A 129,939-nucleotide genomic window follows, 5' to 3' on the forward strand; every position below is an offset into this window, starting at 1 on the left:
AACTCTGAAGGAACATCCAAAACCTGTAAAGCAAACAACTATGGAAAATGGCAAAATCTGTTTTCAATTGATTGCCAGCAGAAATTGGAAAGCTTTGTTTGAAATTATTTAAAATGCACACATACTGATGCGGAATATTCCCAATGTAAAAAATGAAGTTTGCCTTCCACTCTTCATTAGAAATATTAGTCAAAGTCAATGTTTTTTAAGGAACATGGCTTCTTCTTTGAGATACCATATACTTCTCTGTACCATGCTAGGCCAGCAGATATATCTGTAGTACCGAACATGGGAATGTTTTGTTTTCCAAATATGTACGTTCTTCTTGAGACTACATATTGTTAAGTCCCTTTCGTTTTACTAGTTTGATCACTGATAAATTTAAGTCGCAATAATTTTAAAATACGCAAACTTTCCCGTTTTGAGTTTATTGTTGGTAGATTGCTCTATTTTTCTAGGTCAAAGCAATTGCTTCATCAGTTGTTACACATGCCATCTTGTTCCAAGCCAACCCAACACTTTCAACACGCTTCTTCATAACATTAAATAAATACTGGCCTCATTTTGTGTCTTTGACTGTTTTAAAATATTGCCAATAAGAATAATCTTCGTTTAATTTAAACTTTTTAGAATGACATGTAGAGACATTAGCCTCTTCTGATAAGTGATAAGAATCAGAACTTTCTAAAATTTATATAGATATTTAAAATTATTTTTTTAAATATATCTGCATTTTTATATGTATATCCTGTGGGCACACCTGATTTCTTTAGGTGTCCGCAGGCCGCTTAAAAGACTGGCCCGCACCGTAATTTACCGACCCCTGATCTAGATCTATCAGCTAGACTTGAGTTGAGATTTATCTTAGATCTTGTCCTAGTCTAGAGTCGACTAGAGCTAGATTCTATATAGATTTAGTTCTTGTCTCTAGATTCTCTGGGTTTATCGGACACAAGCAAAGATGATGATTAATCTAGATATAGCAACGTTCAAAATATTTTTAGTCACAATTTTGTATAGGCATAGCCAGATTTTTATAACAAAATATTCTGATATTACCAACTTTAAAAAGGGGCGTTTACATAAAAAAATATTCTAACTAGTTTAATTATAAAATAAATAAATACAAAAAAAAAAAAAAAAAAGGCGTGTTTTGTTGTTAGAATATTGTGTGTATTTACTTCACGCTTAGTTCCTGCATTGTTCTTGTAGCGAAGAGAGCTTTCTAGCTGTAGAATGTTTTTCCCGTTTTAACAGTACGTAAGTACATAAATATAGTAGGGGAAAGTGGGGTAATATGAGCATTTGAGGTATTATATGATATTCGGGAAGTGGAAACGAAACTTATGAGCAAAGAAATAACATTCGCAATTTAAATTCCATTGTGAATTGCAATATTAGTCGAATAAATTTTTTTAGAAAATTTGGTGGTTCTCTTTACATTACATCACATTTTTAAAAAGAATGTCTAAATGCTTGAAATGTAAGCTATCATATTATATTTGTTATATAATGAATACATGAGCAAATATTAAGAATAAAACAGTTTTTAATTTCTTATCAGAACAGCAATATGGTTATAACAATCTTTTCTGTGTTTTACCCTGTGGGTGATATTGGATACCAAGTTGGGGTGTACTTTAAGGTCCGATGTTGTTGTTTTTTTGTTGTTTATTTGCTCACATATTACATCTAGATGATAGGCCTACTAGGTGGTGAATATTCAAGACAAAGAAAAACCAAAAATAACCACCTCGTATAAAAGCTGACTTTGCCAATACTATTAATTATAATGAAGACAATTATTTTCTCATCAACTCCGGTGTGTGCACGGTTCACTTACAGTCACTTGTTGTATTGTCTAATAGAAAATATATAATATTACTTTTTTTTTGTGACGTTTTAAAATGTTTGATTCGTTTCCCTGATATGCAGAATAATTTGTGTGTGTACTTTTATAGTTTTCTTACATTGGCTACGGTATCTCCGCTATTATGTTGTCCTTGAAGTGGGAGTGTCACAGCGGGGGTGGGGGAAAATCAACGATGATTAGGCTGGCTGCAGGTGCTGAGAATAGACTTCGGCTAAACTTAGTACTCAGTGTTCGCTGATGCCAAGATTCCACGGAGTTAAGGGTGGGTTCATCAGGAACATGAGTTCTAAAAGTCGTGGTATTGAGCCAGGAGGGCTAATGGGGATTCCGATATAGTAGCAGGGAGGAATCGATGATTCGGATCCCGTAGCACCCGCAGGAATTCCGCATAAAACAGAAAGTGTGGGGACTCTGTGATGGGCAGGAAGTCCAAGTAATAGGAACCAGTTGGTGTCGCCAATGGCAATCAGGCACAAGGTCCAAGTGATACGAACAAGTTTAAGGGAGCACAAGGAATTGGGTCTGTAAATGAACGCCCCTCAACGTTCTAATTAAAATGTGGCGTCTGCTCGCGAGTGGAGAAGCTAGAGCCTAATATACCGCTTGGCTGGAAATAGGGATTGGGATGGACAGCATGCGATAGATCGCGTGATAAGTCACGATAGATAATGTGACTTCCGGTCAAGATTAGCTCTTCCCACTCATTTGCCAATGAGGTATTAAGAACACCTGGCTAGAGGTCAAGCGTGACGTGGGCTCAGGGTCTAGAAAAAGGGGAAGGGACAGTCTGGCTTCCTCGCAAGATAAAAGGAGCGCAGATTGTTTTCCTCTAGATATTGAGTAAACACGGTTGATAGATAAAGGTAAACTGGTGAGTACCAAATGTGGTTTGACATTCGTATTAAGAGAAGGGGAGATAAGACAAGGAACATGACAAACGTAATTGTATATGTCGGAAAGTAAATCTAGCGAGAAGAGGAAAAGGTTTAGGGGTAAAATTGGACTTAGAAAGGGTAAAAAAAACAAGGATTAAATAAATTAATAATAATTATTAATGCAGTGATAAAATTGTGCGACACTGCCAGAAAGCTTTTGGGCTGTGAAACCTGGTCGTTCAAACTTCTCGATGTTGTTGTAGTCTTGTGTCATGGTTTAAGAACTATAACTCTACCATTTATTGTGAACACTTTCATTTGCAACTACGAAGCCATTTTCTTCCTAAAGAACGATAAGCCTTTTTTTTTATTTCATCATTTCGATTTTCCTTGCTGTTTATTATCTGCCCTGACATTAATTTTCTCCCCTTGGAGAACTCCATGGCTGGATATTCCCAGTAGTTCACAGTTGAGAAGGCAGCCTATTTTATGTAAAAATGTCTAGACCAGTGGGTCTCTTAGACCCCTTGCCAAATTTTCCGGTATTCGATAGGCCCCTTACAATTTTGAATATTTATTAACTTCATTGTTTTAAAACTGATTTCTAATGATAGTGAGGTGAAGACCAAACATACAAAATTAAATTAAAATCACGTGCAAGTTAACCTCATTGAAGTCACGGAACAAGACAATGTCCAATTTCCACTGGATTCGGTTTTTCTTTATTTTGTATTATTCGATCTTTGGCATCCAAGAACTTCCAAACAGTGTCAAAACAAAATCTTATCAACAATTCCAGTAAGGTAAAATCACAATTATAGTCACGAGCTTTTTAAATGACAAACATTTGCGTAAACTTCCGTTTACATCTCATAGACCCCCAATTCACCTTTTCCTTCCCGTAGACCCCTTGGAAATCGTCGTAGACCCCTGGTTGGCCTGAATAGACCCCTTCGGGATTCAGTGGTCTATACAATGTTATTTTTTTTTACTGCATGTATTAACATTAAATTTTAAATTATATGCTTTATTACCATGGATATAATTTAAAATTTCAAGATAAATAGCCTGCATGTGTTCAGAAATTGAATCCACAGACGATAGCATTACAATTATTTTCAAATTGCATTCTATATGATAATGATGGGCAGCCATGCGTAATCATCCTTATAATATGTAAAGCTTGACAATGCGTTGACAACTGAACAAATGCATGCGTGGGTTTATGTGACTAGTATTTGAAGGCTTATTAATATGTATGTAATCTTTGTGCTAGGCTACTGGTCCAACCTTAATTAGATCATTGCATTATTACAAAGCCTATATCAACTTACAGTGTCTGTCTGTCTAGTACAAATTTTGAACACGTTATTTCTCCCACTTCCCATTCTCGGATCAATTTGAAAGTTTACACAATTATTTTTTGGTACCTTACAAAACACGAATCAATACAAAGAATCAACCAATTATTCAATCAATTAAGTAAAGTTTACCTTTCAGACCTAGAGATCTATATATATAGTTCGTCCATCGTGGTTCGATGATGACCACTTTGTCATCCAGGGGGCTGAGGGCTTTGCACTGGGGTTTTATGCCTCCTCATGTGGCCGGTGAGACCTATGTGAGCCCGGAATGTTCGGCCGCACACTGGGCAGGTTATTCCAGCTGGAGCTAGTGTCGTTTGTCTTGCTTTTCTTTTCTGGCGTTTTTCTTCTGCCAGCGTTTTTCTTTTTTCATCAGCAGCCTGTTCGCCAGTTTTCACAGCGCGACGCCATGATGCTCTGTCATGTGCCTCTGTCTCCCAGGTGCCAGGGTCTATGATGAACGCCTTCAGAGAAGGGTGTCCCTGAAGCGCTTTCTTTGCCCACCTTGCGAGCGCTTTCCTTCGCTTAGTTGGCCATACAAGAGTCGTTTAGGGATGCGGTGGTCTTCCATTCTGTAGACGTGACCTGCCCATCGCAGCTAGGACTGCATCAGGATTGTGTGGATGCTTTGCAGACACGCTCTTCGAAGGACTTCTGTATCAGGTATTTTGTCTTGCCATTTGACATTTAGTAGAGATCTATGAGGCAGATGATGTTTAGGTCATTTGTTTATTTGGCCAATGGTTAACGAGCAGGGTGTCATGTGGCCAGCACAACGACCAACCACCTTTACTTTCCCCAACTAAAGTCAGGTACCTATTAGAGTTGGGTGGACTCAGGGGCAACAACAAAATATCCCGAAATTAAAAATCCCAGCTTTCACCTAAGTGGGATAAATATCGTATAAAATATTGTATCCTTATCAGACAGACAGAGTGAGTTGATATACGCTTCATAAACAAAAGTTGTTCACTAACAACAATAGGAATAAAAAAAAAAGCAAAATGAAAATTTGTAATAAGCCTCAGACGACAATTTATATAGGAGACTTATTCAGCTTATACTACCACTACAGTCAAGTACTATTTCTTTCCCTTGTTTGAGATACCAAAGTAATTACCAATATCTTGTTAACTAATTGGTTATTTTTTTATTTTTTTTTTACAGATTTTTATTTGCCAGGAAAAAGAAATAATTTTGTAAAAATTTTCAGATTGATTCGATAGTGGGTGTGAGAGAAATAACATGTACAAAGTACACACAGACAGGTAGACAGACAGACAAACATAATGAGTTGATATAAGCTTTGTAAAAATGCTCAACATTATGTCATCGGCGAGGTTAGTGGACTGTAAAGACCCTTTCAGACTTTTCCCCAACTAATGTCAGGTACCCATTAGAGCTGGGTGGACTCAGAAGTGCCCTAAATAATCCAGCAATTTAAAAGTGTTTTCAATAAATATTACTATTGGCCGATGAAGATATTTCTTTTAATATTCCGACGATCGCTTGAATTATATTACTATATATTAGATTGCTGAGTAAATCTCTTCTTCTTCTTCTCAAGCCTCATCACATATTTTTTAAAATTCTATTATAGCCTACTAAACTCGTTTGATCTTAGCTGATTTTCAGTATAAAGCCCAAGAATTTCCCACTCCTTCTTGATTGATAAAATAAAAGCGTTTGCTTAGCTAAATGGAAAAACAACAACAACAACAACATAGCTAACTAAATATTCAAAATAAAAATAAATAAAATAAAATAAATTTGCATAATTTTCATAATCCTGATCGTAATTCAAAATAATGTTGGCGCATCTCTAATAACCCTATTTAAATACCGCCAGATGATACATAAGCTTGCATAGCCATGCAGATGTGATGCATAGGCCTAAATTAGAATACGGTAACGATAAGACTCACAGCAAATGTTAAAACATTGCTTAAACTTTAACCCTTTACATTATTCTACTAACACTGTTTAAATGACACCACTTACCGTTACACCACAAGAGATGATACAGTGAAGGGACGTTTTGATGTTTCACGATTTCGCTACATCTAATATCTTCACCATCACATATCCCTTAGTCTGTCGAACCGTTGATCTGTCTTTTTCTATTCCTCTTTTACCCTGGAGAGAATTGTATTCAATGACAGGTCTTTCCATTTCTATATTTCTCTACCAGTTAACTCCTTCCACACGCTGGGGAGAGGAGGGACAAACCAACTAAAGAAATATGAAAGAAGCAAAATATACAAAAATACTATAAAACAACAAAGCTTATCTAAGGAGAAAAACTACACATTTATAGCCATAAATCTCAATACTGTAAGATTTATAACTACAACTTAATTATTAAAGGATTTTTTGTGTGTAGATTCAAGTTTTGTTAGGAACAATGACTAATTGCGTAAAATTTTAACTTGGTCCAAGAATGGGGAGTGGGAGAAATAACATGCTGAAAATTTGTATCAGACAAATAAACAGAATGAGTTGATACAAGCCTTGTAGGAACTCTACCTTGACACCAAAAGGCTGGTCAATTAACCAGATAACATTTGCACTTATAGTTGGTTTCAAGTGTTATAAGATACTTAATTTATTTATTGCACTTATGATCTATTGACGCGATGAAATAATAATAATAAAAAATAATAATAATAGTTTCCCTTTTGTTCTGATATTGCGCAATTATGTAAAGCTTTGAGAACCACCCTATTTTTTTTTATATCTTATTAAGTACTTCCCCTCCCCCCCCCCCCCCTCCCGTCCTTTCAGATAATGGTGTGGGAAAACATGTATAAATTTAGCTCACATTTATCTTGAAGCCGAAGTGTAGTGTTTTTCTCTTTTTTAGTTTTTAGACCAACCGCTGAGACATTTTAAAGGTTTCCAGAACAGAATAAGGTACACATTTATATTTCTTTTTGCGGGGCCAAAGCTTAGTTTCAGTGTCTCTTTAGTTGCCAAGATATCCGTCTGTTTTTTTGTTTTTTTTTTGAACATACAAAGTATAACTACATCAACACGGACATTGTTAGTCTATGAGTTTTAACAGCATATCTCGTGTGTTTGAAAATGTTACTTCGGACTCAGGAACAGTTCTGTGGACAGCCATTTGGGCTGGAGAAGTTTTTCTTTTTAACTTTATTTCACTAGAGATTTTCATACATGGAGGCCAACCCATTATTAGTGGTGTATCCGGTGTAAAAACTACACAGAGATAATTGACATATTTTAATAAACTTTATAGGCTGATTGTCAATGAACGTTGAGTGGTGTAATGTTGGGTTCTTGCTTCCTGAAGTACTCTAGACACGGGACAAGACAAATAGTACAAACTGACCTAAGTCCGTTTCAGCAGACAACATGAAGTTTATTTTACTAAAATAATAATACACTGCACTCCTTGTTAGTGCTACAAGTCAAGAAATAATAAACAATCCTATCCGCATAGCAGCGGTATCAAATGTATCAATCACGTCCGCATCTCAGCGGGTAACAATAAGAACAATTACTACTAGTGACACTGGAGCTTCAACTATAGATATCCATTGAAATACGAATAATACCTTAATATTCAATAAGCACATAATGAAATCAACTCTCAAATATTATTAAACAACAATCATGTTATATACATATATACACCAGTCCAGGAAGAAACTTCCAACCTCCCTGGACCGGGAGCAAGACCTTACTGACTTGACTTGACTTGACTGAACTCCAAGTCAACTTTATTCATTCTACTTCCTGTTTTCTACATCAGGAATTCCACGTGTCTTTTAAACTCTTAACATGACGTGAACTTTAGATCATGCAATGTCAACTAAGACTGTGACACTGATATATATACCGATGATTGCGCCCTGCCAGCCCACAATGAACATGATCTCCAGAACGCGGTCATCGAATTTGCATACGCTGCCGCCTCTTTCGGTTTATCTATAAACCTCGGGAAAACAGAAGTCATGTTCCAGAAGTCACCCAATAAAAAATACTCAGCCCCAAAGATAAACATAAACGGACAGCCCTTTAACGTGGTAGACCACTTCACATATCTGGATAGAATAGTATCAAATGACGCCTCACTTTCAAGGGAAGTTGATAACCGTCTGGTCAGGGCCAGAGCCAGTAGCGCTTTTTGACGCCTTCAGGCGCGAGTTTGGCGGAATAAATCGCTCAGCCAGCCTACAAAAATTAATGTCTACCAGGCGATGGTTCTCACAACCAACTTATATGGATCTGAGACATGGACAGTATACAGAAAACAACTAAGACTACTTGAGCGCTTTCAACAAAGATGCTTGCGCTCCATCACGGTGGCAAGACCACACTACATACAGCGATGTCCTTGCGAACGCCGGTGTGGATAGTATAGAGGGACTTCTAATGGTCCGAGAGTTACGCTGGGCAGGGCACGTATTCCGTATGGGGGACGAGCTTATGCCAAAGGCAGTCCTTTTTGGTGAGCTAAAAGGTGGTTGACTTAAAGAGGCACCCCACGGAAACGCTTCAAAGACCAGCTTAGGCGCCAACTTGTCTTAGCTGACATAGAAGAAAGCACCTGGTGGCATGCGGCCTCAGAACGAGACAGCTGGAGGTCACTCACAAAGTCCGCGTGATATACATTTGAGACCAAAAGAAAATCCGTTGCCGAGGACAGACGCAGACGGCGAAATGAAAATCTAAATCGACCACCTGCGGACAACGGTTATGCTTGCCCTGAGTGTGGCAAAATATGTATATATATATATATATATATATAACATCATAAACAAAAACCACCCTACTTCGAACGTGGAAAAAATGATTAGTCAGGGGGGAACAGGGTTACAACACTATATATATTTATAAAGCGCTGGCTATGAGTGTGTATGCGTTTCGTGTGTGAATGTTGTTCCTATTATCATCTATATTGTAATTGTACAGTAGTAAAGCTGAGGTTGTCAATTGTAGTCACACTGAATTTCCATTCGATTAGATCAATACAAATTCTCTTATCTTATATATATGATATGTATAGTTCTTTGGTTGAGACGTCGAGTGTACTCTTTAGCACGGAGAATCAAATTTTAAAGCTCTTTTGCTTGAAGAACATAAAAACAAATATTGAGAATAGTGATCTTTGAATTTGGCAACTTTGACATTGTTTATTTTGTCTATTTGCTTAGAAAATGTCTCATTTTCTGATGTTTTTCTCTGTAGGCCCTATTATATTGTTACATTATTAAGTTTTTAAAAGTACTCACTGGTTTTTATTAAAGGAACAACAGTACTATAAAAATTTGAAACCAAAATCTGTTTCTATAGTCCACGTTGAATTCAAAATTCTGTTCTCATTGTTTTAAGACTTGCCAGATTTTTTTTCAGAAGAATTATCTGAGTATACTTAAACATAATTTGCACAATGCTGAGCGCTCAGATTTTCCATTTTATCTGCCTGGTGCTAGTTTCAGGTCAGTCCTCTGACCCAGAATCTAGAGGTTAGTTGAATTTTTATTATCACCTATTTTATGTTTATTTATAATTAATAACCAATATCAATCTCGACTTAAAAGACTTGTGTTTGCTGATCGCTTAAAATCCGCAGTAAACCTTCTACTTGAGACCCCACCCCTCATACACAAGTACACAGAAGAGGCTGGACGTAACGCAATGAATATTCTATTCAATAAAAAAAAAATCTTAATGAGCTTTTCAGTTAGTAACATGCCTTTATTATCTACTCATTGCAATACAAAATAAATTGTGAAATAAAAGAGCATCTCTTTCAATAAGTTGATGGTTATACCATTCACGTTTCAGAGCCAACTCTGAAGGCTTTAAATTTCGCCTCCATGCTGAGTGGTAAATTCAGTAATGCCAAACAAGTGAAAGCGGAGTCTGCCTTCATAGAAGAAGAAGAACCTCGTGACTCATTGATTTTTAAAGTAACCCCCGTTGAGGTCGCAGCTTTACAACCGGTATGTATTTTGTTGGTGTAAGTTAATGACTCGTTTTGCTGAGTGATTTAATACTTTAGATATGGACATTTGACTAAAGATGCTACCAAAACCTATTCTCTTTTAAACTGACTTATAAATGTTCCCACTAAGGAGAGCGCGTATAATCTTATAGAATCATATTGATGATCCTATCATTTTAGTTGATTTCATAGTTCATTTAGCAGTACTAGTAAAGTTTCCCTTTTCAGACCTTGCGATCTACAGGGCTGATGGTGTCAAAGTCATATGTTTCTATAGCCTAAGGTTAACAAGAGTACCATGTGGCCAGCACAATGACAAATCGCCTTTACTTACCATAATCCCAATCATCACAAGGATTCGCCATGGAGACCACTCGTTTCGGAAACCATGCCTTTCATCACTTAGCACCCTCCCATCGTCTATCCCTAAAAAAAAATGAAAAAAAAAAAAACTCAACAAAAAAAGCTAATAAACAACCACCAACAAAAACCCAAACACAACAAAATTTCAGCTGTAGTTTAATAATAATGTGAGTCAATGATTTTAGTTGATTGAGAAAAGTTAATATTAATGTCACTTTGTGACGTCGATATATTCTAACGAACCATAGTTACATGCTGTCACACACTAATTTTAGAACCGCTGTGACACAAGGTGAACTAGTAGTGATGTAGTGGTCCTGTAACTACTTCGTGCTAATGCACGAGGAAATATTGGGGTTGAAACTGACCACGGGCTGATTTCATTCAGTTGATCTTAGACTCTCAGAGCGAGAGGAGTGTTATGGATATCTTTTACAGTGGAGTAATGTACATGTACTTAAGTTATTATAATTGATTTGCATTCAGAATATATTCCTCATGGACATATGATTTGTGATGGCTGAAGTCGCCAGTATCTTTTGTGATTATATATTTTATATGTAATGTCTGCTACCAGAGTGTTTATTAATAATTCTAAATGTTGTCGTTGGAGAGTTTACTATATTAGTGTTCTCACGCACCTGCAAATCTAGTGCGTGTAAGAAAGTATTTAGTTAAGAAGAACATTATAGTAGTACCAGAAGAGGTATCTACAACACACAGAGACATTCGCGTCATCACGCCTACAACAAAAACCAGGCCGTGACAAATGCTGGTTGTACTTTTTATTTTCCTCCGTGGTAGGCTATTTTGTGGGATGTATTTTAACTCTTTCTCTCCGTAATTATTTACCACATTCTGGTGGAACCAACGCTGGTATCGTCAGTTAGGAGAGAAAGAGTTAAGGTGTATTTCGTTGTATATAATTCAATCAGACTGATGCGCTCCCTGGTCATGGCCACATTTTTATATGCTTTCGAGTCTTGAACGCTGAGTGCAGAGCTAGAGAGGAAGATCCTAGCAGTGGAAATTAGATGCTTTAGAAGGATTCTAGGTATCACATTTAAAGACCGCATCACAAGCCAAGAGATTAGAGATTGCAGAGATTTGACCCCATGATGACCCGCTAACCATCGTAAAAAAACGCAAGCTAAAAATCTATGACCATATTACAAGATCTTCGGGGCTCGCAAAGACCTTTCTTCAGGGAACAGTACCATAAAAAAAAGAAGAGGCAGACAAAGAAATCTATGGGACGACAACATAAAAGAATGGACGGGCCTGCCATTAAAAAAGGTTCTATCCAAGGCAAAAGACAGAGAGGAATGGAGAAAGACGGTCGACAAATATTGCAAGGTGCCCTAACGGTCCAACAGACTAAGGGATAGGTAAAAGTAGGCCCTATAATTCTAGCTGAGCTTGTTCTATCCATTCAAAAGTGTCATCACTTTACATCTTCCATTCAGTATTTGTATACATAATTCGTCATATGTATATACTAGTTGATACCCGTACTTCGCTACGGTTGCGATCTATATAAATAGAAAGGAAATTAAGACAAAACACCCAGTTCAAATTGTGGACCGTAGTCTATTCCATTTTGTTTTTATATATATATTTTTTTTGCACACTGCAATGGCACAGCCCGCATTACAACGCTCCCACACACTTTGTTATAAATCTCGCCCGTATTTCTTTAGTTCAAATAGTTCATGTGTTTTTTATTGTTTTGTTTACACGCACTGACATAAACTTTGCACCCGTGAAATTTATTAGCATGCATAATACAATACAAAATTCTAAATAATAAAGCGTTTGCAATTTTAAACAATAAAAAGGTTCCATTATTTCTGAATGATATGTGGCTTCAAACTGCGTTCTTGTGTATCACGAGTTATAATAGAAGTTTACTAGTACATCACGAGTTATAATAGAAGTTTTACTAGTACATCACGAGTTATAATAGAAGTTTTACTAGTACAGGGGAATTAATTGTTTAGTAAAAGACTTGTGAAGTATAAGTTTTGAATAGCACTATTTTAAATTGGTCATAAAATTGAATGGGCTCATATGATTGTAATGCATGGTCTCGATGTAATTCAACCCCCCCCCCTCCCCAAAAAAAGGTGTTCTAACATAAGTCATCAGGTCAACGACTGCGATTAGCTTAGTGGATACCTACGAGCAAACATTCATTAGCCTCTTGCCTTAGTTCGTAGGCATATCGATACGATAAACAGATCTACTGACTTAAAAAAAACATAAAAATCAAATTGAATCACAAACTTCAAATGATTACAATAAAGTTCAAACTTCAGATGATTACAATAAAGACCAAACTTCAGATGATTACAATAAAGACCAAACTTCAGATGATTACAATAAAGACCAAACTTCAGATGATTACAATAAAGTTCAAACTTCAGATGATTACAATAAAGACCAAACTTCAGATGATTACAATAAAGTTCAAACTTCAGATGATTACAATAAATACCAAACTTCAGATGATTACAATAAAGTCCAAACTTCAGATGATTACAGTCCAAACGTCAAATGATTACATTAACTTCCAAACTTCAAATGATTACAATGGAGAGTAAACATAAAGCATTTTTATTACCTAATTAAGTAATATGACTACTCAGAACAAAAGTTCTATAATGACTTAAAGTACTTCGAAGTGAGATGTTGGTTTTCTTCAGTGCTGAAATTAAATTCAAGACAAAATATTGTTGAGCATTTCACAAATCCCCCAATGGTGAATAAAACCAGCATATTTGGCATATACGTTTAGTTAAAACTAGCATATCTGTCATATACGTTTAGTTAATACAACCAGCACATCTGGCATATACGTTTAGTTAATACAACCAGCATATCTGGCATATACGTTTAGTTAATACAACCAGCACATCTGGCATATACATTTAGTTAATAAAACTAGCATATACATTTAGCTAATGAAACTAGCATATCTGGTATATACGTTTAGTTAATACATCTAGCATGTCTGGCATATACATTTAGTTAATACGACTAGCATATCTGACATATACATATACCATATCCATTAAATCATGAATGTATGAATACATTTAGTTTTAATATAGATTATCCAAAGAACACCTATTTAATGGTTTTAAGCGCCTGGCTTCCGAACCTGGGGTCCTTGGTTCGAATTACATTGAATATTTTTTTTTTAATTCTGGGATTTTTAGGGCGCCATTGAATCCACCCTAATTTAATGGATACCTGACTTTAGTTGGGGTGTTCGTTTTGCTGGCTACATGACATCCTGCTCATTAACCGTAAACCAAAGAAATAAACAACCTTAACATCAACTGCTCTATAGATCGCAAGGCCTGAAAGGGAAACTACTTACATAATTTAAGAACTCTGAAATATTTTCTGACAAAATAGTTTCATGATATTATTTATAATAAAACAAGTAGCCTACCAGATCTATTTTTCATACTATATATGACAAGTAGGCCTATTAGATCTATTAATAATTGTACTTTATGTAGCCAATAATGCCGTTTACATTTTTTCAGACTCTGACCTTCATAGTTAACGAAATAGTCAATGGCAATCTGACCCGTTACCATTTGTTGACTATTTTTGAAGACGACGAAGGCTTTGTCAATCTGAAGCACTATATCATTCCAAGTAATTTAACTGCCAGGTAGTCACGTTGTTTTAATAGTGGGCTCTATTATTCTACTAAATATCAATGATTAAATTTTACTATCGCTTATTATGCTACTAAATATCAATGATTAAATCTTACTATCATTTATCAGATTCCAAATGCAAGTTTTCCATGCATACAAAAAAGCACTCACAAATTAATCATTATTATCCTTATACTTTAAAGGAATTCGTGTCATAAAATGTTTGTTCGTAAAATGTTTCACATTATTTGGATGTTCCTTCAGCTCTGAAGATAATATACTTCCTAGAGGGTATTTGACGTGTCCATGGCACTGAGTACACTGAGGTTCTGTCAAGCCTAGAATGTGAAGTCTAGACTTGGCGGCCTGTGCAAAACATCACAAAACTAGACAAATCGGACAGAAAGGCAACTACCAGCACAGTCCTGTGGAGCCCTCTAGAGCAAGACAGGACACACAGAAAGTCTCTGGTCATCCACTGCACCCAAACTCGTCCACGACGTCCTGACCAAATCTTGCTTCCGGAAAAGGATGGGCTTTAGGACAAGAGAGTGAGGTCGACGTATTGTTGCGCTAATCCTGCTCACTTAAATCCAAATTCCAGCTCACTTCCTAGATCTAGAAAAGTCCTGTGTTCAAACCTCCCACAAGACGAGGGGGAAATAGTAGCGCGACGGGTATGAACCTGGGACCATTGAGATGTCGGAACGACAGTCCTGCGCGCATACCTCAAGGCCAGGCAGCCATCCAGGTCTAGCCAATATAGAATGAGTCCGGAAGAGACATTGCAGCGCAAATGAAAGTCAATGTGGAATGTGCATATTGACAGTCTGAGAACCGTTAGCATACAGGAAAACACTCGCAGAACTGATAATCTTTAGATTTAACATAAACGTAAATCTTTACACCCATTATTACCCAGCACCAAGAAAAAGCTTTGTCTACTTGAAGAAGGCATTCGACAGTGTAAACCTATAGCAGAGAGTCACGAGAGCCACTAAAAGAAAAGAAAAGCCTCTCTTAACAGAATAAGAAACAAGTATTGATCTAGATGTTTGAGACATGTAATAAATATGGAACAACTATTATCTAAATGTTTAAAACATGTAATAAATATGGAACAACTATTACCTAGCACCGTTTTAAAGCAATGCTGATAACCCGTTCATATGTTTATTATTTTGAAAAAAAAATAGAAAGAGCAAATTGCTTGAACAGTCCAAAAAAACTACATAGCAATATTGAAATAATACATTAAACAGTGAACTATGAATTATAAAATACAAATACATGACCTTGAAATAAACAGAAAGACACAAAGATAAAAGCTAATTTCTAATTCCATTCTCTGGGATAAATTCATATGATGCTCCTCTTTATTAGTGCCGTTATAGCAGATAGCGGGAAGAAAATTGATTTAGTAGAGCTTGTTTCTATTTAACATGCATGACTAAGTTAACACTTGGTTACTTGTATTCATGTCGTCTGTTTTGTAGGGAGGACTGTACACTGATAAGACAAAGTTCCTGGTTTTAACTTCTATTTATTGACACCATTCTTTGTGTACCTTATGCATGTCAACCAAAACCAGTTATGTTCTGATGTTTCATCGTTTAATTATGCCTGATATCCTCATAATTTTTTGTCTAGCAAGATTCAAAACCTGCGACGGGATGACATCAAGCAAGAAGTAGGATGCGATGCAAAGTACACAAAGTTGACAGATACAACATTCATTGGTTCATGGCCAGCGTGCACCCAATTTAGAGTCAATGTAAGTACACGTATGTAATTGTAAAAATAAAAAAAAGATATAGACGAGGGAACGAAACCTGAACTACTGACCCGAATTGCCCAGTCCACAGCAGCCCTTTCAATTAATAATATGGAAAGACAAAGCCTTAGCCCTCGGCGCCAAAATCAGACTGATGCGCTCCCTGGTCATGGCCACATTTGTGAGTCATGGACGCTGACTGCAGAGCTAGATAGGAGAATCCTAGCAATGTAATTGTGATGCTACAGAAGTTACCTAGGTATCACATTCAAAGTCCGCATGACAAACCAAGAGATTAGAGACAGGGTTACTTCAGCGATCGGACCCTCATGATGACCTGCTATCTATCGTTTAAACAATCAAGCTAAAAATCTATGGCCATATTACAAGATCTTCAGGGCTCGAAAAGACCTTCGTTCAGGGAACAATACCAGGAAAAAGAAGTAGAGGCAGATAGAGAAAGCGATGGGAGGACAACATAAAAGAATGGAAGAGGTTCTAACTAAGGAAAGGACAGAGGAATGGAGAAAAACGGTCAACAAATCTTGCATGGTGCCCCAACGGTCTAATAAAACTAAGGGATAGGTAAAGGTAAAGATATTATATCCCTATCTAGTGGACCCTTCGGGCATCACACAAGATCTGTCGACAATCCCTTTCCCATTCCTTCTTTGTCTTTAGCCTTGGACAGAATCTCCATCAATGGCAGTATATTATATAGGACCTACTAAAGTGGTACTTTTTACCATGGGCGTAGCCAGGATTCTTTTCTGGAGGGGGGGAATGCCCTCCCGCCAAAAATATATTTATATGTGTATGTGTGTGTACATAATTAACCTTTATAACATTATGACCCTTTATTCTTTCGGAAGACGTTTATTGTACCCTAGATAAGGTTCTTCTTGGAGTTAGTGGAAAAATTGTAGACTCCCCGCCCTTGCCAGCAAGGGCGTCTGGGGGAGCGCTGTAAGCTCCCCCCAATAAGGTGCTGCCAAGCACTAATACAGTCATTGAAAGCCAACAAAATGCATATTCTGAGGTATCTACAGTGCATTATCCTGCTATTAAAAACTTTAATTTCAAAATCCTAATCAGCTATTCTTTCTTACTTAGATCCTCCAGCGCCGTTCGGAGCATTGGGCGGCAATCTGCTTCCCATCTGTCACTGGCAATGTCTTAAGCCTCTTCCCACCTCCTTTGATGACCTCCATAAAAGTGAGGAGCCAAGTTGTACTAGGATGTCCCTGTTTTCGCCTTCCTCGTAATAGCCTCCATGTCATCGCAACTCTTATAATGCGTAATTCATTTTGTCGGAGAACATGTCCCGCAAACCTCATGCGACGCTCTGTCACAACCTTACAAAGGGTCGACTCCCAGTTCGGCATAGGATTTCCTTGATTGAGAACTTTATTAATGGAGCCCAGCCACTGGTAGAAATGTGTAACCTCTCTTGGCTACGCTCTTGGAATTAGGTGACTGTAGTTTTCTTTAGATTTTATATCGAAAAGGGAAGTTTTATCGTGAAAATCATCTAGTACGGGGTTTTAAACTAAAACATCTGTAGATTTTTTTTAACAAATTCAAAACCCCCTTAGCTACGCTCATAGAAGTTGGTTACTGTAGTTTGATTAAGAATAATATTAAAGAGAGAGGCTTTTAACCTCAAAACTCTATGTAGTGGTATTTTAAACTCAAAACCATCTGGAGGGGTTTTCAACTTTTAAAAAAGCCCTCTGGAGGAGAGGGGGTTCAACTCAACCCCGCTCCTTGGCTTGGCTACGCTCATCGAATTTGGAGTGTGTAATTTGCTTTTTTTTATATTGAAGAGGTATTTTTAGCTTCAAACCCCGCTGAAAAGTAGGGGGGGGGGGCTTAACTTCAAACCCCTTTAGATACGCTCATAGCAATTTTAGTGTGTAATTTGTTTTTTTTATATTGAAGAGGAATTTTTTTATTTTAAACCCTGCTGAAGGGGGGTTTAAACTTAAAACCCCTGGCTACGCTCATAGAATTCTGTATATGTAATTAGCTTTTTTTATATTGATGAAGTATTTTTTTTAGCTTTAAACACCGCTGAAAAGAGGGGGGGGGGGTGTGTTTAAACTCATCTGTCGGGGTTTTAAATTTAAAGCCCTCTGGAGGAGGGGGGTTTAAATTCAAAACCCATATTTGCTACGCTCATAGAATTTTGAGTGTGTAATTTGCTTTTTTTTATATTGAAGAGATGTTTTTTTTAGATGCAAACCCCGGTTGAGGGGGGCTTTAAACACAAAACCCCTCTTGCCTACGCTCATAGAATCTGGTGACTGATGTATGGTTTAGTCTTATATGGACGAGGGGTTTTATCGAAAATTTCGGAGGGGGTTTTAAAATCAAAATCTTCCTTACTTATGCTCTTGGAATTTGGAATTTTTCGTTTGCATTTTTTTTGTTTTGTTTTATAGAAGAGGGGGATTTAACCGCTAAATCCCCTTGTAAGGGTTTTTTAACTCAAAACCGCCTTGGTTGCGCTGAGTAAAGTGATGGTTTAGTATTAAAATCTCACATCTGGGGGATCGTCTGCTCAAGTTTAGAAATTTATCTACATTCTCATATAATTACGCCGATGTTTATCCGATGTGTAGCCTTTGCAATAGTATGATTCCATGTTGGAAAATCGAGAATTAACCGATACAATCTAAACCAGTGATGCCCAAAATACGGCCTGCGGGCCAGGTCCGGACCTCAATGTGGTTGCATCCGGCCCGCCGAAAAGTCGGCACAAAGTGTAGAATACCCCATCGAAAAAAAAGGTTGACTTATGTATCTTTACCCATGTTAGGGCCCTTAATTGATTGGTACAATGAACTTTATCATTAGTGTGTTTATGAAATGAGAATCTACCAGAACAAGATTACAAAGAGAGTTTGTGTTGCCACACAAAATCAGAGGCGGCCCCCGTGGGAGACGGATCCCTGTCGGATCCGCATATTCGCTGGTCGACTGAGGATGGCTTCGAGCAGGATATGAAACCGAGACAGTAGAGATAATCAGTCCTGCGCGTACAACTCTGAAGGAACATCCGAAACATGTAAAACAACAAACATTCTAAACTAGACCAAGAAATTCTAGATCTAGATTCTATAATGACTTTAATTAGAACTTAAATCTAAATCTAGTTTTAAAAATCTAGATCTAGTGTAAAAAATCTAGCTCTAGTATAAAAAAAAATCTAGATGTAGTGTAAAAAATCTAGATTAGATCTAAATCTAGCTATTATGTCTTTCTAAAATGCGAGTCACATTACGAGGTTTAATAAACATTACTAAACCGAGTTGTTTTAGCATTTAAAGAATTTATTCCATATGACGTCAAAGGAAAAAAATCCACTACGTCACACGGCCTATTTAGACTAAAAAATATCATCTATACGAGCAACTTGTTGAGGGTTCATAGACATTGGTGCACGAGTGATTTCTTTTAGCATTTCATTTAAAGAATTAACTCCATATGACGTCAAAGGAAAAAAATCCAATACGTCACACGGCCTATTTAGACTAAAAAATATCATCTATACGAGCAACTTGTTGAGGGTTCATAGACATTGGTGCACGAGTGATTTCTTTTAGCATTTCATTTAAAGAATTAACTCCATATGACGTCAAAGGAAAAAAATCCAATACGTCACACGGCCTAGTTAGACTAAAAAATGTCATCTATACGAGCAGCTTGTCGAGGGATCATTGACATTGGTGCACCGAGTTTGTTCTTTTAGCATTTCATTTGATGGGCTAGTTAGACTTATATATATATATATATAAAAGGATTAAAGACGCTTTTTTTTTCTTTTGTCTGTCCGTTATGTTAATAGCGAGAAAAAAAAGACTAAAAGCTATTGAAAATCTGATTAAAATTTAATTTCCCTTTCGAAACATCGCATTAGTTTTAAGTTTCTATAATAGATTGTTCTGGATGTTTATATATTTATAGTGAGAGAAAATAAGAATTCCACATTAATCAAATGCCGTTAATTAAATTTGTTGGATGGTCTGTTCTGAAAATTAGATGTACCATAGCCTTATGGAGATTTTTTCAAACCATAATTTGGTGTTAGGAAGTTGTTTTCCTTAAAAATCGGAGCATAATATTAACGATAATTAGATTTTCTAACGTTTTAGCTAGAAAGTTAATTCTTTCTCTCCTAACTGACGATACCAACGTTGATTCGGTCAGAACGTGTTAAATAATAACGGAGAGAAAGAGTTAAATATAGTGTAAGAGAGAAGTGCGATTTTACATAAATAAAGTTAAAATATTTTTCATTAAAAAATCCGGAACAACCAATTTTTGTAAATGAGAAAATTATTTGTTTTATTTATTAGAAGAGGGATTTCAAACATTTATTAGCGTTTTTATATTTTTTATATAAAATTCGGATCATTTTTGGCGACGATTTGTAAGAAATTTAAGGTAATGTAGGTCGAGTTCTTTTTCGAAACAAAATCCGGAACATTCTTTACTGATTAAACAGCTTTTATTATGTTTCGGCAAGAAAATTAACTGCAAAATAAGTCTAAAAATTGATTTTCAATAATCGTTTCTATTAAATTACTTTCTTATTTTAAAATCCTGAATAACCTACTGTCGATATTTTTGAAAAAAATAAAATTATTTGACATAAATTTGTTTTAAATTAAAAGTTCGAAACATTGATATTGATAAATAAACTATAGTGAGGTAGTGTCAAAGAATATAAGTGTAATATTAGTCAACTATGCGATTTCAAACAATCATTTGACATAATTTATTTTTATAAAACAATATTCGGAACAACTTTATAGTTAATGAAATATAAATCAGTATAGATATTTTTATTTAGCATTTATATGCTATTTACATTAAAAAACGAAACAATATATTAAAGATCATGTGTTTCTTGCAACGTTTAAGCATGAAATAAAATCTAATATAAGTTAGAAGAGCAAACAAATATTCATTGGCATTGATTTGTTTCTCACAAAACATCCGGAACAATCTATTATAGATACTTAAAACTATTGCAATATTTCTGAATGAAAAATTAAAGGTTAAATCAGATTTACAATAGCCTATAGTGTTATTTGTTAATATAATCGTGACGGACAGACCGACCAACAGACAAAACGCACAAAAATAATCTTCTTTTATTCGGATGGGGGCACTAAACAAAAAATAAATAAAATCTGATTTTTTAAAAAAAGTTTAAGGAATTGGTTTAGCACCCAATCATGTTGTGACGTTACGCTACTGCACGAAAGTCGCGGCATAAAAAGTCCATTTAAAAAAATGTGCGTGATATTTACATACAAAATGCATTATTAGCCTATATGAACAAACAGAAATGTTTTCTTTTAATTTTAGCAGCTAGTTGACCAGGAAAAACATCTTTAACTATTATTTATATTTGTTGTAAACATTTCATATACATTTTATAAATATATTTGACTTCGTGATACTGAAAAAAAAATGAGTCGGCGTCAAAGATAGCTACAATGTTGCTCTTATTTTAAGTACAGAAATTAAGCCATTTTCTGATGCGGGAAAAAAATCACTTCATGTGTCAAATTCTTTAATGTAAGTACTAGCCCCACGGGTTTCTAATCTAATAGCTTCAAATTTAGGTAAATTTCATTTCGTTTTTTTTTGTGTACATTTTCGTTCATGTGGCCCGCAACACAAGTGTCAGAAATTAAAATGGCCCGCAGGTCGAATTAGGTTGGTATCACTGCTCTAAACCATTGGCAAATGTGTGTTTATCACTAATTTATCTAGTGCTGTAGATAAAGTTGAGTTCATGTTTGGCAGAGAGATGTTTAAACACTTAACAGTGAGTGTTGATTACGTCTGTATCTCGCTTCTTGCTATTGAAAAAAACAAAATGAGGGAATTAAGTCCAAAGGAAAAAAATAACTACACATGCTTTTAGTATACTAGATAACGATATATACATTTTAAAATTATTCTAATAGAAATATTGTTTACATTTAGAATGATTTCTTATTTCAAGTCTGAATTGAACTGCTACTGTGTCATGGAAATTACAGTTTACAATTCAATCGCGACTCTCACATTACCTGTGTTCCATTGTCTCAGTGACCTTCAGTAACCTACCACCTTACATGTGTTACATAGTTTCAGTGACCACTACGGACCTATCACCTTACATGTGTTTTAACGTTATAATAACCACCAGTGACCCCTACCTTACATGTGTTCCATTGTTTCAATGACCACCAGCGACCCCTACCTTACATGTGTTCCATTGTTTCAGTGACCACTAGTGAGCCCTACCTTACATGTGTTCCATTGTTTCAGTGACCACCAGCGACCCCCCCCCCCCCCCCAACTTACATAGGTTACATTGTTTCAATGACCACCAGTGACCCACACCTTACCTGTGTTCCATTGTTTCAGTGACCACCAGTGACCCCCCACCTTACATGTGTTCCATTGTTTCAGTGACCACCAGTGACCCCCCCCACCTTACCTGTGTTCCATTGTTTCAGTGACCACCAGTGACCCCCCACCTTACCTGTGTTCCATTGTTTCAGTGACCACCTGTGACCCCCACCTTACCTGTGTTCCATTGTTTCAGTGACCACCAGTGACCCCCCCACCTTACCTGTGTTCCATTGTTTCAGGTCAAACAACGTTATTCAGTGACCGTCACTTGTAGCAGCTTCACGATGACAGTTTTACCAACACAGAATCTTCCAGAAAGTGGCAACGAGATTCCTTATGTCAACTACAAAATTGAAACGTTGGTTTCTCATTTCATCTTTTTTTAAAATTTTAACTCTATTCTTTTTATTTTCAATTATTTTTTTATTATTATTGTTATTGTTTTTGCTTGGCATCTCTCTAATAAAAATAGTCACCATTAATGAGATCGTAATTCCACGCAGCCAAGGTCTTATTAGACGGGCAGGGCCGAATTTAATGGAGGGCAGGCGTGGCTACTGCCCTGGAGAGTTCACAAGAGAGGTACCCCCACAAATGAGATTTACAAAAATCAAAGTTTAGACGTATCAGAAACTTTTAAGTTTTTTTTTCCAATTTTTTTCCCCTGTATTTTCACCAACATTACTTCAAATCTTACAGTTGGCAATAATGGTTTAGAAGTGTCTGCTTGTATCGTGCTCGTAATATAGAGACATAGATGTGAGCACATTACAGTGCGTCAACCAAAGGCATTACCTTTCATAGACTCAGAAATATTGATCTGCATCGTTTTACTGAAATCTGCATATTAATTTTTGTTTTAAAGAAGGAAAATGAACTTAAATGAACAAGTACTTTTCTTTCTTCTAAACTACGGCATGCATTTTGATATAAGTCGTTAAGGAACACAATTTTGATTGGTCGAGTAAAATGCTTTTTAATAGTCGTCCGTTCAAACCTAGCCCAACGTCATCTCCTGCTGTCCTCTAGGAGGTTTGAACTCGGAACTTCTGAAGGAAAATCTGGAACACGTTTAGCAAATCCAACCTCGTGGACACTGTTTATTTATCTTTTTTTAAGCGGCCCTCGAAAGGGGAAAAGCCGCTATTAGTTCTATGTCGTCTGTCTTCGTTGTTTTTTTTTAAATATATTTTTTCTTGTCTCCATTCTGTAGGTTTTAAGTTATTTACTTTTTCTTCAAACAAAAAATTCACACACTTTGAGAAGTAACTAATTTCATTTGAGAAACTTTGCATATACAAACACGACTGTTTATAAAAGAATGTTTCTCTCTGTCATGAGAATTTTTTCACATTGCAGTACAAAAAGTGTACATCTTTTAGGAGTCGTCCGCTAATCTGTCTCTAATCTATTTCCATTCAACTTTTTAATTGTTACGTCACTAAGAAAATACCTAATTAAACCCAACTTCTACGAGTCTTCTATTTAGTCATTACAATATAATAATAATAATAATAATATCAACCGAGGGGATAATAACAACTGACCTCACAGACACCTTCAAGGCCCTTAACATTCCTAGGAACATCTTCGTTGCCTGTCAGAGGGCGGTACTGCTGCAGACCTGCCACATCACTAGAAAATTCCTCAGTGGAAACTGTTAAAGGGACTACGATGAATTTTGTTTCTCTTTAGCGAAACTCGACCCTGGCAGCGCCAGAGAATGACTACTCGTTCATTTCTAACATAATAATAATAATCTTTATTTTCCGTGAGGAAATCTGTCTTACAATGTGTGCATTACATCAAGCGAAACATTGTTACTAGAAAAAAAAATGTACATATCGTTTATGTTTCAGATACCCGCTTCCTGCATCAGTTCTGGCACGAGCAGGTCAATTTAAACCATCTTGCTCAAACTAAGGAGATTCCAGTGTCAGTTTTACAGAAGTAGATTATTAAAATAAAAGAATAAAGCGACATTTATTGAAGGTATAAAAGAAGACTTCATTATTAGAGTTAATACAGCTTGGAATGTTAATCAAAGTGTTAATTACCTTCTCGTGGTTAAATTATAAAAGTCTATAATATATTCATTATTGTATACGCAGATCTACACATTAAAGTTATATCATTTCTCACAATATATTTAGCTTTTGTTACTGCTGTTGTATATATCTGTAACAATGACAAGTCGGATTCAAAAACAAGAAACCTTTTTTTTAAACAAGAAAAACAGAACTATTTTTTTTTAAAAAAGCTTATATTAAGTATAATGGTATAAATTAGTTTGGCTCAGTTATTGAGGCTAATAATAATAAATATGTGCGATTAAAAATACCAATTGTTTTTGTTTAGCGCCATTTCACGCTTTTAGCTATGGTTGGAAACAAGGGAGATGAGGGGGGAGAAGGGGGGATATCTGTGTGGATGTTACTGTAAAGTTTAGTAAAGTTTCCTTTTCAGACTTTGTGGTCTATAGAGCAGATGATGTAAAGGTCATCTGATTCTGTGTCCTACGGTTAACGAGGGCGTTATGTGGCCAGCACAACGACCAACCACCTTTACTTTTCCCCAACTAATGGCAGGTACCCATTAGAGCTGGGTAGGCTCAGAGGCGCCCAAGGATCCCGAAATAAAAATCGCAGTCTTCACCAGTATTCGAACCCGGGACCCCCGGTTCAGAAGCCAAACACTTTATTGCTCAGCCACAGCGCCTCCTGATGTTACTGTGGTCACTTTTAAATGTATTTAAAACTCAGGGCTCATGCCTTCTTAAGGTGACTAATTCAACTAAAACCACATCTGTTAAGTTCGATTTCTTTTCCTTGTTCGATACCAAACAATATAATTAATTACCAATGTTCAGTGTAAAAAACTTGACCATAACAAAAAAGCATATGAAAGATTATAAAATTTAACTAACACACGGTGATTAAAAACTATGATGGAACTCTTTGACTGAAGATTAAAAGATGAACCAAATACTGAAGATATCTGTACAACTTCGAGTTAGATCCCATTAACAGTCTAATCTGCTAACACCTTGGGACAACAGAGACCTTAGCGATTCTCTAATGCTAGAGGTAGAACTAGAGGCAGCAATTTAAGGTGGCAAGTAACTTGGAATTGATAACATACAGGGCCGGCAATAACCATTGCGGGGCCCTATGCAAAATGGATTACGCGGCTCCCAGTCTGAGTAGGGATACGCTTGATGTCAAAATTAAGATTTGTATTAGAAAATACATTCGTCTTTGCAATAAACTTTTAGTAAATGAAAGCTGACAATGCTGTTCTTATTTATTGGCATCCCAAAATGAAAACTTCGTTTATTTTTCAGGAGATTTAAATGAGTTTTCAGTTTTTAAATAATTTCTGGAGATTTCCAGGACTTTTCCCTATATTTTGCAATTTGATGAGATTTTCAGGAGGCCCTGAAAAATCAGGAGGCCGCAGAAACTCTGTTATTAGATATAATTTATTATGGTTTAATAATTTACACCTAGAATTAGCGCGGGCCTATGAAAGTGCGGCTGACTGCGACCGCATAGATTGTAGTGGCCTAAGGCCGGCCCTGATAACAAACCATCTGAACACGACGGCTCACATATAACTAAATAACTAAATATTTTAGGACTAAATGTTTATTACATGATTTTCTATAAAGCATGTACCAAGTGTATTCCTTAATGCGACCCCAAAACATGGACATTGAATGTTAACAAGTAATATAAAGTACTAAGAATTAGCGAAGCAAATATTTGATTAAGCTAGCAATAATACTTTTTAATCTAAAAATATATTACATTCGACAGCAAATAATATGGAAATAGTTAGACACAACGTAGAGATTATAATAGATAATGGGTTGCATTATATTAATAAGATTATATTAAAAATACATTAAACATTCTATTCGTTGTTCTAATAAGATTAAAAAAAAACATCTTAAAAACATCAAAATACATCTTCAAAACATCATACTCATTTAAATTGTGTACAAACTATTCTGTATCTAGAGTTTTGTGACTGGGAGAACTTTGAGCTGAAATCCTAATGTACCTGTACTCGTCATCTTTACATATCCCATTGTCTGTTGGACATTTGGGGCACCACACAAGATCTGTCGACCGTCTTTCTCCCTCTCTGTCTTTTGCCTGGGATAGATTCTCTTTCAATGGCAGGCCCGTCCATTCCTGTAGTCTACGAATGATACATGTGATATTTATATCGAGGCTGAATAGTGCTGGCTGACCACCTAATGTCCTAACGGAAACAGACTAATCTTATCCCCAATACCAAAATACCTGAAAGAGTCCACAACACAGACTACAATAGAGTACACTAAGGGTACCATTGGATCATGGACGATGACCTATGCAAAAACATTAATACCAATCGTGAAAAGATATTTATTACAACAAAATGCAGCATGCACCTTAACAAACTGAACTATGCAACCGCTGACTTCTATATAATGTTTTGAGATATACAGGTGTGTCAGGACAATTTTATTAGTGCCTTACAATCGATAAATGCCATAGTTATATTTGAACTTAAAACATAATCCATACTTTAAAAAAAGGGGAGGAACTCCGCACTTACGACTATATCTCTCAAAATGTTGACAATAATTCCTTTTTCTGATCTCAAACAAAAATAATTAATAACCAGTGATTAATTAACTAATTGGTTATTAAAAAAAAGATTCATGTCTTTTTCACGCCAATGAATAATTGTTCAAAGTTTCTAGGTTAGCATGTTTAAATAGAGTGGGTCTATCGATATAAGTTTTGTAAAAGGAATACATATCTATAGTGTATACATAGGTTGGTGTTATTTATTTTTTAATTTAATGTCTGGATCCAAATATAACAAATCAATTAAGCAAACTAAATCAATAAATCAATAATGTACAATCTCACTCTGTTCATTTGGTAATAATAATAAAATAACAAGTAAAGAGTGGTTCTATGATATACATATATACTATTATATACTGCCTTTGAAGCTTGGGAATTTTTCCGATTAATTTCAAACACAGTAATCTGCTCTTTGTCCATATTTTACGTTAAAACAAAATACATTGACATATGAAAAGAAGAGCAAGTGATGTGAAGAAATGGGGGGGGGGGGGGAGAGAGACCATTGAAGAAAACTAAAGAAATAAAATACAATGACAAGTGGAAAATTGAGGAAATTTTGGAATAAATAAATAAAAAAGAGTTTTAAAAAAATCTAAATTGAAAGATCACTGTCACGGCCGGCTTTAGATAACTGGAGGCCCTAGTAGGCGAAGTTAATTTGGTGGCTTCTAATGAAAAAAAAAATAAAAAAAAATAAACAACGAAAAAATAAAATTATGTAAATTTTTTAAAACCTAGTGCACTCCAACAATAACATTGGGCACAGATTTCACTGTTTCTTCTCGAAAAAGAAATTGTCATACAGTTTACTTTCAATATAATTTTTCGCAACAATAAGAGTATAGAAATGTGATTCTGTGCTTCTAAAAAGGTCGCCAAAATTATCATAAACCTTTCAAAATGCATAAGTTATTAACACTTTCTATATTCTTTACACCGGATACAACAAAATTGTATCTCTGTGTATTTCACATCACAGAGAAAAATTTCGAATAATGTAAAAGAGGTAACAATAAGATGGCTTAGCTTAACTCTTTCTTAGCATTGTTCCGTGCCAGCCATATGCTTCTAGCCAATATTTAATCTCTTTGTTTTCTTTCCATTAAAACAAGAAGCTGCCATTCCGTATGTCAAAGAAAAACGTGACGATGTGACAGAGTTTCTCTGTACCTCTGTAAGACTCAACAACCTTCTCATAGGCGTCTAATGCTTCGATGGTGTACGCCTCAGAGGAACAAAGGACACACAGCACAATGAGGGCTCTTTCATGATCAAACTCTGAATTGAAAAGAAAAAAACAACATATATAAAGAAGTGTTTACATTAGTGTCATCAAGTGAAAGAACATTGAGATTCTAAAACAAATCAATTTAGCTTGTTGGTGACAATATTAGGTTTCATATTAAACTTATTTTTAGTTTAACTTCAGGCTGTTTAAATAAATGAATTACTTAGTCGTAAAAGTATTAACCTATTCAACATCATCTGTCCCTTGACTCGTTACGTTGGGGTGCTGCTTTGAGAGTTCGCGTACTCCAATCCCTCTAATCATTCATGCCAGCAGCTGTTCTTGCAGAAGATCAAGAGAGAGGCTGATCCTTTCTTTATGTTAATCCCAAAGCAGGACGTTTGGAGCAGCCGATTTGTCGCGATGGTCATTTTGGCGCAGCCGCTTTGTCGCGATGGTCATTTTGGCACAGCCGCATTGTCGCGATGGTCATTTTGGCTGTATTTCTTAAATAATTTTGATTTCATTTTATTTTTTATGCTCCTTTAAGAGGAGGCTGTAATTACCAGTATTTAAAAAAATTCGAATGACAATGTAATATCTTCCATCCGAAAGTGGAACTTGAATAGAGATATAGTAAAATACTCAAAACTATTTGTAAAAACAGAGAGTTGATTCATTATTCATCACGAATTGCCAGGTTACGTTTGTCCAATCTCGCTCAGCTGTGTCTTTTAACCGACATATAATTCAGTTCTGCAAGGGCTCTATCTGCAGCTGCGCACATTTGGCCCGATCCTACCATATTTGCAAACAGAACAAAAACAACATAAAATAGGTAGCTGTGACATTCACACTCTCCAGCCTTGAATAATGCAATGCTACACTAGCAGGGATACTCAATGACAAAATCTCTCATAAATACAATAGTAGGGGTCTAATGTTTTATAAGATTGTCATTATTATAGTAACTGTAAATGATCATGTATAACTTTACTGATGTATTGGACAGACTGGCGATGAACGCTTTCGTGTACAGTGCTGAGAGTCCCTTATCTGTCATTATTGGCCGCGATTATAATTGCTTCTTTAACAGCTGGAAATAAATCAACAATTCAATAGTGTAAAACATAGCAACGTCCGCAACCTGTGCTTGTAAATTCCAGTGTTCGAACCTTCGATGAAGTCCAGTAGGGAATCGGCGCCGGAGGCGCCATTATCCCGTTGATGGTTAGAAAGGCTTTTATCCAACCACCAGGCCTGGACATGGGGCTCTTCACCCCTGTCCTGTCTGAGGGCACCCAACGGTAGGCGGCCATATTGGTTGACTGACTGGTAAAACCGGGCCGTGCCGTGTACACAGCGCACCGTCCCCGAGTCTTAAGTCACCCGCTATAAGTGTCAGGGACAGTGCTAACTGCGGGGAGCTTGTCTCATATTCCTATACTGTAACCGCCACTATTCCGTGCAAGGGCCGCCAATCCAGCAATCCGGAACTGATGACGACCCCCTTTGTGGAACGGCGTGGCAGACTTTTTGGACTGGGTTGCAGGTTACTTGTTCCATCCCCACCCCGAGTGAGATAAAAAAAAAAACAAAAGCTCACCCAGGGAAACCTGCTAGAAGGCCTGGTTCGCTACTCGTTCTTAGCCTGTCCAGATCCACCTCTGGATGTTTCCACCGGAGGGCCACGCTGAGGCGACGGGTAGCTGGAAATCCTCCGGAGTGTTCGAACCAGTTCATTGTCTCGTATTTAAAATTGTCGATACGATACAGGGCGTTGCAGTCAACAAGTATACGTTCCAGCTCTTGCATCGTTTTAGGATGCAGACAAAATATAGTGAACTAAACATTATTATTGCTTGAAAAGAGAGACGTTATTGAAGAAACTAACCAATCAACATACGGAATGTAAAGCCGTGTTCTGTAATAACTCTTAAAATCCAAACCTGTGGTGCTCAATGTGTTTGTCGACTGCAAATTGTCGTTAGCACCAACTCAATACCAAGTTTGTCTGCCAGCCGTTTCACCTTTCTCAGGATGTCATCCCTGAAGTGTACCTCGACATGGTAACGGTGGTTTTTAATTATGTCAATAAAACTTCTGTTGAGCAGCCACAATGTTAAGTTGGAAAGACTGCAACGTTCGAGCTCAAGAACGGCTGACTAATTGGCAACAATGAAAAGACATCAGAAACCTCGATAAGGAGCAGTCATAAAGTAAAACATTGGCATTCAAGATATGCCAAACAATCAAAGATCATCTCAATTTTGTCATGAAATCGATAATGGTGTATTTCTCAGTTCATCGTGTCTCATACAAAAGAGATCAATTAGGTACCAACGCTCGTCGCTTGGGACTTTCGGAAAGAATTGATAAGTCTTTTTGATGGCTCTAACAGCACTACGTAGGCCTATATCCAAAACACAACTCAGGTAATTGACAATAAGGTTTTAATCTATGAGACTCGCAAAGAACTTCATAGAATCGTCAGTTCTGTTTGTTTTAATGTAAAGGCCTATATCTGCTTCTTGTTAGGCAGTTTGTGAAGTTGCAGCAGTGCTGTGGTACCAACAAAGTCAACATACCCAGTAAGTGCAGATAATTCATAGTGATGGTGCTCGTATTTTGGTCTCTTGCTGCTGCCAGTGCTCCGTTGATCCAAATTTGAGTCGAAATGTAGCATGTGAAGAACTTTCTTATATCCTCTAGTGCCATGAGCTTTTTACACTAATAACGTATCCATACAACTGTACTTCAGTGGAAGCACTACTTGTTAACTCGTTCTCTCCTAACTGACGATACCAGCGTTGATTCCACCAGAATGTGGTAAATAATTACGGAGAGAAAGAGTTAAGTTGCTGCTTAGAAGAAAATAATCGATTTGATGGTACTCTCGGATACAACTAAACTACTCAGACTCCATGGGGTGCACGTTCACCACCTTGCACCTGCCTGAGGGCGCCCCATGCTACTTGTCAAGTTGATACTTAGAATTTAATTAGTTTGTTGGTGCTAAGAATAATTAACAAGAATTTGGCGACTCCGAATCCAGGGGAATGCATGAACACCCATTGTACCCACCCATTGCCATGGTGCGAATGCATGTATTAAACGGAGGTGACCTCAAAAAGAACGAATCCATTAAATGTATTGACTTGAACAACTATTATTAACATTGTAGTAACACTCTTTATAACAAGATTAAAGTTCTTATAAAAATACAGTCCCACAGTTGTGTGTTTACTTCACAACAAGAGTCTCGTCTCTTAAAAGTTAGTTCTGTTTAATATAAAAAACCTTTCCAGTAAAAAGAAACAAACTATTCTCTCTACTCTATATAGACAATCAAAAACTATTTACTGTTTAGTTTTTTATCCAACAAGCGTGATAAGTCACCACTCATATAGGAGATGCGTGTAATCTCTGTATGGCAGGAGCGTCCAAATATGTTTAAAATAAAATCTGGCTTCTTGCCTCCTTCCTTGCCAAATTTTATCTCAGTCTCATGGGAAGGAAAAAAAAAGTTACAATTATCAAAGAAGTTAAAACAAAATTGGAAACATGCTTTAATACTGCATTCTTCGTTAATCTTCGGACTCAAAGACAAGCCTTATGGTTATTATTATTATTATTATTATGTATACGTATATTTTTTTCCACATAAATCTTTATCTTATTCTCTCTATATATATTATATTATATTATATTATATTATATTATATTATATTATATTATATTATATTATATTATATTATATTATATTATATTATATTATATTATATTATATTATATTATATTATATTATATTATATTATATTATATTATATTATATTATATTATATTATATTATATTATATTATATTATATTATTGTAGTCACTCCAGTGGAGGACTGAAAGGGTTAATGTGTGAGGCCTACTAATACACACCACTCCGGCCAATCACACGGGTCAACGGCTGTCGATAGACAGGGGACAGTACTGCTAATAACCGCAAGTATGACCAGTGTTGCGTTCATGTGATCAAGAGCCTTCACGGCCGAGAGACAATGAGTAAAGAAAGAACAGTTGAGTGCAGAAACGCAAGGCATAAGGACTGTTGTACCTTGGGAGTTCTAGAAAATGTAGCTGTACGAGCTAGAGAGACTTGTAGTGTTAAGTTAGGCAGTTCTGTAGTGTAGCAAAGCATTTGTTTTTAGTGTAGCCAATTGTGTTTATTGGCTGTTGTTGATGTATTTGTAAATAAACCGCCACATTGTTTATTGAAGCTCTTGTTGCCAAGTTTTTGTATTAGATGTTTTATGTTGTTTAGCAGTGTTTACAGAAGGCCTGACAGAGAAGATCGTAACATTATATTTTATTATATTATATTTTATTTTAATATATTCTATTCTATTATATTATAACACACAATGTACTTAAAATTAAAAATGTTTATTCAACTTTGGCCTGCCACTTCACGAAATGCCGGAATTCCCGGGCCAATAGCCTACGTGCTTATTAAAATAGGTTTCGTAGCTTTCGATTGTTGGTTTCATACTTTTAATGACGATAATTCTCTACACACAGTATAAAGGGGACTAATCCAACTTATACTACCACATCGGTGAAGTACAACTTCTTTTCCTTGTTCAATACCAAACAAAATAATTAATTACCAATAGTTAATTAGCTAATTGGTTAATTATTTTTACATTGATTCACGTTTTGTCATATAGAAGAAATAATTGTGCGAAATTTCAGCTTGATACGAGATTGAGTGTGGGAGAAATAACGTATACAATCTTTTTACCAGAGAGACAGAGTTTGTACTATATGTTTATATATAAGCTGTACAATTGATTGCGTTTCGATCCTGAGGTTAGTTAATTGCCTAGTGCCTCAGCTAAGTGCCTAGTGCCCTATTTAAGTGCCTTGTGCCCCAGTTAGGTGCCTTGTGCCCCAATTAAGTGCCTTGTGTCCTAGTTAAGATTCCGTGCCCTATTTAAGTATCTAGTGCCCTAATTAAGTGCCTCGTGCCGTAGTTAAGTGCCTATGCCATATTTACTTTCCCAGTGCCCTAGTTAAGTGTTTAGTGTCCTACTTAAATGCCTAGTGCCCTAGTTAAGTGCCTAGTGCAATTAAGTGCCCTGTGCCCTAGTTACTTGCCAAGTACCTTAGTTAATTGCCTTATTTAGTACCCTAGTTTGGTGCCTGAGGGTCACAACCTCCCATGACGATTTACAAGCTAGTGCGTACGACCATCGGAAATATGGATTCTTTTTCTATTCTAACACGTAAAAACCTACTAGTGTTCACTCCCCTTTGGTGGTTACTATTTTTAGGCTATCCTCGTTCTTATTTAATAATTGTAAATATTTTTAAAGTTTGCATAATTGTCAACACCATGCAATCATATTTTATACCCAGATTCCATACCTTTTCAACGACACTGTTGATGAACAGTTCAAAAAACATCGCTACTATATATTCACTGTACATTGAGGAAAATTCCTGATCTGCCAACTTTATTTTCTTTCTTTTTGTAATGTGTTTGTAGAAGCTTTCTATAGTGTCAGTAATTGCATTGTCTGGGATTGGATCTATGTTTAAATTTACTACAAAGATGGGGCGAGTTTCGTCTTCATCACGAATTTTTTGTTTTTGGTCTATTTGTCGAAGGTAGTCATTTTTAAGCTGAACTTTAGCTGAAAATGTACCATCCAATTGAGTCAAATAAAATGGTTTGGTGTACGCTATTAGCTTGAGTGGAAACATTTCCTTTTCTGAGAGATCACTGTGTTTTGTATTCACTTCTATTGTTGCAGATTCAATGCGTTTTTCATTGGCATCTTTAAAAAGTAAAGAGAAACTTGGTTAAATCATTCTGTTGTAAAAAAAAAAAAAAGGTTTGCTTTAATTGTTCTATATCACTAACACACATAAATACAAACTGCAACAGTTGGCAACTGAAAATCAATTTAGTGGACCTACAGTTACTTCCAGCAGGGGCGGACTGGCCATATGGGCATTTGGGCAAATGCCCCGTGGGCCGGTACTCAAATGGGCCTAAAGGGTCTCATGAATGCCACTATGGCACGCATTAAATGTTTAAAGTTTTATAATATTCTCATATATAAGGGGCTATATGAGCGTCATGTTGAAACATCTTTTACAGACTACAGTGTAATACTAATTTAATCTAACACATTTTCAAAAATAATATAATAGCCCACATCCGTAGACAGTGCTATAAATAGGCTTCATCATTTTAGGGCCAACAAACATAGCGATTAAAAAGCAACATAAGGCCTATATTTCTTATGCATACAGTTATCGATACATTATAAAAAAACATAATGATTTTGAGAACAGATGGGCCTATAATTGGAGGACCATCATTTGATATGCAATTTATGGGCTGTAGGCTGGGCCGATTTTGGCAACCAGTCCTCCCCTGACTTCCAGACATTGTAATCTCTGAAAATAATCTTTAAGACAAATTTAAAACAATTAAATCATAATTCTCTGTGAGTCATTTATAGGTCTTCTGTCTCTATGTAAAATTATTTACAAATCAATTCATAAGTTGCATTCAAAAATTGTATTCGAGATTTTCTTTTTAGGCCAAATCTACAAATTGAAGTTTTTAATAAAAAACAAGAAAAAGATTAAAAAGTACTTTGAAAAAAAAAAAAAGACTAGACCTCCTTAACTTATTGAGCGATTGTTTTTCTCTTAAAAATTAATGATGAATGTCAGATTTGAAAACATTTTTTTTACCCTCGACCCCTTTCCACTTCTCCCAGAGAAAGACTCCAGGTTAAGCGAATGTGTAGATCTAGTACACCTTGTAATATTCAAGATAGCCCTTTAGATCTAGACTTAGAAGACGATGCGCACAATTTTCTTGAACATTAATTTTTTACACGCTTGAATCAATAATGTCTTACATTCTTAAATTCTCGAACGCGATAGTCCTTTCAAAACCGATGTAGGATCTAGACCTAGACTTAGTCTCTAGCCAAATTTAAATTCATTTATTTTAACTTTGAAAAATTATAACGATCAAACTAGAGTTTTCCCCGTGTGGCCAACGAGCCAACTGTTAAATTCCTAAAAAAAATAGTTAGAGCTGTTTTTGAAATCAGCTGTCCACCCAGTTTTTCCTCCATGAAGGAGTGACTTGAACAGAGGTATTGTAATAAAGCACTTACCGAAATATCCTGAGCTCCGAAAGTAAAGATTGGCTTTAGCTCTCGCTTGTTTTTGATATTCTGTGTATTTAAAAAAAAAGTTTATTAGAGATATATGTGTAGTGAAGTTCGGACATACTACTTCTAGTAAAAGATATTCGTATAAAGACACTATAAGATAATGTTTCTAGCTAATAGACCACATTTGAAGTTGTTATTGGGGATGTTTTAGTTTCAAGGAACAATCTAGCGTTTAAAACAATAGACATCAAATGAGATTTATTAGAAATATATCATTAGAAACTAATTAATCTAGTTAATACATCTCACTCACGAAATCCATTATCTTTGGTTATATCGTATTCAGATATATCTTGGCTCCCCTTTCTTTTCTTTTCCGCTGTTAGAAAGAGATAATGAATTATCTACGAAGTAATATAGAATAGTGACGAATACTTATACACACGGTAAATTGACAGATACACGTCCTCCGCTACGTTCAAATGATTGGCATCTGTTGATCTTTTTGTTAGAGCACTTTTTGACTTTATCCTGTAATGGTCATGTCTGCATTAGAAATCGCCGCCCACACGCACACATACATTTGACCATTAAGCTCCAGAGGCCATTAGCTCTTGTTTATCCCGTATAAAACGTGGTCAGGGAACAACTCTGTCCGCAATCTATTCATTACTCCTTAACTTCGCACTTTGTTTGGCCCTTTGGTTGTAGGTAATACCCCTGCAATGCTACATGTAGGTAATACCCCTGCAATGCTACATGTAGGTAATACCCCTGCTATGCTACATGTAGGTAATACCCCTGCAATGCTACATGTAGGTAATACCCCTGCTATGCTACATGTAGGTAATACCCCTGCTATGCTACATGTAGGTAATACCCCTGCTATGCTACATGTAGGTAATACCACTGTTAGGCTATATGCAGGTAATAACCCTGCTATGATACATGTAGGTAATACCCCTGCTATGCTACATGTAGGTAATACGCCTGCAATGCTACATGTAGGTAATACCCCTGCTATGCTACATGTAGGTAATACCCCTGCAATGCTACATGTAGGTAATACCCCTGCTATGCTACATGTAGGTAATACCCCTGCTATGCTACATGTAGGTAATACCCCTGCAATGCTACATGTAGGTAATACCCCTGCTATGCTACATGTAGGTAATACCCCTGCTATGCTACATGTAGGTAATATCCCTGCTATGCTACATGTAGGTAATACCCCTGCTATGCTACATGTGGGTAATACCACTGTTAGGCTATATGCAGGTAATAACCCTGCTATGATACATGTAGGTAATACCCCTGCTATGCTACATGTAGGTAATAACCCTGATATGCTATATGCAGGTAATAACCTTGCTATGCTACATGTAGGTAATACCCCTGCTATGCTACATGTAGGTAATAACCCTGATATGCTATATGCAGGTAATAACCTTGCTATGCTACATGTAGGTAATACCCCTGCTATGCAACATGTAGGTAATAACCCTGATATGCTATATGCAAGTAATAACCTTGCTATGCTACATGTAGGTAATACCCCTGCTATGCTACATGTAGGTAATACCCCTGCTATGCTACATGTAGGTAATACCACTGTTAGGCTATATGCAGGTAATAACCTTGCTATGCTACATGTAGGTAATACCCCTGCTATGCTACATGTAGGTAATAACCCTGATATGCTATATGCAGGTAATAACCTTGCTATGCTACATGTAGGTAATACCCCTGCTATGCTACATGTAGGTAATAACCCTGATATGCTATATGCAGGTAATAACCTTGCTATGCTACATGTAGGTAATACCCCTGCTATGCTACAATTTAATGGTTGGTATATATTGAATCTTTCACCGGATCCCCCTTTTTTTTTCATCCTTGAATAGAACAGTTTGCATTATAAATTCCTAAACACCCCTACCCACAGACCGTTGAATTCTAGTAGCTTTTGCTTTATTTCTCTCATATAAAGTATAATGTAAAGGTTATCTGTTTCTGTGGTCCACGGTTAACGAGGGTGTCATGTGGCCAGCACAATGACCACCCGCCTTAACTTCCTGGGTGGACTCAGAAGCGCCCTTAGGATTCCGAAATTAAAAATTACCAGTCTTCACCAGGATTCAAACCAGGAACCTCCTCAGTTCGGAATAACTTCGGAAGCCAAGCACTTCACCACTCCACCGCCGTTTCTCCAATATAAATGTCCAATTCTGATAGAAGCCTTTTTTTCCCCTTATGTAAAAACCACCAAACACATCTTATAAATACAGATATTCCTTCAAAAGAATGCAAGATATAAAATATAATATAATATTAAAATAAGAATATGATTACACCCTACGTAATGTATAAATAATCAAAACCAAAGTACTTACGATACTCTGGCTCAAGTCTTTTCTTAGAGGTAGAAGCTTCATTCTCTCTTTTTTCACTTTTGGCTTTAAAAACAAATGAATATTTAATTAGCTACTTAATTATCTTCAATTTTTAAAATGGACTAGGATAATATATTTATAACGATTCTGTCCTCTTATTCAAGTTCAACCTGTTTCCAGTTCTCTGGCGCTGTTAGAAGGGAGATTTGGGTAAAAAGAGAAGATAATCATGTCAGAGACTTGCATTTCGCTGGTTCGCTTTCTTCGTAAGCCTCTTGAACACATACAATTTACTGTCAGTGTAAAATAGACACTGATCATTGACCGAACTGACACGTGACCATTTCTTTAATTACGTTTTCCAACTATCCTTCTTATCAGCTCATAAGACAATATCATGAAAGTTGCCTCTAACCTGAAATAAATTTGGGATTTGAGAAAAACAGTTCCTCTTTCAGGTATAATGCGTAGCATTTTACAACAACTACAGTTTTTGTGGGTCACTGTTAACGAGGGCGTAATGTGGCCAGCACAACGACCAACCATCTTTACTTTTTCCCATCTGGGTGGATCCATTGGCGCCCTAAATATCCCAAAAGTAAACCAGGATTCGAACCCTGGACCCCCAAGCGCTTTACCACTCAGCACCATGCCAACACAATTTTGTGACAATAATAGATAATTTAGTACGATAAAGCGACCAAATCCAACTCATTTTCTGTTTAAGAAATGACATTAGCTTACTTACCACAAAAAAAAATTTAAAAAATTCGTCGAGTTTAATAACTACGTCCCTCGGAATCCTGTGCATGTAACATTGGGACGTACTGATTGGTGATAAGCTAACCGCATCGGGGTATAAAACAAGTAACAACGTTTCTGAATATAATTATAAACAAGCAAAATTTAAAGATACCACTCTTAAAACAAACCTTATCTAAGGGGAATAACCGCAAAAAGTCACTACCATATATATAAAAACTGCTATGTTTAACTCCCTTTTTTATAGAAACAATATTGAATTACAACTATTTGATTAACAAATTAGTTATTATTTTTTTATTAATTCGTGTAATTTTTTCTACCATGAATAGTTTCAACATGATCCAAGAATGGGAAGTGGGAGAAATAACGTGTATAAAATTAGTACGAGGCAGACAGACAGACAGACAAAGTTAATATAAACTTTGCAATAAATATCTGTGTCTGTCCGTGTCTGCCTCATATGCTTGCATCTAAGGGATACGAAGAAAAGGTTTACTACAAAGAGATCATTCAACCAACATGCACATTAACAAAATTAAAACAATCGAGTTTAGTCTCTTAATTTTTTAACATATGCATATGTAGTCATTGTCTGTGAATAATTACATAACAAGTCTTCCATTTTTTTAGATACTATTCTAAGCTAAATGTATTAAATCTGCAAGTAAAGGGGTGCCTCCAACCCCACAAGGGTGACCAAAGTTGATCTTTTTTATCTAAGTGTTGTTACAAATCTATATTTAAATTATAATCAATTTCAAGGAAAGTTTAAGAAATTAAATTATTAAATTAAGGGACATACCAAAACCTTTTAATTTATATTGTTTTCTGTTTAGGACCTTTTCTACTGTCTACTATTTAAGACCTTTCAAACCTTTTTTTTTCTCTAATTAGAACATTACAAACTGTTTTCTATCTAGAACCGTACAAGCTGTTCTCCACCAAAGACCATTCTTATTGTTTTCTTAGGAACTGTCATAATGTTTTTGCGTGACGAGTCGGCAACAAATCAAAAAGTGTTGTTTGTAAAGACATTTCAATACGTAATAGCCAATGCAATTCTATCCTTCTTTCTTACAACAGAACGGTCCACGTTCTTAATGTCCTTTACATGCAAGTCTTATCGGCTCAGGGCGAAGCAAGAGGCCAGCTCCGTGATTTACTGCTTGCTAACATTGATATCAATTCTCCATCTGTTTATTTCTACTGCTTGCAATTCTTAGTTCAAACGTTTAAACGACAAGTGTTATTATTAGCATAGGTACTCACATGCATGTGTCCTGTAGGGATCCATGTTGAATCAAACTACTTGACTTTTAATGATAAGGTTTCACGCTTGTGTATCAAGTTGCAGTGGAATCTATGTACAAATTTTAAACAAAAACCATACCCCAAAATTAAGTGTGTGTGAAATAGGTCTTTATTGGAAGAAGAACGGATTTTCCCAAAACAATCATTAGTTTTGTTCAGTTATTCCAATACTTGGTATTTTACACTAGATCTGGGTATTCGACTTTTAATAAGAATGAGAGAGAGAGAGAGAGAGAGAGAGTGAGAGAGCACATGCTTTTTTTTTTAAATCACTTTAACACACATTTACAGCTAATTAATCTAAATAATTTTGGACAAAAAAAAACAAAACAAGTCGTGTGCGATGCTTCGGAATGTCGACACAATGGTCCAGAGTTAAAACCCTGCCTGTCGTTCTCTCATTCTATCCAACAGAAGATTTGACATACGACCTAAAAATGTCTATATCTTAAGGTATGTCCGAAACTTATCAGTCAATATCTATCTTATCTTATCTTAGATTATCTTATCTTACAAATAACAGACGTTACTTCAAAAGAGAAGTTGATTACGTGCAATGCGTATCCATGAATAACCTAAAAGCTGGGTATTTTTTAAACATAAGGGCAGCTTTTCTAGCTAAATGGAAGAAAAACGCTTCTTAAGATCGACTCGACACTTGGCCATGTCTCCCTCATAAGTGGCCCTACACAAGTGGTCCTACTCAAGTGGTCCTACTCAAGTGGTCCTACACAAGTGGTCCTACAGTCAAATGTTTTCAGTTCATTTGTGAACCAGTATTTTTAGAATACTTGAACTTGACCTTATAACAGTATGGACGAACAGCCAACCAACTTGTTTGTTCAAGCACTTCCGTGTTTTATGAAGACCGTATTTCTAAGAAGGCTAATTGAAGGGTCTCGTAGTCGAGTTGTCGCTATCCGCCTGTCACTGATCTAGGGTATATTAGCACTACTTACAATGCGACAGCTGGGTTGGGCAGTTTCCTCGCATGGGGGATGACTGCCAAAGGCGATCGTTTAGGCGATCTGAAAGGTGGACGGCGTAACAGAGCTATAAAAATCAATGCATGCGCCATTTTGCCCTCACTGATTTAAAGGGAAGCAGCTGGCAGCTATCAGTTTCTGAAAGAAACATCTGGGGAGCCCCCACGAAAGTCTCGGGCACACAACTGAACACCAAAGGAAAACCTTTGCCGAAGAAGGGAGCACAAGACTAAAAGGAAACTTAGACAGACCCCCCCAGGTCTGCATCAGTTGTGGCGAAATTTGATGCTCGTAAATGGGTTTATACGGTCGCCTGAACAAACTGCACTCATCCATTAACTTGGGAATCAAAGACAATGCTTTAAGGTGGTAGTTCAGACGTGTCTGAGAGTCTGATCGCTGGCATGTACCACACTCCATGAGGCGCGGTGGCGGAGCGGAAAGCGCTTGGCTTCCGAACCGGGGACCGGGGTTCGAATCCTGGTGAAGACTGGGATTTTTAATTTCGGGATCTTCGGCGCCTCTGAGTCCACCCAGCTCTAATGGGTACCTGACATAAGTTAGGGAAAAGTAAAGGCGGTTGGTCGTTATGCTGGCCACATGACACCCTCGTTAACCGTAGGCTACAGAAACAGATGACCTTTACATCATCTGCCCTATAGACCACAAGGTCTGAAAGGGGATTTACTTTACTTTTTTTATGTACCACACCCCAGTCCTTTTACTGGTTTAGGTACTTGGTCAAAGCAAGATGTCTCCTTAATTCTTAACTTCTGGATGTCGTCAATGTGTTAAATTGTAATCAAAATAACTGAACAGACATACAGACATAAAGACGAAAAAACAAAAGTTCACAAACTGGCCTTTATAAACGGGAAAATAGTCACACAGCATACACCAATTAGAATGTTAATTCTTTCCTTTCCGTCTGTCTTGGAAAATCAGGCGCAATTCTATAATACCAGATTCTCTTTACGTGGAATTGTAAAACCATGGAGATTACGGTACACGACGTTTTGTGACGCCATTTGGATGACGAGACTTTGGCGACACCATTTTGATGACGAGACTTTGGTGACACCATTTAGATGACGCGACTTTGGCGACACCATTTAGATGACGAGACTTTGGCGACACCATTTAGATGACGAGACTTTGGCGACACCATTTAGATGACGCGACTTTGGCGACACCATTTAGATGACGAGACTTTGGCGACACCATTTAGATGACGCGACTTTGGCGACTACCGTTATGGCGCTAGAGGTTATGCAAATGTTTCAGAAAACAGACATAACATTTGATACTAAAAAAAAGTTGTTTTTTTTTAAATATAAAAGAATGAAAGATGGCCTGAAAAAAAAATCAGTTCCATTAAAAGAAAAATAGTTAACGAATAAATAAAGCGAATATAACAAAATCATATTTGTACCTGAGAACACAATGAAAGGCAATGAAAGAACTCAACAAAAAAATTTTAAAAAATCAAATATTCGGATTCTGTGGTACAAGGGAGATAATGCAATTTAAAATTCACTGATATTTCCAAGTAACAGTTACGTCCCCTACATTTCACTACTGCCTAGCGCCTTGCCTCAATGTTAGTTGCTATTGTATTTTTATTATCGGTCCTACGTAAACAACAAAGAAAATAGAATAAAATACTTACAAAATCAAACAACTTCTACAAGGGATAGAACATCTTAAATACTGTATTGATTTGTATTTGTATTGATTCTTGTTATTGTCAGGTAAAAAGAACAACGGCAAGAAATTTTAACTAACGTGTAGGCCTACAAACTTTTTAACAGAGTGAGTTGAAATAAGCTTTGTAAAATGGTCACAAATTACGTTAAGAACTCAAACCACAAGTATTAACTCTTTCTCTCCGTATATATTTTCCACATTTCAACGGAATTCTTCATTTCTTCATACTTTACTATTTCACTCCCCTGTTATGATTAGCTCCAATAACTTTTTTGTTTGTTATCAGAAAATGTTTTATTTGGTCTAGAATTATAAGGGAATGCAGGCTCTTTTTATAAAACACAAAGTAAAGTTTATTAAATCAAAATTTTTTTTAATGTGTTCAAATCAACGATAGTATCGTCAATTAGGAGAGAAAGAGTTAATCATTGAATTATTGATTTGTAGCTGAAATACAGATATGTAGCAAAGCCGACAAAATGTCGCTCTAACAATACCAATTACTCGGGATTAATCCTCAAAACATCAATTTTTTAAAATTTCAATAACAATTTTAGCATGAATGTTAAGTTTACTATATTCTAAAACAAATTAGGACTGGATTACAAATTGTATTTCTTGTTTTTCATGAAATGAAATAGTCTCTGCAAAATGCATGTATCGTATCATTTCAACACCATTAGCAAGTTACATGGCTTAAACGCCAACTTTGAGGTGTTACCTCCCTTAAAAAATGTGTATGATAAAATATATAACAGACTTTGATTGAAATTCAAAAACTGCTGACCCTTTCACCTTGACATTGTCTACCAGTGTCAAAGAATTGACTAAGCTGACGGACTCCCTACAGTACTGCTCCAGTTCGTAGTCTTAAAATGACGGCATAATGCATAACTTACTGTCTAGCGGGTGATCTTCCTATTTAAACAGGATTACACAAATGGCAACACTTTTTCAATGCCATCTGTGTTGTCAGTGACAGATATGCCAGCTTTAAATCTACTGACAGAATGTGAAAGGCGAAAGTCATTAAATAAAGATTCCTAGAAACGAAGAGAATAGGACCTAATTGTTTTTTAATTGAATATGCTAGCGTAGTAAAGGGACACAACCTTACACTACATGTGTGTGTGTGTGTGGGATTGTGGAATTGGGTTACTCTCCCTGTTACTTAGCATATGATTTATAAACGTCTGTGTTAAAGGTTTTAGACTTTATCTTTACATTTAGTGTCAATTTTCATGACAAAGCTTACATCAACTCTGTCTTACTTGTAAAAAGTCTGTACACGTCATTTCCTCACACCCAATCTCGGATCAAGTTGAAAATTTTCACAATTATTTTAAAATTTAAAAAATTAACCAATTTGTAATTAATTATATTGTTTGGCATCGAACTAGGGAAAGAAATCGTACTGACAGATTAAAAAATAGATAACTATAAAATCTTCTATTTTCATAAACCCTTCGGTGGCACAGTGGCTAATGTGTTGGCTTGACGAGGCTTGAACCCATTGAGTTCGAGTTCAATGCTAACAACTTAAAAAAAATTCTTTTTAAAAAGCGATTACGGTAACATTCACGCTTTCTTTCTCCCATTCCTACCCTCATTTTTTTCGCTACTGGTTCAGACAAGTGATAGGATCATAGCACAGTGAGAAAGCTTAAAGAACGAAATTGTGAATTAAAAAAAAAAAAAAAAACACTTGGTAAAAATATTTGTAATCCCACAGATTTATTTGTACTTCCTCGGCAACATTGTTCAAATAAGATTCAAAATTCTCCTGTAATGTGGCTTAATGAATAAGATGTGAGAGAAATGTGATATTTCTGTAGATTTCTACACAGAAGAGTAACACAATTACAGAGATGCTGATTTCAAAAAAAAAAGGGGGGGGGTATATTTGAACTTTGGGTTTGAAAAACTAATATGTATTTGGAATTAGTTTCTTAATTTTAATTTTTATTTTTAACGTTTCAATCATGTAAAGTCTACTTTTCAATGATAATGTGTATTATTGCTTGATAATGTGCTTACATTTTTTTACTTTCTACTTGAAAGATTAAAATATTGTATTTCGTTATTAACAGGGTTCTGCTATTTCTTCTAATCAACTAATGGATATTGAGTATTGTTGTGTCATCAAATACATTTCTTATAATACCTAGATAAGTCTTATCTTTTATCTTATAAAATACAGACGTTACTACAAAAAAAGAAGATGATTACGCCCTACGAGTCATGCATCTAGTCATGTTTGTTAACCAATGACTTAAATTCTGCCAAGTCACTGGTTTTCCTGGCTGGCTCAGGCAGCCCATTCTATGTTTTAATAGCACTAAATGCATGACGCTTAGGACGTAATCATCTTCTTTTTTGAAGTAACGTCTGTATTATATAAGATAAGAAGATAAAATCTAGACTTAGATCTGTTTCTAGATCTAGACTTAGATCTAGTTCTAGACCTAGACTTAGATCTTGAATCTAGATTTAGATCTATAACTAGGTCTAGATCTATGTCTAGATTAAATAACAAATGACAATGTGTATATCAAATTTAATTGCGAGGGGAAAGTCCTGTTGTCATTTGTACACAATTGTTAAAGTAGGTCAAGAAATATTTTTTTTCGCGTTGCCAATCTATCTAATTTTGTTAAAAAAAATAAATCTTTTTTCAGTTTCTCTTTATTACATGTAACATGTACGCTAATTGAATATATGGAGATGCTGTGGCTGAGGGGTAAAGTACTTGTCCCGTGTTCGAATCCTGGTGAAGACTCTGGGTGGACCACTTCGGGGGGCCGATTATGAGTTTGTGTTTTCACATAAACTGTCTTTGTAACCATCTTATTAGATTTTCTTTTGGTATTTGAAGATTATGGTGCAGTGTTTTATGTATATATTAACTACTTGATTCAATTACAACACATAGAAAACAGTTGAGCCTATAACTCTGTGCCTTGACAAGAAAGAAGCTTTGCTTGCTTAGATTTATTTATTTATTTACGAATGCTTTGAAATCATCATGAAACAGAGACATGCGTACACTTTTTTTTAAACATAAAGAATACTTATAAAACGCTTGTCAATTTTAGTCAAAACATCAGATATTAATAAACAATGACCTACTTCGCTAGCGCATGACCTACTTCCAAATAAGTTATTGCTTATCTATAGTCCACAATTCTTTTCACTAAAGCCTGTTTTTTTTTTCTCCATATTAATTTTAAAGCATAACTTCCTTCGTTTCGCTTTTCTGTCAAAAAAACCTTTGAACTTTTCTAAATATAGACAGAAGACTTTTTTTTTTTCTTTTTACAAAACGCTTGCAGGCCCTTGTCATTGCGTCTTTCACGAGACAGTCATTATATTCCATATAAATATGTGTACAAAGTGCTGGCATTCACTAGATACAAACACCGAGGCCTTTAGAGAGGGGAAGATCTCGTGCCTCAGTCACTTTCACCAAGACACTGCAGTGTTTGGGACAGTACGGCTGTACACCATCAATAGATCAACGATACACGCTTTATTGACTTTTATAGATTGATATAGTTTTATATGTGGGGAAACGATTTATGACGACTGTAAATTTTTAGTGGTGTGTGTTTTTAGGGTTGGGCATGAAGGAATGATCCAATACTGAATAAACATATGTTTAAACAATCCCTACAATAGAAAACTCTACTTACAAGGATTGGGATTAGTTCTTATCCCTAAACCCAGAGAAATAGAAAAATGAAGAGTTAGATATCAGTGTAGTTCTAATCATCTTTTAATTAAGTTTAAAAAAAAAATTTCCCCTTGCAGACCTAGAGGCGAGAAGGGTGTCACGTGGACAGCACAACGACCAACCACCTTCACTTTTCCCAACTAAAGTCAGGTACCCATTAGAGTTGTGTGGGCTCAGGACGACCAAGAAATACCAAGATTCGAAAAAACTAAAAAAAAAAACGATGTTCGCTGAGATTCGAACTCAGCACCCCAGGTTCGGAAGCCAAGTGCTTAACCAGTTAACCAACGCACATATTTGAAACTCTATAAGTAAGGGAGAAATTAATGTTTTTTCCTCCTCTAGTTATTTCGAATACAATTTATATATAATACAAATAACGTCAATGTTATATTTTACTACGTAATGAAGTATAACAAAATAAGGTATAATAAAATAAGGTATAATAAAATAAGGTATAATAAATTATGGTATAATAAAATAAGGTATAATAAATTATGGTATAATAAAATAAGGTATAATGAAATACGGTAAAATAAAATAGATATATTACTATTTTAGGAGTATATATTTTTAAAACTTCTTTTAAACAAAAAAATCTTGTATGGTTTATTTTGTAGGACCATCAGTACCAGCCCTGTACATCCCTTGACCTTCACCTATCCCCAAATATGTGGATGTTAGGCGAAGGGTTACTAAAGAATCATTCTAACACGAGAACCCCCCATGCGCTGGGGCAAAGGGCAGTTGCCCCACTCACTACCCTTAAAAGCCGCGTCACCGCATTGCAAAATGCATACCGCCCACACGTGGACTTGGAGTCACAGTTCAAGGATTCACTCTGTTTAATATCCAGTACAGCAAGACCTCTCGTATTTGACAACATTGTTTTACGTATGACAAAATATGGCTATTGTATTATCATGTCATAAAAAATAAACAGTCCATAAAAGTTGTTGAAAAGTGTAGGGATATGACACAATACAAGCTGCTATATCGTCTATTTCATGCATAATACACAGTAATAGACACCTCTTGAGGCGACGCAATAACACTACCATAAAACTTTACAGTCCACTAACAAATACCTAGGTTAGTTATTTCTTGGTGCAACGTTTAACTCTAGTAATTCAGTCAGCGTTAAGAGTTTGGACTAGACTGGTCTACTTTTACCTTAGTCTTTTGATTTTTTTTTTCTTCACACAATCACAGAAACAAGAGACTCGCGAACGATTCGCGCTCTGCCCGAGTGACAACCAGCCGGTGTAAAGCTTGTACACGTTCTCGCTCATTTTTATCCTAGTACTAGACACAGGCGGTGAGTGGTGAATGCAATCTATGAAATCTATTTTGTAAAATTTAAAGTGTCAATCAATGTTTGTTGTTCTAGAAGGACTAGACTTTAAAAAATAAATCCTTTACAGCTGTTTTTGTGTGATCAGAATCTAACTTGGTATGTTGGAATTTTAGAAAAAGGTTTATTAGATTCTAATTATTTTTTTAAATCATATTTATTAGATTATAATCGTGTTGTTATATATTTAAAAAAAACATTTTCAATGACAAAATGTTATCTATCATTTTAGAAGCAGCGAGTTTTCATGATTTGAATGATTTGAGATGAAAATATGGAACTAGGACTGTATGTGATTTTTTTTGTGTGTGTTTCTTTTTGACTATGCATAACTAAACACAAACTGTGTCTAAATCTGCCGTGTCACAAATGTTCTGTTGGTCACAAATAAGTCACAAACTTAGGAGAAGTAGTCTACACCCGTGATTCATATTGGAGATCTCAAATTTAGTAAGTGAATCTATAGGGCAGATGATGTTAAGCTTGCTGTTTCTATAGCCGATGGTTGACAAGGGTGTCATGTGGCCAGCACAACGACCAACTGCTTTTTACTTCCCTAACTTCTGTCATGACAGTCAAAGTATCCATTATGTTAAAGTAATTCAAAGTACTTTTCACAGTCATGGAAAGTTGAGAACATGACCAAGATCCCTTACTACTGAATCAAAATGAAATATGATTTGTAAACAAGGATCTTTCGCTGCGTTGCTAAGTTGGCTTCATTGTCTCAACATAGTTTCCAATGAGTATGTGAAAACATGACTTTGTTGATATACTCAGAAAGACACAACGATAAAGGCACATTCCTCGTTCCATATGCTAGGACGAATTTGTACAAATACTCCTTCTTCCCTAGCGCTATTAGAGCATGGAATGGGTAGCGTGAGCCAGACAGGAAAACCAGTGACTTGGCAGAATTTAAGTCACCGGTTAACATGCATGACTAGATTGACATAGGAACACGCCTATTTGTGCTTATCTAATCATTTTACTTTTTTGAAGTAACGTCTGTAATATATAAGATACGAAGATAAGATAAGATATGTACTAAACTTTAAAAGACATCACCAATTGGTTACCAACAGGATCTATCATTTTAACGAAATTATTAATTTGCTATCTATTGAAATACCAAATACAAATGGACGGGAAGGCCGAGCCTGTTTTAGTGTTTTAACTCGACCGCTTCCTCCCCGACACGCTGACAACTAACAGAGTATGGTAAATGTGTTGGTACTGTCAGACGTAATGGTGGTAAACATCAAGAACCCAAGGATTATTAAAGTCAGATAATGTAACTCAAGGGAACCTCGGTTCAATTCTTGTCTAAATTTTTCACGATTATACATTTTTTAAAATGTTATTGGTGGACTTTAAAAATACAATTTGTTTATTAAATAAATATTTAATCAAAAGGAAATCCTAAGAATTAAGTTGTACACATAGAAATAGGAGGTTTGAACCAAAATCCTTTCTCTCTTCTTTTTTGTTACTTTCTGAAACTTTTACACATTAGAAGTCTCTTTCATAACATGTATAACAACTACAGTGATTCACGATTAGAAGGGCATGGGTTAAAGACGCACGATTAGAAGGGCATGGGTTTAAGACGCACGATTAGAAGGGCATGGGTTTAAGACGCAATCAGGCTCTTCGGAAAAGTCTCTGTAGAAATCTGTAATGCTATTCATTAAATTTTACAACTATAAATAATTTTGTAACAAAATGTTACTCTAAATTTAAAACACACAAAACGAAAAAACTAATCCACTTTTGGTAAAATTAATTCAAAACATACATTTTTTTGTATTTAAAAGGTGAATTTTATAATTAAATAACGGATGGCTTATCTATCTATCTGTCTATGTATTAATCCCTAGCTGGCTACACCTTCAAATTAGTTTATGTGTCACATAATTATGTATAAATTATATAGTTCTAATATGGTTGTCGGATACTTGCATTTTGCGTTAATTTGCGGTACTAATTATTTTTGTCAATTTGTGTATCCAGGATTTATTCATGATCATAATCGTAGAAAATACTTCGGCTGGCCTTAAATCAAACTAAAACTTCTATTCCCAGACCATGTCACCGCTTGGCCATTGATTCTATCAATTTTAGTTCTGTCACTGTGAGAGTTACAACTTCTGATGGGAACTTTACAGTCTGTCTAAGGGAGATGATATGCAGGTATCGATAGCCTGCCCTTGACACACTAGAAATCCTTTATTGTGTAAACCTTTCTCTCTCTCTCTCTCTCTCTCTCTCTCTCACACACACACACACACACACACACATTACTTTTGCTCCTTTTTTGACCCTTCAATATTTAATTTGGCACGAAATATGTGCAGGTATAATAACCAGCGACTGTAATTAATAGCTGAATGCCTTTCTTTCCATGGAGCTATGTTACGTAAGGTACAAGAGTATTCAGGAAATAGGCCACAAGTTTTAGCAGGTTTTTTAGCAGGTTTTTAGCTTATTTTATTAATATTAGGTAGAGTGGCGGTAAACATATAACTGAAATGAGATTGGGTAATATATAATTTGTAAAACTATAATAAACCTTAGAATTCAGATTGGGGTGCTACAAGGTGACTGCTTGATAACCACGATACATAGCCTACATATATACATAAATGAACAGCAGCACCAGGGACCAAGTTTCTAACCTCTAGACCATCGGAATGTCCAAAAAACATTCTTCTGGTCCAGAGTCGTTTCGCCCGTATGCAAATTACCATCCCAGTGGTCAATGGTCACACGCCCTAGCTAGCCCCCTCCCCCTCCCCACCTCGCCACATCCGTTCATCATCAACTTCAATAGATCAACGCTTTATAACGGATGTTTCCTATAAAAACAATCGAAATGTAAAGGATAGTAAAGAAAGACTTCTGAGTTGAGATTGTGAATTGAAAGGGAATGGAGTTGATAAGAATACATCGTTGTTTACAAAGCTTATATCAAATCACTCCGTCTGTCTGTCCGTCTGTCTGTCTGGTACACGATTTATACACGTTCTTTAACCCACATCCAGTTGAAACTACACAATTATTTCTTGTACCTAACTAAGTATGAATCAATAAAGAAAAACATGAATCAATAAAGAAAAACATGAATCAATAAAGAAAAATCTTATCTTATCTTGTCTTATAAAATACAGACCTTACTTCAAAAAAAGAAGTTGAGAACGTCCTACTCGTCATGCATCTAGTCATGCATGTTAACCAATGACCTAAATTCTGCAAAAATAATCGAACAGTCAATTAATTACTAGTATTTATTTATTTAAATTGATATAAAAAGGAAATAAATCATACAATATTGAGATATATGGTTATAAATATGAAGCTGTTCCCCCACAGATAAGCTTAAATTTAAAAAAAAAATTATTTCGCTTGTTTTAGCTGTTTACTTTGAGCCTACATACTTTTTCATTCTCTTTTTTCTTAAAATTTCTAACTATTGAGAATATGTTTTTTTAATGTTCATTCTGTCGTTATGATGGTCTCGAGTTCGAAAACTGTCCTCTGAGATCCCTCCTGTAGATATAGGGTATGACGTAACATATGACCTAATATGTGACACTTGCAGAACAAAAATAAAAACATGTACTTTGAAATGACATGAAATTAACGACTGCTCTCATTTGCATATGGCCCACAGTACTTAATACAAAATAAAGATACATAAACTCAATAGGCCTTGTTACCCACAAGTGGTTTCATTGAATCTAGTGGTTCAAATCTATGAACCAAATCTAAGCAGGACGTTGAGGGGACAGAGAGTCACGTAGCGTTACGTTGAACATTTACTTTTTATTTCCTTCAATTTATGGATCTCTCTTTTGTTTATACACGTAGACAATGGCCTGAGGAGCGTGACATAGCGGACAGAACCCCAATGAGGTCAATGAAAGGTCGACCCTGATTTACTAAAACAGCTTATATACTTTGGTCAGCGTATAAGCTGTTTGTTTTATTTTGAGATTGACTCATCCAGGTTTTCCCGAGGTTGGTCATTGGAGTACAACTTGTTCAAGTTTTAACGAATTTATACATTGTCTATGAAATAAAATCATATATACAGTCAGACATTCTTGTAATTGTGATAGTTCTTCTGTTGAGATAAAGCTTTCTGATTCTGTTATGTTGTAAACGAAATTTGTTGATTCTGTCGTGTTTTAGACAGAATTAAAACTTGTTGATTCTGTCGTGTTTTAGACAGAATTAAAACTTGTTGATTCTGTCGTGTTTTAGACAGAAATAAAACTTGTGGATTTTGATTCTGTCATGATTTATACAAAAATAAAACTTGTGGATTCTGTCGTGTTTTAGACAGGAATAAAACTTGATGGTTCTGTCTTGTTCTAGTCGACTACTAATGAAGCTTATTGATTCCATCGTGTTTTAGACAGGAATAAAACTTGATGGTTCTGTCTTGTTCTAGTCGACTACTAATGAAGCTTATTGATTCCGTCGTGTTTTAGACAGGAATAAAACTTGATGGTTCTGTCTTGTTCTAGTCGACTACTAATGAAGCTTGTTGGTTCCGTCGTGTTTTAGACAGGAATAATACTTAATGGTTCTGTCTGTGTTGTAGACTGTGATACATCACTATACTAGTAATCGCGAGTTACAGTAAACTCCAAACCATCATTAAGAAGTAACTTAAATTTTAAATTGACTAACACAATGAAACAATTACAGAATGTTTATATCCTAGAACAGAAAAAAAGCTATAGTCTTCTATCACCACACATACTCTATCTCTGTGAAGTCACGTGCCCAACTTGATCTCTGTGAAGTCACGTGCCCAACTTGCTTCTACCCTAATTCGTTGCTATACTATCTGTGTTCTATAGTGCATCATATAGTTTTATCATCCTATAGTCTTTTATGTCTTTAAAAATAATTGCTATCACAATAACATGTTTCATGTTAAGGAAGCGTGGTCGAGAGGCCAAGTACACTTGGCTTGGATACCTATGAAGGGGGTTTGAGGTTTGACACCCGACTCGAGCAGAGTTGTGTTAACTGAGCGCCTTAAGGCATCGCGGAAAACTTTCTCCCAGATACCTCCTCTACTCACTGGTTCACTAATGAGATAGCACTGTGAACATGCTATAAGCATGAAAGTAGCGCTATATAAAAACCATAATTTATTATTTATTTATTACGGCTCTCTATTTCGTTCTATGGAAACTAAATGAACTAGTTTCTCACCATTGTCCAAGCGTCCTAGAGTTCTGTTGTAACAATGAAAACACTAAAGAACTCTAGCGTATTGACATACACAAACCTCATTTAGAACATATTTGGTGAGGTTAATTTGGTGACCCCAAATGACATTTTTAAAAGTAAGAAAGGAACAGCAACAACATACAATTAAGCAATTTGTTAAATCATGGCCTTTTATATCTATATCCTATAACTGGAAAAACAACAACTGAGATTCATATAGACCAGCGGTTCTCAACCTGTGGGTCGCGACCCTTTTGAGGGTCGATTGGCGATTTGCCAGGGGTCGCCTAAGACCATCGAAAAAATGAATTGTTTTTGTCCATTCTTCTATTGCTGTGTGTGTATGCGGAGGGAGGGGGTCGCGGCAGAGTGGGGGGTTGTAAAAAGGGGTCGCCGAGCCTAAAAGATTGAGAACCGCTGATATAGACCCTATTGCAATTTTTTGTAGTAGAGACGAATAATAAACTTCTGCTGCTTTTGAAAAACTATGTTACTTCAAAAAGTTGTCTGCTCTTGATTACACGAATTCTTCATTATGAGCATTCTATATTTCTGTCATTATGTAAACAACGAACAGTAGCCGACACTCTCTTTACAAGACATTTCTATTATATAACTGTCAACATGGTAAATAAATGTGTGTACGTATCTATGTATAGCTCTGTATCAAGGACCTGGGCCTACAGTAAGCCTGGCAGGCCTTCCCCAGGTTGGATAACGAATTATCTCATTACTGCCTTAACAGTGTCAGTATCGTTCCATTCTACACTGACTGGCCAGAGTGTCTCAGTTGATATGTTTGCTTTGAACTGGAGTATATCAGTGGCGTACTTGCTATTGATACATTTAGAGATACAAGGAGAAAGTAACTCTTGCAAGTTTGTTGTATATGTAGTTACAAGTTCGCTCCCCTTTCAGTTCTTCCAATATATGGGCAGATGGTGCAAAGGTCATTTGTTTCTGTGACCCACGTTTGACAAGTGTGCAATGTGGCCAGTATTACGACCAACCGCTTTTACTTTTCCCCATTAGAGCTGGATGGACTTAGAGGTGCCCCAAAGGTCCCGAAATAAAAAAAAAATCACCAGAATTCAAACCCTAGACCCCTATATTCAGAAGCCAAGCGTTTTGCTACTCAGCCATGAAAAGTGGCGGAGTAGTAGCGGGCATAGCTCCCGCACTGAGATCAGGAGTTCGAATCCCGATAAAATGTGATATTCCTGAGTCCACCCAACTCTAAAAATGAGGTCTATCTACGCTACTTTCGGAAAGTATTGAAGCCTGGTTGTTGTGCTGGACTTCTATAAATACTGCACCAATAAAAATTTTGAATTAGGTTTTAATCGCTTCGTTATATCTTCTGTTATCCTGCCCAATTTCATTTATTCACTAGGCTTCTTAGAAGTTATTTACTGTTCTGAAGCCTAGATTTAATTGACTTTTAGACTGGACTGCTTTTCTTTTTAATGCGAACTTTTGTTACACTTAAGAGAAAAACAAAAGTACAGCCAAATTACACTATTCTAGTCCTATTCGAAATTTTAAGAGAAATAGAGTTTTAAGATTTTGAGGTCCTTTCAAAAGTAAAACTAACTGTTTGTAATTTGTTTACCGGATGGGCAAAAATCTGGCTTTTAATACACGTTGTTTTTACTGTCAACTGTATTAACATGCCTGATTGGCAAAGTTGGTGGCTAGTACCTGCTCTACATGACTACAGAACAAGATAATACTGTCTGTGAATGTTTGCCTAGACTTAGTGCTTATTCTTATCTGTGGGAGAGAAGACACAATCAGACAATACCTTTAAACTCTTGTAGTTTGGTGAGGATTTAGTTGTAGCTACATGTAGTCAAACCACTTTGTCTTCTAAAGAAATTGACTGATACCAATGTCAACTTGTGTTATCTTTTGTTGTTTTAAATGTAATTCCCTTGATACGAAAAGTTTTAAGGAACATTCCCATTAGTGTGACATACAGTTGTTTTTTTACGACAATGTTTTTGTTTCATACAAGATATGGGAATGACGTAAATATAATTCAATCTGCTGGCCATTTTAATTTCCAACATTAGTGTCGCGGGCCACATGATAGAAAAGATACAAAAACTTGATGAAATTGACCTGAAACTGTTTTATTTTAAAACCGAGGATCTAGTACATTGAATTATTGGGATATTTGAATTTTTTCTTTACACTTTAAAAAATTAAGTAAGTTCTGTTTATATTTTGTTATTTTGGTTTTTTAAAAACAGTCACACTTTTTTTTTATAAAAACAAACATGTTTGTTAGCAATGGTATCATGTTCTACAGAAAAGTAAAGATCCGTTCACTTTTCTAGTAGTTTCTATAGTCCTATTTCATGAACGCACAAATGTTAAATGCATTGGTAGTAATCCATTAGAAAAACACGAGGGCCCTAACCTAGGTAAAGATAAATTTTGAACACTTTCTTTAGGGGTGGGGGATTTTTTATATTTTGTGCCGACGTTTCGGCGGGCTGAATGCAAGCACATCACGGGCCGGATCTGGCCCGCGGGCCTTATTTCGGGCACCACTGACGTAAACTGTTGCATTCTTCATAAATCTTCGGAGTCGAACACAGTGCTTTCTTGTTATTTATTTTGTAAACTTCTTACAGTCGTTCCAAAATAAAGAATATTATAACCTAGACAACATCTTCTCTGGTGATTGCTGGCTGAATGGTGAAGCGCTCGGCTTCCTAACCAAGGGATCTCGGGTTCGAATCTTGGTGAAGACCGGGATTTTGAACTTTGAGATTTTTTTGGACGCCCCTGAATCGACCCAACCTGACATTAGTTGGGGAAAAAGTAAAGGCGGTTGGTCGTTGTGCTGGCAACATGACCCTCGCTAACATTCGCCCATAGAATTAGGTTACATTAACATTATCTGCCCTCTAGACCGTGAGAGGTCTGAAAGAGGAACTTCTTCAATATCTTCTGCAGAACTGATTGACGGGGGATGGGAGAGGGCGGGGTTTGAACCCAGGGCCATTTATAAGTCCAAACGACAGTACAGCGCGCAAACCGCAGTACCAGGCTGTCAGTTAACTAGATCTGGCCAGTGAACGATCTCTGTGGGGATAGCTTGCTGTCCTATACACCATGCACGGGGTAATTTTAAATCTAAGTCTACTGAAATAAATCCTAGATGTAGTTTTCATGCCGAAATATCTGAGCGGATCAGGTTTGGATTTTCTTTTCTACGTTTGACTGAAGGTTTAACTGATTAAATCTCACTGAAGGTTTAACTGATTTAATCTCACTGATTGATTAACCTTTTACGAAACAAAATATCTTTGTCTCTAGCATTTATATGCTATGTATACAATGAACAAATCTTTAGTAGTCTATTTTGTTGTGTTTGGTCTCTAAATGAATGTCTTTATCTGAATAAATAAATAGTTTCCAGGTTTTCTTAGAGTCTATCAATTTCTTCCTTCTCTTCAATTAGTTAATAATCTGATACAGATTAAATTGATACAGATTAAAGCACAAGCCGTCACAAATCTGGAGAGACTTTAGTTGTTGAATTACAGACTTACTAGGTAAATTCTTTGATACTAATTTAATGTCTAATTAAATTTTCATTTCGTGATGGGGGAAATCGACTCTCTCACTAGTAGATAACTTTTAGAAATGGCACCCAATCATGGGCGTAGCCAGGGGGGGGTTCTTGGGGTTCAAACCCCCCCCGAAATGAAATCCCCCCCCCTCAGGGGGGGGGGCGGAATTAAGTGAATGATTTTTGCTTTCATTTTGTTTATTTTAGGTGAGATTTTAATACTAAATCATCACTTACCACAGCACAGCCGAGGCAGTTTTGAGTTAAAAACCCTCTACCAGGGGTTTTTGAGATTTTAAAAACCCCTATCAGGGGGTTTTGAGATACAAATCCCTCTACCAGGGGGCTTTGAGTTTAAAACCCCCTACAGGGGGTTTTGAATTTTAAACCCCCTACCAGAGGTTTTTGCAGTTAAATCCCCCTCTTCTATAAAACAAAACAAAAAAAATGCAAACAACAATCCCAAATTCCAACAGCACAGTTAAGGAAGATTTTGATTTTAAAACCCCATCCAAAATTTACGATAACCCCATCTTCAATATCAAAAAAGCAAATTACACACTCTAAATTCTATGAGCGTAGCCAAAGGGGTTTTGAGTTTAACCCCCCTCCCCCTTCCAGTTGGGGTTTGAAGCTAAAAAGTACCTCTTCAATATAAAAAAAAAAAGCAAATTACACACTATAAAATCTATGAACGTAGCCAAAGGGGTTTTGAGTTTAAATCCCCCTCCTCCAGATGGCTTTTTCTTTAAAGTTTAAAACCCCTCCAGATGGTTTTGAGTTTAAAATTCCCCTACAGAGCGTTTAGAGTTGAAAACCTCTCTCTTCAATATTATTTTAAAGCAAACTACAGTCACCAAATTCTATGATCGTAGCTAACTGGGGTTTTGAATTAAAAACAAAACAAAACAAAACCAGAGATTTTTTAGTTTAAAACCCCTCAACAGATGATTTGACGAAAAAACTTTCCTTTTCGATATAAAATCTAAAGCGAAATACAGGCATGTAATTCCAAGAGCGTAGTCAAGAAAGGTTACAAATTTCTACCAGTGGCTTGGGCTCCATTAATAAAGTGTGAATAGTCTTCTGCCGAAATTGAAAAACACTAAATGTGGCTCAACAAAGATGGCAAAGACAGATTTTAGGAGTCAGTCAAAGAGATCGGGTCTTAATCAAAGAAAAATTATGCCGAACTGGGAGTTGTGACAGAGCGTCGCATGAAGTTTTGCGGGACATGTTTTCCGACAAAATGAATTACGCAAATAAGAGTTGCGGAAACAACTTGCCGGAACGGCGCGAGAGGGTCTAAGTCAGTAAGAATAGCACATTAGGTTTTTGAAATAAAACTTTTTAATAGCAGGAAAATGCACTGTAGATACCTCAGAATATGCATTTTGTTGGCTTTCAATACCAGAAATAGTGCTCGGCGGCGGGGCTTCGCCCCGCGCTTGGGGAGCGCTGCGAACTCCCCCAGTAGGGCGGGGAGTCTACAATAAACAATAAACGTCTTCCGAAAGGGTCAGAATGTAATAAAGATTAATTATGTACACACACACACACATATATATATATATATATATATATATATATATATATATAATTTTTTTTCGCGGGGGGGGGGGGGGGGAGGTCCGGGGGGGGGGGGGAATCCCCCCCAAAACCCTCCCCGAAAAAAATTCCTGGCTACGCCCATGCACCCAATAACTATGAAATCTAGACAATTGAATACTCTTGACTGTTAGATGTACTTTTATGCTACATTAAGTTTAAACGACTGACTTTGCTTGTGACTTATCATTTCAAAGTTTTAAAAATATACTTTATAGCATTTTCTCTATTTAATTTCTTTTCGTAATTTCGCAAAACAATATATATTTAAACAAACTAGATATAGAAGTTCACATTGACGTTTATAAGTTTGAGGTCTACATCTTGTAACATAGAAGCGCTGAAAATAAAAATGGCCACTACAATGTGGATACTTTACTATTCTATAGAGCTCCAGTAAAAAAGAAAACATGCAAAGTATTAAAAAAAAAATTTTTTTTAAACAAAGCTTAACAAAAGGGGAACACTTTAATGATTTATATACTGTCTACTCAAATTAATATTTGATCCGAGAATAGGTAGGGCAGAAAGAACGTGTTCCAACTTTTTACCAGACAAACTGAGTAGATTTAAGCTTTGTGTAAAAAAAATTGTGTAGGCTTACTTTTATTTCATGAACTGTTTAGATTTGGGTAAAATCTATTTTGTTAGATTATTAATTATTGCGGAATCTTCGTTTCAATGTTAAATCATAAAGACATATTCGTGCCAGGAACTTTAACAGGTGCTCTATCAAACTATTGAGGTTTGTCTAGCTCTTGCCAAGCAATTACTATCTCTCTTATCAAGCTGATCAAAAGAAAAACCAATGGTTCTCATTGTAGAATTATTATCTTCTGAATCAGATTCTCAAATATGTTTGTAAAAATGTTTGTAAAATATTTTACATGTTTCGGATGTTCTTGCCGAGTTGAAGAGAATGTACGTCCTAGTTCAAACCTCCCACAAAACGACAAGGGACGGCAGCGGGCAGGGTATGAACCCGGTACCATGGAGACGACTGAACGACAGTCCAGCGCGCATACCGCACGACCAGGCAACCCAATATCTGCTAACTCGCCTAGCAGTGAACAGAAGATCTAGTTTAGGAACCCCTTTTAAGATGGGCTAAGATATTTATAAACAGAAAACATAATAGGCTACTATTATACATTATTGAAACGTTGAGACGTGTTGATTTTAATTCTATAGAAGTGAAAAGAGTGTGGGCTAAGCCTCTTACCAGAAGAGACATGTTTGTTTTTTTCTAATCATGACATAGACAGTGACCGGAGATAATACAATATAAAAATGTCTCATAAATACAATCATAGATCTGCAAGAAAACATAGTTCTTAATGAAACCCACTAAGGAGTGTCCCACACTTTCACCTGTATACTGATAGGATAATACCAGCTTAAAATTATGGTCAATAATAACTGTATCAATATGTAACCGGATGCCAGTACCATTGAACTGTTAAGTTTGGGGTCAATTTTGTGGGGCGGCCGACTCCAATCAGACCACCTTGGCCAGTCGTGACGTGCACACTTCTGGACGACATAATGGCAATTTACTTTCACCTCCAGACGTGGGTGGGTTCAACGAGAGATTTTCCAAGTGGACTGACCTTTGTTAGTCTGGAATCAGCCTACCTGTCTCAGCTGACTGGCACACACCGGTAGCAGGTTGATATTGGCTTCTCGACGTCTCAAAGATTTCCCCTACCTTTCACTGACTGGTCATCGATTCAACACCGGACACCATCACACTGACTTTATGTTTCAATCTCTGCGAGTCGACTTTTCATTTACGTAAAAACTTTGAAGCCGATACTAGTTTTAAGTTTGCAATTAAAATTGTTTAAGGCCAGCGCAGCGCGTGCTGTCCCCATATTTGTAATAATGACTCTTAATGAGATTCATTTTCAAACTTTTTGTTTCTTAAATTTAGTTATCAGATCTAACTCATCTAATTAATGGAATATACAAATATTCATAATGCAGGAGAACAAAATATTTAGAAAATGTCAAATTCCTTTAATTAATAAATATTTAATTATGTCAATATTGGCCTACAGTTTCATAGATGACAGGTATTTGGGCCAAGCACAAAAAATGTAGATATTTGCTGAGAAAACAATAGTAAGGAAAGAATAAGTAGCAACTGTGTGATAGAAGTAAAAATATAAATGTCAGTTGATTATCATTTCTCATTAAATTTGTTACTGGTAATAAGAGCATTAAATCATACCCTTTAAGTTTAGTAACTTCTTTAATACAATATTTTTGTTCTGCTTATAGGTCAAGGAATGCAGGGGGGACTTCAGGAACAACATTATAACAGCAAGTGATTTGTTTTGCTTTGTGTGGAGAGCGGCAGTGACGAGTCGTTAGAGTATTTACATGTAGTGGGATCAAGACTTAATCCCAGAGTTGTTCTCCTGGCTCTATTGATCTTAGAGGGCTCGGTGAAAGTGGCCGAACACGTCGACAGCAGATCGAACTGTTGCGTGTTGTAAGATACATGTAGTGGAGTTGTGTTTATGAGAGACCAGATCAATCTCTACAACATTGTCTTAGGGACATAAGAAATCAACATTGAAGTGGGCCTTCTATGATGGCGAAACACATTCACGTCTTTTCTGAATTGAAGTTTTGAAACTTTATGGGACCTTAAACCAAACGACGTTTGTAAGTTTGCTTTAAAATACTTTTTTACTGCACTCGTTGATGAGAAAGTGTACTAAATATGAACGCACCTTCATACATAAAAGAAATAAACTAAAGCGCAACAAGACCGACAACTCATTTTTGAGCGTGTTTTACGGAGTAGCTTACCTTTAACAAATTACTCTCAATAAAGTGTGATCTTAAGGGAGATGACAACGAGTTTCAACTCATACTTGTGGATGTAGATCTATATGAGATCTATGAATTTAAAGTGCCTTCACGCTTGTTAACTCTTTCTCTTCGTAATTATTTACCAATTCTAGTGGAATCAACATTGGTATCGTCAGTTAGGAGAGAAAGAGTTAAAACCTGAACTGAACTAAGCACGAAGAATGTCGAAGGAGTACGAGAATGCGCTTCGGGTTATTTCTAAATCTCCGGACAAACGTTACGACAGCGAGATACACCAGCTAGTGCCATGGCTGCGAAGTAAAGCAAAGCTGTTCAAATCTCTCAGGGCAGGTAATGATCTAGAATTATGTAGTGTTAATAGATTGTGTTAGCTCTAACATCATGTTGTAAACATGACTAACAACATTTAGTAGGTCAAACATTAATCACTGGAGTTTATAAAAGAAACTGGAAAAACATAAAAAATAATTTAAAAAAAAAAACTTATATGAAGTTTAATTGGTTGAAAAGAAAGGGGGGAGGAGAATGGGGTAATCCCGTCAGTGTTACAGTAACCACTTTAGTAAAAGCATATAAGAAACAAAACTTGTTCACTCAGAGCTCAAGCTTTTGTCATGAAACTAATACAACTTATACCACCACATCTGTCAAGTACGATTTCTTTCCGTTGTCTGATACACAAAAAAATTAATGAATAATCAATAGTTAGTTAACTAATTGTTGTTGTTTTTCAATTTATGCTTGTTCCGTCAGTACAAGAGATTATTCTGCAAATTTCAACTTAATCCGAGATCGGGTGTGGGAGAAATAACGTGTACAAACTTTTACCAGACAGGCAGAGTTGATATTAGCTTTGTAAAAAAAAACAGACATTATTTAGAAGCAAATTTTAAATATGGTCCAGTAACAAACAATAGTTGTTTCCTATCTTGTAGTTTATCAAACTAAAGATTATTATTATTATTATTATTATTATTATATCAATAATACGATTGAAAAAAATACATTTTAGTGGACTTTGTTTTTTTTTAGCCTCTTTATAAAAATCATGTCTCGGTTCTATTTTCTTACTTTTCCTTATCTCTCGTTTAGATTTTAACTCTTTACCTCCGTAATTATTTTCCATGTTGTGTTCATTTTTTCACATTTGTAAAAATTCTACACTGTTATCTTTAAACTTCAATAGCATTTTTGCTTGTGATTTGAAAAAGTTACTAATGGGATGGAATTTTAGGAGAATGCATGCTGTTTTTATATCAATTTAAAGTTTATAAAACTAAAATTGATTTAATCTAATGGTTTCAAATCAACGATGATATCGTTAATCAGGACACAAGGAGTTAAAACAAGAAAGGAGATTGAGAATCTGATTTCGCACAATTATTTATTATCAATGACAACACAAAAAAAAATTACCAATTATCAAATCAATTAGTAGTTATTAATTATTTTTGTTTTATATAGAAAAAGGGAGATAAAACTCTCAATATTGAGAGGCGACAGTATATAAGCTTAAATTTTTAAAAGTATTTTTTTTTAATATTTTGATTTCTAGCTTCTGAAAGCGAACTGATTTATTAAAATTATATATTAAGTCTCCCCCTCCCCCTAAAATAATAAGTCTTGTCTTCGTGGCTACCCATTCCCAGCTGCGACCTACATATTTTGCAACATCCATGGCAGACATTATCATTGTCCATAAAATACACCAATTATAACACTACATGTAATTACTACATAACGAACATGAAAAACTATATTATACCATGATAAGCCTTTCTCTAAATATAAAAAAAATAAACGGTCATACATTTTTTCTTAAATTAAAGTTATAATAAGAATGTTTACTACTAATTTACTTATTTCCTATTTTATGAGGTACTAATGATAGAACAGTTTATTTTGTTTTAAACTGTAAATAATTCCTTTTCTCTCAACTTATTATCACAGTTTTAAGAACAAGGTTAAAATGACATAGTCTAAATCTTTAACTACCACAATGACTGCCAATTAAAAATTCATCATTCCCTTTGTCATTAATACAAATTCCCTCTACATGATCTGTTAATTATATCACATTTCATCGTATATTGAAATCTGCTTAGTTACCTGCATATGAACCTTACTTGGACTCCTAACGGGCCACCTCTGAGCTTCTGTGAAAATAAAATATTTGGAATCTTGTTAATGACAACAGCATGATGGTAGAATTATCGCAAAGTAATTTTAATTGATCTGATTTCCTGATTCGTGTTTCAGTCTTTTGCTAATACTCTCTCTCTCTCTCTCCCTCTCCTTGTTGTTTCTCTTTTTCTCTCTAATTCTTTCTTTCTCTCTCGCTCTCTCTTTTTCTATTTTTTCTCTCTCTCCCACCCTCATTTTTGTATTCATTGAATCTATCTTTCTCTCTCTTGTCTCTATTTTACATAATTCCTTTCTCTTTCTCACTCTCTTTCGTTCCGTCTCTTTACTTCCAACTCTTAGTGGCTTTCATTTTCTTTCATTCTCCTCCCCCCCCCCCCCCCGTCTCTCTCAACGTAGATCTAAATCTCACAAGAAATCTTTCGCAGTTTGTCTCTACTTTCTAAAACGTTTTCATTTCAAAAAATAATCCTTTCCAAATTGGTCCATTCTTTACAACATTATTCACAACAGCGGCAGTCAAGATCGACACGTAGATATATGAGCGCTGACCAGACTCAGTTCGATAAACAATCAACGAAATGAATCAATACACTCATTATCTTAGTGCAAGCAGACCAAACTCATTGTCATGCAATTGTAACATTAGCCGCAGTCTATGTCTGCCATCGACCAATCACAAAACATAAACTAGGACAAAAATGTTTTGTTTCTTATTCTATTGACAAGTAGATGTATTTATAGAATAATTGGTTACATTGTTTATATATATGCAGATGCTACTAACATAAGAAAAAAACGGCTATCTATCTATCTATCTATCTATCTATCTATCTATCTATCTATTTATCTATCTATCTTACATATCTATATGTCTATCTATCCATCGATACTAACATTGATACAATCATTTCTCCCTCTGTCTCTCTTTGTCTCTCTCTCTCTCTCTCTATATATATATATATATAAAGCAAACTTATTTGGCCTATCCGAATAACAGAATACGGAAATATCGATAAGCCAGGTAGCTGAATATATAATTTTGTTTCACTTTTCAGCAGTGTTAATTCAAATTTCTAAAAGCTCTTTTGCGATTGTATTTGATATGGCTATAATGAATAATGGCAATGTCTTCGAAGAAACAGATAGTCAGAGATTACAGTCTATCACATGTGTAGCTTGTAGAATATATATATATATCTCAAATGGGAATTTTAGTCTTTGTTTTGTTTGTCAAATTATCTCAAAATGAATCACAATCGTTCCTTTTATTCTTACATTTATCTATAGCTTCCATTATTTCATCACCCCTTCTCTTCAGGCGAGGCGAATGAACTTTTAAGCGCTTGGCTTCGGAAACGCGGGTCCCGGGCTCGAATCCTGATGAAGACTTGGATTTTTAATTTCGGGATCCTTGGGCGCTTCTGAGTACCCCCAACTCTCATGGTTACCTGACATTAGTTAAGAAAAAATAAAGGCTGGTGGTAGTTGTGCTGGCCGCATGACACCAACGTTAACCGTGGGCCATAAAAAAAAAAAAAAGAGGAGACCCTTACATTGTTTGGCGTAGAGATCGCAAGGTCTACAAGGGGAACTTAATTCTTCACGCGAATTTTTTTTCTCTTCTCTTCTGTACTTAATGTCTAAACAAATGTAACTTCGATCTTAAAAATCGAAGTGTAACCAAAGAGCATGTTACTGTGATAAAATTTTACTTTGAAAATGTTGGAGCATAGATTTATATATTACATCTAGACTGGAAACCGGAAATAAATTGTTATTCCCGATTGATCGATTCACAGACCTATATATATATAGATTTGTATGTACGTAAACTCCTTTTTTCAAGCTCTAAGGGGAGTCACCCTAATCAATCTTTTCTGTCTTAGAAAAGTAATGATCTTTAGTTTTCAAAGTTTAGAAATATTGCAAAATCATTTCTCGGATATTCACGCAAATATATGAAACAAAGCCATTTCCTGTTTGTTTCCATTGAGATAATGTTTCAAAAATATTAGATCGAAATAATTCATGTTGATTTAAATCTTCTTATGTACATTTAAATAGATTAATTACCTAGATCTTTCTAGATTAAGTATGTAAAAGTGGTAAAATAATAATTATGAGACGAGAGTACTCTTTTTTTTAGGTTCAATTACTAGATCTAGATCTGAAAATTAAATTATATGTTACATAAGTTAGGGTTGAAAAAAAAAATTACTTCTTTTAACTATTTTTACAAAACAACGCCTTGATCCAACTTTCTTAAAAATTTCACGACATTTTTTGTAGTGTTAAAAAATCTCCATGTCCAGTCTAGAATAGTCTATGCATTATGGACCATGTGGATGGTAAATATGGATCTCGCATTTAATGTAACAATTGTAAACATGTTAAAGGTCAGCGTTAGTGCGCATTCTAATAAGACCGTCAATGATTATCGGAATTCAGTGATTGCCCGCCTCAACAGACATCTCGTGAAATGGCGCAATCATGTCATAATTATTGACATCACTTCGAAATATATAAAAACAAAATAACTGCGCCATAATGGGCTTCACTTCTGGACTGCACTTAACATGCATTGCCTTGTTCAATAGTAAAGTTCTTCGTCTGGATATTTACAACAGCCATTTTTACAGTTACACTGCTGACAGCAATCATTAAATCACGTGAAGAGTTAGTTGTCCTCCTCATGTGACGTCCACTGCCTGTAGAAAAACGAAGTCAACAAACTAAAAGTTCAGCTGACACATTAACAGTAATGTCCACAATCACGTGACATACTTCAAACTGCCATTCAGGAAGTTACTCTTTTTGCATTTTCTTTCTTTCATTCTTTTTTCTTTTCTTTTTTTTTTCTTTCATTCTTTTCCTATCTCCTTTAAACACAATTTTTCTCTCTCGAATATTCTTTTTTCTTTACATAATTGCTCGCTTCTAACTTGTTTTTTTTTCCATTTCTCGTTTTCAAGCTTAATTCTGTTTTCCCCTTTGCTATTTCCAATACATTCAATCAAATTCAGATGCATCGAAAATCAATACGTATGTCGCTGGTGCTGCCAGAAGATTTAATTGAAATCTGATCTTGGCATTAGGTCTGTCACTCCTGATAATTAGATCAACATCAAGTTATTATTGCTGGCTATCTGTAATGTGTGTGATTACGAGGGTCGTCTCTGAAGTGATTGAATACAACAAGGGTGGTCACGTGACTACAAGTGGGCGGTGTTTGTGAGAGACTGGGAGGGGGGAGCGGGGTGTCTGAAAAGTGAAACGAGGAATGAAAAGTTGAAGTACAAGTTCAAGGTTGGTATGTAGCGCCGTGGTGATTGGTGTAGATCTCAAGCTGCCAGGCTAAGGACATTTTGACCTCGCTTAAACACAACTATACATAGCCTCTCCTTCGTGATGAAAAATGAGCACCTTTCTCATTTCCTATGAACACGAAGATGAGCACATTTCTCATGTATTAGGTAAAGGCACATTCCTCATCCCATATGCTAGGACAAATTTGTACAAATACTCCTTCTTCCCTAGTGCTATTAGAGCATGGAATGGATTGCCTGAGCTAGCCAGGAAAACCAGTGACTTGGCAGAATTTAAGTCATTGGTTAATATGCATGACTAAATGTATGACGCGTAGGACGTAATCATCTTGTTTTTTTGAAGTAACGTCTGTATTATACAAGATAAGATAAGAACTCGAAGATGACTGAAAAGTCCAGTCCTTGCTTTAAAAGGCTGGCAGCATTACATGGCATGGGTAACTTTGATCTGTTGCAGATATGCCTGCTTCTTCTCTCAGCTTTTTTGTTGGTTCGGCGCTCTGTCACGCTAGCCACTCTCCATGTTTCGTATCTTGAGACTCCGACACTCACAGCTTCACGCGATGAATAGCGATCGAGAGTTAGTGCTTCCCAGCCGTAAATACCACACTCCTTGAAGAAGCTTTTAATGGTGTCCTAATAGTGCATGTAATGACCCCCTTTCCTGCACACAGCTCGCTGTAACGAAGTCGCTTGGGACTCAACTAAACCACGCAGCACAGAAGTTGAAATAAATTTAAGAAAGAAGCAATAGAAAAAAAAAATACTTCCAAATATCAAAGATTATTTAGCGAAAGAACCGCTAATTACTGCAATTGATCTGAAAATTGCAGGGTTTAGCTCGCTTTTTGCTTTAAAAAAATGTATTAATTTATTAAATGATAAATTAATGGGTTAATTTTTGGATTGATTCGTGTATTGTCATCGACTATGAATAAGTTTGAGATATTTCAACTTGATCCAACATTAGGAAGTGGGAGAAAAGTTCACTAAATAATTGTACAAAGTTTTAATTTGATCCGATAATTGGAAATGGGAAGAAAAACATGTTCAAACTTTTTACCAGACAAACAGACAGAGTTGATATAAGATTTGTAAATACAATTCAACAAGACCATGGTATTGAACTTATTTGAATTAGATTATGAGCCAAACTAGTAATATGAATTAAACGAACTTTGACTTCATGTTCGCGTTTTTTTTAAATATAGATCTAGAGTCTCGCGTTTCGTAAACACAGCTCTGTGACATCACACGAACTTTCTGAACCGTCTTAGCCATTCAAGGCTGAAGTTCTAATGTTCAAGAAGTTGATGACGCCATTCTAGTTATTTTTTTTTAAAACTAAACAAAGACAAAGATAGTCTGATTGGCTTGTGTCAATATAGAGAAATTATCGCAGGCATAGAGGAACTAAAGATTTTAGAATAGTTGAGACATATCTGCCATATGTTGTTGCAGAAAAGAGCTGATCTGGTGTAAAAGCGCGGGAAATCGAAAGGCGCGGTGATGTCTGACAAAGATAAATGAGAAAAGGGCGGAGTGTTAGTCCCCATCTCATTTTAAATTAAAATGTGTGGGTTGTCGAGGGTGGAGGGTGCCTGAGGGTACGTTTATTTTCAAACTGCAGACGTCTGTTTTTGCCATGACATTTAAAACGAGGCAGAGACAAACATCAATTGCCAGGCAACTTTTTGTTTTCACATCAGAAGTTACATATCACTTAGAGTTAAATCTTCCCTCACCGTTCGGCGCATTGGGCTGCAAGCTGTCTCCAGAAAGGTCTGTCACTGGCAATGTCTGAAGCCTCTTACCACCTGGTGTCCACTGTCCTGAGGTCCTCCATGAAAGTGCGAGCACGTCCCTGTTTGCGCTTTCCTCGTATTGGCCTCCAAGTTATCGCATCTGTTGGTATGCGTAGTTCATTTTGTTGCGACTCTCTGTCACAACCTCACAAAGTGGTCGACTCCCAGTTTGGCATAGGATTTCTTTGTTTGAGACCCAATCTCTATAACTGACTCCTAAAATACGTCTTAGCCATTGTTGTTGAGCCATATTTAGTCTTTTCTCAAATTTGGCAGATGACGTCCATGTCTCACATGCCTATGTCACTGTTGGGATGAGGATTGTGTCATTATTGTGTCATTATCATGATTTTCTTTCATTTCTTTAACATTTATTGTTGTTTTTTTCTTTCACAAGTTTCGGAGGTTCCTTTAGAATTGAAGAGTATTACATCCTAGCCCTAACCGGAAATGGCGGCGGGCAGAATTTGAACCCGGGATCACTGAGAGATAGTTCCGAAAGCATACCACACGATCAGGCGGTTATCCTTAGCTCTCCTGATTCTCTTTCATCTTTCTTTGTTCTTAAAAAATGGTGATCATTTTAATTAATGAAAAGACATTGTTACGTACTTCAAGTAGGCTTACACTAGTCGAATTTATTGAAAGCCTATATCAACTCTCTTTGTCTGTCTGTCTGTCTGTCAGCTAGAAAGTTTGTACACGTTATTTCTCCCACACCTTGTCTCGGAACAAGCTCAAACTTTAATCAAATATTTATTACACCTATAAAAACATAAACCAATTAAAAAAAAATAATTATTTAGTAAATTAATTGTTGGTAATTAATTATTTTGTTTCATATCGGATAAGGAAAACAACGTCTACATTATAGAGAGATATAGTTGTAAGTGCGAAGTTCTTCCCCTTCGATAAGCACTGTTTTTTTTAAAAGGATTTTCTTGCTTTATGAATGTATTATCACCCTTTACTGTTTGTAAAACAAACACAATAGAAACCTGAAAAAATACCCAGATCCAGAGTCAGATGCAGAAGATTGATATAAAGCGCTTGCACTGTTACACTTCTGATAACAAAAAGTATTTCCAGATTCTTGTAACAATACTCTTCATTTTCTTTTTTTCAAAGGAAAACAGAAAGTCGTTAAATGGTTTTAATTTGTGGTTTTTGTGTCAACAAGAGCTCTAATGGAAATCACATGCAGGCTTTGTAGTCAACACGCTATTTTTAGCGTAGTATTGACCTGATCATGTGATGCCATATTTTAAGTTACAACTTCCTGTTTAACTCTTTCTCTCCGTAATTATTTACCACATTCTGGTGGAATCAACGCTGGTATCGTCAGTTTGGAGAGAAAGAGTTAACTTTGCGTGCGTTTTTTTTTTGTTGTAATTTTGTTGCTGGTGAAAAGGGCTAAATAAAATAAGAGGGGTGGGGGGGGGGTGTTGACTTTAAAACGTTAATGCCAATAAATAACATTACAAAAAATGTTCAAATTTAATTTATTTCTCTAAGATTCTTATGTTTTTAGGAGGTCTTTGATAACAATGATTTGTTTTTATTTTAGGGCAATGCGCTCAGTGGCGTAGCTAGGGTGGGGGGAGCTGGGGAGAATATGAAAATTCCCCTCCCCCCCGGATCACTCTTAGAAGGGGGCTCCCTAACAAGTGTTCGAATTATTTTATGTGCATTAAATATTAAATATTAGGCAAAATGCAGGGGCCCCCAAAGAGGCCAAGCCCCTGGGCTCCCAAAATATGGCAAAGTCCTTGCTACGCCACTGATTGCTCTTAATCACTTTCTATTTATCATACTCGAAGCATTCAACTGTTAGGCCTAGGACCAGATGCTGTTGTTTTTTTTTCTCTGCGTGATTAATTGCCTCCTCCGTCTGAAGAGCGGCTGTAAATAAGGGAGATTAATCCCCTCTTGAACTGATAATCCAATGGACTTCGTTCAAAGAGTGCTTACGTCATGGGCATATAATATCACGTGATTGTAGAGTTCAATATTTAGTCATAAGCACGGATCAGCCACAAAGATTGAGAAGGATGATTTGGTTACATTTGTATATATGGCACATTTGGTCTAAGTCTAAATCAATTTTATACATATTTAAATCTCCAGGATCATTTTAAGATATTTTTTTGTGTGCAAATATTTGTTATGATCAATCTGTCTCGTTCTAGGCATGGAAAGTATAGCGTCTTTTGGCTCCTTAGTTTAAATAATGTATATTAATAGTTCAACCGATTTGCTGATGGCTTGATTTGAAAAAGTATTGATAGACTTCAGAAAGGAAATTACATAGTTATTCATTGGTTGATTACAGTGATCTTGGATGTTAATATCAAGTCTTTAAGAACAACACTATTTAGATTACTGAGTGACAAACTTTTTAAGTCGCGGGCCAAAATCGTACAGGAAAAATTTTGGCGGACCAAAATATTTTTTTATTCAAAAAATACAGAAATTTAGCGTTAGATTTAACAAATTGATATCAAAATTTAGCTAATGCGATGCAATGAAGATGCAATAACAGTTGTCATTATTTTGTTCACATTGGGACGAAGCTATTCTTAAGTGTGCATGGAGATGTCCATCCGTTAATCTATTTCAGACACAGCTTAGTCTAAAAGAAAAAAGTAGCTTTCAAAGTTCATTGCACACATTTTCTAAGCATGAGATACTGGATTTTGCTAGCAAGTTGCCTCTTGATAAATTCTTGTCTTCTCGTCTTATAGAATAGCAGATTAGCAATTGTCACTCTTACTTTCTTCCTGTTCTCTTTCTGTTCAATTGTCTTTCTCACTCTCTTCATGTTCTCTTTCTGGTCAATTGTCTTTCTCACTCTCTTCATGTTCTCTTTCTGTTCAATTGTCTTTCTCACTCTCTTCATGTTCTCTTTCTGTTCAATTGTCTTTCTCACTCTCTTCATGTTCTTTTTATGGTCAATTGTCTTTCTCACTCTCTTCATGTTCTTTTTATGGTCAATTGTCTTTCTCACTCTCTTCATGTTCTCTTTCTGGTCAATTGTCTTTCTCACTCTCTTCATGTTCTCTTTCTGTTCAATTGTCTTTCTCACTCTCTTCATGTTCTCTTTCTGTTCAATTGTCTTTCTCATTCTCTTCATGTTTTTTTTATGGTCAATTGTCTTTCTCACTCTCTTCATGTTCTCTTTCTGTTCAATTGTCTTTCTCATTCTCTTCATGTTCTTTTTATGGTCAATTGTCTTTCTCACTCTCTTCATGTTCTTTTTCTGGTCAATTGTCTTTCTCACTCTCTTCATGTTCTCTTTCTGTTCAATTGTCTTTCTCATTCTCTTCATGTTCTTTTTCTGGTCAATTGTCTTTCTCACTCTCTTCATGTTCTTTTTCTGGTCAATTGTCTTTCTCACTCTCTTCATGTTCTTTTTCTGGTCAATTGTCTTTCTCACTCTCTTCATGTTCTTTTTCTGGTCAATTGTCATTCTCACTCTCTTCATGTTCTTTTTCTGGTCAATTGTCATTCTCACTCTCTTCATGTTCTTTTTCTGGTCAATTGTCTTTCTCACTCTCTTCATGTTCTTTTTCTGGTCAATTGTCATTCTCACTCTCTTCATGTTCTTTTTCTGGTCAATTGTCTTTCTCACTCTCTTCATGTTCTTTTTGTGGTCAATTGTCATTCTCACTCTCTTCATGTTCTCTTTCTGTTAAAATGTCATTCTCTCTCTTTTCATGTTCTCTTTCTGTTAAATTGTCATTCTCACTCTCTTCATGTTTTCTTTCTGTTTAATTGTCATTCTCACTCTCTTCATGTTCTCTTTTTGTTCAACTGTCACTATAACTTTCTTCCTACTCTCGTTCTGTTTATTTTACCGAAGAATTGGTTTGGACCCATGAATCAAGATAAAGACTATTCATTCGAACATCTTAAAGATAAGGTCAATTCTCAATGATCGAGTCCTCCTTCAATGGCTCGCAGAATCAAACTGAAGTCGTGATATCGTCCCCTTGACCGGTGATGACCAGCTTACCCCGTTTGTTTCACTTCCAAAAATCTGTTCCGGTTCAGAGACACTTATGACTCAAGTATTTTGGTCGACCACCGAAAGCCGTTCGAACCGTGACACCACGTGACCAAAGTCTGCCAAGAAAAACATTGACACAAAGTTTTGAATTTAACCGAATCAACAGAGTAGTAATATCATCGACTGGGGCTGCAACATGGTCAACAGAAGTCTTATTGACTACAAAATAAGGCCAACGATTGCCCACTTCTCCCCACCACCCACCGGTTTTTCAGATACTAAAGTAGTTACCAAATCGTATTATCATGTCATAAATGTCACGTAGCATAAACAAGGCTGTAAATGTCACGAATAAAAAAACACATGGTCAAAGTGAACAACTCACGTAAAGACACTTGACTTGAGACCTGTGTATTGCATAGACTCTAAATATTACGTACAGACATTTTAATGGCTGTTGATACATTTCAAGAACACCATTTGGAGCAGACGATACAGAAAATACGTTTTAAAAGTACAACGACTTAAGAAACGATTTGTTCCCACTGAGACCCAGGTCACTTTTAGTGTTTTACATTTCGACTTCCAGTCGCAATGAAGTGAGCTCTCCAGAAATGTTTTCGTATCAATTTGAACGAATAATCTATGGAACGCAGATTTGGTAGAATTTCATCTTATTTATAATATTGTTACACATCTGAACAATCAACTCAAATGGAGTCGAAATGAATGTAGGTGTTTATTTACAGAATGGCAATGATAATGAGATAATGAAACGAAAACACAGAGCAATCTTTATCTCTTGGTGTTGAATCTGAAACACAGTGACCTGAAGGTTGAACAGATCTTATAGATTGGCCGTAGTTGAGCTGTCCCTGCCGTTATAACATAACTACCCAGAATTGTCTCAAAAACGTTGTCACAATGAACATTTGCTGTCACACAAATAAGTCTTCCTCTTCCTAGTAATGACTTTCCAAATACAGTGATATTATGGCTTCCTTCAGTCGCAAGAAGATGATGTGATCATATTATAGAAATGAGATGAATGTCTGTGCATTAGCTACAGTTGGAACGATGACACCCACAAAAACCGTTCCACACACGCTCCACGCAGCTGATGTATCCCAAGAAACCGCAGTTTGGGATTAGCGGCTTGGCAGGCTCTGCCAGGATGTTGCATTATGTGCTGCAAACTGCCTAAGGGTCGCAGGCTCCTGATGTTTCCTCATGGTTGACTATTGAAGACTTTCCATGTGTTGGTATGGCAGAGGTATAGATTCAGAGTTTTCCTTCTTCTGCGGTAGCCAGCCTAGGCTGACGTGCCCCTCCTGCCCGAATCTTACTGGCTTAGGCACCAGTTGGGCATCAGTAAGGCACCAGTTCCTCGCCTCTGCCCCTTATCTTGCTAATGAAAAAAAAGTTCCGCCGGAACAAAAATCTGAACCATGAGTTGCACTGGTTGTCATAAGCTATTTGAGACGCTAGTCATAGGAAGCATTTTATAAGTAGTGAAGTGCTTATATCAATTTCCACTTCTGGCAATAACAATCTACAGAATTATAAACGGCAATGATCTTGAATTAGAACTGTGAAAAGAGCGTTTCCTTTTCCAGCTGCCTTTTGGCTGAACACTGTTTTGTCCCTATCAGCCCAGCCAGCTGGTGCGTGTTTTGTAAATAGTGAATAATAGCGATTCAATTAGTTACAACGTGTTTATAGTCAATCAAGGTAAATCTTTCCACGTCCTCGACTAGTGAGGTAATTTAAACATGAATATGAGTTAGAGCAAAAACAAAACAACTTAAAAAATACTTTTGTAAAAAGCAAAGCTTATATTAAGTGTAATTGTATTAATTAGCATGAATCAGTCATGTAGCTATCTATGCGGTTGACCTACACATAATACATCTGTGCGATTAGAAATATATTGACCAATTGTTTTTGTTTAGCTATGATCCAATCACTTGGCTGGACCAGTTGTGAAAGGGGGGGGGGAGAGAAAGAAGGGGGTATCTTGGTGAATGTTTGTTTGTTGTTGATTTTTTAAATGCATAAAAAAATGTTCACTCAGGGCTCAAGAGTCCTCAAGGGGACTAATTCAACTTATACCACTATTTCTGTCAAGTATGTTTTCGTTCCGTTATTCAAGATAACATACAAATAATTAATTACCAATAGTTAATTACCTAATTTTTTTTTTATTAATTTGATTCTTGTATTGTCAAATAACAGAACAGTATTTGCAAAATTTCAGCTTAATCCGAGTTTGTGTGCGGAAGAACTAACGAGTACAAACTTTTTATCATACAGACAGAGGATCTGAGTGAGATTATAGGAATGTATTTCACACCATACTGGATTGTATTTTTAAAAATTTTACCTGTCAGTGTTGAGTATTTGTTTTATTTCCCTTCGTTTTCACATGAAATGAAATACCAAAAAAAAAAAAAAAACTACTGGTACATTAAAACTACAAGTGCATAAAAGTACTACCAAATACTCATCAAGGGCCTGAACTTTTGTTTCTGGTTTTAAGAAAAAGAAACGAAAAAAAAAAAGCATATTGTCCATTATCTCCCCTTTTCATTCACTGATAACTTCCCTTGAATATGTTCACGACAAGATCAATCCAAACATAATCTGTGCCACTGAACTGGTAATGTCTATTTACTTTTTAGTCTTAAATAAATAGGTACCACCCCCCCCCCTTTTTCTGCCTCCACCCCCCCCCCCCCACCTTCTCTTTGTTTGTTCGGAACTTAGTCTTTACTTGCAGAAGTAGAAAGCAGTGATATAATGACCTCTTGCTTCAGTTTCACCTCGTCAGTCAATGAAGATCTTAGAAACTATTGACTTAACAAGGTCAGGGATGTATCAGTGAAAGTATTGATTTACTAAACACGACCCTCCCCCCCCCCCCCCCCCCTCACTTACGTGTTTATGTTTGCGATATTGAGAAAGACAAAAAAAAAATACAAATAAAATATTCACGAGAAATTTTAGCCGGACTTCTTTTTCTTCTCTCCCCGATCATGGTCAAGTTTAATTGACCGTACCATTCAAATCAACGCTTCGGTGACGTCAGGTCATGTGACTTTAGCGTAAAACATGAGCCCATTAAAGTTTTTGATGCTCGATACCTTTTCAAAAAATCGAACCCTGATTGAGTTTAGAATCGATTTCCTCTCCCCCCCCTCCTCATCAATCGATACTCACCACTCTCCTTAACCACACACAAACCCAACCCACACAAACCCACACAAACCCACACAAACCTACACAAGCTCACCCAATGTGAGTAAGATTTATTAAGAAAACATATTGTTCAAACATAAGAAAATGAAGTCGGTCAAATGAGTAAAAGTCAATAGTTTGGTCAAATCGATCATTTGTATTTGTTCTTTTTTTTTCCTTAGAACTAAATAATTAGTGTGACTTTAATAATTACAAATTGAACACATACAAATATCATGGCCGGCCTTAGGCATGGGCGAACTAGGCCTAGGGCCTCCGTTTTGGTGGAGGCCTCGTTCAGGACTTAAAGAAAATTTTTTTTAAAAGAAAAAATAGCGAAGCATTGATTAAATCTTATACATAGAGGAACTCTGTGGCTCTAAGTCTCTACTTGATTCAAGGTTTATTTACAAATGTTTAGATCTACTTGTTAGACTGCAGATGTTCGAAGACCATTGTTTTCTTCCTTTTGGTGAAATGTGGAAACGTTATTTCTAGTCAGGTAAAATAAGATTATGAATCAACTATGAACAATTACTGCACCAATGAGCACATGAATTTATGTTATTTGTTTATTTAGGTATAGATACAAGGAAGGTTTTTAAGTCAATGCATATTTTTCGGTCTTAATTTTTTGTTTTTCTATTTCATTTGGGGCGAACCTATTCATTTCATCTAGGGCCTCCAATTACCTTAGGACGGCCCTGTAAATATAGAAATATATACTTAAAAACCATATTAAACACACAGATTCTACAATAATTTCTTTATTCTATTTTAATTCAATCAATTATGTTTTTCTCAGTTGTAAGGAAGTTTAGAATCGCTCATATTAAAGATATCTTTAAATCTGTGTTTTTAATTTCCCTATAGTGAGATAGTCCAGGTAGCTCAGAGTGAATGTTCCTTAACGATGTATAAGGGTAAGTGCTCTCCACCATGACGCGCGCAATGCTCCGATATCTGGGCCCATTTATCATGCCGTTATTCAATACCCGTAGGTTCTCGTCAGAAGTGAAGTTTAAAGTGGAGCCCAAACAAGGCAAACATTGAACTTAATGCTATCTATGGATGGAATCAATGGAGATTCTAAGTGGCTCTGACATCTTTTAGACCCAAAATACAAGAAATAACTGATGACCTTTCAATTTAAATAACACTAATTTAACACACTAGTGTTATGACTAACAATAAAACACAAGTTGATAAATTCGTTGTTTTCGATTTCCAAAAGAGCATCATATTTTTATTTCGATCACTGTATGAGAGGAGACTTATGTCCAGACATCGACATTGACCAGTTCCATACATCCTCAGTATTCTTATTTGCTTATCAAAAGTTCAATCTATTTCTTGTTTTTTTTTTAGCGGCCTTCTAAATGGAAATAGACACTATTAATTTTGTGTGGTCTGTCTGTATCCGTCCGTCCGTCACGTTTAGAAAACTTGAAAAAAATGAAAATTCGATATCATGATATTTAAGATCTTGCAAATTCTAGTGCATTGACTACTCTTTTTTTTTCTGAAAGAGAAAAGTTTATTTTGAAAACTAAGTAAGCAAGAAGTTTTTTTTATAAAAGCCCACACTTTTTACAACTAATCACAATTAATAAAAAAAAAAAGTTGGGGATATTTCTGTATATTATTGAAACATTTCTAGAAACGGATTGTCTTTTTCTAGAAAAAAATGTTAAAAAATATTTAAATTTGTAGAAATCTAATATATGTATATAAGCTCTTGGACTCTTTTCTATTTCTTGCATAAAATCGTAAATTTAACAATTATTAACATTTCTGTCTAACACTTATTTTTATAATTAATAATTAAGCATGCACCTTATTCAACCGCAATAGTATTTTTTTTGCATTTCCCAAATGTTGCTTTGATATATATATTCATATATAATATTACTCTATATTATTTTTAGTAATGCGAGTCTAATTAGTTAATTTTTTTTGTTACTTATTGATTGTTTACTTTGAGTTAAGTCTTCTTATGTATTAGACTTCTTTTCTTTTTATTTATTTCTAGTTGAAATCCAAACCATTTTGTTTCTTGATTAGGACATATATAAATACGTATATAAGCACACACACACACGTTGTTTCTCTACAGATATATTAGCAGATATCCTCAGAAACTGTGACTATGTCACGAAAAAAAGAGATGACGTCATCATTAAACAAGGCGACGTTGGAGATTGGTAATTCTATTTTCTTTTGTTTACACATTATAATTTGAAAAATAATTTTTACACAAATGGATTCAGAAAATAATAATAAATAAAAGAATCACAACGCATTGATGAAACATACTGTCATTAAGTAAGGGAGGCAACTCAACGAGGACAGATCTTTATTCACAGGACATCACAAATACACAATAACGGTCCCCGGTCATTTCATCCTCGGTCACTTCATCCCCGGTCACTTCATCCCCGGTCATTTCATATTTAGTCAGTTTATCCCATGGTCATTTCATCCCTTGGTTATTTCATCTTCTGATCCAACAAATAATTTTAAAAAGTATATTAACAATATTTCATATTTCACGACAAAAAGTGTGATACATGCCATAAAAAATATAAAGATGTTACACCTATAGACATAGAGATAATGTAAAGAAATTACTTATGCGTGTTACTCTAAACCAATAAGATAGGCAGTACGTAGGTACAGAAGACGATCCATTGATCCCTATTGCTGTACAGGGTTTGTCAGTTCTTGCCCATCTGTTGCATATTTCTTCCTTGGACGTTCTTCCGTGCCACAAGTTATAATGTCAATGTTATAACGTGGGATTAAAACAAAGTATTCAGGTAATAATATATGATTAACTATGACTCAGCTCCCAGAGTCCAGAGGGTGGCTGAAGTCAGAGTTTGTTGGAATAAAACTGACGCGCCCATATTCAAGAAAGAACGATTGACAAATAAAGGTAAAAGTGAAACTTGGCCGTCAAGAGGTCATTTACAAGCGGCATGATCATAAGAATTCTAATCTTTCTCATCTTTCCGAAAATTCCCCTGACTACCACCACACCTTGGCCTTTGATCATGTGACCATGCAATATGCGCGGGATAATATTGACATCCCCTACATCAAATAGAAACAATATAACTAAAAACAAACCTGGCATTACACTATAATAGATCTACTTATTTGCATACATTAGTTCATTTCTCAACTAGTACGAAGAGAGTAGAGGGAACGCTATAAACATTATAATAACTGTCACAAATATCAAAAAACCATTATAAATAAATATGTTTATATATTAGATATTTAGATATAATAAAGGTTTAAAGGCTAGGCCTCAATACCACAACTACGCAATGACTAAGAAAAAATATATTTAATTGGGGATGAAATGACCTGTCGCCACAATAACAAGACATTATTTAAAATGACTCTTATATCAGTATGTGCCTGTATGCTGGAAAGTCTATACACTATATCTTTATAGAATTATTGGTTTATAATAGGCAAGTTATTCTTTTACTGAAGATCTTTCCGTTAATGAATACTATAACAAAAAGTGCAACAGTAATGCACAACAGGCTTGTAGATTAACATCAGTTTTGTTATATAAGCACACATTGTTTTTACCTGTGCATTTTGAAATATAAAAAAAATTATTCAAATAAATTAAATATTCTCATCATTAGCCCTTCTAGTCACATGTTGACAATTATGTTTCTGTTAGTAAATACAAGGCTTAAGTACATTTTAAAAAAATATCCTTTCTTTTGAAGGATAATGTTTTATTTGTAATGAAAAGATTATGCTCTGGGTCATATCAAAAGGACTTGAACATTATTTAGCATTGTATGTTTATATCTTTTTTTTTTTTTTAGTAAAAAAAAATAAATTCCAAGTTTTGATCAAACTGTTTTCTTCTGTCTTCCCTCCCCCCATTTTCTAGAATCATGTTAGAATGTCATAGATAATCAAAGGGAAGTAACTGCTAAAAACAGATAGTTAATTTTAGTATCTTAAGTAAGCCCCCCTTTTCAAATTCTGAAAGTAAAACTGTTATTTATTTTTATGCTTATTTAAATTAAACACGAATAGGCTTCTTTTCAAATAATCGTAATATAAATTTGATTTATTAACAAGGTTACAAAAGACAGTTTGTGTGGAAACACAAACTCAAAATCGGCCCCCGAAGTAAAATGTTTTACATAATTCGGATAATCCTTCAGAGTTGAAGATAGTTTACTTCCTAGTCCAAACCTCCCGAAGGACGACGGTGGATGGGAGCAGGCAGGGTTTGAACCTTCGATCGTCGATAAATCCAAACGACAGTCCAGCGGGCCAACCGCACGACCAGTGGTCCACCCAGGTAGGCTTCAATATTTTCAGAAAGAGCATCCGAATGAAATTATATAAAAGACAAATGAGAGATAAGAATGGAGAAAGAAGGTTAACAGATCTTGTGTAGTGCACCAACCGTCCCGCAGATCAAAAGATACGTGAAAGTGAATGTAAAGTTAGATGTGAACCTGGCCTAGCTGGTTTGTGGTCTATAGGGCAGATGATGTAAAGTTCATCTGTTTTTGTGGCCTACAGTTAACGAACAACCGCCTTTGCTTTTCCACAGTTATCGTGTGGGACCCATCAGAGAAAACATTTACGAAAATGATGTTTATAAGATTACTATTCGTCTTAAATTAGGTCTAACATATAATGCATACAAATTAGCTTTTTCTTATAAAAAAACTGCTTGCATAATTAATTTTTAAAATTAGAATTTTCGCTTTTAGGAAAAAAAAAAGTAGCCGTTGCATCAGAACTTTGAATAATCTAAAATATTGTGAAGTCGGATTTACAATATCTCTTCTAGTTTACGAGATCTAAACGGGACGGACGGACAGACGGACAGACATTTCGCACAAAACTAATAGCGTCTTTTCCCCTTTCGGGGGCCGCTAATAAACACAAATTCAACTCGAAAGTAGATGTATGCAGTATGCAGTAACACAAATGAAATGAGAATTGAAATAAGACATCTGTACCATTCCTCTTAATAGCTGCCCCCATTTCAACTTTCAAATCAATTTATCAATTTAAATTAGGAAAGTTTTTTTTTTAATGGAAACCTCAGAATAAAAAAAAAATTAGGAAAGATCACCTGGTGGTTTCATCACAAAACCACAAGCCTACACAACCAAAGCATCTGCCCTGCCTTCCTCATTGCTACATCAGAATAAATGCATGACGCATAGGGCTCCGACATTTTCTTTTTTGAAGTAACGTCTGTATTATATAAGATAAGATCAGAAACTCACACACACTTCGTAACACCTATATAACTTAGATGCATTTATGAGTCATTAAAAACTTGATATGATCCTCCTTGTATCCAGTTTCTACATTGTATTACACGGGAAAGTCACTATTTACATCCTCAACAAAGATCAGATGGAGGGAGAGATTGATGACAATAATTTTGACAATATTATTCAGTATACAAAGGACGGTAATCTCGATCGAGTTAAACTTGGATACTGTGTTACCTCCCTTGGTAAGTCTTAATTTTTTTAATTTTTTTTTTATCATTAGTCTACTTATCTGTGTTGTGTTTATTTTACCTCCACAAAGGCTATATATAAAAAATAAAGTAGTGCGTAAAAAAGGTGCATGTATGTATGTCTAACTTGTAAGCGTGAATCATTATTTGTAGCAGAAAAAATTTGGAAGAATGATTGATACAAATATTTCTCGCTCCATAACTATAATAGCTTAAGGGTTAAATTCAATTAACGTGACCAACTGTACCATCTGTAGTTGTTTCTTTCTCAACTTTCTCGCTGTTTCAGTTCTACTAATCTATTGACCTTGCTTTTTACTGGCTACATTTCTATCCATATAAAACTCTTTTTTTTCACGTATTAAAATGAACTCTTAATGATTTATTCAGAAAGTGGAGCACCTTTTGGAGATGTGGCCCTGATCTCAGACGACAACATCAGAACTGCTTCTATAGTAGCAGACGAGAAGACAGACCTACTCGTGGTCGACAGAGCCCTGTATAACAGATCAGTTAAAGAAGTTTTGGCCAAAGAATTTCAGGAGAAAACAAACTTCATAAAGGTATGCCTAAATATAGATTGTGCATTCAATTGTTGAGAAATAAAGCTTTACATTTTTTAAAATCAAAACGTAAATTTATCTAATCTCTTCCTTGACTTTAGTCGGAGGAGAGCTCTGACAGCTCGCGGAACCGAATACCTCCACTTTTATGTTCGTAGCTGTTCTTGTAGAATATCAAGAGAGAAGTCGGTCCATTCTTTTTTCTAGTCCAGCCAGATTTTGTTTGGACATGCCTTTCTAAGATCTTCCTTCACTGTATCCTGAGGTTGACCTTTGTAAGGGAGTCATGTCTGACAATATCACTGAACCAGGTCAGCCTTCGTCTCTTCACACTTGGCTTGCGAAAGTATAAACTCCTTTGTCATCTTGTCCTGGTATCTAATGCGAACAGTTTTTGTAGCAATTACATCAATGGCTTGAATTCTTCATTCAGCCTCAGAACTTTTCTGTTATTTTTCCTTCAGACTACCGGAACCTAAACGAGAGATAATAACTTGTTAGCTTGATATTAGAAAATACTGTGATAAATTCTGGGTTTAGTCTGTGGCAGTTTACGTCTCGATAGACAATCTTTTTCTTGCATTTTCTAATTTGACTGAGAAAAATCCTTGTAACACATCCGAAGTCAAATCTTAGCCATTTCTAGTATTAGGCACTTCCGCACTGTGCTGCCAGCTACTTTCCTCAATGCCAGTGAGGGCGAAATGGCGCCTGAGATGATCTTTATAGGGCACCTCTCTTCGTAATCAAGAACATACCATTATTGTATCTTAAAATTCTATCCTTACATTGAAAAAAAAAACAAACTTATATAATAGCTTTTATATAGCGCTACTTTCATGCTCGTAGCATGCTCAGATTGCTATGATCCAATCTCATTTGTGGACCAGTGGGTGGAGGGGGTATCTGGGAGAAGATTATTCCGTGCTGCCTTCAGGCGCTCAGTAAACACAACTCTGGTCGAGTCGAATGTCGAACCTCGAGCCCCCTTTATAGGTAACCAAGGTAAGACACACGAACTTAGCCTCTTTGTCAAAAAAAGTTAAGTTTCATAAATAAATATTCAATTTCACAGTAAACAAAATAAACATTTTTTAAAACCTACTTTACTACCTGATTCCTCTATACATCGTTACGAGTTTATACATTAACTGCACAGTGGACATCAAATATATCTTTTTATATATTTTTTTCATTGTTTGTACACAGAACAATCATCTTTTTTCGAACTGGTCACCCAAATACAGAAAGCAGTTGGCAATGGCTTTGTACAAAGAAGGATTTGCTTATGAGAGTGCTTTAACTCGGCAGGGAGACAAAACTGCCTTTATGTATTTTATTCTACGGTATGTAGTTAACCTTAAACAATCCATTTCAACAGGTTACTTTAGAAATGTCGCTGTCATAATGTCTTTTATTTCATTACCTTAACGCAGTAATTATAACAAGGTGCCAAACTGATCATGATTTGCAGTTGTTTTATTTAAATCACGTGATTGTTACTGCAGTCTAAGCTTTTATTGGTGTATTGGATCCTTCATTTTCATATATGTCATATCGTTATTAGTATTCTAAATTTGAATAAAGTTATTCTTCTATCTACTGGAATGTTTGATATTCATCATGGGTACAAGCTATTTTATTCATCCCAATACCTGGACAGTATATATTGGATGTGTTCAGCCTAAGTATTTGTTACATTTAATCAAAATAAACGGCAAAGGATCATATAAACATCATACAACTTCTCACTTTCATTTGTCACGTGTTGTCTTAGATGTGTAACGGTATTGTTAATTTAATTCTTAATACTACAACAATTCAATAAACAACTGCAACAGTCTCCAAAGGATCATTTATTGTTACTAGATAAATGGGCCTTAACACTAGCTACGGTAGCACACACACACAGACAAACACAAACATACATCAGGGTAAATACTGACATACAGATGGTTAGTGGCATTCTATACCACAAGCAGATTTAGTATTTTGAAAAGGTATTTTTATTGAAATTTGCAGTCCAAGAAATAAAAATTAATATTTAGATTAAGTTATTGATATAACTGTCTTTTTATGTCTTTAGAGGTCAAGTGGAGATCCAGGTCGATGCGAGCCAGCATACACAACAGTATCCACAGATATTTAAAGCTGCCCGGGACAGTGAAGTGGATAAGTATGACAACAGTTGTAATCCATACATTGATGGTTGTCATTTGTGTCAAATAAAATGTTGAAATGTACAAATGGCAAATGCTTCTTTCTATCATTGTATGAACAGGTTAATAAAAAAGCAGGATTCAATACAAAAGTCAAGGAAACAGAACAAACATTCAAACAACCATCACTATCATAACCAGATTAATCATCAAAGCAGCGCTCACAACAACGTGACGAGACGAGACTTGAGCAGGACAATGAGACTTTGTCATCTAGGTGTCAATGAAAGTGTTGGTACGTTTGATTGTAGAATTTTTTAACTTTCATAGAAAACATTGTTATTTTTTTATGAAATATTTAAAATTATTGGTTTAAAAGATTGTTTTGTATCTTATACAGGACTTCATTTAGCATCATCTGACATTTTAAATATCTTGATTGTTCTCTTTACTTTATCTGATATTTTATTGTGTGTGGAGTTTGAAGTTTAGATCATCTGTGAAATGTCTTATGAATAGATCAATTTTTAAGTGAATGCGTATGGCTAATTAGTAATGTGGTAAGCTCTTTTGCTGTCATCACAGTGGTCATGAGTTTCAACACTGTCTTCTGCGATCCACTGCCATCTCCTACCACTGCCATCTCCTACCACTACCATATTTTACCACTACAATCTCTTACCACTACCACTTCCTAGTACTGCCATCTTCTACCACTGCCATCTCCTACCACTACCATCTTTTACCACTACCATCTTCTACCACTACCATCTTCTACCACTATCACTTCCTAATACTGCCATCTTCTACCACTGCCATCTCCTACCACTACCATCTTTTAACACTGCCATCTCCTACCACTACCATCTTTTAACACTGCCATCTTCTACCACTACCATCTTCTACCACTACCAGTTTCTGAAACTGCCATCTTCTACTACTGCCATCTCTTACCACTGCCATCTCCTGCCACTACAATCTTTTAAAACTACCAATAATCTACAACAACCATCTTCTACAACTGCCATCTTCTACCACTACCATCATCTACAACTACCATTTCCTACTACTGCCATCTTCTACCACTACCATCTTCTACCACTACCGTCTTCTACCACTACCATCTCCTAGGTTTGGACAAGGACACAATAGTCTTCATTTCTGAAGGAAAGTCCGAAACGTACAAAATAAAACCTAAAACTAAAAAAACTTTGAGTACGTTTACTACCTGCTTACTAAGATCTTATAAGTTACACCAGATAAAATGGCTTCAAATTTGCAAGCTGTTTTTTTTATATTAATGCGTATGAGCTGGAAATTAAAGACGTGCATTTTATTACATTTTTACACTGTTTTCATTCATCAAACTCTAGGTATGACTTTTAATGCATATGTCATTCATATATAAAGAAATCGTTATAAAATTTTAATGCGTTTTTTGTTACGGGGCCTCCTGCTACAGCATCACACCCAATCCTCATTGATGAAAACAAGCTAGATGCCGTAAATGAATTCTGAAACCTTGGATCCACAATTCAAGATGACCTGTCTCTAGAAGAGGAAACCAAAAAAACGCATAGGGAGACAATGGTAACTAAGAAAGTTACGGACAGCAAAAAAACAACAACAACAAAAAACATGGGCCTCAGTTCTGGAATAAAAAGAAAAGGTCCAAACGAAACATCGACTTCCCCTCTAACAGCAAAACGAAAGCCACCTTACTGCGACATACGTGGACGGGAGTGTTTCTCCAAAATAGTGCGCCAAAGTCACATGAAAAAAGTGTTCTACGAAATGAGCCATAAACGTTACGACTGAAGAAAGCCAATGATTTTATTGGAGTTTTGAAGTAGCTTACATACAAAAAAAAAAGGTTTAATGGATAGAAATATGACATAATCAATACAAAATACAAACAGATCACAAGGGAAAAATGGTTCGGTGGATTGTTTCAATTAGCTCATTATTGCAATCTTTCTTATTTCTATGTAACAAAGCAAAAAGAATATATAGAGTGAGTCAATTCATAACTGGAATCCGTTATCATGTGCAGTTCTTGGACATTTTTACATGCAGAATTTAACAACTTAAACACTGAAACACTAACAAAGTCTCCATTGTTGTTGGATTAGTTTGCTGCTGCATATCAATGAGAACGTTTTAGAATCTTCCACCGAGACGCTACACGATGTGAAAAACAAATATTTCATTTTCATTCCGACATGAGAAGTTTCTTCTTAAATTCAGGATGCCTGCATGTGTGGTATGTGTGGTATTTGGTGTTTATTAGCAGCCCCCGTAAGGGGAAAAAGCCGCTATTAGGTTTGTGCAAAATGTCCGTCTGTCCGTCTGTCCGTCTGTCCGTCTGTCCGTCTGTCACACTCAGATCTCGAAAACTAGAAGAGATATGAAAAATATTATTTCATCATTAAATCCGGCTTGAAAAGTTTAGGTGCAACGGCTACTTTTGGTTTTCTAAAAGCAAACCGTTTAATTTATAAAATTAATTATGCAAGCGATTTTTTCATAAAAATACACCAATTCTAAAACAATTACGTAAATGTAAGGGAGGCAATGTCACAATATGCTAACAAAGATGGACAATTTTTGTGTATTTTCAGTATCACTAAGTCAAATATATTTTTAAAATGTACAGGAAATGTTTACAACAAATACAAATAATAGTTAAAGACGTTTTTTCTGGTCAACTAGCTGCTAAAATTAAAAGAAAACATTTCTGTTTGTTTATAAAGGCTAATAATGCACTTTGTATGTAAATATCACGCACATTTTTTTAAATGGACTTTTTATGCAGCGATTTTCGTGCAGTAGCGTAACGTCGCAACATGATCAGGTGCTAAACCAATTCCTTAAACTTTTTTTAAAAATCAGATTTTATTTATTTTTTGTTTAGTGCCCCCATCCGAATAAAAGAAGCTTATTTTTGTGCGTTTTGTCTGTTGGTCGGTCTCTCCGTCACGATTAGATTTAAAAAACTAGAACTCTAAAAGCTATTGAAAATCTGATTTACCCTTTAATGTTCCTCCCATAACATCTCAATAGTTTTAAGTATCTAAAATTGATTGTTCCGGATTTTTTGTGCAAAACTAATCAACGCCAACAAATGTTTGTTTGCTCTTCTAGCTTATATTACATTCAATCTCCATGCTTAAACGTTGCAAAAACACATTATCAATAATATGTTGTTCCGTTTTTTATGTAAATAGCATATTAATGCTAAATCATAATTTCTATACTGACTTATATTTCATTAAGTGTAAAAATGTTCTGGATATTGTTTTATAAAACATGAATTATGCCTAATGATTGTTTGAAATCGCATAAGGCTTTTAAAAAAAGTAATTTACTAGAATTGATTACTGAAAATTACTTTTTAGACATTTAATTTTCTTGTAAAACATAACATAGAAGTTTTGTAATCGATAAAGAAAGTTCCGGATTTTGTTTCTTACAAATCGTCGCCAGAAATTTCCGAATTTATTTAAAAATCTACTAACGCCAAATAATTGTTTGAACTACCTCTTCTAATTAATAAACAAATAATCTTCTCATTTACGAAATAATGTTTTTACGGATTTTTATGAAAAATATTTTAACTCACTACTCTCTTACAGTACATTTAACTTTCTACCTAAAACATTAAAAAATCTAATTATCGTTAATATTATGTTCCGATTTTTAAGGAAAACAGAATCCAAACACCAAAGTAAGGTATGAAAATCTCTCCACGTGGCTGTAGTACATCTAATTTTTATACGAGACCATCCAAAAAATTTAATTAACGGTATTACATTTATCTGAAATTCTCTTTTTCTTTTACTATTTATACAAACATCCGGAACAATCTATTATATAAACTTTTCAATTGTGTTCATACCTAAAAATTATTGCGATGTTTTGAAACGTAAAATAAAGGTTAATCAATTTTTAATAACTTTTAGTTGTTTTTTTTTATATCAAGATAACGGACAGACCGACTGACAGACAAAACGCAAAAACAATGTGGCTTTGATCCTTTTTAAATAATATCTATTAGAACTCAGTGCACCAATGTCTATGAACCCTCGTTAAATATCTCGTGTAAATAAAGACATTTTTTTTATGGTACCGGTACTAGCCTATTGTGAGGTAATGGAATTTTTTTCTTTGACGTCATATGAATGGACTCTTTAAATGTAATGTTAAAAGAACGCACTCGGTGCACCAATATCTATTAACCCTCGAAAAAATTGCTTGTATTAATGAAAACATATTTTAGTCTAACTAAGCCGTGTGACGTAGTGTTTTTTTTTCCTTTGACGTCACATGGAATGAATTCTTTAAATGAAATGCTAAAAGAACGCACTCGGTGCACCAATGTCTATGAACACTCGATAAAAGGCTCGTAATGATGAAGGCGATTTTTATTCTAGCTAGGCCGTGTGACGTAGTGGTTTTTTTCCTTTGACGTCATATGGAATGAATTCTTTAAATGAAATGCTTAAAGAACGCACTCGGTGCACCAAAGTCAATGAGCGCTCGATAAATGGCTCTTATAGATGAAGGCGATTTTTAGTCTAGCTAGGTCGTGTGACGTAGTGGTTTTTTTTTCCCTCTGACGTTATATGGAATTAATTCTTCAAATGAAATGAAAAAAGAACTCGGTATAGTAATGTTTATTAAGCCTCGTTATGTGACTCGCGTTTAAAAAAGGAATGATATCTTGATTTAGATCTAATCTAGATTTTTTAAATTAGATCTAGATTTTTATTACAGTATATCTAGATCTGGATTTATATTCTAATTAAAATTATTTTAGAGTCTAGATCTAGAATTTCTAGATCTAGTTTAGACTAAAATAGACTAGATTAAGATGTAGAATTTCAATTTCTAAACTTAAAGTGTAAAAAAAAAGTGTAGATTTTCATTTCCAAACGTTTTGATCAATATTGTAATGTTTTAATATACTAAAACTAATCTACTATTTTTTTTATTAAATTTAAATTTAAATTTACGGCAAATGAATCTTTGAAACATTATTACTTTTGACTATCGGATGGCTGCCTGGTCGTGCGGTTTGCGCGCTGGACTGTCGTTCAGATTTATGGATGGCCCAGGGTTCAAACCCTGCCCGCTCCCATCCCCCGTCGTCCTGCGGGAGGTTTGGACTAGGAAGTAATTATCTTCAACTCTGAAGGAACATCCGAAACGTGTAAAACATTTTACATCAAAATTAAATCACCTCTTGAATATTATTTGCGAATATGCAGATCCGACAGGGATCCGACTTCGACGGGGGCCGCCTCTGAGTTTGTGTAACACAAACTCTCTTTGTAATCTTGTTTTATATAGGTTTAGGCCTAGGTTCATAATTATCCTGCTTCCAAAACCTTTCAGTTTCATGTGAATTATTGCGAACTGTGGGCCAAGACCTAACAATTTTTATTTTTATAAACAACATTTGAAACTTAATACCTGTCCTATTTCATCTACATTCTGTATTTGTTTAAGCTCCGCCCATCGTGTTACAAGCTAGTGCGTCATTTCCTGGATACACTCTACCAAACAACTACTGCTTTTTGTATTTTTCCCAGGCGACGTTGAGATGACGATGGAACTCCAGACGTACATGCAGACAGCTGTGTGTAAGGAGTTCACAGAGGTTCTTGTACTTGAATACAAACACTACGAGCGACTGTTCACTCGACGACATCCCCGCACCATCGAGGCAATGAGAGATGACATTGGAGTCAGACTGGCTTCCAGATTGTTTTTATTACATTCATCGCAAGACGTTCCATTTTTACGGTAATTTTTTTATTTATTATTATCATTTACGAATTGTACAATTATGTAATTAGGTCAAAACCAAATGTTTAATAATTAACCAATCAGTATATGCGTCTTTCATATTGGAACCCATAGAGGTGACATCGTATGTAAAGAGTAAAACAGATGCAGAATAGAGCGTTAGTGTTATAACCAACGGATATTCACTTTAAACAAGAGTAACACCATTAGTAAAATCACTAAACTTAGAGACACTCTAGGACAAAAGAATAAAAAGTAAAATAGCAATAATACATAAAACACTGGGCCGTAATTGAAAAGTACAAATACAAAACCTAATAAAATACTTAGAAAGACACAAAGATAAATGCACATTTCTTATTCCATATGCTAGAACAAATTCATACAAGTCTTCATTCCCTAGTGCGCTTAGACTATGAAACAAGTAGAACGAATTAGCCAGGAAAATCAATGATTTAGCAAAATTTAAGTCGCCAATTAACACACGCTACTGGATAAACACAGCGACAGACGTAGGAAGAAATTATCTTCTGTAATTTTTAAGATAATATTATATCCTGCAGTTTATGTCATATTTATGTTATATTTATGTTATATTTATGTTATATTGGTTTATTTTTATGTCTTGTTACTTCAGCCCTTCACCCCTATTGAAGCATGGGGTGCCAACAATAGATCGCCATAGTCCCCTGTCCTGGGCCATCCTTTCCATCTAGCTCCAGGTGTAACCAAAGTTTAAAGTGGTTGCTATTGATTACCGTGGCCAGGTGCTTTTAGGTCGCCCTCCCTTTCTCTTGCCCTTTATCTCTCTCTAAATATATCTTCTCTCCGATCCTTTCTCATATCACTAAAAACTTGATAATTTATCGAATCTATGTTGTTTTTTTTATTCCCTTGTATTTTTCTTTTATCTTTTTTTTTTACGCAGACACTTGATCAAAATCATAGAAAGCAGGAACAAGCCCCAGACACAGACCGAGAAATACCGAGAGGAATATACAGTGTCCACGGCGGAACGAGATTTTCTCAACCACAAAGTAATCAGCTGTCGTAAAACATTTAGTTTAGTTTATCCTGTAAATTTTTAATTCATTTTAAATTTGTCTTGCTTTATAAGTATTAGACGCATTCCATCTGACCACCAGTCTAACTCCTCGCCTGCCTGGTCGTGAGCACTGGACTGTCGTTCGGATTTCTCGATGGTCCTGGGTTCATACCCTGCCCGCTGCCATCCCCCGTCGTCCTGCGGGAGGTTTGGACTAGGAAGTAAATTATCTTCAACTCTTAAGGAACATCCGAAACATGTCAAACATTTTACAAACATATTGCTTTCACGTGTGGCTCAGATATTGAGTCTGTCGGAACTGTTTTCACTTACACTAGAACGGGAGAATGCGAGTAGCTAGAAAAACAGCTTGCAAAATAAAAAAAATTATTGAACTGTAGATCACAATTTAGTAATGTCCTACGAACTATGCTTTCCTTATGGATTCAAGAAGCGCCCATCTTGATAATGTTGTGATCAAAAATACTCATAAACGTTTTGTACTAAATAAAAAAAAATCTGCAACTTCTTGAACACAGTTGACTGAATCATTAAAGACCAAATTTAAGTTGTGTGAACAAAATGCACCAGAGGAGGCTTTAGCTGAAGCGTTTCCAGAAGGTTTTTGTAATGTCCAAATGGGAAGCACCATCATAGGTTATGAACCCATGACCATCGAGAAGCCCGAACGACAGTCCAGTGCGCCTAGCAATTTATTTAAAAATAAATGGTGCCTTTTTATAATTGGAGTATTTGTTTAGTCAATTCTGCAGCCTTCTGGTTCTTAAAAATTTGAGAATATAGAAATGACTCTCTGGTCGCTATTTCTTGGGGTATTCCGTCTTCCGAGATAACGAAACAATATTGTGAAATAATGCTAATCGGCTTTTACAAAAGTACAATTTTGTTTTTCTACTTGGTCTAACTCCCCCCCCCTCCCCTTGGGCCCACGCGGGCTCTTATTGGTCATGACCCATGGAACCAAGCATAATGAAACCCCTACGCGCTATGGTTGCTACCTCACGGACTATGGACCCCTAATGGTCGTGTGCCCGGGTTTATTGAATCCCTTCGCACCATGGATGTTACGCCACCGCAAACAGGTCGAGAATTTGTGGTTTCACAGACCTGTCGAGACCTTAAAAGTAGAGTTAGGCCACAGTATTCGAAACAGTCGGACATAGAACCTCTTTTATTTTCGTCTAGGGATTAGGGTTACGTTGGTAGCGAAACGAAGATCAAGAGGCAATCGGCGCCGCAGATAACATCCGCCGAGCTATTGGAGCTGTCGTTTTCATGCAGTGGGCGCCTTCACATTGTGGCGTGAGGGGCAATGAAACGGCAGACGCCCTCGCAAAGGAGGGTGCTTTGGCAGCCACACACCTCGAAGCACCAAACACGTACTTACAAGCAACGGCACAAATCCGAGCACTCATTCATGAGAAGTGGTTAAAGTCCTGGGAGGAATCCGACAGAGCACGTGGTGTCTGGCAGCGCATGCGTCACCCAGATCGCGACGATCCATGGTGGCGACTGAGGAGGTCAGAGCAGTCAATTATTGCGCAGTGCAGAACGGAACACTGTCCTATTGGGGCATACTTTGCCCGGTTCCGCACGAACTTTGACTCCCGATGCCGTCACTGTGGAGAGAGCGTCGAAACAGTGTCGCATGTCTTGTACGAGTGTCCCCAGCTCCGCGAGCTAAGGGGGGACCTGTCTGTGCAGTCACTCGACTTGTATGGTAGCTATGAGGCACTACGCCGGACGGCTAAGTTTCTTGCCAGAGCACTACGGGAGGACTAGTCCTTCCTGCTCTGATTTTTCAATAGGAGTTCATCTCAGGTAACATGTCGGTGACACCAGGACCATTCATTTTAAAGACTTCTGCCGGATGACCATCAGATTCAGGCGCATAATGTCTTTAGAAATTTCCTTTTTCTTCCGCCCATTTCATGTTTCTTAACGTGAGGCGCCTCTGCCGCTGTGTCTCGTGCAGATAAGTTTGGACGGAGGTAAAACACAAATAACCAAATCCAATAACCCAGGCGAAAGGGCAGCACTATAAAGGTACTTGACGCTGATGAGCGATGTCAACCAAGAAGGTTAATGCGTAACGAAGGGAACCGTGCCATGTCAATATGTCAATGTCAATGTCGATAAACTGTCTACCCCGGAAACTCAAGCCGACCTTTCTCTAAAGCTGCCAAAAGTATTCTGTGTTTACTTTCGTTACACTTTAAATCCTAGTTTTGGTTTTACTAGTCGCGTCACAATCGCTAAGCTCAACTTTACATTTTTAATGAAACAAATAACTTTTAGCGCCAAATTCCTAATCCTGTCATAACAGTCCCTTTGTATTATAACAAGGTGTGTCATGGAGACACCAGCAGAAGTTGAGATATATACATATAACATGGGAAGTAGCGAAACCAGATTCACTTCTGAACTCTCTTGGAAGTTCATTAGGTCAACTCTGGTCAACTCTGGTCTCACCTTTCAAATCCGTTAGCATATGGCCAAGGATTACTTTGAGATTAAACCTCGTTCAACAGTATTCTCTATTGATGTCCTTACGTTTAATCCTGTAAACTTAGTACTATGTCATGTGAAGTACTTTCATTATTTTCTTAAATCTCGTCACGTGACCTGATTATCTCCCCCCCCCTTTTTTTTTTCTCTGCGTTTACCTTTACGTGAGAGTCAGCAGATGTGTGATTTACTGCCATTGATTCATGCGCCGACTACTGTAATGGTTGTAAACTTGTTTAGATCTAATATGTCTTTGTGGGGACAGCTTATCGCCCAATGCGCCAAACGACGCGGGAGCACCTTAATCGAAGTAAGTAAGTCTAATAAGAATACAATTGGAACATTGAAAACGTGCGAGCGTGGTATAAATGAAGAGGTTTTTCTTTCTTTTACATGAGACTGCAGTTGTACATTGCCAGGACATAGAAACTAATTACTGTAGCGACAACTTACGCCTAGGGAGATGTTTGTATGAACGTCACACAAGTTTATTTACATTTACATGAAGTTAAAATCTAAGAAGTGTAAATGTACTTTATAAAATAGCAATATGAATTTATTTCTAAACATTATACCTCATTGACAGGGACCCTTAATTGATTTAAATGGACCAGGAAGTGTTTTCTTTTTAATCAAGTTGAGAGAAAAAACTCGTCAAAGAGTCCAGGCCAAGAGAGGGGAGAGAGTGGACAGATTAATTCCTGCAACTTCTAGAAGGTCAGTCAGACATGAAAAGTAAAGTAGAGATAATGCACAAAACTTTGTAACATAACAAATACAATACACAGACCACAGTAACATAACAAATGCAATACACAGACCACAGTAACATAACAAATGCAATACACAGACCACAGTAACATAACAAATGCAATACACAGACCACAGTAACATAACAAATGCAATACACAGACCACAGTAACATAACAAATGCAATACACAGACCACAGTAACATAACAAATGCAATACACAGACCACAGTAACATAACAAACGCAATACACAGACCACAGTAACATAACAAATGCAATACACAGACCACAGTAACATAACAAATGCAATACACAGACCACAGTAACATAACAAATGCAATACACAGACCACAGTAACATAACAAATGCAATACACAGACCACAGTAACATAACAAATGCAATACACAGACCACAGTAACATAACAAATGCAATACACAGACCACAGTAACATAACAAATGCAATACACAGACCACAGTAACATAACAAATGCAATACACAGACCACAGTAACATAACAAATGCAATACACAGACCACAGTAACATAACAAATGCAATACACAGACCACAGTAACATAACAAATGCAATACACAGACCACAGTAACATAACAAATGCAATACACAGACCACAGTAACATAACAAATGCAATACACAGACCACAGTAACATAACAAATGCAATACACAGACCACAGTAACATAACAAATGCAATACACAGACCACAGTAACATAACAAATGCAATACACAGACCACAGTAACATAACAAATGCAATACACAGACCACAGTAACATAACAAATGCAATACACAAATATTCTTTCCAAAAAAAACGAAAAAAGAACACACAAAAAAAAAAAAAAAAAGAACATAAAAAAAAACAAGGTTACAAAGAGAGTTGTATGGGAACATAAACTCAAAATCGGCCCCTAAGTGGTCCACCCAAGCAGGTAAAAAGGCAGGTTTCAATATCTTCAGAAAGAACATCAGAATGAAATTCTATCAAAGACAAATGACAGAGAAGAATGGAGAAAGAAGGTTGACTGATCTTGTGTGGTGCCCCAGCGATCGAGCAGACCAAAGGATAGGTGAAAGTGAATGTGAAATTAGATGTAAACCTGGCCTAACTGTCTTATAATGAATATCTAATTGATCTTATTGTTTTGTAAAGGGCCAATCTGTTATTCAAATTTGGATAACCGACAATATCTTCTGTAAAAAAAAACAAATAACATGAAAAACTACTTATTAATTGTAAACGAATGTCTCCAGTATTGTTCTCTCTAAAAAAAAAAGTAAACATTTTTTGGGTGTGTAAATGTAGTAGTTAGTATGACGGATCTTACTAAACTTAGTAATACAAATGTAAAAAAAATGTTGACAAAAATCTAAAACCGTTTGCATAAATGTGTTAAAAGTATGGTTTATGCGTTGTATTTTATTAAAGAGTCTCCAGTGTTTGTTACTATTAATAGTGAATAGTTGTAAAAGTGGTGTATTTGTATGAAAAAACTGCTTGAATAGTTGATTTAAAAAATTAAATTGTTCGCTTTCAGAAAAGAAAAAAGTAGCCGTTGCATCAGAACTTTGAATTGTCTAAAATATTATCATGTCGGATTTGCACTATCATTTCAAGTTTACGAGATCTAAATGGGACGGGCGGACGTATGGACAGACATTCGACACAAAACTAATAGCGTCTTTTCCTATTTCGGGGGCCGCTAAAAAAACATACAAAATAATAACGAGATTGTATATTTATTAAATTAATAAAAGCAATAGAACAGTATATCTTTTTTTTTTTAATATTCCATAACTACATAACAGTGCGGCCATGACAGCAGCAGCCAATCATATGAACTCTTTACCTGATACCAAGATAGTCTGTGATCGAGTCATAGGGAGTCAAGCCAGGTCATTTAGAGATATACAAGAATCACTTCAACCACGTGACCAGGAGGAGGAGGAGTTAGAACAGGACGAACAAGACACAAGAACGAACTACAGGTAGAGTCTTTAATGTCTGTATCTTAACTAATTACAGTTAGTAGAAATTTTGATGGCTGTATTTTAACAAAGGACAGAGAGAAAGACTAACTAATTACAGAGGCTAGAACTTTTAAATCTGGATCTTAACTAACTACAGATAGTAGAACTGTTTTTTATTTTTACCTTTACTAACTATAGGTAGAAAATCGTGTATGTTTCTTAACAAAATACAAATAGTAAAAACGAATTAATAACAAGGCGTTGTCATAAGATTCAAAGAGTAATGAAGATTGATTTTTTTTTGTGTGAATTCTTTTAACCCATTTGTGACCTACCTGCCCAACCTTTGACCGCAGCTGTGCATCAGGGATTGGCCCTCTTTAGTCACACAAGAAGTTGCAAAGGAAACATATCGCCTCTCGAGACGTAAAATGCCACAGACAGATTTGTGACCTACTATACTATATACCTGTATGTGCTGGTACGAACTTCGCCGAGTGCAAAAGAAACGAAGCAGCATCAGTCAAGAGAAGGAAGAAGAAAACTGCCCTGTGAACTAGCCCTAAGTCAGATGTATATACATGCACGAACTGTGGCAAACTCTGCCGCTGCAGAATCGGCTTGATCAGTCACACCAGATTCTGCCCCGTCTCAAGACATTGATTCACCTGGGCGCATCCAATGTCTTTCGAGACACAAGGAGCCCTATATATATTTTGTCACGTTAAAGGCAGATAAAAAAGTCCATTAAAAGTCTATATATAAATTATGCTCTCAACCACTTAGCTGTCTTGGCCCTACCTTTTCTTGAGAGGCTCAGAGATACTAGATGTAAATATTCATAGGCACTCCTTTTCTTTCTATACCGTAACAAAGAACAGTAATCTAGAACTTTATAGATAATTTTACTATGCTTGTACCGGTGCAGTGCACAGAGAGGACAGACTTTATTGATTTAAAGATTTAATTAAACATGGTTTACATTTTAATAATCCATCTGGACACGAGGGCAGATCAAATGTGCACTAAGGAACATCATTTGTTTTAATTTAACTTGGAACGTTGTATTTTGCAACCATATAGGGCTTCTATTTCTTTTTTCGAATTATAGTTAAATTGGATAAACAAATTCAAAAATTAATGTAAATGAATATAATTAAAGGAAATATTTCCAATTAGAAATGTGGACAGTTCTAGCTGGACCTGTGTTAAGAGTCCGAAAAGTGGGCTTCTCAATTTTTCGAAGTCAATATTTTTTTTTTATTTATTATTAATGAAACACGTGCAAGGCTATTCATAACCTGGGAGCACTTAAACAAGGGGATATAACTATTATACCAAAATATCAAAGTAACATATTCACTCTCGCCATACCTCCCCCTGACAATTAGTGATATAAATAATAATAAAATGATTCAGTTAAACACATGTAGAACAAACACACGCAAACACACACACACAATGTCAAAGTCTCTATTTCTGTTTTCCCCTCAGGTCTTTCTCCAGGTTTTCTCAAAGTGTGGACAACTTCACCGAGCATGACGACAAACTGAGTGTCTTGGAGCAAAGAGTGAAACACTGGTTACAGACAGACAACCCTCGCGGGAAGACGCAAGTCACGAAACTCAGGCGCTTGGCAACACAAGTAATTGTTGCTTGGTTGTAAATAACATCTGCCTTATAATGAGCCCAGGGGCGTAGCTAGGAATTTTCCATCATTTGGGAGCCCAGGGGACTTGACCTCGTTGGGGGCACCTGCATTTTGAATAATATTTAACATTAAATGTAAAAAAATACTCATTTGGGGGCCCCCTCAAGGGAGGGCCTTGGAGGATTTTCAAATTCTCCCTCTCCCCCCTCCTCCCCCACCCTAGCTACGCCACTGAATGAGCTCTCTAGATAAATCGCGTTGAAGTAATTAAAATAGGCACGCTTCAAACAGGATCGCCCTTCCGGACCAAGTAAAAACATAGGACGTTTGGGCCACAAGGCCTTCATCAGCTACTAAACTAAGAAACAAAAGAAAAGACAAACAATTAACACAAAATAGGCTTTAGTAACTTATCTGTCCGATGTTTTTCTCTATTTAGGCAGAAAAGAAATGAGCTGCGTTGGTGTAAAATCAAGCGCGGGAAATCGGAAGGGGGCGGAGATGTCAGGCAAAGATGAATGGGGAAAAGGGGGTAGTGTTAGTCTCCATTTCATCTTAAATAAAAACGTGTTGGTTGTTGTTCCCATGAGGTTGAGCGTGCTTTACATGTAAACTCGTTTATTTTCAATGTGCAGACTGATGTTTTTATATTGTTGTATAGTAGGGATAAGGAGTTCAATTGTACCCCCTATAATGTGTTTAATTGAAGTGATTCGAAACAGGTTTAGTTGCAAAATCTCGAATATCTCTAAGGTATTTTTGGTGCCGTGTTTTTAATGTTCTGCCTGTGTTTCTAATGTAGATCATTTGACACCTTGAGCATATTATCGCATATATGACCTCTCTACTATTACAGTTACTTTGTTAAAATAAGTACCTGTACAGTTCAGTGGCTAGCCTGTCGTCTCCCCGACGAGGAGGCTCGAAAGCTCAAATTCGAATTTAAACTTAGCAAATTGTTTGTTTAATTGGTTTTGAAAAGCTTTTTTAAAAACTCCTTCTCCCCCCCCCCCCCCTTCCAAGAACAAACGAAACAAAACAAACAAACAACTCATTCACAAAAGTGATAAGACCCTAGCACACTCAGGAAACTAAAAGCATGAAAACTGCGCTAATTAAAAGCAAAAATAAAAATATTTCCATTCGTATACAATCATTATTGTTAGTTTAGAATAGTCTAGATCTATTAAAATTTAATTACATGGCGGCATGACTGATTCCAAATAATTAATACAAATTCACTCAATATATGCTTTGTTTTTTTAAAAGCTGTTTCTGAATATTTTACTCATTAACTTTGTATTTCAGGATTTAGATCTTCAGCCTAAGCCTGGAAACAAAGTGATCGTTAGGAGAAAAGGCAGAAGTCCACAGCCTCCTTTTGACAGTGAATCTTCTTCAGCAGAGTCGTTAGCAAGGTTAAAGGATACCCCAAGAACTAAAGTCGTAGACCCAAAACTGTCTGCGTACAAGATTTTACTGTCTAATTAAAGCACACTTTGAATGTTTATCTAGTTTGTATAGTATAATATAAATTTGTATAGTATATGTCATTGAGAATATATGATGTGCGCAATGGTTAGGTGATATCCAGTACTTTTTTTTTAATGAACAGGATACAAGAAATCTATATATCAAGACATTTGGATATAAACTTATTGCTGCCATTTGTTAAAAATGCACTATATCCCAGTATATGGACATAAACAAGATGTATAAATGACAAAGTTTTAGTGATATAATGTTGATAAAACTAAAGTCGTACTTTACAAACAAAATATGATTTATGATTTCTTTGAGATTGTGGTCTGTATTCACCATGAACCAGGAGTTTATTTTACGGTTTGTTATTTACACAATAAGAGGAGTTAATTTTGTGTAACAAGAAAAGATATATTAACAAGATTTTATGTTGACATTATTGGTATAAACATGTCAAGTATTTATATTTAATGTGAAAATGTAAAAAACAAAATAAAGAAAAATAAAATATACTCAGATTCAAATACAATGATTTATTTTTTTAAATACAAAGAAAATAAAATGCTTAACTGATTTGAATTTGAGGTAAAAAGAATAATACCAAAGACAACTTTCTGAAGTTTTCATGAGTCTCATTAGCAGATCAATGTGCGTTCTCTACATCCGGGGACAATTGCAAAATTAAAATGTGTTTTTTACATCCGGGGACTAATGCAAAATTAAAATGTGTTTTTTACATCCGGGGACTATTGCAAAATTAAAATGTGTTTTTTTTACATCCAGGGACTATTGCAAAATTAAAATATGTTTTTTTATATCCAGGGACTATTGCAAAATTAAAATGTGTTTTTTACATCCGGGGACTATTGCAAAATTAAAATGTGTTTTTTTTACATCCGGGGACTATTGCAAAATTAAAATGTGTTTTTTTTACATCCAGGGACTATTGCAAAATTAAAATGTGTTTTTTTATATCCAGGGACTATTGCAAAATTAAAATGTGTTTTTTACATCCGGGGACTATTGCAAAATTAAAATGTGTTTTTTTTACATCCAGGGACTATTGCAAAATTAAAATGTGTTTTTTTACATCCAGGGACTATTGCAAAATTAAAATGTGTTTTTTTCATCCGGGGACTATTGCAAAATTAAAATGTGTTTTTTTACTTCCGAAGACTATTGCGAAATTAAAATGGGTTTTTTACTTCCGGGGACTATTGCAAAATTAAAATGTGTTTTTTTACATCCAGGGACTATTGCAAAATTAAAATGTGTTTTTTACATCCGGGGACTATTGCAAAATTAAAATGTGTTTTTTACATCCGGGGACTATTGCAAAATTAAAATGTGTTTTTTTACATCCAGGGACTATTGCAAAATTAAAATGTGTTTTTTACATCCGGGGACTATTGCAAAATTAAAATGTGTTTTTTTACATCCAAGGACTATTGCAAAATTAAAATGTGTTTTTTACATCCAGGGACTATTGCAGATCAAGGAGCGTTCTTTACATCCGGGAACTATTTCATGAAACTGACCAAGACAAATAAACTCACTATTTCACGAAATGACCGTGAACAAATAAACTCACTAAAATCTTCTCTCACATTCACTTTTTTTTCTCTCTCTCATATTTTTGTCCGCAATGAAAGACAAATCGAGAATAAAAGATGCGGTTGGTTTGGAAATAGCAGCAACATGCATTTAAAGATACAAAAAAAAAATAGCTAGCTATTCCAAACTGAATAGGAACTAGGCTAATTTATTCTATTATTACAGTAGTCTTCTACTTTTCCCAATCACCTTTGATCTATGGCATTGTCACATGTGCTAATTATTTTCATCCATTCTGTTTCTTACAGAGCGGACAGAGTTATCCCAATCTGTTCGAAGTTCCCTTTTTCGGCTTTTATTACTGCCCTTTCCTACTACCATATATATATATCATGGGCGTAGCCAGGGGGGGGGGTTCTTGGGGTTCAAACCCCCCCCCGAAATGAAATCCCCCCCCCCCCGCACAGCCGCGTCAGTTTTGAGTTGAAAACCCTCTACCAGGGGGTTTTGAGTTTAAATCCCCCTACCAGGGGGTTTTGAGATTTAAAAAACCCCTATCAGGGGGTTTTGAGATACAAATCCCTCTACCAGGGGGCTTTGAGTTTAAAACCCCCTACAGGGGGTTTTGAATTTTAAACCCCCTACCAGAGGTTTTTGCAGTTAAATCCCCCTCTTCTATAAAACAAAACAAAAAAAATGCAAACAACAATCCCCAAATTCCAACAACACAGTTGAGGAAGATTTTGATTTTAAAACCCCATCCAAAATTTACGATAAACTCCATCTTCAATATAAAAAAGCAAATTACACACTCAAAATTCTATGAGCGTAGCCAAAGGGGTTTTGAGTTTAAACCCCCCCCCCCTTTCCAGTTGGGGTTTGAAGCTAAAAAGTATCTCTTCAATATAAAAAAAAAGCAAATTACACACTATAAAATCTATGAGCGTAGCCAAAGGGGTTTTGAGTTTAAATCCTCCTCCTCCAGATGGCTTTTTCTTTAAAGTTTAAAACCCCTCCAGATGGTTTTGAGTTTAAAATTCCCCTACAGAGCGTTTAGAGTTGAAAACCTCTCTCTTCAATATTATTTTAAAGCAAACTACAGTCACCAAATTCTATGATCGTAGCTAAATGGGGTTTTGAATTAAAAACAAAACAAAAAAAAAAAAACCCCAGAAATCTGATTTGACGAAAAAACTTTCCTTTCCGATATAAAATCTAAAACGAAATACAGGCATGTAATTCCAAGAGCGTAGTCAAGAAAGGTTACAAATTTCTACCAGTGGCTTGGGCTCCATTAATTAAGTGTGAATAGTCTTCTGCCGAAATTGAAAATCATTAAATGTGTCTCAACAAAGATGGCTAAGACAGATTTTAGGAGTCAGTCATAGAGATCGGGTCTAAATCAAAGAAATCATATGCCGAACTGGGAGTCGAATCCTTAGTAAGGTTGTGACAGAGCGTCGCATGAGGTTTTGCGGGACATGTTTTCCGACAAAATGAATTACGCAAAATAAGAGTTGCGGAAACAGCTTGCCGGAAAATGCGCCGAACGGCGCAAGAGGGTCTAAGTCAGTAAGAATAGCACATTAGGTTTTTGAAATAAAACTTTTTAATAGCAAGATAATGCACTGTAGATACCTCAGACTATGCATTTTGTTGGCTTTCAATACCAGAAATAGTGCTCGGCGGCGGGGCTTCGCCCCGCGCTGGGGGAGCGCTGCGAACTCCCCCAGACCCCCTTGCTAGCAAGGGCGGGGAGTCTACAATAAACAATAAACGTCTTCCGAACGGTCAGAATGTAATAAAGATTAATTATGTACACACACACATATTTTTTTTTCGCGGGGGGGGGGGGGGGAGGTCGGGGGGGGGATCCCCCCCAAAACCCTCCCCGAAAAAAAATCCTGGCTACGCCCATGATATATATATATCCTCAACAACCTGCTTGTTTTTTTTTTTTTTTTTTTTTTTTTAATTATTGAATTAGTTATTGGTGGCGCTCGGTATTTAGATACAAAAATCATCTAATTACCGAAAAAAACAAATATCTGAGTTGAAATGTTTGAGCCAGTCCTTTAGAGGGAGTAAATATGCCAGAGAAAAAAATCTTTTGAATTAAACTCCTGGAGCTAAGCATGAATACAATAAACACCTGAACATCATCTTTTGTATTGGCTAGAAATGCTTTGGATCTGAGAACATATTTCACATATTATTTTTCCAATTTTATCACTAACACTTTGTTAAATTGTACAATGCGATCAAATTTAAAAAATATTTTTAAAATGTCAACATACACTTTGAACCAATAAGCACATCTGTGAACACGATTAAAGCAATACGTTTTCCTTTCTATTATGACCTTGTATTGTCTAATGGATATCTAATAAAAGAGAAAAAAAAAAAAGCTTTCACTTTTGGTAGCGCAGTATCACTAATCTCCCCTGACAAAATCTCTGTGTTTGTAAAGGATCACTGATCTCCCTTGACAATATCTCCGTGTTTATAAAGTTTTTCTAATCTTAATCTGGGGGTTCAGAAAAAATGTAAATGTTTAAAAGGCCGTAGATCTGAGTGTTGACAACGGTGTTGACATCAGTGTTAACGAAGAGGTTAACATCTGTTAGTGATATTTAATCTAAAAAGATATATAGGCCAGCTGCTGGGTACTTTCTTCAATACTGTACACTCTTTACACTACTAACATGAGAAGCATCTATAACTCAAGTTTAATTCCTTAAATTTTCTGATGATTACTGCAACAGTCGGTCTTATTGTTCTTATTTCTTTGTCTTAATCTAACTCTAGTTAAGTGAAGTTCTACATTCCCACAGATTTCTTCATTCGTGAAAAAAATCATAACCAGACGATAAGTTATTGACATTTTTTTTCATGAATTCATTAGAACATGTCTTCATCGAATGCCATTTGAATATATATATTTTTTTTTCTGTCATTGCCTTTCCTATACCTCAAACATACATTTAGTAAAATAATAGTAATTAACACCAAAGACCACTCAAGCTAATCAGGATACAATTTTATATGTGCTGCTACTTGTGTCTCTGAAATATGCAAAAGTAGAATAAATAAAATCACTAATTAAATACTTAATTGTGTATGTGGGTCTACAAAACAAAAATTAAAATAATTTTTATTGTTATTAAATAAATCCTTTTTTTTCGGGGGGGCGGGGGGAGGGGCGTGGGGTATTCAGCGTTACGAAAGTTCTAGAATGGGTACGCATTGGTCAAAAGTTTGGGAAACACTGATTTATGGCATACTTTCGGAGTCATTGTATTGATCAATAATAAGCAGCTTTATATTTTAATAAAAATGTTTGATTTTATCAATAGCGTAGATAAAAAATAACTACTGTAAAAGCAAAGTAGCCCCTTGAGGTATTTTATGTACTTAACATTAACTTGTTTATTTACAGGAAATATAATATTAAAAAGTACCATTACACTCACGACAGCATGCATAAGGTCGAACACTACACACGCTTACAAGGATAGTTTGTGTGGAAACACAAACTCAGAATCGGCCCCCGAAGTGGTCCAATCACGGAGGAAAATAAAAACAGTAATCAATATTTTCATCAATAATATCAGAAGCTCTATATTAAAAACTATCAAGAACCACAACTCAATCTTCGCCAATACAAAAGACACGTGTACCTATCGAATGTTTTGCCGATATCATTATATTGTTAGGCCTACTAACGACATGATCCCACATACTACGGAGATACGAGCGTGTATTTAAAATTTTTATTATTATTTCATTGTTGATGTTGATGTCCAAGAGCTGAGCCGAAGGCTCTTCGAGCTCTAAGTTTGAAAAAAAAACTGTTTGGACGCCAAACAGTAAAAAAAAAAAACCTATGAGAACACAGTACTGTTTGAGAGAGACCAGAGTCAATGCCTATGTAAAACATTGCTGTTTCCAATGCCTTTGGCCCAGACGCATGCTTGGCTGCACATGGCCGAAGGCCGAGGGCACCGGGAGCCTCCGCCATTTTCCTTCGTTGTACCAAGCTAGCTGTGCGGGAACCGCCATTGATGTAACGGTCCCTTTGAGGAACAGCGCATGGATGTGGGACGTGTTCGTGGGGACTTTTTTACAACCCCGCCCGTACAATGGGTGGACTCTCGTCTACCCGTGGGCATTCCCACGGGAGTCTTGTGTTGCTACCCATTTAGCCTAGCCACTTCCTCTAATGGCCGTTTCCACGCGGGCGCCACGATGAGGCAGGGCAACGTGCCCGGGTTATTTCATTGTTAATATTAGACTAGGATGTAGATTATCTTCTGAATGAAAATCCGAAACATGTAAACCATTTTACAATCAAACATTTTGACTTCATTTATAACAATATAATCACGTTGTATTTATGTAAGACAACACAATCTTGTAATCTGCGTCTCTAACGTGTAAGAGGCTGAAGAGAAACTTTAACATTAACTTTTAGCTTGTAAATAGAATGTTTCTCAAAATGGAAAATATATAAAACAATTGTTAACTTGAACTACTGCAACTAACAACAAAACTTTTTCTTTGTTCAACACAAACTCGGGTAATTTTTTTTTTTTACAGAATATTGTTTTATCAAATACAGTTACGCTAGAATGAGATTCTTCCATGGAATACAAAATGACGATCGAATCGATGCAAGCAGGTTCCCTTAAATATATTTTTTTTTGGTTTTGCTTTAATGGCATAGTTTCCTAAACACTGAACAGAAAAGAATGTTAGGAGCTAGAGAAAGAAAGAAACAGGGAGAGAGTAAGAAAGAGAGAGAGAGAGAGAGAGAGAGATCGAGACACAAAGCACCAGCATAAATAAACTCTTTAAGAAAATTAGGGCATTATCCGCCTAGATAAAGAATGAGAGCGAGAGAGAGAAGTACAGGTAAAGTCATGCCAGGTCGAAGTAATTAAGTACTAGTATTTACACTACAAATTTGGTTTCAATTCCAAATGAATTCAAGTTTCTTTGATTCGTGAACTTGTAGATTCCACTAATGATGTGAAGCATACATTAACCCATATACTTCTTATCATATAGTCTTTTAACGCTTCATGTCTCTAGGTTTCCAAAAACAATATCTTTCAAAAGTCAAGTTCACAAATAAGTAATCAGTTTTTTAACCCTATCCAGCCTGATGGGTAGTAATCTTCCTCACTGAACCCTTTGTATAAATTCGAGCCCTTCCGTACGAAGTCTTCATAATAAATAGTGATTCCGTTAACTAGCCACGCGATCCACCAGCCAAAAGTGCCGCCGGTTAATATCACGTGATCACAGCCGGACAAAATGGCGAAGTGATATTCAGTGCTTCCGTTTGATAACAACTGTACGCTTGGGTCATCCAGATTGTTTTTACACCACGGCATGTCGTCACTGGACACCAGGAAGGTGATATTCTGTCCCGGCAGAAGTGACCTCATTTTATGGAACGCGTTCGCAAAGAACGACTTATTGGCTACTCCGTAGCCCCACCTCACGTACACCTCTTCAAGCAAGTCACCGCGCCTGACGTGGACTCCGACGAGGACGTGATTCTGCAGTCTGCTCCTGTAAGCTGCCAGCACGGCATCCCTCTCTTTCTGCAAGGTCAAGTTCAACGTGAATTCCCGCCTAATCTCATCTTGAACGTTTTCAAAATACTTCCAGCTCTGAAGAGCTCCATAGATTGACACGTTGGTTTTGGGGAGGGTCGTTAAATTTTGTTCAAACGTAGCATACTTGATTTGCTTTTCCACTAACCACCTGGGAAAAGAAAAATAGGAGACATTAGAATTTGTGTCCAGAAGTTATGGTCAATTTTTTACTTTTTACAAAGCTTATATCAACTCTGTCTGTCGGCCTTCTGGTACACTTCTTGTACACGTTGTTTCCCCTACTTCCCAGTCTCAAGTCTAGTTGAAACTTATCGCGATTATTCATTGTTCCTAAAGAATATGAATCAATTAAATAGTAACCGGTTAGTCAGGTAAATGTAGTTACTGCTTTTTTTTCGTAGTTTCTATTTATATAAGCCATTTTTTAAAGGCCTTTTTATATTTTGCTTGTTTCAATTCAATTGTTTAAATTTGCATAAAAATATACAGTACAAAGTCAATTCATGTTTCACGAAAATATTAAGTCCACTGGTACATTGCAAATCCGTAAACACAATGTTGGCGCATCAACTCAATATGTTAGTGTGTTTTCAAATGTTAGAATAAGTTAGTAGGGTTAGTATTAGTGAAATAAATACAATAAAAAATCTAGGCTGACATGATCAGTTGTAAGTTTGTATCGCGATCATTACTAGTCAGATAATTCACAGTTGCTTACTCAATTAGATTCTTCTGCCTTGTTTAAAGTATAATTAGATGTACATTGTAGAGTTGATTAGAAAATCGTATTCCTGAAAACAATAGTACGTTACTGTTGCCAACACTTCTAGTGCTAGTTGCCTCTTTATTCCTTTAGACAAAATTACTTCAAATGTCCGGGAGTCAAATGCAAACATTATGTTCTGTTTAATGTTTGCTTCCATTGTTGTTTTAGTAGCTTTTTAGTAGCTTCAAAGTTTACTATTTGTGGCACATTTCCTGAGCTTTAGATGAATGGTGTCATGAGTTGCCTATGCGTCACGGTGCCTCTCTGAATTTGGCTTTTTGATCTAAAAGAGTAATAGGCATTATATTTATCACCAACTCATTTGCTGAAGCTGTTGAAGAAAATATAATAGCCAATAGTGTTCACTGTTTAGAAAATCTATTTCTGATTTGTCCTCGAAGTTAATTCACAAAGAATCGGTACTACAAGGCAGGGTGGGATTGAGATCAGTATACTACACACCTTGATGAATTGACTTTCTAGGCTGAAAAGACCGATTTGTCTGAATGTGTTTAACTGTTGGACATCGTGGTGTTTTATTCAAACATTTATGTAAAGGGCTATATTTTGTCATAGGAAACAGATCAAATGTATAAAAAAGCAAGGTTACAAAGACAGTTTGTGTGGAAACACAAACTCTAAATCGGCCCCCGAAGTGTTCCAAACAGGCAGGTAAAACGGTAGGTTTCAATATTTTCAGAAAGAATATCAGAATGAAATTCTTTCAAGTTCAAATGACAGAGAAGAATGGAGAAAGAAGGTAGAAGGATCTTGTGTGGTGCCCCAACGATCCAGCCAACCAAGGGATAAGTGAAAGAGAAGGTGAAGTTCAATGGAAAACTGGCCTAACTGATGTCTTATAACGAATCTCTTATTCAAAGCCTCAAGAATAAAAGAACATTTCCGAAAAAGAAAAATTCCTTAAGTGCTCCATTGTCATGGTGTAGCGCTGCCGTTCACGCGATAATATGAAAAACTACTCATTAATTGTTGTTTTAAATTATTTTCGTCTTATATGCATACTAAATAGATTTTTTCTCTTTAGAAATAAAATTGTGAAAAAAAATTTATGCAACAAATCTAAAACCGTTTGCATAAATGTGTTAAAATATGGTTAATTGTTATCTCGCTTATTAAATATCCACATGCTCTTATGACTATTAATAGTGAACAGTCTTTAAATTTGTGTATTTTTACGAAAAAAAAAACTGCTTGCATAGTTGATCTAAAAAAAATATTTTTCGCTTTCGGAAAAGAAAAAAGTAGCCGTTGCATCAGAACTTTGAATGATCTAAAATATTATGATGCCGGGTTTTCAATTTTGTTTTCTTATTTACGAGTTCTAAACGGGACGGACGGACTGATGGACAGACCACTCAAAACTAATTGCGTCTATTCCCCTTTCGGGAGCCGCTAAAAGGGCACTAATGTTCACACAGGTACATTAGATGAATCACACTGTACAGACGAAGCAAATGACCAATAGATTAACCATGAAATCAGTCAATGTGTGTTCTTATTGCACTGACGGATTGGGGAAGGGGATGGGCAAATTAAAGTCGAGATATCACGAAATTCGTAAATGAATTCTAGACTTATTTTAATAATATATACTCATTATTTATATTTTAACCTTTTTTTAGATTATGTCGCCCCCCCTGCCAAACTTTAGTATGTTGGCCGAATTATTTGGGGGGGGGGGGAGATTGAATCAATCCCCCCGCCCCCCGTCCCTAATTTTTCGAGGCTTTAAAATGAAACTTCGACCAGTTTTTGTTTAGAAATAATACACTGATCATCAGAAAAGATATTTATGAAAGACTCTGAAAGAAAGACAGGGCGAGCTATCGAGGTTATTGTTTAAAGTTTATAGTTGGTTGTTATAGATCAATTCACGCTGTCAGTTGAGCTACACTAAGTATTCAGTTATAATAGATTGAGCAATGTGATTTATTTGAATTTATTCATTTTCTGTGAATTAAGTTTTAAAGGATTAAACTTCAGACGGCTTCGATATTGATGTTTGTGTCACTTCAGTGAGCTAGTCAAAGAAACACCAAGAGTGTGGCCTTGCATGGGGAGATTTATATAATACAAACACATCGACTCTCAAAACAAACAAACTCTGGACTAGAAAGTAAAACTCACTTTGAAGTGTCAATATTTCGATTCACGTGCGAGATCTGAAGTATATTGCTCATCAAATAGCCATCTTTGAAAATAGGAACTCTCTTGAGTGCTCTGGCTAGGCCCACAACAGCGGCGTAGATAAACATATTGTTGCCCAGTCTCCCGAAATACGTGCCGGTTAAGAAAAGTGTTTCGTTAGGTGCCGCCCTTGGTGTCGAGTCGTTGTGGTGTACTTGCTCAGGGGCGTCAACTCTTGACGAACCTCTAGCTACGTTGACGTCTGTGTTATTAGCCTCGTTCTGAGGTCGTGCTGTCTTGACAACTGATCTCGGGAATTGTGTGGTGGTATCATGGCTGAAATATCGAAAATTTTAAGTGAGAGGAAGATACTACGCTGGAAAATAAATGTCTTTTGATTATAAAGTATTGATAGTAAAGTATCCCTTTCAGATTTTGCGATCTAAAGGGCAGATGATCTGTTTCTAAAGTCAACGGTTAACGAAGGTGTCATGTGTCACAACGAGGAACCGCTTTTACTCTTCACCAACTAAAGCTGCCCTGCCTCATCGCGGCAAACGTGTGGAAACGGTCGTGATAGGGGACAGCTAGGCTAAATGGGTAGCAAAACAAAGCTCCCGCGTGAGTTCCTAAGAGGGTGCAAGAGCATCCTGTTTGCACTGTGCGGGGATATAAAAGAGCTCCCACAACATTTGTCATTGTCTAGGCACCATTCTTCAAGGGGCCGTTATATAAATGGAGCGCCCCACATGGTTAGTCTGGTAGATAAAAAGAAAAGGGCGGGGGCCCCGGTGACGCGGCCTCCGGCAGCGTCTCTAGTTTGCGAGTCCGGAGTGTCCGTGCCACAAGTGAACGCAAAACTAAACTAACCCTGAGTCTCCCCCCCCCCCCCCCGTCAGACAGGACGGTGTATGCGAGGTGTACACCGTTCATTCAGGCCGGTAGAAGAGAGCTGTTTGTTCACTTTTGTGGGCCTTAGGGTTCTAGGTGCGATGCACAACTCTATACGACAATTTTAAATGGACTCAGAGGCGCCCTAAAAATCCCAAATTTCAAATTCCTACTTCCCTTAAAAAGTAAATTTCGGTCATTTAAAAATAAATGTCACAATATTGTGTAAGACCCGATTTCTGAATTCTCTTGACACACCTTTGGGTACAAATGAAAAGTATCAACGCTGAAATTGTATAACTCAATATTAATAAGGCTTTTCTTCAAGTTCCAGATACATGAAGTGTAGCTTCAGTTGCGGCCTACATATCAACACATACATAACCGTTGTCAGTCGGTGGTCGATTCAGGTTCTCTTTTCAACGCCTACGTTTGTTATCGGCAGTGGATTTGATTTAGGACGCTAATTTCGTTTTTTGTGACCTTTGCTAGAAACAAGTGCCACGTTCATTTATGAACATTGTTTTACTTATAGTAAAAACTATATTTAATTTGATCTGATAGATTAACAACCATAATTCTAGTATATTTATGCGATAGTGTTTTCAGGGCATCAAATAGCCCTCATAAGTCTTTGGTCACTTTAAATCAACAACAATATAGAGGGTACTTTGACCAATGTCTATCAAGACTTGCATTAGATATCTAAAATAATAATAATAATAGAAAACTAACAACTTACTTAAGAATGTCGTTATCTGCAGGTAAAATGTGCAGTAGATTTGTCACGTTCTTAGTATAGGATGAATTTGATGAATATTTTGATTTGTTCCCCTTTATATCTGGAATATAAAAGTTTAAATCAACGGATACCTTAAAGATCAGAATTCTATAACGTGGCTGTTGCCGGAAGTGTTAATTGATATAAGCACTCCACAACCTATAAAGGGCCTTAAATAGTCTCTGACAACCAGTTCAACTCCTGGACTTGCTGTTTGTCTGAAATATTAGGCAGGGCGAACTGTTACTATTGACAGAAGAACTAATGCGAAGAACTGGTGCCTGCAGTGGGCGCCTTCACATTGCGGCGTGAGGGGCAATGAAACGGCAGACGCCCTCGCAAGGGAGGGTGCAATGGCAGCCACACACCTCGAAGCAACAAGCACGTACTTACAAGCAACGGCACAAATCCGAGCACTCATTTATGAGAAGTGGTTAAAGTCCTGGGAGGAATCCGACAGAGCACGTGGTGTCTGGCAGCGCATGCGTCACCCAGATCGCGACGATCCATGGTGGCGACTGAGGAGGTCAGAGCAGTCAATAATTGCGCAGTGCAGGACGGAACATTGTCCTATTGGGGCATACTTTGCCCGGTTCCGCACTAACTTTAACTCCCGATGCCGTCACTGTGGAGAGAGCGTCGAAACAGTGTCGCATGTCTTGTACGAGTGTCCCCAGCTCCGCGAGCTAAGGGGGGACTTGCCTGTGCAGTCACTCGACTTGTATGGTAGCTATGAGGCACTACGCCGGACGGCTAAGTTTCTTGCCAGAGCACTACGGGAGGACTAGTCCTTCCTGCTCTGATTTTTCAATAGGAGTTCATCTCAGGTGCCTGAAGAGGCAAGAGTAGGCAAGTAATCACTGGCTGGAGTAGGAAAACTCTGAATACTAACCTGTGCGACATTGCGGCTAAATCCAAACATATGAAAGGTTTCAAAAGTGAACCCTGGGGAAACTCAAGAGCCGGTAATCTATAGGCAGCTTGCAGCACACAGTACTATACAATCAGGGGCGGACTTAACAAGTTCGGGGCCCAATGCGAAACGGATTGCGCGTTACCCCTTCTGGATAGGGATAAGAATAATAAATGAGAATAGGATTTTGTATCAGAAAATAAATTTGTCTTTGCATGTTACTAAGTACAAAATGAATATCAAATTAACATTACTTTACCAGCTTTATGTGTAGCAAAGTCATACAGTATATAATTTTAAAAAAATCTGATTCCTACACAGATCACGATCAAAAACAAGAATCGCCAAATTGCTCAATCTATCTTCGTGTATTGTTGACCTCAAGTAATTGAATGACACCCCAATACGACAATTTTATTTTCCTATTTTTCAGAAGATTTTTTAGTAATTTCCATTTCCATTAGTTCCTGGAAAATCAGGAGGCCACGGGAACTCTGTTTTCAAGTTGTAATGGTTTGATTCAATAATTTACACCTAGAACTAGCGCGGGGCCTATCAAAGTGCGGGGCCCAGTGCAGCTGAATAGATTGCCTAAGGCCGGTCCTGTATACAATGGCAGAACATCGAGGCAGGTGATCATTGGCGTAGCTAGGGTGGAGTGAGAGGGATACTAATTGAAAAGTCCCCCCGGACCCTTACTTGAGCGGTCCCCCAAACGAGTGACGGAAGTTTTTTGTAACTTTCAATATTACGTCACTGCCGTGCAATCTTGCTTTTCATGTTGTCATATAAGTTAGTGACCCTGTTGCATGTATTCCACAAAGATTAAATCTTTCCGGGGGGGGGGGGGGAGTACTTTCAAGGAGTAATTTTAATTATATAGTTTTAAGTTACATATTTAGTAAGTACATTATCTCATGTCACGATGTCGAATGTCAAAATGCAAGGGCCCCTAAATTGCATACCGGTGATCCCAAACTGTATCGGCTATTTCGCATCACCAAAGTGAAGTCTACATCTGGTGTCAGAAGCTATGAATGAGAAAAAATGTCTTTTCATCACCCCTCCCCCCACCCCACCCCCCAATATCACCACAGTCAATCATCAGTTATCTTGTTTTCTCTATCTTATAGTCTAAATAAATATCTCCAGTCCAAAGATTTTTTTTTAGAAAAAAAAAAAGTATATATAGTGAAATAGAACTAATAGAAGTATCTAATGTATTTTTAAATGGGAAGACTTTTAAATGTTCAAAAAATAATGATTTTACCAGATTTATAGCCAAAATTACGGGGTCCAATAAATGCGGTTCGGTTATAGAAATAGGAGTACAAAGACTCATATAAAGAACTTTGAACTAATTTTGTTTTAATAATACAAGCAATAGTAGCAGTGTTTTTTTGTTTTTTTTGTGACGGTACTCACCAGCACGGCGTACCGGTACTTTTTTCAATGTGGGGAAATATTATTACTTTTCTTGTATTTTAATGTTTATTACTAATTTATTAGTTGTTAAAAGTTAGGCAATCCATCACTGAGTACCGGCACCTTATTTTTGTTTAAAAAAAAGTACTGAATAGTAGTATTTATAATATAGTAATACTAAACTCAATTACTTAATCGAGAAATCAGCACTTTTTTTTTAAAACCTTAATTAAACTTTAAAAAAATTATTATAGCTTTAATATAGTGCTACTTTCATGCTTACAGCATGCTCGGAGCGCTTTGGTTCAATCTCATTTGTGGACCGGGGGGGGGGAAGGGGGTATCTAGGAGTTGGTTTTCCGTGCTGCCTTTAGGCGCTCAGTAACGCAACTCTGCCCGAGTCGGGTGTCAATCCTCGAGCCCCCATCTAGGTAGCCAAGACAAGCCAAGATCAAGCGCACTTAGCCTCTCGACCACGCTTCCCACAAAAATTAATATAATAACATATCTTTAGCCTTGATGAACTGGTCGAACTACTTCAATCTAAATAACAACGTACCATTAAGACCCGTCTGAAATGTCTGTGGAAGATGAATGTCCTTATGTTGTGCTGTCCACAGAACATGTTCCATTTTGTTTCTCTCAAACTTAACCAACAGACTTTCCGACTTTAGAAATGTCAAAATTCTAAAACTGATCGAAATATAAACCAAGGCTAAGACTCCACACACTAGAAACAGCTTTAGTTTTTTTCTAATGAATAACAGGCGAGTCATCGTGACCTTTAGAGTTCTAAGAAGTCAAGGTCATTCAATATGATTTTTTTTTTTAACGAGCAAGAAAAAGAGACCAAGAAATGAAAGATGGTAATCAACATTTACCAACAACCAGCATTGATTCAATTACGAAGTTATTATTATCAACTATAAGTCGACGGCTTTGTCTGCATAGTTTATAGCAAAATATGAGGGTCGGAGGCGGGTCTGCATGGTCATGTTAAATACAGCAATCTTTTATATTTGGAATCAAAGACAGTGACTTATTAAAAACCACGTGACACCAAAAGATGATCATGTTCGCTATCCCACGAAATACAATGTCTTGGATTGAATCACCAAATGAAATACTGTGAAGATTCTATTTAACCCTATTCTTTTTTATTCACATTGAGAGTATAGAGATACTATCCGTGTCATCTGAATAGAATTGTTATTTTCTTATTAACCAAAACAAGAAAAAAAAAATAATGCTAAGTTATCGCACACAAAAAAATAGAACTGCATCATTGAAGAAATGTAACCCGCTCTAATTACTGGTAGATCTCAAACATACAGAGTCACAGAATAGTATCTTGTGTAGTAACATGTTTTTGAATTTTAACAATCTCTATATGCGTGACAATTCTTTTTTGTTCTATAGGCGTGAACGCCAAGCAAATCCAATCGCTTGAATATATTTTTTTAACCAATAAAATTGTTTTACAGTCAAATATTTAACATTTTAGCTGTTTTAGTTGAAAAAACGAACACAAATATATTGTTTTGACAAGTAAACTAGCAGAACAGCAGTAAGAATACTAGAATATGAAGCAGCGAAACTTTTAGCGAAAAGGAACAAATGTTAAATTGAAATACCACCATCCCAACGAGGAATGATATAAAAATAAACAAATATGTATCCAATCCACATATATTTGAGGTGGAAACGGCTTTGAATGACATATATATATGTATGTCTATTGATTTCATATTTAGGTTATCTCAAATCTCTTGGCTATGGACATTTGAGAGACACGGTCATTGATTGGCTGAATAAATTCACGAGTTGTGCGCTAGTGATCTCTTTCATCCGCATTGATTAACTGCAGTGGCGGCCTTAGGGAGTGGTAAGTGGGGGGCAACGGCCCACGCCTGAGGAAGGCCACGCGATAGGAGATTTCTTTGTCACCGACATCTTCGAAAACCAAAATAGTTCTCATAAACTAGGACTTGTTGCTCAATACATCCTGGCATCTATATGATACCAATTACCTTGTAAGCAGGGCAGGTCCTAGCGATTGCGGGGCCCTATGCGAAACTGATTGCGCGGGGCCTAGTTTGTGTGGGAATAAGAATAATGAGCGAAAATTAAGATTTTGTATAAGAAAAAAATTCGACTTTGAATTTTATTCATTCTTTACTAAGATAAAAATTGCGATCTGTATTTTACGAACCTTGTAACCAATGACATATTTAAATGCCAGTGACTATAAAACTAAATAAAGTATTGGAACTTCCGATTAAGGTAAAATTTGCCCGATTATTACATTTTATTACATGAAAGCTGAAAATGCTTTTTTTTCTTTTATCGCGCGTAGGATTGGCGTTTTCCGCAATGAATGACACCCACGTATGACAATTTTGTCTATTTTTCTGGAGATTTTTATAAATTCAGGAGATTTCCATGAGTTTTTGGTATATTTTTTTGCAATTTAATAATTTCACCTTGAATTAGCGCGGGGCCTATGAAAGCGCGGTGCCCACTGCGACTGCGTAGGTTACAGTGGCCTAAGACCGGCCCTGCTTGTAAGCTCTTAAAACAACATTTTTGGTTTCGAAATACCGTTCAGTTTTGGTAAAGACAGCATGGTAGGAACTGTACATTCTAAGAGTATATCACTGTTTAACCTTTCACCTTGTCATAGAAGAAACAACAACACGCGCAGCCGGAAGCAACCAATCTAAATTATTAATTTCGTAAATTAAGAGTCGTACAGTACTATTACAGTATAAAATGAAGTGGTACTTATCCAGTAAATGTACTGTAACTTTAGTCCGACATAGACAAGAAGGGACGAGACTCACGAGGCTGTGTGAGAAGGATTCCTTGTTTTGTACTGTGGCCCAGCTCGTAGAGTTATTTCGGCCAATCATCATCCAGCAAGTTTGACGATAGTGTATTCATTTTTATCCAATATGCAACTGTGTATAAAGATCGTGTGAAAACCCGTGCGTCAGTTGAAAAAAATAAACGCAGATTTTTGTTTTTTTATTACATAGTCGGGTCTGCGAAAGTCAATGGACCACTGTAGTTACTATCGTACACATTGTTTTTACACCTAAGACTAAAAACATTATTTTCTTTTCCTAGTAAGTTGTTTGGCGTGAGAGCTACTTGAGGCCAATTAGCAAACGAAAGCTGCTGTGACTGGAAACAAATTGATAATCAAATTCATCTGCACGAGGTTTCTGTAAATCAAGTTAATTTTTGTTTGTTTGTAAAATGTATTTAAATGTTTCTAATGTTTCTTGAGACTTGAAGATAATCTACTTACTAGTTCGAATCTCACGCATGAGGACGGGGGAATGGGAGCGAGAAGGAAACGAACCCGAGACCATCCAGACGACCGAACAACAATCAAGCGCGCATACCACACGGCAAGGAAGCCATCCTTATGTGTTAGCGTGGTTGGATTAAACTCTGAAAATGTCCAATGGTAGCGCAATGGATGACTTGATGCTAGAAAAAGTAGAAAAGAAAAACTAGCTTGGCCCGCAGTTCTATAAAAATTTTTGCGAGTGTTTATTACCATACCAAAAAAAAAACGCATTTCGTGGGAGAACAAAGAAACTTTACACGCCAAACTACGGTCAATTTTTAGGCATGGTTGAGATGCTTGGCAAATTCGACCCGAGAAGAACATCTTCGACGAATTAAGAACGCCGAGGCGTGCGATCACAATCTTGGATATAGGATTGAAAATGAGCTTATGACGGCATATATTCCCGTAGTTATTAACTTCAAGCTTCATGTTAGCCACAAGAGCCGATGTCTTTTCCATAGCCTTTGGTGGATGTATCAGATCCAGAAGTTAAGGTGGAGAACACTTCGAGTTTCTCTAGTTTAAAGGCCGATAGTTCAGTACTTACGTCAACGCCTTCAGCGTTAGACTCGGACGATTCCATAAGCGTGACTTAGCACGATAGTCTACCCTTACTGCTCAGGGCCCCACACCGCAGTTGACGTTCGCCCAGGGCCCTGCTAAGGCCGCCTCTGATGCACTGATCAATAACGTCACTAGTGGTAATTGATGCATATTATCCACAGTCCATAAAAAAGGACACAGAAAAACAACAGCTGTCCAAATGTTAAAAGCTTATTTTCTTTTAATAGCATTGCCCGATGTTAAGGAAAAATTAAACCGTCGGGACATTTTATTTGTACTAAGCTTTTATCAACTCACTCTGTCTGTCCGTCTGTCTTTCTGACTGGTATAAAGTTTGATCATTTTTTTTCCTCCCGTTTCACATTTTCCAATCAAGTTAAAACTTTGCAACATTATGCAATAAACCTGACAACAGATGAATCAATCAAAAAAACATTAAGCAATTAGTTTATTAATTGTTAGTGATTAATTGTTTGTTTGATTTTAAAATAAGATTTATATGTAAATGAGAGATGTATGTATATATACGTTACCTTTTGGTCGTCTCTTCCACTTCTCATGCTCGGATCAAGTTGATATTTTGCATAATTATTCATAGCCGATAACAATACACAAATCAATCTAAAATCAATCCAAAAATTAATTAATTAATTAATAATTTATTACTAATTAATTAATTTTGTTTTATAATGCAAAATGGGAGCTAAACCCTGTAATTTTCAGATAAATGACAGTAATTAGTGGTTATTTCCCCATAGATAAGTTTTGGTTTTAAAAATTATTTTGTTTTCTATTGCTTGTTTTTTTACATTAAATATTCCATGACAAAGAGAAATGTGATACGATTCTAAAATTGTATACTAACACATTTGAATGCTACAAAAGACAGGATCGGAATTTCTATTAAAAAAATTCACTTGGTCATTAATAAGGCAGTTTATTGTCAAAATAACGAGTCCAAAGATGTGTTTAAACATTGGGCAACCAGACTCTACTCGTAACTTCCCAGATAAACTCGATTCAGTATTGAGACTTGTATGTTTCTTGTTATATTGATGTTTTCTTAATTTTGTTCTCGCTGGTGTAACATTTGGTGGAGAGCTAGCGTCACACTCAAAAATCGTTTTTTTGGGGGCTTGTGTTCTAAATATGTGGCGTCACTAGGTTGGGTGTGGCTCGGTGCTGTCAGGTCATGTCATGGTCCCCCCCCTCCCTCCCCAATCAGTCAAAAAATAAAATTTACGTTGGTTTGTTCTTTTGTTAGAAATCAATACTATTGAGCTAATAGCCGAATTCGTTTATTACCTTCTGATCTTATAAAAGCTCATACACAACAGAAGCAGAAAAAAGGATAAAAGTACAACGGCGCCTAGTGATTACATATGCCCAACCTGCAATCGCAGCTGTGTATCAAGGATTGGCCTCTTTAGTCACACAAGAAAATGCAAAGGGAAAAGATCGTCTCTCGAGACGTAAAATGCCATAGATCTTATAAAATACAGACGTTACTTCAAAAAGAGGATGAGTACGTCCCACGCGTCATGCATCTAGGAATGTATGTTAACCAATGATTCTACCAAGTCACTGGTTTTCCTGGCTGGCTCAGGCTATACATTCCATGTTCTAATAGCACCAGGGAAGTTGGAGCAATTGAATAAATAGTGTAGCTAGTGTGCCTTTGTGTCTTTCTGAGTATTTTATTAAATTTTGTTTTTGTATTTGAAGATTATGGTTCAGTGTTTTATGTATAATTGCTACTTTACTTTTGAGTCTTCTGTCCTGAAGGCTTTCTAAATTTAGTGATTTTACTAAAGGTGTTACTCTAGTCAAATGGGAGTATTCGTTTGTTCTGACTGCTCTATTTTGTGTCTATTCTAGTTTCTTAATGTTTTCTTTAGTTGAGGGGTCCCAACAGAGGTCGCATATTCTATTATTGGCCTAACCAAGGTTAAATAAAATTTTAGTTTTATGTTCTTATTTGATGTATAGAAATTTCTTTTAATAAACCTTAATGCATTGTTGGATTTTTTAATAGTATCATCAATATAGGGATTCCATGACATTTTTTCTTTTTTTTTAAACCTAGGAATTGTACGTTTTTAGTCTGTGTTACTGGTTTACCATGAATTAGATAAGTGGGGTTTATTTATTATACCAGATACTGAAGTCTTTCGAAGAGCGGGTCCTGCAAAGCATTCATACAATCCTGATGCAGTCTCAGCTGCGATAGACAGGACAAGTCTGCAGAATGGAAGATCACCGCATCCCTAAACGACTCTTGTATGGCCAAATAAGCGAAGGAAAGCTTATGGTTTAAGTCAATGGTAAAAATATGGTCAAAGAAAGCGCTTCAGGGACATCCTCAAAGCCTAGCACCATGGCGTCGCGCTGTGAAAACTGGCGCACAGGTTGCTGAGGAAAAGGAAAAACGCTGGCAGAAGAAAAACGCCAGAGAAGAAAAGCAAGGCCAATGGCACTAGCTCCAGCTGAATAACCTGCCCAGTGCGCAGCCGATTATTCCGGGCTCACATAGGTCTCACCAGCCACATGAGGAGGCATAAAACCCCAGTGCAAAGCCCTCAGCTCCCTGGATGACAAAATGGTCATCATCGAACCTCGATGGACGAACTATATATATTTATTATACAAATGTAAAATGAAAGTCATTTATTTTTTTCTATCTCGTTGTTTATGACAATTTTCAATAAATTATTACATGCATTAAAATATATAAGATTATTAAAATTTTAAAAAGAAACTTATAACTGTATCATGTTTTCTATATTAGACCTTTAAGAGAGTATTAGGAAAACTTTTCTACATCATAATATAAGGTTTTGCAAGTATAAATGAACCAATTTAACTTTTCATAAAATACATTTAAGTTGAAGAGTACACAAAGTAAACATTTAAAATCGTACAAAAAACGTTATTACAAATTAAAAGTTTCCTTTTATTGATTTCAAGCTTAAAGTAATCAATATCTTCATCAAAGTCAATATATTATTGATTTCGATAAACAGAAGTACCACATACGAAAGCTGTATCTGTGGTCCCATTGCCAAACTTAAAATGCTACCAACTTCAGTTTTGAAAAGCATCTTCCACAAGACACCACACTTAGTGGAAGTGTTGGTAGATATTCCAAGGGCATATGTACAAAGTCAAGTTTTTACTTTCTTCAAGAGTAACTTTGTCTGCCTGTAGATTTGTTCGCACTCCTGGTAGTTTTGTTCCATTGTCTTCCTCTGTTAAATCATCATCTCCACTACTAGTTTTGAATCGAACCTTAACAATACGTCATCTGTCCTTTTGGTTGAATTACATCACAATGTATCTGCTACCTCAACGATCGCTTTATAAACTTAGAAACAATCACTTCACTGAAACATTGACTATTTGTTCTCTTAGTGAATAAAGAGTCTGTCATGCTCAGATAACTCTCCTGACATTCTCTTCCAGTTTTTAATTCATTTTTTTTTCAATTGAAATAACAATTTTGTTTTTATTTTACAAGAGCCTTCTGAAATAACGCTGTGCTAACGTCTCTTTACCTTGTGTATCGTTGAGTTTCCAGTACATCTCCTCTATAGAAAGTAAAGCAACAGAACGGTTACATTAGAACCAGCTGACAAATGTCCTCAAGCTGTGCCTCTTGTAGCTATTGTCTTAGAACGAAAACATTAGTTAACTGTAAGGAAAAGGTAACACTTGGGCGCACATGACAGATGTTGTGGTATTAGTTGAATTAATCCCCTTGAGGACTCTTGAGCAATTAGTGCATGAAATTCAGTCACAAAATAATATTGATTTCATTTTTGTAAATTGGTTGTAAATACAAAAAAAATTACTTGCTATTTTATTTGAGTAAATCAGTCCATTAGGCAGAATGTTAAATCTGTTGGCAACTGGCTCACCTCACATTAACTTAAGCTCTTCATGTTTTTATTCTCGCTTCATGTGTTACAGACTGAGTGGAAAATAGCTCGGCTTCCAAATCGGGGGTCCCAGGTTCAAATCTCGCTAAGAGTGGGATCTTTAGGGCGCCTCTTGAGTCCACACAGCTCTAATGGGTACCTGATATAAGTTTAAGTGCGTACGATTCATCCGGGTGGTGATTTGTTTTCACTAGTAGAGATCTTCATTGCTTTTTGTTAACTTTCCGAGTCTACGAAATTTACATAAAAGTCATGAAAGACTTTGGTAAAGCAATGTAATGATTGTCGTCATTTAATAAACACTTCCTGGTGCTAGCCACCATTTCAAAATCTTCGATACGAACATTTTTTTGAAAGCAGTGTTCAGATCTATGTAAATAGTTCATAGCAGAGAGTACAGTTTAAATTTAGTTTTAAAGTAATGCTTGTGATATAAAGTATAGTGTAACGTTTGCTGTTGGACTCTCAATCACAATTAGTTGAATCTGAACACATTGTAGGATTTATAGATCTACATTCTACATATTAATTGTGCTTACGCATTTTTAGGTATCTAACCAATAATATATATTTTTTTCAAAATGTCATCTATTTCAAATGTTTTTTCCCCATTAGAGTGTCACCCCCCTAGTGTGTGTCACCCGGTGGCGGGGCCGGTGCGGCACCCCCCCCCCACTCATCCCCCTAGTGACGCCAATGTTCTAAGATACTTAAGCAGGTAAAGGATGACATAGGCCAGTGATGCCAGAAATAAGGCCTGCGGGACAGAGTCAGCCCGCCATAAACTTGGCATAAAAAGTGAAAAATCTCCCCGCCCCCCACGAAAGATAATGAAAAATATGGCGGTATCGATGTGACTATTGACAAAAAGAGACAAGAGAATGAGTCGGTGGTAAAACTAGTTACAATTTTGCTCACATTTTAAATAGACCAATACAGCTGTATTCTGACGCGTAATACAATACAAGATAAACAGCAAATGTAAGTACTAGGTCCACGGGTTTCTCATCAAATTAGTTTCAAGTTAATATCATTTCATTTTGCACCTTTTCAGTTATCAGCCACGCGACGCAAGGGTCGGAAATGAAAATGGCCTGCAGGTCAAATTAGGTTGGGTATCACTGATGTAGGCGATGAAATCGTAAGGAATAGACTCTCAGCGATCTTTAGTAATGTGTCATTTAATATCAATTCCATATGTTTCCTAATCTGCGCTCAGATTCAAATTGTGTTTGTAAAGTGGTCATTGAATGAGCAAAATAAAAAAAGTTACCCAAAGATTAAATGATCAATAGGCCATTAAAAAAAAAAAAAAAAAAGAGATCGAATTCCTCAAAATGTGAAATTATTGGTGGGTTCAGCTTTTGACGTGGCTACGCAGCCCCAACAACGACCTACATATTTTCCCACTAACAAAGCAGACTTAATCATTGTTCGCTGTTTCTAGTGCGGTCTTTAATGGTGTGCAGCAAGGCTGTTGCCTCAGCTCTGATATCTTCTTTGGCGTAATTTATTTCTTCAAAGTTTACAATTACATTTGTCCTAAATCTGATATTCTTATTTTGCTATATATGCTAGCCTATGAGAGCATTGAAAAAAAAAAGTAATCAAATTAATTAAATATAAAATATGATTCTTTATTCACTATATTAAATAATAACACAAGTGTATTAGATGTCACTTGAAATAAAAGTTGTAATAGAATCTTTTTTAATAGACGGTTATTTTTTTGGTTGATTCATTTTTTTTTTTTTACGGACTATGAATAATTGTGCAAAGTTTCAACTTGCTCCCAGATTGGGACGTGTACAAAATTTGTACCAGACAGACAGACAGACAGACAGACGGAGTGAGCTTTGTAAAAATGTAGTCTTAGAGATAAATTTTGGGACCTATTCTTGAATTTGAAATTTTTAACTTTTCCTAAAATATGTAATATAATTTCTAAATGTAGAAATTATTACTATTTTTTAAAATTCTTTTGATTAGTTTAAAGTTTAAAATATGTTATGTTCTAGACATCTGTTTTAGCTGTCGTATAAATTAGTATTAAAAGTAAAGGTTTTTGTAGTCAGCTGCACGTTGGGCAGGGCACTTATCGCGTGTTAGTGACTAGCGGCAATGTATTTTGTCTGCTAGCTTCATGGACGTCTGCGCAACATATGTTTCAGTGGAAAAGCTTAAATACACAATGCAGATGTCACAGTGACCTCTCTGTTAGGGGATTTCCGAGAAGGAACGGAGAATTCTAATGCAGTGGCGTCACTAGGGTGGGTGTCACCCGGTGCGGTCAACTCAGGGTGTCAACCCCCGCTAATCCTCCAACCTCAGAAAAAATTAGTGTTTTTGTTTATTTGTTGAGTCATAATACACACACTTTACTATTAACTACATTTATTCATTGTTAAACAACTATAAAACGAGTGTCAATTAAAATTTAAAATTCAGTTGTAACAATTTATATATAGTTCAATTTTGCAACAATGCAACCTTAAGTAGATTACAGTAGGTTTTTTTCTTTTCTGGATTTCAAGCTTGAAAACGTCTCTATCATTGAACATTAATGTCTTAAACGATTTCATTTTTTTAATAAATTTGCCCATTGTAAAAGTGACGTCTGTTTCATTGTCGAACGTGTTATGCTTTTGGTAAAGAAAAAGTTGGATTAGCCACCACTTTGTCAATAGTTAAAGGTAGGCCTACTTTTATATATCTTTGGCCCGATAGTACATCTTTCCCTAAAAAAATAAACCAAAGATAGGTAAAATAAAAGATATTTGGCAATAGCTGCGACTCTACAGGATGTAATTTTAGAACGAAAAAATTATTACCATTGTACCAAAAATTTTAGTCGAGAAGCATTTTCTGAAAAAAAATGTTGACTACATAGATTAAGTGAACGGTATCAATTCTGTTAAATAGCTTTTCTGTTGGTTCTTAACATTTCATGTACTCCTTTTTGGCTCCATACACCGAAGCTACAAAAATGTAAAGAACCTATTTCAGAACTTGCGATCTATGGGGCACATGGTTTAAAGGTCATCTGTTTCTGTGGCCCACGGTTAACAAAGGTGTCATGTGGCCAGCACAACGACCAAACGTCTTTAGTTTTCCCCAATTAATGTCAGTTACCCATAAGAGCTGGGTGGACGCGGAAGCGCCCTAAAATCCCGAAATTCAAACTCCCAGTCTTCATCAGGATTCGATCCCTGAACCCTAGGTTCGGAAGCCAAGCCATTTACCACTAAGTCACCGCGCCTCCATACACCGTAGCTGCATATTTTTTTATATGCCTGGTCTCGACATATCACATTTATAGAATCTTAAATGCTGCTGGTAAAATCATTGGCAAAAAACAAACCCCATTTGGGCAGTTGTTTGAGACAAGCATCTATAAAAAAGCTAACAAGAATCACCCTTTGTGTCAGGATTTTGTGATTTTACCATCACAAAAGAGATACAAGACACAAAAGGGACAAACAGACACAAACACTCTTTTGTTTCTATGATAATTCAATTATTAAATAAGAACAAACTTTGTCACATGTAAATTATGAGTTAGTCTGGCTTGAATGTACACTTTGGTTTCTTATAGTTATAATATTTTTGTTTGGTGTAATGCACAAATTGTAAGACGAATTTCCATACGGACAATAAAGATTATTATTTAATATATTATTAAATTCAAGCTCACTCCTTTCTAGACATGTTCAGATAGTAAGTAGATCTCACCGGCTTTCTCTCCCTTAAAATCTTATAACTTATGAATCGGATCAGTGTGTAGGCATCTTATAATAGGTGTGCTTTAGAACAAAAGACAGTAATCATGACTCTTTTTAGTATATCTTTTACCTTGTTTTCTAAAACATTTATAAAATTTTGAACATAATAGATACACTTTCAATTATGGGTTTTATCCACACAATATTTCCATCATCTTATTGAAATTCTCTATTCATTAAAGACTTTCGTTATTATGGTACGAAATGTCAAATATTCTGATTTTATAGAAACAATCCGTGCATTATATCCTTCCATTATTTTTCTTCTTTACACCAATGATAGCAATTTGTTTTTCAATTTTCCTGATAACTAAATTTCATGTCTTTTTATGTTTTAATTTCGGACTTTATTTCCTCTACTTAATAAGTAACTAATTTGTATTTCATTTCTATAGAATTAGTTGAAAATAGTTGACAACAACAACAAAAAAATACAATCGCTTGCTATGAAGTGACAAAATCATTCCCAATATAAGGCATCAGAACCCGTCTTTTAACAACTGGCGTACTTTTCATTTTGTTCAGGATAAGTCTCTGCGCCATTCTTGTGACATTGGCACACGACAAAGAAGAAACTATCCCCTAAAATATTGAAGTCTATATCATTCAACTGATTCATTGTAACATTTCCTTCATCTTGGCTAGAGTTTCTTTTACATTCAACGTAATTACATCATCTTCAGAAATCTCAATTATCAATTATTTACTTTCGAATTCTACAAAATTTACATTAATTACATGTGAGACTTCAATAATATATTATGTCTGAAGATTGTCGTCATTTGTTAAAGAGTGACTCTTATTTGCATCCTGATATTACGATGCTAGCTACTATTTCAATATATTCAATAAAAACTTTTTCTTTCATTGTTTATATAAATGCAGCTAATATACAACTGAAAGCAAGGTTTCACATCTGCTTTTGATATAAAGTATGATGTAACGTTTTGGGCATTTTGTACAATTTCATAAAATATTTAAATATAATTAGCCAAAATATTGTTATATTATTGTTATATTATATAGATATATTTATCAATTGTGAATAACATGTTGCAATATTTAGCGACTGACACTTTTTTTTTTAATTTTCAGTTATTCGAAAATTACATTTTTTTCACTTCGGTGTCACCCCCTAACGGGTGTGACCCGGTGCGGGCCGCACCCCCCGCACCCCACTAGTGACGCCACTACTCTAATGAAGACATTTTTTTAAACACTAAAACGACATGGGAAGAGAATAGCTTTTAGCTTTGTCTACCTTGGGTGTGCGATATTATTTGGGTCATAGGTGCGTGTTTTTAGTCAGTTTATTAAGATACCACATACCGAGAAAAATATAAGCGTAGTTATAACAATTTAGTTTGGATCAGGCATGTAATTAAATTTATAATAGATCTATAGACTAACAATAATAAATCTGTGAAATTAGATATATTTTTACCAATTGTTTTTGTTTTTAATAATAATAATAACAATAATAATAATAAACATATCCTGAAACTAAATGTTGTCGACAAATGCCGAAAATGTGGAAATGTGGGCGAGTCGATTGAACACATTATGGCAGGATGTCCAGCCCTAACAATTTTTTAATTAATTTTTGTTAATAAATTACTTTGTTTGGTATCTCAAACAAGGGAATGAAATAGTACTTGACTGAAGTGGTGCATGGGCGCCCACAGGGGGGTGCACTTTCACCCCCATGGGTTCTAGGCGACTAAATTCTAACCATTTTTTGTACCGTCACAGCAATCAAAATCTTATTAACAACTGAACAAGTACTGAACAAGTAGTGCTTCCACTGGTGACTGAAGTACAGTTGTAGTAGACTAGCCTAGGCTTATCAGGAATTGATGGCTGACCATGTACGTGCACCCATGTGATTTCTGAGTAACCAACTTTTAGTCAGTTTTTTACACCTTCAAATCAATTCACTTCTGCTAGAAAGCAACTTAACAAGTAATGCTTCCACTGAAATAAAGTTAATAAAGATAAGCTATTATTGTAATAAACTAGAATAGGCTAGTCTGTAGTTCATGTCCGACCATGTGCGCTTTATTAAAGGCTTTAATATTGTATAGCATGTTTGTCGTGACGATTTGTTTTCACTTGCACACTCTTACAGTTATCATCATATTTAGTAAAGGCCTAGAAAATGATAAGTTTTGTTCTTGTCTTGGAGGAAATATCCTTGCCAGCCATCTTTCGATTTGATATATGGTCAAGTTTCTTTGATTGAGGAGTGCAGTTATCTTGTTAAATGTAGTTACGTCTTACGGGGTTGCGGTCAGTGTTAGTGCTTAATAAAATAGTAGATTAAACGCGTCCATCTGTTTACGATAGATGAGATATAAAAAAGTTCTTCCCATGCAATCTGAGTCAAAACGTTTATTTGTATTGACGGAGCACTGACAACAGCATGCATTAACTGCGTTTTCTTGGTATTTCAGTAATGAAACTGCAGGTATCTCTGGCACTGAGTTGATGTGTTTGAGAGTTGGATTTGTTGATTTGTCCCTGTATCTAACGTCAAGGTCAGCGAATACATTATGTGCAGTCTAGACATGGACAAACTACTCGGCCAGGTTACGATATCCAAAAGCAGACCTTGTCCTTAGCGCGTCCCACAGACTTAAACTTGTTATCATTGATCTGAGTAACGTTTCAGATCTACGTAATGCTGTTGGTGTCATCAGGAAGATTATCTATTTCTTTCGTAACAGTCCCAAAGCGAGAGTGTTGGTGGTAAATTTACTTTGTGTGAGACACGATGGACAGAGAAACAGAAATTAATTCCCGCTTAAAGTCACAACTTTGAGAAGATCTTTGACTGTTTGGCGTATTTAAACAAAAAAAAAGAACGGTTGTAAGTGAAACCAGACAATCTGTATATGTGTAATCAGTGTCTGCTTCTCATAGGTTTCCGATTTGTCTTTTAATTGTCATCAATTATTCACCCATTCTTTAACCAGTTTCCGCGATGTTGAAGTCTGAGCATCTTAGCACAAGCGTCCGCTCAACAGCACATCAGCAGTCACATTAATGATATAATCGAAAACCAACTTGACCATGCTGAGGAACACCGAGGAACACTGAGGAACACTGAGGAACAGAATCGGGGCGGCGGAAAATGTTTAATCTTTTAAAAATGTATCTTTCATTAGTTATAAAAACTTAAAAGCAAAGTAATCTTCCTTATGGTAGAAAACTGACTGGGTCCGTTTAAAAATTACTATTGTAATTGTTACTTGTTACTGTGCTATGGTTTTTTATTTAACTCTCAATGTTCGCACCAACTCACACGCTGATGAAATTGTGTCACGCACGAATATCTGATTTCATTTCTTGCTATTTATTTTTTGAGCATGACATGGAAACGGATTTTTCGTTTAGGCCAGTGGTTACTCTACGCAAATATCAGGAGGGGTAACACTTATCTATTTCCCTTTGCATCAAGGAAGGATAACTCAATAATGGTTTTGGACGCCCTGCGCTTGACAAAGATTATTAATAAAATCCAAGTTAGAAGAATGCCATTAACAATGTCAAATTGACATGATAGAGCCACATAAAGTAGTTTGAGGGCACGCTGATCTTATCTAGACCAAACGACCCTTGCCACATCTGTCACTAGGCTTAAAGCTCATCGGATTAGAAGACAGATATATTTCAGAACAGACGGACATAAGTAGACAATCAAACCTTTTCAGATTGGGTTTAGGTTCAATTCTAAGTTTCGATCTAGCACTAAGAGAGTTTAAAAATAAATGTTTAATTATCGTCTCGAAAAGCATTCATTGTTTTTAAGGATATCTCTTCTTTGTAGTGAAGAGTTTGAAAACAATACATAAGTTATTAAACTATGCATTAAGTTAGGCAGGCTTTTAGACCTAACAGGGCCTAGGTACAAGGCCTAACAGAAGATATAAAGCTATGTTTATGTTGGCCTATTTAAATCCCAACCTACCATAAGGCCAACAATTTCTATGGTAATTGAATAGCAGAGATCAAATTACGAATATTTGAATGATGCAGAATTCACAACTTTGTGTTGACTCCACGTTTAAGAAATTCAATCCTTAGGATCCTTGGTAGACCCCTGCAAATTTTTTTTTATTACCTCGTGCCACAGAAATAAAACCTGTCTTTGGGTTAAATCTGTCTAGCAAGTGCTTGATACAAGACTGGAGTGTTCTTTTCTGAAACATAAAGTCGTTTTAAGAATCTATATCTATATTTCTCTTCTTCCCTCAACAGTTTGGACTAGAAGAAATAAAGGAAAGACCACTCTCTTATTTCTGCGGATAGAGTTATCCCACGAACCTTACGTGCCTTGCGTATAGCAAAGTCATACAGTGTATCATGAAAGTTGTATTTCCTACATAGATCGCGCTCAATAGCAACAATGAACATATGTTTCAATCTATCTACAATAATTATTGAACTTAAGTAATTCTTCATTACTTTAAGGCGCGAGAAGCTTAATTCTTCATTACTTTGAGGCGTGAGAAGCTTCTTTCACCAGATTACACAATTAGGACTAATGCATAGGCTAATGCCATTTTTATTTATCGCCCGTAGTATAGGTATTTTCTCTTATTGAATGACACCGCAAAATGAAAATTTTTGTCTATATATTTTAGAAGATTCGTATGAGTTTTCTAAAGATTTTAATAATTTTCGGATATTTCCAATACTTGTTCGTATATTTTGCAATTTCAGGAGATTTCCAGGAGCTCCTGGTAAATCGACGAGAAATCTGTTATAAGTTATAAAATGGTTTAATTTAATAATTTATACACCTAGAATTAGCGCGGGTCCTATGAAAGTGCGGTGCGCACTGCGGTCTCATAAGTGCGGAGACCACTGCGGTCACCTAATGCCGGCACAGCAAAATAGCGGCGTATGCTACGCCGCCGGTCGACTAAGTATATTCACCCGTCACTGATTAGTGAGAAGCTTCTTTCACCAGATTACACAATTACGGTTGATGCATAATGTCGCACCTAGGATTTGCGTTTTCCATATTGAATGACACCCAAAATGACAATTTTTGTCTTTATATTTCCGTATATTTTAAGGACTTTTTCGTATATTTTGCATTTTCGGGAGATTTCCAGGAGCTCCTGGTAAATCGACAGGAGGGCGCGGGAAATCTGTTTTAAGTTATAAAATGGTTTAATTTAATAATTTATACACCTTGAATTAGCGCGGGTCCTATG

General features: G+C 36.1%; 4 protein-coding genes across 9 annotated transcripts; 2 read left to right on the top strand and 2 right to left on the bottom strand.

Annotated features, from left to right (window-relative positions):
• The first annotated feature begins 9,470 nt into the window (after window positions 1-9,470).
• Window positions 9,471-24,571, top strand: LOC106063633 (uncharacterized). The gene is made up of 6 exons (XM_056042312.1): window positions 9,471-9,604; window positions 9,927-10,084; window positions 14,007-14,137; window positions 15,777-15,900; window positions 22,560-22,678; window positions 24,180-24,571. Exons 1-6 carry the CDS (start codon window positions 9,529-9,531, stop codon window positions 24,241-24,243), a joined length of 672 nt encoding a protein of 223 aa, XP_055898287.1. The 5' UTR covers window positions 9,471-9,528; the 3' UTR covers window positions 24,244-24,571.
• Window positions 24,572-27,959: 3,388 nt separating this feature from the next.
• LOC106063632 (uncharacterized) lies at window positions 27,960-39,980 on the bottom strand. The gene is made up of 7 exons (XM_056042313.1): window positions 39,822-39,980; window positions 37,788-37,850; window positions 35,708-35,773; window positions 35,395-35,454; window positions 33,617-34,029; window positions 31,561-31,702; window positions 27,960-28,247 (listed from the first exon to the last, which is right to left on the bottom strand). The coding sequence occupies exons 1-7, from the start codon at window positions 39,844-39,846 to the stop codon at window positions 28,072-28,074; spliced, it is 945 nt and encodes a 314-aa protein (XP_055898288.1). The 5' UTR covers window positions 39,847-39,980; the 3' UTR covers window positions 27,960-28,071.
• A 7,383-nt stretch (window positions 39,981-47,363) lies between these two features.
• LOC106065552 (uncharacterized) lies at window positions 47,364-99,488 on the top strand. Of its 6 annotated transcripts, XM_056042013.1 has the most exons (15): window positions 47,419-47,607; window positions 56,369-56,462; window positions 60,371-61,261; window positions 77,570-77,657; window positions 80,823-80,980; window positions 81,377-81,549; window positions 82,759-82,895; window positions 83,636-83,725; window positions 83,831-84,003; window positions 89,303-89,516; window positions 90,448-90,556; window positions 93,680-93,810; window positions 95,670-95,849; window positions 97,326-97,476; window positions 98,791-99,488. In XM_056042013.1, the coding sequence occupies exons 3-15, from the start codon at window positions 61,132-61,134 to the stop codon at window positions 98,971-98,973; spliced, it is 1,917 nt and encodes a 638-aa protein (XP_055897988.1). In that variant the 5' UTR covers window positions 47,419-47,607; window positions 56,369-56,462; window positions 60,371-61,131; the 3' UTR covers window positions 98,974-99,488. The 6 variants fall into 6 exon arrangements, with proteins under 6 accessions (XP_055897991.1, XP_055897988.1, XP_055897986.1 ...); XM_056042016.1 differs by lacking the exons at window positions 47,419-47,607; window positions 56,369-56,462 and adding an exon at window positions 47,364-47,381; XM_056042011.1 differs by lacking the exon at window positions 56,369-56,462 and having other exon boundaries at window positions 47,419-47,742.
• Window positions 99,489-104,445: 4,957 nt separating this feature from the next.
• Window positions 104,446-114,743, bottom strand: LOC129928453 (galactoside alpha-(1,2)-fucosyltransferase 2-like). The gene is made up of 4 exons (XM_056042938.1): window positions 113,629-114,743; window positions 110,693-110,792; window positions 109,060-109,395; window positions 104,446-106,293 (listed from the first exon to the last, which is right to left on the bottom strand). The coding sequence occupies exons 1-4, from the start codon at window positions 113,843-113,845 to the stop codon at window positions 105,660-105,662; spliced, it is 1,287 nt and encodes a 428-aa protein (XP_055898913.1). The 5' UTR covers window positions 113,846-114,743; the 3' UTR covers window positions 104,446-105,659.
• Window positions 114,744-129,939: the final 15,196 nt, after the last annotated feature.

The sequence above is a fragment of the Biomphalaria glabrata genome, chromosome 9, assembly GCF_947242115.1.
Source record: "Biomphalaria glabrata chromosome 9, xgBioGlab47.1, whole genome shotgun sequence".
NCBI classification, from domain to species: domain Eukaryota; kingdom Metazoa; phylum Mollusca; class Gastropoda; family Planorbidae; genus Biomphalaria; species Biomphalaria glabrata.

Coding starts and splice junctions, on each gene's coding strand:
- LOC106063633 (XM_056042312.1), top strand. CDS start 9,529: ATGCTGAGCGCTCAGATTTTCCATTTTATCTGCCTGGTGCTAGTTTCA. Junction 15,901..22,559: donor GCACCCAATTTAGAGTCAAT/GTAAGTACACGT, acceptor CCATTGTTTCAG/GTCAAACAACGTTATTCAGT. Junction 22,679..24,179: donor GTCAACTACAAAATTGAAAC/GTTGGTTTCTCA, acceptor TTTATGTTTCAG/ATACCCGCTTCCTGCATCAG.
- LOC106063632 (XM_056042313.1), bottom strand. CDS start 39,846: ATGGATCCCTACAGGACACATGCAT. Junction 31,703..33,616: donor TCAACAGTGTCGTTGAAAAG/GTATGGAATCTG, acceptor CCTTCCCATGAG/ACTGAGATAAAATTTGGCAA. Junction 28,248..31,560: donor GTTGGATAAAAAACTAAACA/GTAAATAGTTTT, acceptor TTTTCAATTCAG/AGTTTGATCATGAAAGAGCC.
- LOC106065552 (XM_056042016.1), top strand. CDS start 61,132: ATGTCGAAGGAGTACGAGAATGCGCTTCGGGTTATTTCTAAATCTCCG. Junction 77,658..80,822: donor CAAGGCGACGTTGGAGATTG/GTAATTCTATTT, acceptor CCTTGTATCCAG/TTTCTACATTGTATTACACG. Junction 80,981..81,376: donor ATACTGTGTTACCTCCCTTG/GTAAGTCTTAAT, acceptor TGATTTATTCAG/AAAGTGGAGCACCTTTTGGA.
- LOC129928453 (XM_056042938.1), bottom strand. CDS start 113,845: ATGACTCGCCTGTTATTCATTAGAAAAAAACTAAAGCTGTTTCTAGTG. Junction 110,793..113,628: donor ATTTCAGACGGGTCTTAATG/GTACGTTGTTAT, acceptor TTTATATTCCAG/ATATAAAGGGGAACAAATCA. Junction 109,396..110,692: donor GCAGATAACGACATTCTTAA/GTAAGTTGTTAG, acceptor TCGATATTTCAG/CCATGATACCACCACACAAT.